At 41.3% G+C, this 144,179-nt stretch overlaps 1 protein-coding gene and 1 pseudogene across 3 annotated transcripts in view; both read right to left on the bottom strand.

Annotated features, from left to right (window-relative positions):
- GNG12 (G protein subunit gamma 12) overlaps nucleotides 1-13,237 on the bottom strand; it is a 136,559-nt gene extending 123,322 nt beyond the window's left edge. Inside the window, exon 1 of one of the 3 annotated variants that reach the window (XM_061121646.1) lies at nucleotides 13,107-13,237. The gene's annotated coding sequence lies outside the window, so the exon portion shown is untranslated. The remainder of the gene's footprint in view (nucleotides 1-13,106) is intronic. The other 2 variants (XM_061121645.1, XM_061121647.1) reach the window with 2 other exon arrangements.
- A 28,144-nt stretch (nucleotides 13,238-41,381) lies between these two features.
- Nucleotides 41,382-104,296, bottom strand: LOC133074551 (POU domain, class 5, transcription factor 1-like; annotated as a pseudogene).
- Nucleotides 104,297-144,179: the final 39,883 nt, after the last annotated feature.

Genomic DNA, 144,179 nt, shown 5'->3' with positions numbered 1-144,179 from the left:
GCTGAAATCTTAAGAGCAGTTTACTGCATTCAGGGCAATACTATTTTACTCCAGTTCTGCTAAACCTCTCTCTCTCTCTTCTCCCCTCCTCCCTGCCCCAGTGACACTTAAAATAGTTTAAAAGGTAGAAATTCCCCAATGCTAACTTTCCTCCCTTTGAAAGTCACACACAGTATATAAAAGTGTTCTGGTCACTAATTCCAGTTTGTGGCAGAGGCCTCCACAGAGCCAAGCAATCGCTGACGCCAGCTGAGTATCCTACAGTTCAACTCAGTTCTGACATTATCTCCCATCGGATTCCACAGATTCAGAGCGGAGTCACAGAACTTTCTACCTACTAGATCACAAAGTTTATTATGAAAGGATATGACTCAGGAACAGCCAGATGGAAGAGATGCAGAGGGAAAGGTGTGGGGGAAGGGCATGGACCTTCCATACGCCCTTAGCAAGGACCACTTTACCCCACATCTCCATGTGTTCACCAACCCGAAGCCTTCCGAACCCTGCCTTTTTGAGTTTTTACGGAGGTCTCATTACATAGGCATGATTGATTGAATCACTGGTCTTGGGTGACTGATTTCAGCCTTCAGTCCCTCTCTCCTCCCTGGAGGTCTGAGAGGTGGGGTCGAAAGTTCCACCCTTCTAATCACATGGTTTATTCTCTAGACAAACAGTCCCCAACCTTAGGTGTGGTCCCAAAGTCACCTCAATAACAGAGCAAAAGACACTTCTATTACTGTCATCATTTAGGAAATGTCAAAGGTTTTAGGAGTTCTGTGATAGGAAGTATACAAAGATGGTATATATATTTCTCCTTATAAATCACAATATTGTTCATAGCTGTATCCTCACAGAGTAGGTAGAAATGCCTTGTGAATGAAAAAAGATCACTTTTGTGTTTACTGAAAACTGAAAAAAGGACAGAGACAAGATCTTTACCTTTGATGAATTAAACAGTTAACATCAAAGAAACACCTGAATGCAAGAGAGATACATCATAAGGCGATGTCTCCTCTCCCGTGTTCCTTCTTCTTCCAGGAGGCCACCCCCTCCAGCTCACACACTTGGTGGGCATCAGAACAGGTAATGTGGTGCCATGAAGAGCACAGACTGCAAAGTCAGGCAGCCGTGGATTCAAAGTAAGAAGCCACTTACTGCTAAGCTCTAAAGTGGTATTCAAACCCCTGAACCCGTTTCCCCACCTATAAACAGAGCCAGCATTGCCTACCTCAGAGGGCTACTCAAGGCCTATGAAAAGTCCCAGCACATGTCAGCACACAGGAGTCACTCAAGGAGTAACTATCACCATCACTGTCATCAAATTAACCATTGGCACCCTACACTCTCTCAATCAGGGTTTGTCAAATGTATTTAACTCTTAGAGTAACTTCAATTGAAATTAAAGATGATGGGCATTATTTGAGCACTATAATCATAATATTAATAATAATAATAATAATAGTTAATACCTAAGCACTTACCATAGACCCCCTGAATGCTTTATATAGGTTAAGTAGCTCTTTTAAGCCAAAGACAGTATTTAGTCAATTCTAAGAAACATATGCTGTTCACATTTTAATATCTCTGATACCAGGGTGACTGTGGTAGTCAGAATGGCCCCTCAAAGATGTCCTTGCCCTAATCCCTGAAACCTATGAATATATCTCACAGCAAAAAGAACTTCGCAGATATAATTAAGGGACAGGAGCCTCGGTTGTTCAGGTGGGCCCAACTGAATCAAATGAGCCCTAAAAGCAGGGAACTTTTTCTGATGGAGGCAGAGACAGCAGAGGAGACCTCTGAGAGATTCCAGGCATGAGAAGGATTCATCGTGCTATTGCTGCCTCTGAGACATAGAGTCCAATGCAAGAAGTGGAGAAGTCTCTTAAGAGCTAAGGGTGGCTTCCCCCTCTGACAGCCAGCAAGGAGGTAGGAACCTCAGTCCTACAACTGCAAGGAACGGACTTCTACCAACCTGAACGACTCTGCAAATGGATTCTTCTCAGAGCCTCCCTGTAAGATTTCTGACTTGTAAAATCCAGAGCATAACAATAAGCCAAACCCATGATGACTTTGGAACCGTGAAATAATATATATGTGCTGCTTTAAGCAGCTAAATTTATGGTAATCTGCAATGGCAGCCAGAGAAAACAAATACATTCTTAGGGTTGAAGTGGGTTATAGCTGATAGTATAGCTATAGTATAATGGCATAATGGATGACATCTTAGATGTGTTGAAATATGGTATCATAACAGGCTCTTCAAGGTCAGGTGTCATGCCCAGGTGAATCAGATTGAAGGCTCGAGCTGTAAGCCATCACACACACTGTCAGAGTGCACAAGGCCTGGAGCATCATGCCAAAAGGCCAAGGAAGGGCTGACATGACCTCCATCCCAGGCCTGTGTCCAACATGGGATCCCTAACAAGGCTGACCGCAAAGACCCAACCAGGTCCAGAAGGCACCCACCGTCAGCAGCATTCATTCATCCATTAGTGGAGCAACCCAAGGTGCCAGGTACCCTTCCAGATCCTCAGCTAGATCAGCCACCTATCTTGCGAGAGCTAACACTGCAGTGAGGTCAACACTACAAAGGCAGGAGGGCTGGAAGGAAAACAAAGCATCCAGAGCGCTGAAAACCCACCTTCACAAGGTTACAATCCACACATTTAGGAGCTCCGAAGAGAGCACTGGGCTTGGAAAACCAGACCCTCCTTTCCAGAACCTTCATGGGCCTCTGTTAAATGTGGGAATCCTGAGAAGGAAAGACTATTGTGGTGGTGGGATTTTCTTGTTCTGTTTTGCTTTGCTTTTTGTTGATGGAGATGGAAGCTAGCTTTACACCAGAGTGCCTCATATGAATTTCTAAAAGCAAAAATCAAAAAACAAAAAACCCCACAAGCCACACACAGTCACCTTTTCACTCAATCAAAGATTTTCTCTCTTTTGATGGATTTCATTTTTAAAAAGATGAAAATTAATTTCATATTAAAAGAACATCCCAAGAGCTAACTGAAAGAACATTTCAAAAAGAAAGATGATTCAGTGTAACTCTAACCTCATGCCCTTCATCGAACCCTGAACTCTGGCTGGTCTCCTTACCTTGTACTTTTACTTGCCTCTTTTCTTTCACCCTGGAAATAAGAGTAGACAGCTCTCTGATGGTGAAATCAAAGGGTGAATAGGAGGCCTATTCAGCAGGTACACAAAAAATGTGGCATGTATAAGCTTTCAGGAGATGCATGTGAAAGGAAAAAATCTAGATTTCTAAGAAGATTTTACAGAAAATGCCACTGAAATTTATATATTCTCAATCTCTCTTGTTTTTGTTTGAGAGTGAGAAATTCTAGACTAGAAGGTCATCTTCATAATGGTTTTGGAGAAGTCCCAGTTTAATACTACCATTAGCTGAAAACTATTTATAAATCAGACATTAGCAACTGGCATAAAACCCTACTTTCCACTTCTCTCGATTTTGCACTGACAATTTGGCAGCCCACTTTCCCCTTAGGCCCAAAAGAGCTATCACATTCCTGAGTCTGTATTTAAGAGATTCTGACAGTAATGTAGGCAAGAGGCTTGCTTCAGGAGGAAAGGTCAACATATGCCCACAGGGAGACTGGCAGGCCTGGACTGCCCATGGGAGAACATGTACAAATGACTCCAATCCTCTCACCCGTTCACAATTCGAAAAATGTAACTGACCCTAATTACCATTTCTCACCACTGAGACTAGCAAAGATAAAAAGAGCTGACATCCTCCGTGCTGGTGGGGCTGTGGGGAAGCAGGCCGTCTAACGCATGGCCGGGACAGGGCGAAATGAGGCAAGCCTTCCCGAGGGGATGGTAGGCCCCGTGATTCAGCAGTCCTGTTCCCAGGAATCAATCCTCTAGGTTACCTGCGCAAAGGCAAAATGACACCTTTATCTGCTGCAGCGCTGTGTGTATTAGCGACAGACTGGGAACAATTCAAAGGTCTAGTCGTAGGCGACTGGTCGAATAAACTGTGGTCCATCCTCACAATGGAAAACAATTGTGCTGACGGAGATCTCCAGGGCAGACTAATTTTAAAAAGCAAGACATGGAACAGTATATATAAATATACCACCTTTTGTGAAAGAAGGGAAAAACATTTACATATATATGAGAATATATATGCTCATTTATATATATGAGCAAATGAGAATATATATGTGTGTGTGTGTGTGTATTTGCTTATATTTACAAGTTGCAACTGGTATGGAGTGTGGTAAAGGCTTGGATAAGAGCAAGATTTCTCAGTGTTTACCTTTTTATATGACTGTGAGCTTCGGGGGGTACCCTATAAAAACATCGCTGAAGTCCATGGGATGGCAAAGGATAGGACTCAGTTGGAACTGAGCACACATGTGTGCTCACTGTATATACATGACCAACTCTTTAAAAATGGAGAAGTTGTCTAAGGCATTTTCTCACAGGAGCATGAAGACTACCACGAGCCCAGCATGGAAGACACAAAGTTGAAGGGCCATCTGAGGTCTGGGAAATGCGGGCTGAGGCAGGTGAACTCTCACGTCGGCATTAGTAAATCAGAGGAACCTGGGTCCAGGGTTCAGCAGGTGTGCACGGACAGCTTGGTCTCTGCCCTGGGTTATGTCACTGCGGGGTGTGGCTGCCCCTGAGCCCCATGACATTTATGACGACAGGAGGAAGTCAGAGACCTGGAGGCGAAAGAGAGATAAAGGCAGAAATGCGAGGATTCCCTCCCAGGCAGCATGCCAGGTGCATTTATTTGCTTTCTGGATTTGGACAGTAATGGCTGAAGCATGCTGCTCATCAAATATTTATGTTGAAAAAGAGGGCAAAACATGTGCCGGAATATTCTGCCTAATTCAACAGAGAGATACTCCTGAAAAGTTGAGATTCCTGGAGTTTTATAAAAATCAAGTCATACTGTAAATGCAACAGGTTAAGTCTGCTCTCTCAAGAGATTCTGTGGGGAATCCTTCTTCAGGAACTGTTACTTGCTGCGATTCCTTGTTTTGAGAATTGGAGCTTGCCTGAAGAAAGCTGAATTTAACCAGATGAAATGTGAAAGGAATTCATGTTTCTGCACCTGTGGGCACTTTTCACAAGGTGCGGCCACTCCATAAAAACAGGAGAAGGCCAAGGTCCTAAGTGCAAGCCAGCACCTCTATCCTTCGAACCACTGTCTTAGCAGTCTGACCCACTACATGTGGCTGACCCTATCTGCTATGCAGATTACCTCTCAGGAGAGGAGCCAAGAGGAAGGTAACTCCGACAGTCTGCTTCTAAAGGGTCAACTTAAAAGAGAAAGCATGCAAGCAGCACCAGCTGGCACTGTGAGGGACACAGACAAACCCCTTTTCTCAGTTATTGGTGGCTTCAGCAACAAACCTCTCCACTTCTCACTCGAAACTAGAAAAGTCTTTCTACGTAAGCAGCAGCCGCTCAGAGGTAAATTCCCAAGACTCCTGCAGTCACTGTCCTTTGCATCCTGTCCCCGAGAGGAGGGCCCACAGCTGGTCAATAATACCACAGATCCCTCTGTCTGTTCTTAGGAGACACCACTGCAGGTATTGGGTAATGCTGAGCAAGCCTGTTTGTTGGTGTTCAACTCATGGTAAACAATGTTAGTGTTGTTTCAAGTGCTGGTCTCAAGTGCTGGGTTTACCTGCCCCTTAGGAAATGATGAACTGAAGCAGCAGCCTGTCCGAGGGAACAAGCACCACTGAATGTGCAATTCCTGGTAGATACCATCAATTTTACCTTTGATTAAAAAGAACATTTGCTCATCTACTTCACTGTGTGCAGAGAATGTGGTTTTTCATTTATTCCAGTGGCATTTAATAAGTACCTACTATGTGCCAGACTCTGCCTGCTCATGGCATTTAGAGGGTTACTGTGGCTGAAGGAGCAGGGAGGGGTCGGCCTGCTGCTCATCAGATTGTGTCTTTGTGTGAATTAGGGAAAAGCCAGCCCTCCAAGTGGACCCAGTCTTGCAGGCTCGACGGAGTCATAAAGAAGCATCCCCTCCTCCTGGCAGAGGCAGTTCCAGCCCACAACACATGGCTTTTGGAGTAGATCTGAGCCCCAACTTCACTTCCTTGACCAGCTACTCCTGTGCAGTGAACGATCTATTGCTCAAAGCCGCCTTGTCAAGAAATCGCAATTCAACTCTTCTGCTCCTTGGCGAGACATTCAACCTTCCCCTGACAACTTGTCTGAGCAGCTGACTGTGACCTTACACACCCATAAGAAGCCTCATGGTCCAATGTACAGGCAACAGTCTAATAGGGCAAAAGTCTGGGTGGCTTAGGTACAGGACAGGCACCAAGTCTGCGGCTCTCAACACTTTGCCAATTTGCCTGAGGTTCTGGTTGAATAAACCTGGCATGATGGTTTCATATCAATAAAATTCTCATGATGTCTCAATAAGGTCCAAGAAGTTTTGGGATTTTGATCCTTCTTTCCATCCCTAAATTTCTTTTGTTCATGATGAGAGCTAAACAGCAGTAATTTCTCTTGGAAAAGCAGACAAAATTTGCAGTCACCGAAAGCTTGGGATCTTAAGTCAAAGTCGGGGGGCTAAAGTGTTAATGTCCAGCATTCAGAGCCTTTTCGGCTGGTGTGTGCTCAGTCACTCAGTCAAATCTGACTCTTTGAGACACTATGGACTGTAGCTTACCAGGCTCCTTTTTCCATGAGATTCTCCAGGCAAGAATACTGGAGTGGGTAGCAATTTCCTCCTCCAGGGGATCTTCCCAACCCATGGATTGAACCTGTATCTCCTGCATTGCAGGCAGTCTTTACCGCTGAGCCACAAGGAAAGGCGGTAGCATTTGCAGCTAAATGAGAGCCTGGTTATTCTACATGGGTAAAGTTAAGATTCCACCCCCATGGGCTCACATGGGTTTGCACACAGCCATTGGGAATGAAAGCAATTCTCTGTACATGGTACGTGAGTGCGGCAATGATCACTGACTCAGAGCCCTCTCCAGGGAGCACTTGTGATGACACCAACCCCAGTTAAATCAGAGCTTACGCTCCTCTCCTCAATCAACCAAGGGGATGCTATGTCAGTTACATGACGCTGATTAAAAGGGGAATGGTAGTCTATTCTGTAAGAAAACAAAGGGAATATAAGACCTGCTGGCCCCAAAGTCACCTGCATACAATAAATGCACATGAAAAATGACAAAAGATACTTAGCAACTGATTCACTAAATCAGACCTAAAAGAAATTCTTCTTTGAGCTACTAATTCTCCAGCAGAGTTGAAAATATCAAAAGTCTTAACAGTCTACAACACCCTGGTTTTTATTATAGAGTAATCCTCTGAAATGCAGACCCATTAAAAGAAGACAAAAATCCTCCTTGTCAGAGGATGGCAACCAGACACTCCCAGTTAAGCAGTTTTACGATACCCAATAAAGCCTGACACAATAAACCAGACATTTAAGTGACACTAGAAATGATTTTCAAGAGACTTGGGATTAAATGGAATAATCCATCTAGAAGCAACCTTCAGTCAAATCACCTCCACCCTCTGCCCTGTGCCCAAGCCACCTGGCTCACCGCTCTTTCCTATATTCCCTAGAGAGAAGTGGGGAAACAAGACCTGCTAGTGTGAGCTTGTTCTAGAGCAGGACTCATGATCAGTGCCCCCACTTCCTCTCAAGGTCCTCTCTGGGGGTCCAGGGGTGGGAAAGGACAACAATACAAATCCCTTCAGTTCTGCTGCATCTCTGAGGCAATTGTGGAAGCTTCAACTTCTATGGCTGCAGAAGCAGTGAGCCCATTGGCAAGGTTCTGTAATACTCCTCAGGTGGGTCATCTCACCTCTAACAGGAGCCCTCTCCCCCGCTATTTCTCTTGGTTTGATTTATAGTGTCTAAACAACACTTCCTCCATAAAGCCCTCTTCTCCCCACCCCACTTTTAGCTGGATACACCTCCACTGAAGTGGCTGCAGAGTGCTTAGCACGTGGGATGTGCAGTCAGAACAACTCCAGGTCACAGTCTCATCTTGCCGCCTAGGGAGCCTCAGCTTCCTCCCCTGTGCTGCTGTGAGGACTAAGCAAGATCATAAACATAAAGGAATTAGGGTGGGATGTTCTGAGAGAATAGCATTGAAACAAGTATACTATCAAGGGTGCAACAGACCACCAGCCCAGGTTGGATGGATGAGACAAGTGCTCAGGGCTGGTGCACTGGGAAGACCCAGAGGGATGGGATGGGGAGGGAGGTGAGGGGGGATCAGGATGGAGAACACATGTAAATCCATGGCTGATTCACGTCAATGTATGGCAAAAACCACTACAATACTATAAAGCAATTAGCCTCCAACTAATAAAAATAAATGAAAAAGAAAAAAAACCAGGAATTAGACTTGGGCTTAGGATGTAAAACAGCTCCGTCAAAGGAGTTGCACGACTGTGCTATATATCTTTTTACCTATTGACCTTTCCCATTTAACTAAGTGCCGTATGTTTTCCTTGTGACCATCTCAGAGGCCTCTGACATGTGGCAGGTGCCATATGCACACAGCTCCTCCAGCCAGGGCTGGGACGTAACACATCTGGGAAGTGACAGTTTCCATAAAGTCAGGGCTGGCTGTTCAGTGAGTCTGCACACAAACCCGGAAGTTCAAACATCTTTTAAGAAGATAAACCTACTACGAACTTCCAAAACAATCTCTCTTGCTGCTAAAGAATTCTCAAATGTAAGTTCAGAACCTTCAATTGCTTATGCAAGCTGGTGTTTTTTTCCTAAACAAAACCCAAATCCTGCTATTTACAGCTAATCAGGTTTTACTGATTGTTACACAAATAGACTATTATTTATTTTCTATACATGCTCACTGGAGAAAATATGGGGAGAAGCACCCCAATTCTACCATCCCTTTGTCTGTACTTTGTTTTCTATGCATAGTTAAACTTTTTAAACATCAGTTGCAATTGTAATAATGCACTATAACTGGCATACTGTCCTTCCGCTATTAACTTATCCTAAGGTGGACTTTATGGATCATGGATTTTTCTTCAAGTATCTAATAAGAAAGGAAAATGGGATTGCGATCCAAGAGAATTAATTTGTTGAGCAAATCAACACTGCAATCCACTTCATGTTTAAAAGACACAATGACAATTGCCTGATGGTATTCTCTTACTTCTTGAACACTGCTTGATAGGATTTTATCAATTACTGAGCCTTTTTAGATTCGGGGGAAACATTAAAATTTCATATGGTTGTTGTCCTGTTACAAAAACAATGCATGCTCATAACATGTAGAAAATCTTAGTAAGCAATAATTTAATGCTAATATTTATTGAGCATAGACTATGTTAGGCACTGTGCTTTAGAGAGAGAAACTCATTTATCCCTCCCAACATCTCATTGAAGCACAGAGGTATTAAGGAACTTACCCACATGCTACATGCCTAGAAGCATGAGCCTGGAATCCAACGCTGTGCTATAATGTTCTAAGAGTGAAAGGAATCAATAATTTATTCAATCAAGTCCTCCGCTGCTTCAGAGTATAATGTCATAGGCAAGAAATGATTCATAATAATGCTGTATCCCTTATAGTTATTTAAAAATATTATAAGCATGATCTCTGAGTCCCTATGGAACAATTAGTAAAACGAAAAGTCATCTGTGGCACAAGCTGCGATTCCAATCGGCCCAATTCTAAGCACCTGACGAGCGTTAACAAAACAACAGGCGCTTAAAAGGGTTTGTTTTAAAGATGGAAACATTTTTCTAAAATTCTGCAAATGAGTCAGTGATGTGATGAGTAGATTCCCTGAATTAACTGGACACCCAGTCTCACAAAAAATTTACCATCAGTCACAATGCTTTTATAAAACATTTACGAACTGGGTCTGCATGCAAACCCAAATTTCAAACATCTCTTAAGAAGATAAGTCCATAAATTTCCGAAAGGGTTTCTCTTTTATGGTTAAATGATGCTAATTATTCCTAAACGCTTCTTATGGCTTATCTGTTAGCACTGGACATCAGTACATGAAAAATAACTGGATACCCTGGGTCACATTTTTTCATACTTGAATGAAAAATTATACTAGGTTTCTGTTTATAGCCTACCCAGGGTTAATAAGCATAGCTTTTTAAATATAAAGTTCTCTTTAAATTTAAAATATGATTAATGGAATGCTTCTGATTGCCTGGCTCTAAAAATATTATATGACTGTAACTTCACACTAAAAGCACATTAAAAAACTGTTAACTCTAGTAGTCGTAATTATTCATACTGCTGTTGAAAATATATGACACACACATGTATACAAATATTTCAGATATTTAGACAGATAGTTGGCTATATAGATATCTAGATCTACATATCTATAAAACCTGGCAACTTCTTTGGAATTTAATTGCTCTAGTATTTCCAGAAGCTCTATCTATCTACCTATCTTAGATATCTATCTATAAAATCAGATGCCTTCTTTACTTTATGTCTCTATCTATGTTTCCAGAAGGTTCAAACTGCCATCTTTCACTTTATCTGATGACTGGCTGCTAGAGTCAGTTGATAAAACATCTAATAATCTTGAATATTATCTATGTATTAGGTGCAGTGTTCTCCAAAGATTGTTTCACATACTTTCATAAAAACACTTGAGACTGAGACCACACTCATTCTCATTTTACAAATCAGACTGAAAATGGTTAAGTAACTAATATTCCCATCCACAGCTGTCCAGCACCAAAACCATACCTCAAACCACTGTTAAGCTGCCTCTCTTCCAAATCAGACTCCAGAAAAATTTGACTTCCACCATTTGCCTCCCTAAATTAAGCTTAAGCTGATATATAAAACTTAAAAAAACATCCAACACGAATCCAACAAAATAAATGACATAATTCCTAATCTGATTTTTTTTCCGTGAGGGGTTTTTAACATAACAAAACTAATCTGATATTTACTAGCCATTTCTTCAAGTGTGTTGATTATGCAGCTTTCTGCTGTCACAACTGGACAAATCACCCATGTCCTTCAACAAGTGACAACACAAGCCCAGTGCTGCAAATCTCACTGTTAAGAGAGCTAAGCTTTCAAACGAGACTGGAGCCTGCTACACTGAAAATTTTTATAGCATTCATCTTTTTGGTTTCTTGTGAAACACATACCAACATCTTAATGTATTTCTAGACAAATCTAAATTCTGTCTGGATTCAACATCTTCCTGAATTACCTGGGTTAAAAACAATAAAAACCTGACTTTTTTTTTTTTTTTTTTTCCCTCATAAGGCCTAAAGGAGCAGTCCTTAGACTGTTTGGCATTTTTTGGACTTAAACCAGGATTTTATCGTGCTAATTCACTGTTAGAGAGGGCAAAGAAACTGAACAGTCGATCCCAAAAGTCATCTTATCACTGAAATCTCTGTCAAACGTTTGATTACTTTAAAAAATTATGTATGTGTGAATCATTAGTTTGTTTATTGAAAAAAGGGCTTGCTGACACATACACTTTGGGTTTTTTTTTTTTTTTTAAGAATCAAAACAGTTCCTTACTTGAGTGTGACCGTTTTGGCAACAGTTAAACTCAACCCCGTCATTCTAGCGCTGCCTGCCTTCCTGGTTCTCCTAGGTGAGGGCCGCCATCCTGCGATAATTTACACGCAGGGCTAAGACGCACCAGCAGTGGTGCAGTGTGGCGGCGAGCAGTTTAGAAACAAAGCCAAACTCCGCTTTTAAAGCAGAGAACACACGGACACAGTTCCCGTCCCTGACAACGTCCGAAAGATTCCTCATAGGCAACCCACTCAGACGAAGCCACAGCAGCCCCTGGAAATCATAGGCAACCCACTCAGACGAAGCCACAGCAGCCCCAGGAAATATAAACAGAGTCCGCAAAGACCGGGGGGAGGGGGGCCGCCGGGGGGACAGGAAACAACTGATGGGAAGGAAACTAATCCTGTGAAGTTTGCCCGACTCCACTCGGTCTAATACATTCCGGTTTGTTTCCACTCGGAGCAGCCATTAAACGTGCCCTGACACGTGGGCGCAGGGGACCTCCCTTCTCGCCGGTTTTTGGCCGTTTCCTTCACTGGGCGCTTGTTTGTATACAACCTCGTCCGGACAGGGGGTGATCACAAGATGACAGGCCTCGGCAGTTCCTTCACTGGGATTTCTAGTTGTCCAAAGTTTCACGCCACGGCGGGGATTTAACGAGAATCACGAGGTCCTTTCCGAAAGTTATGAATGGTTTAAGTTTACAGAAGGCGAGGGACAAGCGAGTGCCGGGCGATTTCAGCCGCGGCGTTTTAAAATTAGCTTTAATTGATACGCCCTAGTTAAAATTAAAAAGGGGGGTGGGGAGTCACTCTGATACACGCAGTGAGTGTCAGGGGCAATACTTTAAAAAAAATCACTCAAGACTCACGTCCGAGTCTTGACTTCCTCATATCACCTGCAAATAGTCTCCGGGCCACTCACTGCTCGGGGGTCCCTCACGGGATGTGTGATCGGAGTCCTCTCGGTGACCCGCTATTTCCCCGCCAGACCCCCAGCGCCCAGCGGGTTCCAGGACTGTGCACTCGCCGCCTAGTCCCCAGAAAGAGCGGAAGAAAGTAGGAAAGAGGGGCGTGGCGCCCCGGTCTCCCCCAGCTGCCTGCCCTCCTCCCAAACCTGGCACCACCGCAGCGGGAGCTAGCGGGGAACCCCGGAGCCTTCCAAGCCCCAACCTGGCGCGGGGCGCACGGCTGCGGGCCGGCCGCGGAGCCAGCGAGCGGGGAGACCTCTCCTCCCGCTTCAGCCCTCGTCCCCGGGACCGCGTCCCCAGACCTAGCCCCGCAGGACCCCCGGCGTCCCGGGCCATCTGGTCGCCGCCCGTCGAGGGCGAGCGCGCCGTCCGTCTCCCGGTCTCGGCGTCCCTTGCCCTCCACCCCCAGCGCGGTCTCCGGCGCCCAGTGCCCCGACCAGTCCCCGCCCTCCGGGACACTATTCCCTCCTTCCTTCCTTTCTCCGTTCCCTCCCTCCATCTCGCTTCCCAGCACCAGGAACTGGGAGGCGGCTCCCGAACTGGTCGGCCGGCGCCCCGCGCTGCGCCCCTGTCCCCTCGGGGACCGGACTTGCCACCTGCGCCCGCCGCTCGCTGCTCACTCGCCTGCCGGTGCGCTGCCCCTGCCGCCACCGCCGCTGCCGGGGGACTCGGTCTCTAAGGGCTCCTGGAGACGACTCCGACCTCTCCTCCTCCTCCTGCTCCTCCGGGCGGGGGCCGGCTCCGCCTCGCTCGGGGTAGGCGGGGCGGACAGCCCGACGGGCGGGGCGGCGGCGGCGGCCCAGGACTCCTTCCTCCCGGCCGGCCCGCCTCCCTCCTGCCCAGATGCCCTGGCTGTTCCCTGGTCTGGCTGCTGAACCCGGGTCGAGCCTGGGCCCGGGTTCAGCAGCATTGAAGCCCAGCAGACATCTGGCAGCCTTGGCTACCCCTCAGGGTCCCTTCCTCGAATTCCCCGAAGCTTTGGAAGTTAAACGCCTCTCGGGTCCCCCACTTAGCGACCCTCCACAGGGCTGCTCTGACTCCTGAGCAGTTTCCTTCCCTTGCGAACCCTAGGCACCCCTTCTGCCAACCGTCCCTTAGGCCACGAATATGCCAACCCCCTACATAAAAGTTAGGCTCTACTCCAGGAATTTCTAAAGAAAACAGTCACAGTAAAATTTAAAGGGCCCTGGGGCCACCGAGAGATTTTGCTTCCCAGAAAATGGAGTTATAACTGCGGGTTGTTGAGTTTGAAGTACATCCCCCATCATAAGATTCCCCTCCATCTCTCGCCATGAGATTTGTGTTTCTGAATGCCCAGTACCTGGCAGAATTCTGCTTATTGATTCAATTGATTAGATTTGGTTAGTCTTTTCAGGAGGGAGTCAGGGTGAGGTAGTTTTAAAAGCCACTTCTATTTCCATGAACTTCAGACTATTCCTAAACACGGCCATTCAACCAACGTTCATTGAGTACCTGTATGTGCCCAGCATTGCAACAAAGGTAACTGGAGAGAGACGAAGATGATTCAGTCACGGGACTCACCCTCAAAAAGTCCACAAAGAGTGAAAAAGACGGATGTGCAGAAATATTACCACCCAGCAGACTTCTTGCATGCTGCTAGGAATCAGCTTTCTTGTTTGACAGGGTGTAGAAAAAGGAGGAGAGGAGGCCAAAGGAGGACACTTAGAACCAGTGTGGGTCGAGTCTGTACTTGAAGTGGAGTCTTAAAGCATTGGTGAAAGATGCCTGTGTGTTGAGCTTCACCCGCTGGAGAGGAATAAGACCTAGGGAAGTAAGGAGCCAAGTCCCGGAGGGAGGACACTGCCTTTCATTTTTCCCTCCTGACCTCTACTCAAGTACCATTCTTGGTGAAACCTTCCACCGGCCTGCAGAAAGGGGGCTATGGATATAGGAAGTCAGTGGTTGGATGCCTTGTCCCAGGACTGTGGTTCTTGCAACCTGTGGATGGCAGTGGTTGTTGGGATGCAAGCCACAGCCTGCCAGGGGAGCTCAGTATTCCTTGCTTTGTACAGTGGTAGGAATTGTTTGACTGATTCACAGATGCTGACAGTTCCAAGGATATATGCTGAACAGAACAGCCTAATGCTAACTGGGACTAAGACCATCATACACTGTATCTTCTGGCCGCAGACCACAGAATCAACTCCTAAAGCCCTAGCAATAATTTCCATTTCTGGAGCACTTTAGAATTTAGTCAATGCTTTCATGTATGTAATCTCATCTGGAAACTGAGGTGCCAAGAATGTTTTGAATTATTGAAGCTTTTCTAGTGTAGTGTTATTCAAAGTGTGGTCCATAGAACAGTGACCGTCTGGGAACTATTACCCATCTGTGATGGGATAAGCATAGACACTGAAGGTGAACATGTAAAAACTTATATAGCAATTTGAGTAATTTTCCTGCCTCTTGAACTTAATAACCAAAAATATGGCCTTGTATTCTGTATGTCTCTTTTCTTTTTCTCATTATCCATTTCGTATTTATCATGTTGAATAAAAGCATCAGCCACAACAGATTGAAAATAAAATCCCATAGATAGTTTGAGATGCACTGATCTAGGCAGGAGCAAGGCAAGAATAATAAGAGCTAACGCTTTCACAGCAGATGTTGCTTTAAGTGCTTTCCATATATTAACTCTATTAATCCTTCTAACCACCCTAGCAGGTAGGCTCAGGGAGGTGAAGCAACGCAATCCCAAAGTGACAAGATCAGAATTTCACTTGAAGAGTCTGGCTCCAGACTTCATGCTCTTACCTACGGCCCTTTAGCCACTGTCCTTTTTGCTCTGCTGTGTCTAAACTTCAGTTGTTCACATTTCATCTACATATTGCTGTACCTCCTGTATGATTTTTAAAATTTACATTTTTGATTGACTTACTTTTGTGATTTCTTGCATATATGATGCTTGTGGTTAGTAATTTTACCAGTAAAATCATGACTCTGGTAAACTAGCATCAGTCTCTCACTTTGGATCACAAGGAGGTATATGCTTAACTCCAGCAGTTGCTGTCAGTGCTCCACCATCTCCCCTCTGACCCTTTTCCAGTTTCGTGCACGCTGGCTCCAGGTGTGGGTTCATTCCCATCACCCAAGCCTGGCACCTGCATCTCATTGTCAAAACACCATCCTCAGCTGCAGGATTTACTTGGCCAGCTCACAGAACAGCTGAAAGTACCTGGGAATTAATGTTCCCCTACCCCTGCCTCAGCCTTTAAATAGTGACTAAGGACTATGGCTGTATAAATACTCTAATTCCTTTGCCCTCAGTTGGGATAACTTCAGGGTGGATCTCCAGGGTCTACTGGGCTCCCTACAAGACTTGATCCAAATTCTCTCACCACTTCTATGGGACTGATGCCACATTCTTGCTTGTCCTTCTTACGCTTCTGGACCTGCTTCTCACTCCCTCATCTAGGAACATTCTAATCAGGACAAATCATATAATTTGTAGGGCCTGGCACAGGATTTTTAAATATTCATGAATTATTAAGAATTTGAAGGTAGCAACAGACTATCATCCAAGTACAGGGCCCCATATGACTGCACTGGTGTGCCACTTTATAGGTTGCATGACAGCGATGCTGGCCTGAACACTAATAAGTAATTTTCACATGAGTTCTCATCTCAGGGTCTGTTTCTGGGGAATCCCAAGCTAAGATAACAACTATTACAGTAAAAGCCAGCACATTCAAGGACTATCAAAATCATCTTGTCTAATACACTGGTGGTCAGCATTCCATAGCTTGCAAGACCATCTTGTAGGAGGACGGGTCATGCAAAGTTGTATGTAAAGAGCTTTAACCACGGGAAGCAGTAGAGCAGATGAGAATGGGCTAGGTTAACAAGTGATGGGGCAAAAGATGTGTATTTTCTTTTCAATTCTGACACTGAGTGATACACAGAAAGTGTGAATTTTAGTAGTATCTTAGACTGAGTTATCTGCAAACATACCTTGCATGAAAAAGGCTTATTGATGAGTGGCTAAAAAGATATACCTGTAAGGAAGTGAGGCTGGCAGGATGGGGGAGAGGAAGATGCTGACTCTCAACTTGGTTATGGCTAGACCTGTAGTCCAAAGGCAACTGGAGGTGGGTGGCTCTTCAGAAATGGACCAAATTGAGTACAAGGTATTAGACCTTTATATCTCCATATCCTGCATTCCTGGGCAGAGGTGTAGCATTGGGCAAAGCAGTTCCCTGAGGGCAATGCTCACTGATAGATACAGCTGTGACTGGTCAGAAACCAATATTACCAACAACTCAGGAACAGGTGTGCCCTGAACAGAGGGTCTGGGAGAAGTTGCACAGTATACAGGACAGGTGGAATATCTCTAAGATCACACTTGAGGTTATACCCAGTCATAACTGGCATACTCAGCCCAGCCCAGGAATGCCTGACCCCTTGGTCTTCCTTGGAGCACCCAAGCAATGCTTGGTTGCATTTTGCCTTCTTATTTGCTTTATACTAGGAACCTATTTATTTTCCCATTTTTCCTTTCTCCAGACATTTTAAAACTCTTTTTTTCTTTCGCTTTCTATTTTCTGGTCCAACTATTTTCTACCCTCCAATAGCACTTGAGACAAATCAATCAATCAGTTGCCTATGAAAGAATGGCAGTGTAGTGAAGTAAAATCTTACGCATAAAGAAATAAGGCCCTTGAGATTAAGTCCTGGCTTTGCCACTAACAAATTTAGGGCAAGCACATCACCTTATGGGGTTGTTGCTTGTCTTTAAAAAGGGATTTATAATGGTCTCTGAGATTCCAGTTCTTTGAAATTTTAAAAAAATGTTTTAACAATATCCCTATATGCAAAACAGAAAAAGAGACACAGATGTACAGAACAGAATTTTGGACTCTGTGGGAGAAGGCAAAGGTGGGATGTTTCGAGAGAACAGCATCAAAACATGTATATTATCTAGGGTGAAACAGATCACCAGCCCAGGCTGGATGCATGAGACAAGTGTTTGGGCCTGGTGCACTGGGAAGACCCAGAGGAAACGGGTGGAGAGGGAAGTGGGAGGGAGGATCGGGATGGGGAATACATGTAAATCCATGGCTGATTCATGTCAATGTATGACAAAAACCACTACAATATTGTTAAGTAATTAGCCTCCAACTAATAAAAATAAATGAAAAAAAAAAAAAGAAAAGATGACTTTCTCTGCTGTATTATCCCTCATGAAGCATGAAAGACAAATAGTTTTATAACTCAGGACAGCTGATTTTTTAACTTAATTGCAATTTGTGATGTAAACTTCCACTCAGTATTCAACGACAATACTTTAACCACAGGCTCAGTCAGAAGATGAGGGAAGAGAGGTGAAAGAATGAGGCAGATTAGTCAGTCTATGGGTGATTGGATCTCCACAGACTTCAGAACAATTTATCTGGGATATCAGAGTTGCTTCCTAAGGATTTTACTTATCTCAATGCACATGGCCACACTCTTTGTCTGAACCTGCTCTAAAAGTTATGGAGAACTGCCTCCTTTTGAATAGGTTACCTGGGTTGGTGTTTCACAAACTGGTTTTTCTGCTCAGTCAGAGGCTGCCATCTTCTCATGTAGAAGTTAGATCAGGGAGAAGCACCCACAATCCTGGAAATCCCCAAGTAACTTGTTGAAACATGTATGGGCACAGGCAGGAGCTATGACATAATCTATGACTCTAGATCAGTAGTCAATTCAAGGCCCTGCCATTCTCAAATGGATGGAAGCCTCCAGAGGCCTGGGTGGGAGTGGCCCAGAACTGAGTCATTAACTCAAGTTAGTTGATTACTTACTCAAAATGAGGTTTCTGACTTATTACAGAGCTAGGCTCTCTAGCTCTGGAGAACGGAAGTCCCAGACACTGTTGTATAGAGGTCAAGTATGTGGGCTCAAGAATTAGCAAAATTTCCCATCATTGGAAGGATTCAACCACTAGTCAGCTAGGAAGCAGAGATATAGAGGTTATCAAGGGAAGCAACCCAAATGTCCACTAGAGGAGATATGATACCTCCATCTAAAGCACTCTCTGAAAAGAGGAAGATCTAAATATATTCACATGGAAAGATGCCCCAGATTTATTTTTGAGCATAGAAAGCAAGTAATAGAAGACCATGCATAGAATTTCCCACCCATGTATAAAAAAGCATATATACACCAGCACAAATGTCTGAGTAAATCTGTGATGATGTTTGGCAAAACGTTAGTAGTGATTTTCTCAAGGTGGTATGGTCTTGAGTAACATACACTTTTTTTTTATAGTGCATGGTTTTTTCTTTTTACCATCACAGTATATCTTTTCTTTGAATGACATGGGGTTTCTCTCTCTCTCTCTCTCTCACACACACAAACACTTACCTTTTCATGTTATAAATAGAATAAAAAAGGCACTTTGTCAATCAGTGGTTGGAAAACTATGGCCGAGAGAGCTAGACCATCAACTGTTTCTGTAAATAAAGTTTTGCTGGAATGCCACTACACCCATTCTTTTATCTATTGTCTTTGACTGCTTCTACTTACAGAGCAGAATGGTTATGACAGAAATCTTATGGGTCTCAAGGCCTAAAATAGGTATCTGCCTCTCCAGAGGCAGAAAACTTGTGGCAATCCCTGGTGTAAACAATTAGAAAACTTTTTCAATATGGCAAATTGAAGCCTAGATTTCACTAATTCTTCAGATTTTAACGTATCTGAATTTTCTTAAAAAATACAAAACCTAAACATGGTCTGTGTATTTTAAAGTACCTCCCAGTTCTGAATAGTGATTACAATAACACAGCAAAGAGGCAAAATGTATCTTTCGTCTTCCTTTCACTCCTTCTTTTCCTCCTGCTCTTTCCTGTCCTCCTCCTGTTCCTACGCATTCTTCCAAGGAGATATGGTAAGTCTCACACTCTCCATTTTGCCCTCAGATGATTTTCCACTTGAGTGAGAACTAGATGGAGAACGGAGGTTCCTCTCTCCTTCTGGCTGGGTCTCTCCAAGATAAAATGCCTGGGGAAGTTCTGGACAAAATAAATTATCCTGTGGAAGGAAGGGTGAGCTCCCAAAGGATCCACCCAGACTTGGGTGAAAGCAAGCCAGGGGAGTTACAGAGGATCAGAGAGTAGCACACTCCAGAGGGAAAGCCTAGGAACTGGATGGAACAAGTCCCATCTCTCACTCTTCTTATTCCTCTATCACACGATCCTCCACTTTTCCTGAAAGCTTCCCTTCCTGCATAATCCATCTGGCCTCAAGGTACACAGAGGAGGTTTGGGATGTTTCTCCTTCACCATCAGTGGTACCCAGCATGAACACCTTCAGTTAGAGATCACACAAGCAAGGATAGCTAGTGCCAGTCTGGCCAAGCCAGGCCCTTGCTCACCGCCAGAATTTGGCCAGAGGAGCTGGATGTTGGCTCTGATGTGGAATGTACGCAGATGCTAACTAATTAAATGGTTCAACAGAAACATTCTCTTCGTCAACCACTCACCCCAGACCTTCCCTGAAGAAAATACAAGGCCCCTGCAGTGTCAGAAAGAGAAGCAGCCTGATAGATGATTAGATTATCAATCCATCTATAGCTCATGCTACTGGCTTTTGACTCAGACACAGTCAACCATGTGGATCTGTGAGCTAAGTTGTGATGAGAATGGAAAGTATTTTCTCTGGCACTCTGATAACAGACCTGCTAATTTCATTTAGCTTTATAGTCTGGGGAGAATGGAACGTACTTTGCTTGCAACCCCTGTGACTCCAATTTACACTGCATGATTCTCAAAGTATCTAAAATGTTTTCTTTTTTTTTCAGCGTATTGAGTAATCTCAAAAAAAAATGTGATTAGAATGCTATTTTTCTTAGTATTCCAGTATTACTCTAGAAATACTGAGATAATAGAATAATACCAACCATAATGCCACGATTTAAGTACAAAATCCTGGCATCATTATTGGTATTATTCCATTATCTCAGTGTTTCTAAAAATAAAAATATGGACTATTCCTGTCCTGAGACTACACTGTGAATTATAGGCCACATTCAAATTTTGAATGCCATAAAGGTGCATTAATTTCAAAAGTGTTCTGACAATTTCTCCTGTTTAAATATTCTCTAGATGTCTTATCATTGTTTTCTTTCCTATTTCCTAGATTACTAGGAAGGTTGCACATTTTTCTTGTATTTATTAGTCATGTCTGGTCCTACTACCAGTTTGGGCATGGATCTACTCTCAGAGGTTTCTGATGAATTGTGCTGGGTATATTTGTATTGCTATAAATAGCCTTGATCTTTGTTCTGGAATATAGTTAAGTTACTGGAACCAAATTAATCCTTTCAGGTCTTGCTTTTAAGATTAATTTGGCAGGATTAAAGTGGTTATTGCTCTAGGGCTAATTTCTCCCCCTATTGAAGACAAATTGTTTGTTTACCCAATGATCCATAAATCTTGAGGTTTTCCAATCTGGCTGGTGGAAAGAGGCAACATTTCTGATCCTGCATTAACATCAGGCACTGTTACCCTTGATCTTTACAGTTGGTTCTTCCCTGGCCTTGATTAGTTGCTTTACCTGAATGAGTTCATCATCACTCATCATCAGTTCAGTTCAGTTGACCAGTCGTGTCTGACTCTTTGTGACCCCATGGACCAAAGCACGCCAGGCTTCCCCGTCCATCACCAACTCTCAGAGCCCTCGCTCAAACTCTTGTCCGTTGAGACGGTGATGCCACCCAACCATCTCATCCTCTCTTGTCCTCTTCTCCTCTTGCCTTCAATCCTTCCCAGCATCAGGGTCTTTTCCAATGAGTCAGTTCACCATTATACTCAGAGGGGACCTTCAGTTAGTCTCTGGGTTCTCTTTGTTCAGCTCTCTTCAATCTCATGCTCCTTCCCATGAATCCTAGTTGCCTTGATCTCCCTGAGCTCCTTACCTATCTCCTTGACTCAAGAAGCCCATCAGCTCCTCTTGAATTCCCACCTCTCTGCTTTGTGTGGAAATACCTCCAAAGTAGTCAGCTCCTTTCATTTGTATTCCATCTTTCAGAGATCACCATCCTTTTGTCACCTGATGTACAGTGTTTTGCAAACTGTTGTTTCCTATATTTTGTCTGTTTTTAGGTTATTTCAGATAGGGGGGTAAAACCAGTTCTAGACTATAAGTAGCAGTCTCCCCCTCACTCTAAACCACACATTATTCTTCTTTTCTACTTATCATTATATAATATTTGGTACATTTATTTTTTTATTGTCTGTCTCCTTTATCAGACCATAAGGTATATGAGTCATTCAATATTATATCTATTAGGTTTACTGTTGCATCCTCAGCTATTATATAATAACATTTATTATTATACTATATACTATATAATAATAATATAATAGTGCTCATTAAATAGTGAATGAATGAATGTGAATGAAATGAATGAAAGCTAGACAAGAGCCAGACCATGTGAGACTTTGAATGCCCAGCAAGGAAACAGAACAAGTTTTGCTGAGAGCAGAGGCTCTTATTCCAAGCCTAGAAAGACATATATAAAATCCTATTCATTGGCAATTTGAGGGCCTTGTGGGGTGCTTTGCTGGTGACTTCACTTAAATTCCTCTCTTTGTAAATCTGCCCAAGCTCTTGGTAGATTAGGTCACATTTTGGGGATCTGTTTGTGACTGAGGAAACTGGCAGTCATAATGAATCTTGCCTTTGACCCTGCCTCCTAATCTTAATGGCTCCAAGCCCTTTACAAATATTAATTATGTCTCACAATGGAGTTGCCACCCTGACCTCTTTTCTTACACTGGTATCACTGGGACCAGTGTTCAGCATTTCTGTCCCATAATAGCAAGCTTATTCCTCCTTCCTAAAAGAGAAAGGTTAGGGTAATATCTTTACCAACATTCTTAGTCAGTTAGTGTCCTAATGACAAGCTTGACAGGTGAATAATTTTCTTAAACTTCATGGGATAATTGCAAAAGCATCTCCACTGGTCTTTCTGACTTGCCTTTAAGACAGTGCAGGCAGGATCAAAGTATTTGAAATTATAGCTACACTTATTTTGTGTTTTTCCTTTTTGTTAGTTATATTGTTAGTTATATCCCTTTTGTTTGTTATATCATATCAGGGATATAATATATAAATAAAAATATGCATATTGGGCTGCATATTCAAAGTATGTACTGATGACGTGCACAACAAAAAATATTTAGGGATCATAGATCTAGTCTCTCCCAACCCACCCTAAATGAGGCCAGATTAATCTTCCTAGAAGGCACCTTTAATTGTTTTCCTTTCTTCTGCCAGTACAAACAGTAAACAACAATGAGTAACCCAAATCCCCACACCTTCTGTGGCTTCAAGATGAGAAAACATTTCTTAGAGCAAGTGACAATTTAAAAAAAGGGAGCTTTTCTATGCAGAGACACATTCAGTCCACAACTGTTAATAAGCCCTCACATCTGTACAACACATTATAATTTTAAATGCGCTGAACTTTGCCTACAGGCCCTCTGATTTCAGAAGAACATGGGTCTGCTCCCAGCCAAGATTTGTATATATTTAGTTCTACTCTAGACATGAGTAGACATGTCTACTCTAGACATGTAAACTCTGGGAGTTGAGGATGGACAGGGAGGCCTGGTGTGCTGCGGTTCATGGGGTTTCAAAGAGTTGGACACGATTGAGTGACTGAACTGAACTGAACTGATGAAGCCCATTAGGCCCAGTTGGAGACCAAATTATGGACCCAGAACAACTGCAAGACCATGACTATTTCCCAAGGCTCCATCAGTGCATGTTAAGAGACACAATTACTGAAGAGATGATGGAAATAAGGAAATTTAGACATACGAAGTTATTTACTATGAGTATACAGAAATAGCAATTGAGTAAAAACCAAACCCAGTACACTGGGTGTGTGTGCATGTGTGTACATGCAAGTGTGTGTGACTGCTTAGGAAGGGGGACAAGGATTACCAACACACCAGACATGTGAATGAAGAAGATATTGTGGAAGAGGAACTTCTGGCCCTGGATAGATACCTCCTGACACCAACTGGATTAGAAATGGAGTGTCCAGTTGAGCCTTTCCTGAATTCCTAACATACAAGTTCATGAACAAAGTAAAACAATTCAGTTGTCGAGTTTTGGCACAGGAGAGCTGAGAGTTGTAGACATCATGTGAATACCTGATTCAAACTCTGCCTGAAGCAGAACTACCCCGGATTTTGCAGTGAGCCAGTACATTTTTTTTTAGCTTGCTTATGCTAGTGCATGTTGGGTTTCTGTCACTTCCAACCAGAATTGTGAATAATATGGTGACACTCTTTTAACTCAGGTGCAGAAGCTTCAGCTAATCATAATTCTCAGTTCTTGACTTACTCTCATTATCAATCTGTTCAAGGGCCTTCTCTTATTTGATTTATTGAATTTCTATTCATACCCTTGTTACCCTATTCCTATTCCCATTCCCTTCTATTCACAGACAAACATTTTAATTCTGTTGTGTATCTTTTTATTTGTATGTGTCCTTACAAAATACATAGTTTTTTTGTACATATAGTTTACTGTGGTATATTAATGGTATTGCATACTGTTTTATATGAATAATAGTTATGAGTTTTTCCAATTCAGTGTTGTGATGGGTCATACTTTTCTCTAAAAGTGCATCTCCTATTATAAATTTTCCAGGAAATATACATTCTGATTATGTCTATTGTTACTGACAATTGTTTGTCATCTTGGCATTTTAAGAAAAACCTCTTTTATTCTCTGAATGTCTTCTTTCTCAACCCTGCTCCATTCCATACACAGTTTATTTTTTAATAATAAATGTTTGGTTACAAGGATGTAATGTTTTCTCCTCTCTTTGAGAGTATTGATGATTTTTTTTTTCTTTTTTAATGATTTTTTTTTTAGTTTTTCTCTGTTATTTTCATTGTCTCAATTGTTTTTATCTTTAAAAAAAAGTTTTGTTTCCTTTTTATAGTCTGTGTCTTTCATGTTGGCAGCCTTCCTCAGGTGTTTACTGATCCCTGGCTGATTCTGATTCTGTTTGTGCAGAGCTTATTGTGTGGGGCGAATGGGTGATGTAGTGTACATCTGGTTCTTCTGTCTGCCTACAAATCTCTATTGGTTTCTGTAGGTCTCTTTCCTTGGGCTAGTCAGACACATCAGTAAGAATCCAACACAGAAATTGCAGGTGGGGAAGGTTTAAGTCTGGCTATCATCATTCAGAGAGCCTGAAGTCTCATCATGTTTTTTTGTCTTGCTGCATTTTTTAAATCTAGATTTTCAGCTGACCTTGTTTTCTGAGTACCCTGTCCTCAACTATGACTCATGTAATACTTTCTGTTTGCCCAATCTTTTAGTCATTCAACAAATATTTATCCAGTACCCCCTTAGCACTTTGTGTCAGGCATAATCTTAGGTATTGTTGATCCACTAGTAATCACATCAGATGAAAATCCTTTCACGAAACTTACATTCTAATAGAATCTCTATTAGAAGTGAAGTGCAAGTCACTCAGTTGTGTCTGACTCTTTGCGACCCCATGGACTACACAGTCCATGGAATTCTCCGGGCCAGAATACTGGAGTGGGTAGCCTTTCCCTTCTCCAGGGGATCTTCCCAACCCAGGGATTGAACCCAGGTATCCTGCATTGTAGGTGGATTCTTTACCAGCTGAGCCACAAGGGAAGCCCAAGAATACTGCAGTGGGTAGCCTATCCCTTCTCTAGCAGATCTTCCCAACCCAGGAATCGAACTGGGGTCTCCTGCATTGCAGGTGGATTCTTTACCAACTGAGCTATCAGGGAAGCCCATAGAATCTCTGGTCTCCTCTAAAAACATCTCCTGTCTTTTGCCAGAGTTGGGGGTGGGGTGGGAGGGTGGGTACTAAAGAAAGTGGGGGGTGGTGGAATCTGGAGGTCTAAGTGCTCCTTATGAAGACTTTCAACCAATCCTCTTATTTTCAGCCCCATTTTACATCTCCATCTTCAAAAGTGCTCACTGCCTCTGATTCTGAGCCTTTCTGGGTTTTGGTAGAATGCACCAGACTTCTGTTCTCATCCCCCCACCCTTCACAGGCATTCAGATTTCAGCTTTCTTCCTTTTGCTAAGTCAATTGCCTTGTCACTTGTTCATCTATTAAAACTTCCTATTTTTTGTCTGCTTTAGTTTTCTCTCCCATTTTCCTTTTTCTTGTTACTTATACCTTTTTGTTTTTCATTGAATATTATTTTAGTGTAGATTTGGGGAAGGAATAAAGAGAATTCTGTGTTCAACCAACTTTGTTTAGTCACAAACCAGCACCTCTCACTATGGGCACAAAGTTGCTTGTTTGAAAGGTAAAAATGGTGCCACCCTGGATGGTGGCAGGATCAGGTCCTGATTTTCTGAGAGTCACATATCTGTGAAGGTGTATTGTTTTAATGACAAGAAGATCACACGCTGTTTTGAGGCCTCTATTATCATGGCTCATTTTCTTTCTCTATTTCTCTTGGGCCTTAGAACATGTCTCATTTAACCTTCTTGTCCTTCAAATCATATTTTCATTTTCTTGTATTTCTATCACTGATCATCACCTTTTTCTTCCTTTGATACCATGGTGAGAAAGTACTGCAGACTAAATTCTTAGTTATCACACATATGTATTGTTATACAGTAAAATAGTGCTTTTTCTTTAAAAAAGTTTGAAGAAAATAATAGGAAGACAAGTAGCTAATATTTATCAAGCTCTTGCTGTGTGCAAGACACTGTCCTATGAGTTTTACATGCATTATCTTATGAAATCCTGCTCTTCCCCATGAGATAGGTATCACTGTCACCTCTGCTTTGGATGAGGTATCAGACTCTATCACCTTATTTTACAAATACAAGACTAAGATTAAAAACTTGCCTAAAGTCTTAACAGAAAATGAGTGAAGTTTTAAAATCTCCATGAAATGAATCTGGTTTCTTTATTATCAGAGTCACAGAGACTCCTTATTAGGAGTTTGCAGTGGAGTTTTGGTGCCCCAAATCTCCAAGGCTCCCAGCAGAGGGAACCACATATCAATAGCCAATTAGAAAGCAGAAAACCAGATTTATCTGATAGAAGAGCAGGGCTGTCTGGTTAGCTGTGCTGGAGGGTTGGGTCTAGAAACCAACAAGGGCTTCCGTGCTCCCTCAAGTGGAGACTGGCTGAGTCTAGAAGGGTGAGACCTGTGCAGCAGGTTCTAATCCATTCACCTAACCTGCTGTACAAGAGAGAAAGGCTGGCTGCCTCACCCTCCTCACATTGCAGATCAAAAAGCTGGGTAGAGACCACAAGTATTGCTCTGCCTACCTCCAACAGGGACACCCGTGCCCAGGGTGTGATTGCCACTGCTCAAGAGCACACGGAATAGAGAAGAATGCTGGGAATAGATCAGGCAGTCATTAAGAAGTGACTCAGTGTGAATTAGACCCCAACCTTTTGGATTAGCACCTGCTAGTTTCCTCCTTCGGAGAAGGCAATGGCACCCCACTCCAGTATTCTTGCCTGGAAAATCCCATGGACGGAGGAGCCTGGTGGGCTGCAGTCCATGGAGTTGCTGAGAGTCGGACACGACTGAGTGACTTCACTTTCACTTTTCACTTTCATGCATTGGAGAAGGAAATGGCAACCCACTCCAGTGTTCTTGCCTGGAGAATCCCAGGGACGGGGGAGCCTGGTGGGCTGCCGTCTATGGGGTTGCACAGAGTCGGATACGACTGAAGCAACTTAGCAGCAGCAGCAGTTTCCTCCTCACTGAGTCAATGGGCATGAGTTTGAGCAAACTCCAGGAGACAGTGAAGTTCAGGAAAGTCTGGCAGTTCAGGGAAGTGCTGCAGTTCATGGGGTCACAAACAGTCAGACATTACTTAGTGACTGAATGAGTTTCCTCCTTTAGGCAACTGTGAAGTTGCCTGGAAGTGGAGGTGGAAATGTTCTTTCTCCCCGAAGCTAGGAAAGAGCAATCTCCTTGCTGTGGGTCGAGGTGGAAATGTAGGGAGAAGAAAACAATAGGCTCTTTTCTCAATATTTTTGTTTAGTGGAGATTAAAATGGCACTATTTTAAACATCATTTGAAGTTATTCTAGCTTATCCTTTATATCAGTGCTAGTTGCAATCCACTCAATGAGTTTCTTGACCCACTAATGGGTTGGGACCCTCAAATTGAAAAAAATTGTTCTAGGAGGTTTGTTGACAGTTTTAGAGGAAACAATGGCTCTTATTTGCAGAGCACTTCAGTGGACCCTTTTGTTGTGCATGAAACAGGAATTAGAGACCAGAATGGACAGGAGTGGTTGACAAAGACATGTAGCTTGGTACACCTGTGAAGGATAATTCAATTAAAAAGATGTGAATAGATATGGGTAGAGAGATTATTAACACTTCATAATGCTGAACATCTTTTCATGTTCCTATTTGCCATTTGTCTTAGTCCAGGCACCTATACCAGAATAACATGGACTGGGTGGCTAAATGAACAGACATTTATTTCTTACAATTCTGGAAGCTGAGTCCGAGATTAGCGTGCCAGCATGGTTGGGTTCCTGGTAAAGTCCCTCTTCCTGGTTTACAGAGGGTCATCTTCTCTTTGTATCCTTACATGACAGAGAAAGAACTAGCTCTCTTCCTAAAAGGGCACTAATCCTATCATGGGGGCAACATCCTCATGACCTAATTATCTTAGAAAGGCCTAGCTCCTAATTCTATCCCATTGGATGGATGCTAAGATTTACATATAAACTTTGGGAGGACAAAACTATTCTGTCCTTAGAACCATCTGTATATCTTCTTTGGTAAAGTGGCAACAACATTTTTAATAAGTCATGTGCTAAAGGCAAGTGGGATTTTTTTTATTAACAATAGTAGTAATATTGGTAAAAATAAGCTTTCTTTTAAAAAAATCTCCTATGCATAAAACTCTATGCTAGGTACCAGAGATACAAAGTTTAAACAAACATATATGGCTCTTTCCCTCATGGAACTTATACTCACGAGGTATGTGAGGAATTGGAAAAGTGTTTTAAAAAAACAAATACACAACTGTATAATTATGAAAATGATGTCCCCTAAAAAAAACCGAGATGTCCTAAAAAAGAATACAGGAGACTTAATTTACAGTGAGAGTCAAGTATTTCCAATTCATAGCTGTAAAATAAATGGTGTTATTCAAGTGCTTTAGGGCTAAGAGCATCTAAGTCCATGAGAACAACATGGTGGTAAGGTCCTGAGGAAGGAAATTGCTGAGAATGTTGTATAAATCCAAAAGCAGGCAAGTGTAGCTGGGATGCAGAGCAACAACTGAAGAGTGATGTGAGAGGAGTTTAGCAATATAGGCAGGACCCAGATAAGAAGAAAGAAAATCAGTTAGGAAGTTACCATATATAGTTCAAGTGAGAGACAGTAGTATCAATCGGCATTGTCGCCAAGGCAGTGGAGAGAGAAGTAGATAGTTTGACGTAGAGCTTGGATATAGGATGGATGAAACATGGTGAGGGACTGTATGATGTGGGGCAGAGAGACCAGGTGAGGAGGAAGAAGGTATCAAAAATAACTCCCAAGTTGATGGAGAAAGATAGTGAAAACAAGAGGAGGGCTTGATTTGCATGGGGGTTGGGAGGCAGTGGATAGTGGTCATGTTCCTTTTAGATGCATGTGAATTCTGAAGACAGGCATGTGTTTACCAAAAAAAGAAGTCTATTTAATAGCACAACACCAACAGGAAACCTACAACTGAATCTGAAAGAGTTGAGGCTAAAAGAACAACTCTCGTTCAAAATACATCACCCTTCCCCTTGCTTTTGAAATTTTTTCATGGAGATTTTTTAAAAAGTGTGGGCAGGTGTCCACCAGATGGCAATATTTCTTTATAAAAGCCCAGATTTAGAAACCATACCTTCACCGCCGCTACGTCAAGGTAGATTCTTGAGGGGCACAGAGTCAGAGTCTAGTCCAAATTGTTGAAAGTAGAGCCCCATCTGCTGCTACTACTTCTAGTAATGTGCACAGGCAGTGGCTGTTTTATGAGTACACCTGCGCTAAGTGGGACCAGGTGTTTCACATCATGAAAAGTCCCTTAATCCTGAGTGCTAGCACACGAGTGACATTGGAAACCTCACATCACCTCTCCCAGCCTCTTTCTCACTGTAGAGTGGTGAACACATTAGTACCAACCTCACTAGGTTACGGTGAGTGTGAGATTAGATGATGCATGCCTACAAGGTCCCTAGCATGGTCCTGGTACGAAGTACAAAGTAAGCACTTCATAATTGGTAGCTCTAATTACCATATTATCCCCATAGCGACCCTTAATTCCCCACCCCAGGCTCGACCCATGGCCAGCCTTGGACTGCCTCCAGGCATGAACCTCACAAGGGAAGCAGGTGAGTCCCAGCCAGATGGTGGACTCCCTTCCATGTCCTCTCGGGTGGTTCAGGGTTAAAGAATCTGCCTGCCAAGGCAGGAGATGTGGGTTTGATCCCTGGGTGTGGAAGACCCCCTGGATAAGGAAATGGCCACCCACTCCAGTATTCTTGCCTGGGAAATCACATGGGCAAAGGAGCCTGGTGGACTATAGTCCATGGGGTTGAAAAGAGTTGGACATGACTTAGTGACTAAACAACAACCTGGCAGGTGCTTCTCTTTGATAATCCTTCCTCCCCACTGCATTTACAGGATGATACAGTCCTTCTGTAATTGACTTGTCTGATTGGACAGGCAAGCCACAAAGATGGAGAGGGAGGAAGCGCCTGAATGGAACACAAATGCCAGAAAATCAGCCCCTCCCAGCACACTGCGTTGAATTCAATTACTCCCTGTTTAGTTGCTTTTCCTAATCTACTGAAACATGTACAATTGCTATCAGCGGACTTATAATTATATATTCCCAGCCTGCCAGGTGGGATAGGTCCAAGAACTCATTTTGTTTGGAGGCTGATGCAATATGAATGCAGCTCCGATTTGTCTTGGGAGGAAGTCAGCTCAATGCTAGTGTCTGTGGTTCAGCTATAGGAAATATTTCTTTGGCAGGGGTCAGCCAGCACTCCCCTCCCTCTGTATTTATCTTCCTCTTAATCTACTAGTTCAGCCCACCAGATGCTTCGTTTTCTCTTATAAAAGTCTAAAATATTTGTATGCTTTAAAAATATGTTTTCAGAAAAGCTACTAATTATTATTATCATTGTCCCATAACATTGTTTTATAGGTGTTGGTTAGCTTCTTTTTATTTCATATAGGGTTTTGAGAAGCAGATAATGAGAGCATAGTGAAAAGAGGATAGGATATATAACTTCGTGGAGGGAAGGAAAAGATATTCTTGGTCCCTAAAGAATCTGTCTGCCAAGCAAGAGATGCCGTTTCGATCCCTGGAGAAGGAAATGGCAACCCATTCCATTATTCTTGTCGGGGAAATCCCATGAACAGAGGAACCTGGTGGGCTACAGTCTCTGGGGTCACAGCAGGGTTGGACATGACTTAGTGACTAAACAACTTGTACTGCAAAACAAATTTTTATGTTTTCAGTCCACACAGAGTGCTAAATTAGCAGAATGTCAAATGTGGCCACATGGAACAAAGGTTCTCAAACTTTCTTACATTTATACAGCCTAGCTTGGTTTACAAGGCACAGTATTTCATTGGCCTCTTAGGTTAATCTTATATTGTAGGTGTGGGTTATTTCTCACATTTATTCAATTGATATTCAGAAAGATTAGGCAACTTGATTCATTCAAAGAATATTTACTGAAAGCATGCTGTGTGCCAGGCAATGTTGTAAGAAGTGACCGGAAGCCCCCACCCTCACAAAGTTTACATTCTAATGTTAACACATTCTAATGTGTCAACACACATGTAGATAAAATATATAATATGGCAGATAGCAATGAGTGGCATGGAGGAAATCAGATGGGGAATTCGACAGGAGGTTGTGCATGGGTGTGTTTGGGGGTGGTGTGTTATAGTTTTAACTTTGCTAGTGACATGGTGTTTTGTTAAAGACCTAAAAGGGAGAGGGAGGAAGCCATATGAAAGCCTAGAGGAAACAGCATTCTGGGAGGAAGCAAGAGCAATTGCAAATTGTGGAGGAAGAAATCCTGCTAGAGCAGAGTGGATAAATAAGAGAGAGCCAGGGGATAAGGTTTGGAGAGGGTTGAAGGAAGATTGTTTAAGGGCTTATGGACCATCCCAAGACTTTGAAGAGGGGTCCATAATCTGATCTAGGTTTTTAAAGGATTACAATGCATTGTGCTACAATTAGAATGTAGGAGGGTATGAGGAGAAACAAACTGGCTGGCCAATTAGGAGGCTATTCCAATAGTTCAGGAGAGATGAGTTTAGCTTGGACCAGGGTGCTGGGATGGGGTTGCCAGAAGTGGTCAGATGTATTGGCTTTGCCAATGGATTAGCTGTGGGGTGTAAGAGATAGACAGGAGCCCAAGGCAACACAAGGTTTGTGGGAGGATTAGAGTTTCCACTGCCTGAAATGAAGAAGACTATGGGGCAGGCTTGGCAGAAAGAAGATGAGAAATTAAATTTAGACATGATCAATTTGAACCTGTGATTAGACATCTCAATGGAGATACTGAAACATCAGTTGGATATATAAGTCTGCAGTCCATGTAGAGGTTCTGACTGGAGAAATAAATGTATCAGTCTTCAGTGTACAGATATTATTGAAAACCTTGAGATTAGATAGATGCCCCATGGGAGTGAGTATAGATGGAGTAGAGGTCTGAGGTCTGAATGCTGGGACCCGCCAGCATTGGAGGGTTGGGGAGATGAAGGATCTAGCATAGGAGAAGCAATGGCTAGTGAGGAAGGAGGAAAACCACGAGGACAGGATCTTCTCAAGGCCATGTAAAGAAAATGTTTCAGAGGGAACAGTCAGTTGCATCAAAAAGCTGTTGACAGCTCATGTGAAATGAGGATGGAGAACAGGGTCATTGGATTTAACCAAACAGGTCTCCCCAGTTATCCTCTCATAGCAATCTCTTTTCTTCACTGAAAAAAGATATGGTAATGCCTGTCTCCTTCACTAGGTAGTGCATGTGTGCTCAGACACCAGTCATACCTGACTCTTTGTGACACTATAGACTGTAGCCTGCTAGGCTCCTCTGTCCAAGGGATTCTCCAGGGAGGAATACTGCAGTGGGTTGCCATTCCCTCCTCTGGGGGGAATCTTCCTGACCTAGAGGTTGAACCCATATCTCCTATATCTCCTGCATTGCAGGTGGATTCTTCACCAACTGAGCCACCTGGGAAAAATATGTTAAGGACTCACTGTGAAATTTGTCTTCCTTTTGCTTTTTGTTTTGCTACGAAACATTCCTCCTTCCTTGCCTTCCCAACAGTGTCCCAAATCACTTTGGGGAATTCTCTGTCTCCTGTTGTATGTAGCTTTGATAGGATGGAAAATTCAAGTGCTTGTCTTCTACTTTGGAAACCAAAAGGGGCAGATGCTGGTCAGGACCCCTACACCAGGGGGCAGGCTCCATCCATCAGAGGCTCCTGAGTTTATCCAATGCAAGAGAAAGTGTTAAGCACCAGAGTCTCTATCCTAACCAGACCCCTCCTGGTGGGAGACCGTTGCCATGGTTCCTGTTTCCTAGGCCTCATGTTCCTCTGGGTCTTGCTTCTCCAGCCGCTCTTTAGTTTTCTGAGCTCCCAATACCTTTCCTTAAGTAAATCTCGATTTGTTTAACCAGAGCCAGTTCCTGTTCCTTTTAATAAAAAATTGTAACATTTAAGCATGGATAAATGTTTGTTGAATAAATGAAAAAAGCCTGGTTTTCATAAATGGAAAGTCTGAATTTCAAAGAAGTTTAGCCTCTAGTCTAAGTCCTCATAGCTTCCATTATTTCATCATTTCTTTGATGAATCCTTTTCACATTCTCAGGTTTCTGCAATCAGGATGCATTTTATACTTGATGGTATCTTATAATTAATGGGCAGTATTTTTCTGTTTTTACTGGTATATAAAATAATGCTGTGTCTTACATCAATTTTGATTCAATGAAATACATTACTAAATACTGGAATCAGGATTCAAACATATCTCAAAAGAATATATACATTTGTTTCCCAAGAAATTTACTATCTAGTTGGAGGGAAAAAAAAAGTGGAAAAAGAAAACTCTCTTTAAATCTGGAGAGAAGAGCTAACAAAGTCTTCAGGGCTATATAAACTCTGAGGGGTTGGACAGAGGAGCCTCTGGGTGGGCATTTAAATTGATCCTAAAGGATAAGGAAGATTTTGGGAGTTTGGCATTAGCAGAGTTTGGGATGATATTACATATAGAATGGATAAAGAGCAAGGTCCTACCATATAGCACAGGGAACTATATTCAATATCCTGTGATAAACTACAATGGAATATACATATGACTGAATCACCTTGCTATACACCATAAACTAACACAACATTGTAGACCAACTATACTTCAGTAAGAAATAAATTAAAAAAGAAAGATCTTGGTTGATGGAAAGGCGGGAGGAGAGGAGAGAAGAGAGGCTATACTCTGGATGTTGGCGACGAAACAGGCCCTTTAAATGCACGTCCGAGACAAGAGGCTGAGGTCAGTGAAGGTCATTGCTTGGTGTTTCCCTCTCACTCTCTTCCTCTTTTCTAGAGTTAGTGATTTCTCCACCTCTCCCTGTTTCCTATCACGATTCTTTTCTGCTGCAACCTTTTTCTGGCAAGCTTCTCCTTCCCGCTTTCTGTCCTTTCCTCCCAGTTAGTTGCACTCGTGTCTGGTAGACAGCATCCCCCTGGGCACCATGAACAGATGAACAGGGGAGAAGATATCCTAGGTGGAGGGGCAACAGTGCATGAGGGCAAAGATACATACACAGACACACATACACACGCATATACGACATGTCAGATGGTAGAAGAGCAATGAAGGGTTAGAGAACCCTTAGAAGGGTTAGAGAACTGAGGATGCTGCAGTGGGAGTTGGTAATTCAAAGAGAATGGCCAGGGAAGCCCTCTTTGATAAGGTGACCTGAGAGGAGGAAGGTGGCAGGTGCACCAGGATGAGGGCAAAGCATAGACAAACACAGTGGTGTGGGGGCGGGGGTCACTGTTAAACACACAGGTCTACAGAAGAGCAGGAGAGGGGCAATGTGACAGCAGATGCCTGTGGGGAGGTGATGTCATTCAGATTCTATAGGCTTTGCCAATGTCATAAGGGTTTGGGGGTTTTATTTCACGTTGATGTAAAGCCTTTGGAAAGATCTGAGCAGAGGAAAGAGAATGGGAGATAGATGGTGTATGATCGATCACAGAAGAGTTGGAATGCCACCCTAAAAAGTTTGAATGTGATTCTCTAATGTCCCTGTGATGTTCATTTTTGAATCATTTAAAGAGCATGAAATCTACTCTAATAGATAAATATGATTTTTATTTTGTGGAACCCAGAGAGGCCCCCCCACCTAGAGGAGCTGCAGTGATGTGATAGTTTGTTTTGACAGAAACAGGCTACAGAAGGTTACACTCCCTCCACTCTGCCTTTGGTTGTCAAGGAGACACCTCTGGAAACCTCTTCTCTTGTATCTAAATGTCACTGTGTAGCACTTAGATTTTTCATGTTCTCCTTTTATTATGTTATTGTAAAGTTCACCATGTAATTTTGTGCAGAAGTTAACAATTTCATCACCGATGTGTCTATTCATGGCAAATTCCCTATTCTGCTCCTTAGTCCTTCTCCATCTTTCTGAAGCTAGTTTCCCAGAGGGGATTGCACCTGAGAAATAATCCTGTCTCCAGGAGGTCAGACAGGCTAAAAGAGGCCAGTTCATTCCGAGACGCAGCCGGCAACATGGTGAATCGATGAATTCAGCTACAGAAAAATGTTTGGTGCTGGGTTGTTTTCAGTAAAGTGCATTATTTCAACTGCTTATTAATCAGGGTAGATTCTGCTGTGTTCATCTTATAGAGAAGGATATTGAGAGGTGGTGGTAAAGAGACTTGACCAGGTAGTTGGTAGCTTTGAAACTAACATCTCACTGAGTGTGATTTCTACCACACTGCACTTTTTCAAAGATAGGAATCAGAGGTGATAGATTAATTAGTTCATCCATTTATTCATTCACACACTGACTGAGCACCTTCTGTGAGCGGCGTAGTGCTCAAAGCCCTGGGAGCAGGGAGGTGAATGAGTCAGACCACAGCCTACGCATGTCCCTCCAGTGCCTACGCAGACATTACTCTTGACTGTCGGCTGGATGTAGATGCGGAATCCGTTATTGATCAGAGTTGGCCCTTTAGATGAAAATCTGTTTGCTCTCCCTGGCTCAGGCGGACATGATTCAGAGTCCGACAGAGCTGACTCCTAATCAGTTCTCCCTCTGAGAGGAAATTGAGGTTTTTCAATAAGCTTCAGACTAAAAGACGTACGGAGACGAATCTGGAGATTAAGACGGTCACGGATATTGTTGGCCAGGGATCAGACTCCCCCAAAGTGTTGTTCCCTAAACTGTTTAGCAATTCTGGTGAGTGGAATGTATTCAAATTGCACATCTTAAAGCCTTACGTCTCTGCGCTGTGATGCACAATCAAGAGTAATGACGCATGCTGCTATCGCTTCCTTTCAGCGCAGAGAGGAAACAGGTTGATGTCTATGGACCTTGTGCATCATTTACCCACAGTAGCAACACTTTCCTCTTGCTGCGGGAGGTCTTGAGGGCTTCCATCTGCTAGCAATTTGCTTTTCACAAATATTTTTAACCAAGGAGAGATTAGAGTTTCTATATCAAAATATCTCTCTCAAAGCTCTGTCAGTAGCCAACATATTTAAAGAGGAGTTACACTATCTATGTTACTGTCTGCACATCTTAATTACTCAAGTCTTCCAGGGCTCACCCAAATTAGACAAAAGAGGAGATTAATGAAATGGGTTATATTGTTTAAAAGTGAAACGTGAAAGCTGCTCAGTAGTGTCTGACTCTCTGTGACCTTGTGGACTATACAGTCCATGGAATTCTCCAGGCCAGAATACTGGGGTGGTAGTCTTTCCTTTCTCCAGGTATCTTCCCGACCCAGGGATCAAACCCTGGTCTCCCACATTGCAGGGGGATTCTTTACCAGCCGAGCCACAAGGAAAGTCCAAGGATACTGGAGGGGGTAGCCTATCCCTTCTCCAGCGGATCTTCCCAACCCAGGAATTGAACTGGTTTCTCCTGCATTGCAGGCAGATTCTTTACCAGCTGAGCTATCAGGGAATGTTTAGACAGATCAAATAATGTGTCAGATACAAATAGCTCACACTGCATTATCTGATTTTATCCTCAGCCTTTGCTTTTTCATCTGAAATGTCTGGATGTACATATTATCAACAGTGGCTCATCTGTCATGCTGTTTCTTGAGTGGCCCCTATAATGGTTTAATATAGAGCTCAGAAGCAGTCATTGTTCTGGGGGTGGGAGTTGGGGTAGATCTGAATTTTGTCAATCCAGCAAGCCTGCTACTTGGGGAAATTGATTTGGAGGCAAGGGAGCAGATGACAATTGACTTGTATAAGAGCCCAAGGCATTTTGGAAGACATGAGGCCCACATTCCAAATTCTGTTCCCTGAGGTCTGGTTGGGTAGAGATGCTGAAGAAGGGGAGGTGGAGGGCTCCCATTAAGCCCAGGACAGTGAAGGGTTATGAGATTCCTAAAATAAAGTCAATATTATGGAAAGGAGACGTCTAGGCTGAGGATCTGGGACCAAGATCTTAAAGTTTGTGACCCAGGGCTAGGTCTTACATAGTGCATCGCTCATAAAAATAGCTCTTCTGGGTCAGCTATCCTAGCACAGTGAAAAGAATATAGGGGAGAATTCCTGAGAACAAGTGTGTCATTGGAAAGGCCTGTAATTTCAGAGTAAAAATAAGGGGACAAGCACGGGAAGGAATGGGCAGAACCAGTCTCCATGGTGACACTGGGGAGAAGACATGGCAGCTCTAGGCTCATCCATCCACTTGTTTCAACTTGGTGTGGAGGGGCAGGTCTGAACGCTGGTGCATTGTGTAAGCTCTTAGGAGATCACTGGACTAGTTAGAGCTGAGGATGTCCCAAGATATCACTTCTTGCTAATAGGGCATGAGGGTGTTTGAGTATTCAAATACAAAAGAAAGGTGATATGACCATATTTATGCTCTGAACTTGTGGGACAGGACATCCTAGTAGTGTGTGTGTGTTTGTGTGTGTGTTGTGGGATTCAGTAGAGATGTTACAATGCTTTGGGCACCCCATATCGCAGATTGAATACCTTCCCCTAGAAATGGAGCTGCTTAGTGACTGAAATAAGGGCCAGCACACTTATCATGGAAAAGGTACTGCTGATTGGGAGGATTCTAGTGGACTGTGCTGAGCACAGCCTAGAAAAAGCTCTAGGGAAAGCTCTAAAACCCCTGGGTAAGCACAGAGTGGTGGGCAGGATATTTAGGGAAGAAGGAAAGATAAGAACTGCAAAGGAGAATGGTAGAAGATGTAGCTTTACCTTCAATCTCCAAGGCAATATATGGAGGGTAATAAGGATTCTCACTCAAACTCTGAATTTCTAAATTATCATGAAATCATTCCTTGGAGGAAGAGCATTCAAGATCTGATGTTGTAGGTGCTGGGTGTGAAAGGATCCCTGTCACCCCAAATCTGGATATCTCCAGAGATATGGGCTCATGCAGGAGTGAGGACATGCAGGTCCCAGTGGAAACCCCGAGGTACTGAAACATTCTAAAAGGGTGTTTTGGGGAATGAAATTATAGCCCTGGTGGTGGGGGGGGACATTTTGACTTTATTCATAAGACATACTTCTAAAATAATGGTAAAAATAATAGGTTTATATATATTTACATATGGCAACCCACTCCAGTGTTCTTGCCTGGATAGTCCCAGGGATGGGGGAGCCGGGTGGGCTGACATCTATGGGATCAGACAGAGTCAGACACGACTGAAGTCACTTAGCAGCAGTAGTAGCATATATATATATATATATACATTTATATATATATAAAATTTAAAACCATATGCCAGCCCTTGCTTTAAGGGTTAGGATTGCTGCTAAGTCACGTCAGTCATGTCTGACTCTGTGCGACCCCATAGACGGCAGCCCACCAGGCTCCCATCCCTGGGATTCTCCAGGCAAGAACACTGGAGTGGGTTGCCATTTCCTTCTCCAGTGCATGAAAGTGAAAAGTGAAACTGAAGTCGCTCAGTCGTGTCCGACTCTTCTTGGCCCCATGGACTGTAGCCTACCAGACTCCTCTGTCCATGGGATTTCCCAGGCAAGAGTACTGGAGTGGGTTGCCATTGCCTTCTCCAAGGGTTAGGACTAGGGTCATTCAATTAAGTAATTAAATATAATCCATGTAATCCTTGCAACTATCCTCTGAGGCAGGCCCTAGCATTGTTTCCTCATCTCCCTTCACTCCAGGCTCACTTATGCTCCTCACGGTGCCCAGGCCAGGCCAGATATGCTCTTCCCTGAAAGTTGTCACTCTGCTCTCTCTCTTCCTCCCCATGTGCCCACACGCCCTGTTCCCTGACCTTCCTTGGGTCCTTTCTCCAATGTCTTCTTCTCAGTGAGACTTCTCTTGTCACATTTTCAAGTTGACATTCTCTCTCCTCCTTGCCTGCTACGTTTCTCTCCATTGCACTTATTACCCTGAAAAATCTGTCTGTCTCAATCTATCTATCCATTCATCTGTCCATCCATTCATCCACCTACCCATCCATCCATCCTTCCATACACTTATGTGCCTTACTTATTGTCTGTCTCCTCTATCAGGATCATAAAGGCATTTTTGTCCGTTTCTTTCCCACTGTTGAACCCAGAGGTCATATGAAAGCGCCATTAATGATTTCACCCCCACAGGGACAGATGCAGGTAGAAGCACTGGGGCAGGCGTCTGCAGGGCCCCCGCTTTGCCAAGCTTCATCCTTTTAGTTGTTAGATTGTGGGAAGTCCAGAGGGTCCTGGGGTAGAGACCGAGACAGACATGAAGTTGGGGCTGAGAGTGTCTGAATTTCTTAATAACCAATGACAATGTCCATGTGTATTCTGGCTGAGTCCCCAGTGGCTAGAATTAGGATGGCGTATAGTAAGAGCTCAATAAACACTGGTCAAAGGAATAATTCATTTTATGGAGGAGGCTAAGTCACAGAAGTAGGGAATTTGACAGTGCTGGTCATGGGTCCAGCCCCTGCTCCAGTCTAGCTCCAGAACATGTACTGTGAACTGCTAGGTTTTACCTTTGCAGGACGGTTTTTATGAAGAGAAAAATAGAGGAGGCTGTCATTCCAAAAGTACCTAATCCATCATCCTCATCATATTCTTAAGGACCCATAAGAGTCCTTAAAGTCCTCTTAGAACAAGTTGGGGATATGCATAAGTGAAATAAAATACATTTCTAAAAAGTTGAAAATAAAATCATTTAAGTCAAGTTTATGATTTTTCTCTTCCTCCTGTGACTGAGTAGCCACTAGGAGAATCCAGCTTCAAAACAGAGAATAGGCACCACTTTAAAAACATTACTTCTAATAGATAATAACTCATGAGGATATCAGAACAATGGGCCTCCAAAGATGTCCATACTCTAACTGCGAGAACGTGTGAATGTTACTGTACATGGCAAAAGAACCTTTGCACACGTGATTAAGTTAAGGACTTTGAGGTGGGGAATTATGCTGGATGCTCTGGGTGGGTTCAGTCTAACTACAAGTGTCCTTAGAGGTGGAGAACCTTTTCCAATTGTGATCAGAGAGAGAGAGAGTCAATCATGGAAATAGGGTCAGATAGGCACAGAACTGCTGGCTTTGAAGATGGAGGAAGGGGCCACAAGTTGTGGAATGTGGGCAGCCTACTGGAACTGGAGAAGGCGAGGAAATGTATTCTCCCCTATAGAAAGGGGAGCTCTCTTACAGAGCTCACAGAAAGGAAAGTAAGCCTGCCTAGATGGTGGTTTTAGCCCAGAGTCCCACCTGTGTGGGACTTCTGACTTACAGAACTGTGTTTAAGCTTCTAGGTTTGTGATAACTTGTTACAGCTGCAGTAGAGAACTAATAGACCATACCAAGTTCAGGTAAAGTAAAAAGTTAACCAAGTCATCCAAGTGTTAAAAAGACTAAAAAGACTCAACTGTTGGTTTTGATTGAATTCATTCAAAATGATTGTATTCATATAGTAAGTACATAGCTATGATTATGGTAACATTTTTGATTGATGTGTTATTGATATCAAATAAGTCTTTGCAGTCTTTTAAAGGAATGCATGATATTCATGACTATCATGTAAGGAAAATCAAATTATAAGGGAACACTCTGCTACATCAATTTATGAGTCTATATTTCTCTATTAAATCAAGCAGCTTGTCATTTACATAGAGCAGACTTCATATAAGTGGGAGAAGATTGTTGCCAAGATTTTGAACTCCCAGAGGTCCACCCTTGTAGCTCTCTCCACAAATTAGTCAGCCTCCAACCCTGTTAGTTCTTCCATCACCATAGTCCTTGCATCTGTTCCTCTCACAACCACTGATTCAAGCTCCAGTACTCCACATCTAGACAAATAGGTATCTAACTGGCCCCTTTGTCTCTGATCTGTCCTGCATGTGCTATCCAGATTCATCTCTCTCAAAAACATTTTTTTTTTTAGGTCCCAGTCTTCTTTATTTAAGAACAAAGTGATGAGTGATGTGGGGATTAAAGTCAAGAGCATCATTGAACTTCACCTTCCCTCCAACAAGTTTCCCCAAACTCCCTGCCCCCACACCCATTGTGTTCCCAATTCCTTTCTTAGTGAATGAAAAACTTAATCCCAAAGCCCTGGCACAAACTCCAGGGTTCTCTCCCTAGCTCTCCCCTTCCTCTGCCCCTCCCCCCATTCCTGGGGTAAGCAGGCACCTCAGTTTGAATGCATAGGAGAGCCAAGAGCAGTGACAGACACCGAGGGAAAGGCCTCACCCTCAGGGAATGGGACCGAAGAGTACAGCGTAGTGAAGTGAGGGCCCCCCGTAGCCTGGGGTACCAAAATGGGGCCCTGGCACTAGAGGAAAGTATACGGGTCGCCCTGCAAAAGGAGACCCAGCAGCCTCAAAATCCTCTTGTTAGGAGTAGTCACTGCTTGATCGTTTGCCCTTCTGGTGACGGTTGCAGAACCACATTCGGACTACGTCCTTCTCCAGCCCGAGCTGCTGGGCGATGTGGCTAATTTGCTGCAGGGTGGGCTTCGGGCACTGCAGGAACATGCTCTCCAGGTTGCCTCTCACTCAGTTCTCGATACTCGTCCGCTTTCTCTTCCGGGCCTGCACCAGGGTCTCTGCCTTGCATATCTCCTGCAGATTCTCGTTGTTGTCAGCTTCCTCCACCCAGAAATATCTCACTGTGTTAAATACAAGGCAAAATATTCAGACAGGGGGAAGAACTAGAATGACTGGTGGCTACTTTGGACTAAGTAATCAGAGAGGACTTCTGGAAGGAGATGACATTTGAGCTGATGTCTGCAAAGATGTGTGAGACATGAGTATTCCAGGAAGAGAGAAGGGCAAGTGCAAGGGGTCTCAGATGGATGTGATCTTGGAGTGTTCAAGGAACAGAGAGAAGGACAGTGTAACTGGAGGGTGGTAGGTGAGCCGGCAAGGAAAGACTAATCATATCTTAGATCTCAGGAACAGAACACTGAGATTTGATTTTTCTCTTATTGTGATATAAAGCCACTAGAGGTTTAAGTCCAAGAATTGGCGTATATTTGTCTTTAAAAGCTCACTTAGATGACTGGGTTATTGTGGAAGGCAGTCAGGAGCCATCGCTATGTCCCGGCAAGAGACTATGGTGGCTTGGACAAGGGTGATGAAGGTGGAGGTAAAGAGCGGTGTGTGAACAAATCCAGAACACATCTTGAACTTACAACTGATAAGACTTGCTGACGGATTAGATTTCTAGAATGAGGCAAAGAAAGTGACCTCGATTTTTTTGGCTTGATCCAGTGGGTGATACTATTTGTTTTGATGAGGGGACGCAAAATTATCCACCATGCTTTCTTGGTTTACAAGACATCTGGGGAAATTTGCCCTGGTATGAAATAATCAAGACAGCTTTTCTTTATAGGACTAATCTTTTTTTCTTTTTTCATTTATTTTTATTAGTTGGAGGCTAATTACTTTACAATACCGCAGTGGGTCTTGTCATACATTGACATGAATCAGCCATGGATTTACATGTATTCCCCACCCCAATCCCCCCTCCCACCTCCCTCTCTACCCAATCCCTCTGGGTCTTCCCAGTGTACCAGGCCCGAGCACTTGTCTCATGCATCCAACCTGGGCTGGTGATCTGTTTCACCCTTGATAATGTACATGTTTCGATGCTGTTCTCTTGAAACATCCCACCTTTGCCTTCTCCCAGAGTCCAAAAGTCTGTTCTGTACATCTGTGTCTCTTTTCCTGTTTTGCATATAGGGTTATCATTACCATCTTTCTAAATTCCATATACATGTGTTAGTATGCTGTAATGTTCTTTATCTTTCTGGCTTACTTCACTCCGTATAATGGGCTCAAGTTTCATCCATCTCATTAGAACTGATTCAAATGAATTCTTTTTAATGGCTGAGTAATATTCCATGGTGTATATGTACCACAGCTTCCTTAACCATTCGTCTGCTGATGGGCATCTAGGTTGCTTCCATGTCCTGGCTATTATAAACAGTGCTGTGATGAACATTGGGGTGCATGTGTCTCTTTCAGATCTGGTTTCCTCAGTGTGTATGCCCAGAAGTGGGATTGCTGGGTCATATGGCAGTTCTATTTCCAGTTTTTTAAGAAATCTCCACACTGTTCTCCATAGCAGCTGTACTAGTTTGCATTCCCACCAACAGTGTAAGAGGGTTCCCTTTTCTCCACACCCTCTCCAGCATTTATTGCTTGTAGACTTTTGGATAGCAGCCATCCTGACTGGCGTATAATGGTACCTCATTGTGGTTTTGATTTGCATTTCTCTGATGATGAGTGATGTTGAGCATCTTTTCATGTGTTTGTTAGCCATCTGTATGTCTTCTTTGGAGAAATGTCTGTTTAGTTCTTTGGCCCATTTTTTGATTGGGTCATTTATTTTTCTGGAATTGAGCTGCAGGAGTTGCTTGTATATTTTTGAGATTAATCCTTTGTCTGTTGCTTCGTTTGCTATTATTTTCTCCCAATCTGAGGGCTGTCTTTTCACCTTGCTTATAGTTTCCTTTATTGTGCAAAAGCTTTTAAGTTTCATTAGGTCCCATTTGTTTATTTTTGCTTTTATTTCCAATATTCTGGGAGATGGGTCATAGAGGATCCTGCTGTGGTTTATGTCGGAGAGTGTTTTGCCTATGTTCTCCTCTAGGAGTTTTATAGTTTCTGGTCTTACATTTAGATCTTTAATCCATTATGAGTTTATTTTTGTGTATGGTGTTAGTAAGTGTTCTAGTTTCAGTCTTTTACAAGTGGTTGACCAGTTTTCCCAGCACCACTTGTTAAAGAGGTTGTCTTTTTTCCATTGTATATCCTTGCCTCCTTTGTCAAAGATAAGGTGTCCTTAGGTTTGTGGATTTATCTCTGGGCTTTCTATTCTGTTCCATTGATCTATATTTCTGTCTTTGTGCCAGTACCATACTGTCTTGATGACTGTGGCTTTGTAGTAGAGTCTGAAGTTAGGCAGGTTGATTCCTCCAGTTCCATTCTTCTTTCTCAAGATTACTTTGGCTATTCAAGGTTTTTGTATTTCCATACAAATTGAGAAATTATTTGTTCTAGTTCTGTGAAAAATACCATTGGTAGCTTGATAGGGATTGCATTGAATCTATAGATTGCTTTGGGTAGAATAGCCATTTTGACAATATTGATTCTTCCAATCCATGAACACGATATGTTTCTCCATCTGTTTGTGTCCTCTTTGATTTCTTTCATCAGTGTTTTATAGTTTTCTATGTATAGATCTTTTGTTTCTTTAGGTAGATATACTCCTAAGTATTATATTCTTTTTGTTGCAATGGTGAATGGTATTGTTTCCTTAATTTCCCTTTCTGTTTTCTCATTGTTAGTGTATAGGAATGCAAGGAATTTCTGTGTGTTAATTTTATATCCTGCAATTTTACTATATTAGTTGATTAGCTCTAGTAATTTTCTGGTAGAGTCTTTAGGGTTTTCTATGTAGAGGATCATGTCATCTGCAAACAGCGAGAGTTTCACTTCTTCTTTTCCTATCTGGATTCCTTTTACTTCTTTTTCTGCTCTGATTGCTGTGGCCAAAACTTCCAACACTATGTTGAATAGTAGTGGTGAGAGTGGGCACCCTTGTCTTGTTCCTGATTTCAGGGGAAATGCTTGCAATTTTTCACCATTGAGGGTAATGCTTGCTGTGGGTTTGTCATATATAGCTTTTATTATGTTGAGGTATGTTCCTTCTATTCCTGCTTTCTGGAGAGTTTTAATCATAAATGGGTGTTGAATTTTATCAAAGGCTTTCTCTGCATCTATTGAGATAATCATATGGTTTTTATCTTTCAATTTGTTAATGTGGTGTATTACATTGATTGATTTGCGGATATTAAAGAATCCTTGCATTCCTGGGATAAAGCCCACTTGGTCATGGTGTATGATGTTTTTTAATATGTTGTTGGATTCTGTTTGCTAGAATTTTGTTAAGGATTTTTGCATCTATGTTCATCAGTGATATTGGCCTGTAGTTTTCTTTTTTTGTGGCATCTTTGTCTGGTTTTGGAATTAGGGTGATGGTGGCCTCATAGAATGAGTTTGGAAGTTTACCTTCTTCTGCAATTTTCTGGAAGAGTTTGAGTAAGATAGGTGTTAGCTCTTCTCTAAATTTTTGGTAGAATTCAGCTGTGAAGCCACCTGGTCCTGGGCTTTTGTTTGCTGGAAGATTTCTGATTACAGTTTCAATTTCCTTGCTTGTGATGGGTCTGTTAAGATCTTCTATTTCTTCCTGGTTCAGTTTTGGGAAGTTACACTTTTCTAAGAATTTGTCCATTTCTTCCAAGTTGTCCATTTTATTGGCATAGAGCTGCTGGTAGTAGTCCCTTATGATCCTTTGTATTTCAGTGTTGTCTGTTGTGATCTCTCCATTTTCATTTCTAATTTTGTTAATTTGGTTCTTCTCCCTTTGTTTCTTAATGAGTCTTGCTAATGGTTTGTCAATTTTGTTTATTTTTTCAAAAAACCAGCTTTTAGCTTTGTTGATTTTTGCTATGGTCTCTTTAGTTTCTTTTGCATTTATTTCTGCCCTAATTTTTAAGATTTCCTTCCTTCTACTAACCCTGGGGTTCTTCATTTCTTCCTTCTGTAGTTGCTTTAGGTGTAGAGTTAGATTATTTATTTGACTTTTTTCTTGTTTCTTGAGGTAAGCCTGTAATGCTATGAACCTTCCCCTTAGCACTGCTTTTACAGTGTCCCATAGGTTTTGGGTTGTTGTGTTTTCATTTTCATTCATTTCTATGCATATTTTGATTTCTTCTATGATTTGTTGGTTATTCAGAAGCGTGTTATTTAGCCTCCATATGTTTGAATTTTTAACAATTTTTTCCTGTAATTGAGATCTAATCTTACTGCACTGTGGTCAGAAAAGGTGACTGGAATGATTTCAATTTTTTTGAATTTTCCAAGACTAGATTTATGGCCCAGGATGTGATCTATTCTGGAGAAGGTTCCGTGTGCACTTGAGAAAAAGGTGAAGTTGATTGTTTTGGGGTGAAATGTCCTATAGATATCAATTAGGTCTAGCTGGTCCATTGTGTCATTTAAGGTTTGTGTTTCCTTGTTAATTTTCTGTTTAGTTGATCTATCCATAGCTGTGAGTGGGGTATTAAAGTCTCCCACTATTATTGTGTTACTATTAATTTCCTCTTTCATACTCGTTAGCATTTGCCGTACATATTGCGGTGCTCCTATGTTGGGTGCATATATATTTATAATTGTTATATCTTCTTCTTGGATTGATCCTTTGATCATTATGTAGTGCCCTTCTTTGTCTCTTTTCACAGCCTTTATTTGAAAGTCTATTTTATCTGATATGAGTATTGCGACTCCTGCTTTCTTTTGTTCTCCATTTGCGTGTAATATTTTTTTCCAGCCCTTCACTTTTAGTCTGTATGTGTCTCTTGTTTTGAGGTGGGTCCTTTGTAGACAGCATATATAGGGGTCTTGTTTTTGTATCCATTCAGCCAGTCTTTGTCTTTTGGTTGGGGCATTCAACATATTTACATTTAAGGTAATTATTGATAGGTATGGCCCCGTTGCCATTTACTTTGTTGTTTTGGGTTCACGTTTATACAACCTTTCTGTGTTTCCTGTCTAGAGAAGATCCTTTAGCATTTGTTGAAGAGCTGGTTTGGTGGTGCTGAATTATCTCAGCTTTTGCTTGTCTGTAAAGCTTTTGAGTTCTCCTTCATATCTGAATGAGATCCTTGCTGGATACAGTAATCTAGGTTGTAGGTTATTCTCTTTCATTACTTTAAGTATGTCCTGCCATTCCCTTCTGGCCTGGAGGGTTTCTATTGATAGATCAGCTGTTATCCTTATGGGAATCCCTTAGTATGTTATTTGTTCTTTGTGTTTGATCTTTGTTAATTTGATTAATATGTGTCTTGGGGTGTTTCACCTTGGGTTTATCCTGTTTGGGACTCTGGGTTTCTTGGACTTGGGTGGCTATTTCCTTCCCCATTTTAGGGAAGTTTTCAGCTATTATCTCCTCAAGTATTTTCTCATGGCCTTTCTTTTTGTCTTCTTCTGGGACTCCTATGATTCGAATGTTGGGGCATTTCACATTGTCCCAGAGGTCCCTGAGGTTGTCCTCATTTCTTTTGATTCTTTTTTCTTTCTTCCTCTCTGCTTCATTTATTTCCACCATTTTATCTTCTACCTCACTTATCCTATCTTCTGTCTCCGTTATTCTACTCTTGTTTCCCTCCAGAGTGTTTTTGATCTCATTTATTGCATTATTCATTTTTAATTGACTCTTTTATTTCTTCTAAGTCTTTATTAAACATTTCTTGCATCTTCTCAATCTTTGTCTCCAGGCTATTTATCTGGAACTCCATTTTGTTTTCAAGATTTTGGATCATTTTTATTATCATTATTCTAAATTCTTTTTCAGGTAGATTCCCTATCTCCTCCTCTTTTGTTTGACTTGGTGGGCATTTTTCATGTTCCTTTACCTGTTGGGTATTTCTTTGCCTTTTCATCTTGTTTAGATTGCTGTGTCTGGAGTGGGCTTTCTGTATTCTGGAGGTCTGTGGTTCTTTTTTATTGTGGAGGTTTCACCCAGTGGGTGGGGTTGGACGATTGGCTTGTCAAGGATTCCTGGTTAGGGAAGCTTGCTTCGGTGTTCTGATGAGTGGAACTGGATTTCTTCTCTCCGGAGTGCAATGGAGTGCCCAGTAATGAGTTTTGAGATGGGTCTATGTGTTATGTGTGACTTTGGGCAGCCTGTAAGTTTATGCTCAGGGCTATGTTCCTGTGTTGCTGGAGAATTTGCGTGGTATGTCTTGCTCTGAAACTTACTGGCTCTTGGGTGATGGTTGGTTTCAGTGTAGGTATGGAGGCTTTTGGATGGTCTCTTATTACTTAATATTCTGTGTAGTCAGGAGTTTTCTGGTGTTCTCAGGTTTTGGGCTTAAGTCTCCTGCCTCTGGATTTCAGTTTTATTCTTCCTGTAGTCTCAAGACTTCTTCAACTATACAGCACTGATAATAAAACTTCTAGGTTAATGGTGAAAAGATTCTCCGCCGTGAGGGACACCCAGAGAGGTTCACAGAGTTACATGAAAAAGAGGAGAGGGAGGAGGGAGATAGAGATGAGCAGGAGGAGAAAAAGGGGGACTCACGAGGAGAGAGACAGATCTACGCAGTTGTCTGTTCCCAGAGTGTTCTCCGTAGCCCAGACACCCACAAAGATTCACAGAATTGGATCGGGAAGAGAAGGGGAAAGGAGGAAATAGAGGTGTTCTGAGGTAGAAAACGGAGAGTCAGGATTGGGAGAGAATAATCAACACAGTCCTGAATAAAAATGGGAACTGAATATTGGATTCTTAAATGTCCAAAATTTATATCACATACTGAAAAACAAAGATTAAAAATCTAGAGTAGAGGTTAGACTCTTAAAAATACAATATTAAAAACAAAAACACTGAAAATTTTAGAAATATATATGAAGTTTGGTTTAAAAATAGGGCTTCTTCTTTTTTTTTTTGCAAGGTTATAGTGAAATGAAAATGAAAATTAAGGAGTAGTAGAGGAGTAATAGAGGACTTTAAAAGAAAATAAGAGAAAAAGAAAAAAACAACAACAAAAAAATTTTTTTCCTAATTAAAAAAATCATAAAAATATATGAAAATGAAAGTTAAGGAGTAATGGGGGAGTAATAGGGAATTTTAAAAGAAAATAAAAGAGAAAAAAGAAAAGAAAAGAAAAAAAAATTTTTTATAATTAAAAAAAAAGTAAAACTATATCTAGGAATTTCTCTGGAGCTGTTGCGGTCAGTGTGGGTTCGGTTCAGTTTCAAATAGCTCCTCGTTCCAGCTACACTTCTTGATATCTATAGGCCCCTTCCAGTGTAGTCGCTGTTACCTACAGGGATTTTAATCTGTTGCACCAGTCCCTTCTGAAGTGGTTCCCTTTGTTTATTTGGCTTCTGTTTGCCGGTCTCTTCAGTGCCTAATTTCCGCCCTGACACAGGCGGGCGGAGGTGGTCTCTTGTTCAGGTTCGCTAGTTCCGTCGTGCTGCGGGGAAGGGGGGGGGGGGGGCGCTGATTTCCCCGTCTACGCTGCTCAGGCTCCCGGCTGCTCTATATGGAGCGTGTCCTGCGTTGCGTGCAGTTCCAGTTTTTGGGTACTCCACAAAAGCGTGGACTCGGTTACGCCTGCATTTTGTGCCTTCCCTGCCGAGCAGCTCAGGCAGCCAGGAGTTTGATGGGCGCGCTCTCCCCGGGTGCGGTGCGCCTTCTCCCCTCCGCGGCCTCAGCCTCAGTTTCTGCCCACGCCAGTCGGGTGCCTGCGCCTTGAGTTTAGCCGAGACCCTCCAGGCGGATGTCGATCATCCAGAATCTCAGGAAGTCTTTGGTTAGATACTGGAGGCCTGTTTGCAGTGTGGTAGAGGATGCCGCCTTTGGAGCCGGGTTTGCCCCTTTCCCCTCCCCTCTGCCTCCTGCCTCCAGTGGGGCTGGGCCGGTCTGCAGCCGGCTAGCTCCTCTGGACTTGCTCAGACCCTTTGTTCTGTGAACGGCCGGCAGTGTGATTGGCCGGTTAATTTTCTCTCTCTCTTTTGCTGTCCCACAGTTTAATTTGGTTTCTCACAAAAGCTCCCTCTGATTGCCCTCAGTGCACTCAGGCCTGGTCCTTACGCTAAGCAATGCCACCCGCTCCTCTCCATTCCGCCCCCACTTGCTGGTGGCGGATGCGGGCGTCTGGGATACTTTTCTGCTGGGAGTTGCTTTTAAGCACGTAATCTGTGGGTTTTATTTATTTTCCTCCCAGTTCGGTTGCCCTCCGAGATTCGAAAACTTCCCCCAGACCCGCCAGTGCGAGGGTTTCCTGGTGTTTGGAAACTTCCTCTATTAAGACTCCCTTCCTGGGATGGGTCTCCGTCCTTAGCTCTTTTGTCTCTCTTTTTATCTTTTATATTTTGTCCTACCTCCTTTTGAAGACAGTGGGCTGCTTTTCTGGGCACCTGATGTCCTCAGCTAGTGATCAGAAGTTGTTTTGTGAAGTTTGCTCTGCGTTGAGTTGTTCTTTCGATATAGGACTAATCTTAATACAGAATAGACAACTAAACAAAGGAACAAAATAATATTTAGTCAAATACTCTAAGTGGGACAAATTTATAAAGGTTTTAAACTAAAACTATAAAACACATTTTAAAATTAAGACTAGTTGGAGGCCAATCACTTCACAACATTTCAGTGGGTTTTGTCATACATTGATATGAATCAGCCATATAAAAAAAAAAGATTAAAAAAAAATAAATAAAAAAATAAAAGGAAACTAAAAAAAAAAAAAGATAAAATTAAGACTATTTATATTTTATGTAATTTTATATTACTTTTGGAGAAGGCAATGGCAGCCCACTCCAGTATTCTTGCCTGGAGAATCCCAGGGATGGGGGAGCCTGGTGGGCTGCTGTCTATGGGGTCTCACAGAGTTGGACACTACTGAAGCGACTTAGCAGCAGCAGCAGCACCAGCAGCATAGTACTTTTTTGGGGACAGGATTCCCACCAAGGAAGTCTTCCCTTTCTCCTAAAATCTGTCATGGGCTAAGAAACGAAATACAAATGTTCATTAAAATCACATATAAGATAAGAGCAAACAGGGTCTGTTATAAATCACTTTGCTGTACATCAGAAACTAACACAACATTGTAAATCAACTATACTTCAATTTTAAAAGTTTAAAAGAGTAAACACGGTATGAATGAAGAGATGAAAAGTTGCCTATGAGTAAAAGATAAGTATTTCTTCCGTGGGATTTATTGTGATAAATAATATCACAGTGATTTATTGTGATATGCTCAAAAACCTTGTTTGTTTACTTATGGAGCCAAAGAGACTACTGAATAAATGATCTCTGGATAGATAAGGAGTTACTGACTTCAGGTTCGATATGTTTATGAGTTGCCTGTCTGCCTTTCCTAGACATCTTCTCTATTACCAGCTGACAGCTTGATCTTTGTGAGTAGGTTTGGTCCAACTCTACTGCGTCTCACTTGCTGCTAGTTCAAAGCTGATTATCTGTCCCAGTTTTAGTTACTGCATTTCCACTCTGTTATTATGACCTGATCTCCCATGTGTACCTTGTTCTGTATACAGGCTTTTGCTTTGCTTTGCTGGGTGCTTGCCTTGATACCATGGTCTCCATAGAACTGTGACTGTAATTTTTCCGTTTCAGTTCTCATTCATGTTGGAGCAGTCATTCTATTCCTGAACCAAAGGCTGGAAACAGACTCTACTACATCTCTTTCTACTAGCTAGCATTTTTTGAACATTTATTATGTGCCAAGCACTGTGATAAACACATTACATAGATGATCACACAATTCTATCCAATGAATCACGCTGTTGCTTTTTTTCTTTTTTTTAAACGATGAAGCTGAAGCTCAGAGAAAATATACAACTTTTTTAAGTTCACACAGCTAGTTAATGGGGGATGGAACAAGGATTAGGATTTAGGGTGACTGAAAAATCCCTGCTTCTCATCACTATCTGCACTGCCCACTACAGACTGATACACAAACTTGAGCCCCCTAGCTTCCTTGACCAGGGAATAATTTGATTTGGGAATAACTTTCCTTCCTGTGTTCTTTCTACCCTTTAGTTGATGTCTCTCCATGATGGGAACCAGACCCATATCCCTTCACTGACATGTGTCTCTGACATTCCCTTTTCCTGGTCAGATCATTTCATTAGGTACCTGAGATGGCCAGAAGCCAATTCTAAAGGGGAAATTTGTATTTGTATTTAGTCCCAGACTTTATAGATACCAAAACAGCAATTAATAGACCGCTCACTGGTTAACTGTCCCTATAAAGTAGGTGCTGTGGTTTCTAATTTTGAAAAGATAAAGGTGCAGATCAGATCATGTCGGTATTTTATGCTGGGTCCTAGATTTCAAACCACCTCTGACTGACTTCAGTGTGTCCTCATACTAATTTCTGGGAACTGTCTCCTAAATGGATCTAGTTTTGGGCTTACAGGCTTCCTATTTTACATGCAGCATTGCGTTTCTATTTTATTTCCTTGTAAATAAATGTCCCTGTATGAGTTTTTATGGTAATGGAAATTCTTTTAATGCAGTTTTCATCCTCTTGTCCACTCCCTTGAAATAGTAGAACTGATAAACTGTTTTTGTTCATCTCATTTTGGAACACAGTTAATCTTTTTCTTATTTTGGATTTGTGCTTTTGAGTGCATATTTTGTCTGATTCTTGCCTTGGAATATTTTTTAATCTGATTATATTACTGTCTTAGGAAAGGGGAGCTTTTTCTTAATAAAACAGAGTAATGCAATTTCTATGATAACAATTGCTTAATTATTCCAAAATAAACACAATATATCATGTGCAATGCATCATTGAACAGATTTACCACATGAATGCTCAAAACCAAGAGAAAAAGTTATAAAGGCCAATTTTATGGAAAACCTAAAAGGATTTTGGAAATTAAAAGAAAAAAGAAATCCTTTGGCTACATTCTTGAGTTGACATGTACCTGAAAGAACCAGTTTCAAAGATGTTACTGGCTAAGGGGAAGCTTTAGATTCCAAACTTATTCTACAGGTATTTTTCAGACCCCTGCTATATAATTGGCCATGTTTTGTGCTGCATGTGCAGAAAGTAGTAAGATATTCAATCCTTGAACTCAGAGTCTAATAGAGGGTAGGAAGCCATGATAAACAACAACAATAACACAATAATAATAATAATAATAATAATAACAGCAGCAATATAGTATGGTAAACGTGCCAACAAAAGTATCTATAGTTTGAATCCTGCTCCCTGGTGCTACCTCAGATTTTATGGATGTATTTTCTAATATCCTTTGACTTTGAGTACTTTTTTGTAAAATGAAAATCAAAGACTTATTGTTAAGCCATTAAACTTAGATTACCAGAAAAGGATCAGTTTTGTTTACTAATTTTTTGAATTGGCAAGAAGTAGAATTTTCACTGTTACCTGTTCTATTCAATTAATTTTTTAAAATCTCCAAAGTATTGTGTTGAGTCACTTCTACAGTAGTTCCCAAATTTAGTTATGTATAGGAATCTCCTCAAGGACTTGTTAAAAATAGACCCCTGGGACCCCAAATTTTTTAGTGAGGTTCAGATTCATTAGGCCAAGACAGGGCCCAGGAATCTGCACTTTAAACAAACTGCCCAGGTAACTCTAATGCAGGTAATTTGCAGGAGACTATAGCTCCTCTAAGTCATAATGTCATGTAGTCTGCCAGTCCTGGGCCTATTTTCTGTTACTGTGATTTGCTCTTCTCTGCTCTGCATCCTGGAGAGCAGGCTGGTTTCCCAAACTCGTATCAAGTGGCTTCCAGCTGGTTTTGACCAATGGGAGGAAGACTGGCCACTGGTTGGAAGACTGTAGGACAGGAGGAAGGAAGAAGCCTCTGTTTGCCTCCTGTTGGGTCCTTGCGTTAAAGTGTTAGTCGCTCAGTCCTGTCTGACTCTTTGGGACCCCATGGACTGTAGCCCACCAGGCTCCTCTGTCCATGGAAATGTCCAGGCAAGAATACTAGAGTGGATAGCCATTCCCTTCTCCAGGGGATCTTCTCAACCTAGGAATCATATCCTGGTTTCCTGCATTGCAGGCAGATTCATTACTGTCTAAGCCAACAGGGAGTGTCTAAATGTCATTCAGTTAGTCAGTTCAGTTGCTCAGTCGTGTCCAACTCTTTGCAACCCCATGGACTGCAGCACCCCAGGCTTACTTGTCAATCACCAACTCCCAGAGCTTGCTCAAACTCATGCCCATCGAGTCGGTGATGCCATCCAACCATCTCATCCTCTGTCACCCCCTTCTCCTCCCACCTTCAATCTTTCCCAACATCAGGGTCTTTTCCAATGAATCAGTTCTTCGCATCAGGTGGCCAAAGTACTGGAGTTTCAGCTTCAGCATCAGTCCTTCCAATGAATATTCAGGACTGATTTCCTTTAGGATGGACTGGTTGGATCTCCTTGCAGTCGAAGGGACTCTCAAGAGTCTTCTCCAACGCCACAGTTCAAAAGCATCAATTCTTTGGTGCTCAGCTTTCTTTATGGTCCAACTCTCACATCCATACATGACTACTGGAAAAAACATAGCTTTGATTAGAGGGACCTTTGTTGGCAAAGTAATGTCTCTGCTTTTTAATATGCTGTCTAGATTTGTCATAGCTTTCTTCCAAAGAGCGAGCATCTTTTAATTTCATGGCTGCAGTCACTGTCTGCAGTCATTGGGAGTGACTAAATGTCCTCTATGACTCTAGTGTCTGCCAAACAAGAACAAGTGTACAATAAGCATCCCAGCTTCTACATGTGTTCCTGACTTCTGGGACCCAGTAACCCCAGCCCCAGCCTCTGGAAGTCAAGGCCAGGGGTAGTGGCAGTTATTGATTTTGTTAACTTCTGAGCTGCCTCGCTATAGCTGATGCTATCAGTGCTCCATCTGCATCTTTAAGAAATCACTTACCATTTAGTTCACCAACCTAATTTCCAAAGGTAAGCTCTTGCCTGTATCTTTGTTGGAAGACTAACCAAATCTGCTGAAACCCACTTTGTGTGTATAGCAGGCTATAAGTGCTTAAGAGTTAACATTCCCTTAGGGGATAGCCCTTAATCAATGACTGACTAGTATAAATACCCCAGCTCCCTTACCCCTTGGTCTATTTTGTGTTATTTTGTGGAGCATCTAGGCTAAATAGATGCCTCTTGTGGGCAAGCTGCCTTGCCTTCCTGCAGCACTTCCCTCTCACCTACCTATATTCCCTGCATTTTCAGATAAATTGGCTGCATTTGAATTTTGTCTCAGAGTCTGCTTCTTAGAAACCCAAACTAAGATGCTCACTGTCCTTGGTTGGCTTCTCAGCTTCTTCTATTACCTATATATTCACTTCCTGGCAATACAGTTCTTCTGTTTGAAACTCTTGGAGGAATTTTTCTTATCCTGGTTAGATGAAACTAGGTACTAAACACCACAAGTATTCAGGTGAACAAACATTAACTTTATTCTCAAGAGGCTCATCTGCTATAAGGGAAGACAAACAAATTTATACGTATATATGTGTGAAGAGAGGTTGGAGACAAGATGGCAGAGTAGGACGAGCTCACCTCCTCCGATGAAAACATTGAAATCACAACTAACTGCAGAACAGTCATCAGCAAAAAAGACTGGAACCTACCAAAAAAGATATTGTACATTCAAAGAAAAAGATGAAGCCACAACAAGATGGTCAGAGGGCATATTCACAATATACTCGAATCTCACACCCACCAAATGACCAATCTGCAAACTGGAAAATAATTTTATGACAGAGTTTCTCCCACAAAAATGAAAGTTCTGAGCTCCCGAGTCTGGGGGTCTGTAATCAGGAGGAAGAACCCCCATAACATTTGGCTTTGAAGTCCAGTGGGGCCTGATTGCAGGAACTCCACGAGACTAGGGGAAATCAAAACTCCACTCTTGGAGGGCACATGTAGATCTCATGAAACCAGCACCCAGGGGAAAAGCAGCGACTCCACAGAGGCCTGGGCCAGACCTACTTGCTGGTCTTGAAAGGTCTCTTGGGGAGGCAGGGAATGACTATGGCTCACTGTGGGAACAAGGACACTGGTGGTGGAGGTACTGAAAAGTACTCACTGGCATGAACTCTCCAGGAGGCTGCCACTTTGACAGTAAGACCTGGCCCCACCCAACAGTTTGTAGGCTCCAGTGCCGGGATGCCTTAGGACAAACAACCAGCAGGGCAGCAACACAGCCCCACCAATCAGCAGGCAGGCTGCCTAAAGTTTTCCTGAGGCCACAGCCACCTCTAAACACACCCTTTGACATAACTCAGTCCACCAGAAGGACAAGACCCATCTCCATACATCAGAGGGCAGGTACCAGTTCCTCCAACCAGGAATCCTGCACAAGTCTCTAGATCATCCTCACCCACTAGAGCAAAGACACCAGAAGAAGAGGAACTACAATCCTACAGCCTGCAGAATGGAGACCACAACAGCAAGCTAGACAAACTGAGACAGCAGAGGAATATGTTCCAGATGAAGGAACAAGATAAAACCCCAGAAGAACTAAGTGAAGTGGAGACAGGAGATCTACCTGAAAAAGAGTTCAAAGTAATGCTAATAAAGATAATCCAGGATCTCAGAAAAAGAATAGAGGCACAGACCAAGAAGACACAAAAAATGGTTAACAAAGAGCCAGAGGATATAAAGAACAAACAAACAGAGTTGAACAATACAATAACTGAACTGAAAAATATACTCGAATGAGTCAATAGCAGAATAAATGAGGCAGAAAAATGAATAATTGAGCTGGAAGACAGAATAGCAGAAATCACTGCCATGAAACAGAATTAAAAAAAAAGGAATGAAAAGAAACGAGGACAGTTTAAGAGACCTCAGGAACATTAAACACACCAAAATTCACATTATAGGAGTCCCAGAACGAGAAGAGACAGAGAAAGGGCCTGAGAAAATATTTGAAGAGATAATAGTTGGAAACTTCCCTAACATGGAAAAAGAAAAATCACCCAAGTCCAGGAAGTGCAAAGAGTCCCACATAGGATAAAACCAAGGAGGAATAGACCTTCCCTTGTGGTACAGTGGTTAAGAATCCACCTTGCGATGTGGGAGACACCATTTCGGTCCCTGGTCTGGGAAGACTTCATACACCATGGAGCAGCTAAGCCCGTATGCCACAACTACTGAGCTCACACACCCTAGAGCCTGTGCTCGACAATTAGAGGCCAATGCACTATAACTAGAGAGCAGCCTTCGCTCACCATAACTAAAGAACTTTTTCATGCAGCGACGAACACCCAACACAACAAAAAACAAATAAATAAATAACCCCAGAAAACCACCCCAAGACACACATTAATCAAACTAACAAAAATTAAAGACAAAGAGAAAATAATAAAAGCAACAAGAGAAAAGCAACAAAAAACGTATAAAGGAATCCCCATAAGGTTATCAGTTGACTTTTCAGCAGAAGCTCTGCAGGCCAGAAGGGAATGGCACAATATATTTTACGTGATGTAAGGGGAAAACTGGAAAGCTACAATCAAGAATACTCAGCAAGGCTCTCATCCAGATTCAACAGAGGAATAAAAAGCTTTACAGGCAAATAAAAGCTAAGAGAATTCGGCACCATCAAAAAGCTTTAAAACAAATGTTAAAGGAACTTCTCTAGGTGGAAAAGAAAAGGCCACAACTAGAAATAAGAAAATTACAAATGGGAAAGCTCACTGGCAAAGGCAAACATATAGTAAAGGTAGGAAACCATCAACACACAAATATGATATCAAAACCAGCAATCATAAGGAGAGTACAAATGCAGGTGAATGGAGATGCATTCAAAACTAAGAGACCGGCAACTTAAAACAATCTTGTTTATATATAGATTGCTATATCAAACCTTCATTGTAACTGCAAAACAAATTTTACACTAGATATACACTGAAAAAAGAAAAAGGAATCTAAACACAACACTAAAAATAGTCATCAAATCACAAGAGAAGAGAACAAAAGAGGAAGGGAAAAAATACCTATGAAAACAAATCCAAAACAATTAACAAAATGACAACAAGAACACACATATTGATAATTACCTTAAATGTAAATAGATTAAATGCTCCAACCAAAAAACACAAACTGGCTGAATGAATTAAAAATTAAGACTTGTATATATGCTGTCTACAAGAAACCCACTTCAGATCGGGGATACATGCAGATTGAAAGTGAGGGGATAGAAAAAGGTATTTTATCCAAATGGAAATCAAAAGAAAGCCAGAGTAGCAATACTCATGTCAGACAAAATAGACTTTAAAATGAAGACTGCTATAAGAGACAAGTACACTACATAATGATCACGGGAGCAACCCAAGAAGATATAACCATTCTAAATACAAATGGAGCAAACATAGGAGCGCCTTAATATATAAGGCAAATACTAACAGGCATAAAAGGAGAAAGTGACAGTAACACAATAATAGTGTGGGACACAAACAATGGAATATTACTTATCCATAGAAAGAATGAAATACTGCCTTTTACAGCAACATGAATGGACCTAAAGGTTATCATACTAAGTGAAATAAGACAGAAAGAAAAATGTCAGATGATACCTCTTTTATGTGAAATCTAAGAAAATGATACAAATGAATTTATTTACAAAACAGAAACAGACTCACAGACTTAGAAAACAAATTTATAGGTCCCAAAGGGGAAAGGTGGGAGGGGGTAAATTAGGAGCTTGGGATTAACATATACACAATGCTATATATAAAACAGGTAATTAAAAAGGAACTTCTGTATAGCCCAAGGAACTCTACTCAATATTCTGTAATAATCACTATGGGGGAAAGAATCTGAAATAGAATAAATATATGTATATGTATATTGGAGAAGAAAATGGCAACCCACTCCACTATTCTTGCCTGGAGAATCCCAGGGATGGAGGAGTCTGGTGGGCTGCCATCTGTGGGGTTGCACAGAGTTGGACATGACTGAAGTGACTTAGCAGCAGTAGCAGCATGCATATGTATAACTGAATCATTTTATTGTACACCTGAAACTAATAAATTATTTTTTGTTTAAAAAAAGAACAACATGTAATGAACACAGCAATTCATAAATATGCAAAATTCAGAGGAAAGAGATTATCTGGAGAACTGGGTGAGATGAGGGAAAACTTCACAGGGAAGTTAATAGTTAAGCTGGATTTTGAAGATGAAGTTTGTGAGTGGCTAAGAGGAGGCACAAATAGCATTTCAGACATAGGAACAGCGTTGGCAAAGTTAGAGAAGAGCAAAACAGCCTCCATATTTAGGGACTTATAAGTCAGTTTTCTGGAACATAGGTGGGGTTGGGGAATTGCAGGGCAGGTGGTCAGAAGGGGCATAGGAAAGCTGTGTATACTATGCTCCAGAGTTTATGCTCATAGGCCTGAGATAAGTATTAGAGAGTGTAAGGTACAGGAGGGACATGTAATGTTTTCCCTTTAGCGCTACGACTGTGGGGCTCTGTAGAGGATGAAGCTTGCTCAGATCTTATTGAACACAATATAATTATCCTAACTAAATTTTCCTTTGATGAGTATGGCTCTTGCAATGCCTCATGCAATTCATACTTTCCAAGATGAAATATACAGATAATATAAACATATTCCTTCAGTGCCTCCATTTACTGAGTGTCTTCTTTGTGCCAGGTCTATTCTAGGCATAGGAGATTCAATGGTAAATAAGACAGGCAATTTCTTACCCTTAGGGGCAACAATACATACTGAACAAAAAAGTGACATGGTCTAATTCCCCTAAAGGTGTTCTTGAGATATTTAATACGAAGTTCACTTGGTCTAACGTGTCATCTAAGGCCAGTGCTTCCTTACTGATTTTCTGCCTGAATGATTTGTCCATTGATGTAAATGGGGTGCTGAAGCCCCCTACTGTTACTGTATTACTGTCAAGTTCTCCCTTTATGTAATATTTGATTTATGTATTTAGGTGCTATGTTATGTACATACATATTTCAAGTGTTATACCTTCTTGTTGGATTGAGTCCTTTATCCTTATGTGATGCTTTTGTCTCCTGTTAAACTCTTTGTTTTAAAGTCTACTTTTTCTGATATAAGTATTGCTACCCAGATTTTCTGTTTGTTTATATTTGTATGGAAAAACTTTTAAAAATCCCCACATTTTCAGTCTGTGTGTCTTTACAACTGAATTGAAGATTTTGTAGGCAGAATGTATATGGGTCTTTTTTTTTTTTTTTTTTAATCCATTTGGTCATCCTATGTCTTTTGTTTGGAGCATTTAGTTCATTTACATTTAAAGTAATTATTAATAGATATGTGCTTGTTATCATTTTGCTAATTGTTTTCTGGTTGTTTTTGTAGTTCTCTGTTCCTTTCTTCTCGTGCTCTCTTCCCTTGTAATTTGATGTCTGTCTTTAGTATTATGTTTGGATTCCTTTCTCTTTACTTTTGTGCATTTTTTATAGGTTTTGGGTTTGTGGATTCCATGAAGTTCATATATATCCATGACGTTCCATATATAGTGATATACATCTATATCTATGTCAGTATCTATATCTATGCATTTTAAGTTGATTATTCTTATATTAGAACTCATTCTAACAGCAATTCAGACTTTGCTATATTTTTTACTTTCTTCACCTACATTTTATTTTTCACATTATATTTTATATCTTTTTATTTTGTGTATCCCTTAACTACTTATTTGTAGACATAGATGATTTTACTACTTGTCTTGCTCAATATTGTAAGGCATAGTTCCGGCGAGGCAGAAAAGGAAAGACGACCTCAACAGAAGTAGGTTACCTTTATTCAGGCAAGGAGGGGCGACAGTCAGCCTAATGACCAGGCTGAGCGCCGAAAGGGATCAGGGAGGCTTCATACTTATGGGGAGGTTTGTGGAAGCAATAAGGGAAACATCAATCAGGTGGGATATTTTGAGTATTCTTTTGTTGAGATGACACTTGTAGTTGGGCAGGGGGTGATAAGTCTTCTGGGCGGGTGTAAGGGGTGGTAGGTTTCTGGACAGGGGGTGATAAGTTCCAGATAGATGCACCTGGCCTGGAGCATCAGGATGGAACTAAAGTTATGCTTTGTTTTCTCCGAAGTTAGATGATTCAGCAAGGGGCCTTTGAGACTGTTGTTCTCTTTTCTAGGCCCCAAAAGACTCCTTCAAATATTCTTACTAGCTTTATATGTAGTGATTTTACTACCTTTACTGTATGTTTCCCTTTGCCTTTACCTAGAATTTTTCCTTTCATAATTTTCTTATTTCTAGTTGTGGCCTTTTCTTTCCTGGTTACAGAAGTATATTTAACATTTTTAGACAGGCCAGTTTGGTAGTGATGACCTCTTTAGCTTTTGCTTATCTCTAACACTCTATCTTTCCTTCAAAACTGAATGATAATCTTATCAGGAAGGTATTCAGGATAAACCTGGAGTAATAAGCCAGTTTGGTCTTAGAGTACAAAATGAAGCAAGGCAAAGGCTAACAGAGTTTTACCAAGAGAATGTACTGGTCATAGCAAACACCCTCTTCCAACAACACAAGAGACAGTTCTACACACGGACATCACCAGATGGTCAATACAGAAATCAGATTGATTATATTCTTTGCAGACAAAGATGGAGAAGCTCTAAACAGTCAGCAAAAATAAGACTGGGAGCTGACTGCAGCTCAGATCAGTTCAGTTCAATTCAGTTCAGTCACTCAGTTGTGTCCAACTCTTTGCGACTCCATGAACCGTAGCACGCCAGGCCTCCCTGTCCATCACCAACTCCTGAAGTCCACCCAAACCCATGTCCATTAAGTCAGTGATGCCATCCAACCATCTCATCCTCTGTCTTCCCCTTCTCCTTCTGCCCTCAATCTTTTCCAGCATCACGGTCTTTTCAAATGAGTCAGTTCTTCGAATCAGGTGGCCAAAGTATTGGAGTTTCAGCTTCAACATCAGTCCTTTGATGAACACCCTTTGACTGTCTGGATCACAATAAACTGTGGAAAATTCTGAAAGAGATGGGAATACCAGACCACCTGACCTGTCTCTTGAGAAACCTGTATACAGGTCAGGAAGCAACAGTTAGAACTGGACATGGAACAACAGACTGATTCCTAATAGGAAAAGGAGTATGTCAAGGCTGTATATTGTCACCCTGCTTATTTAACTTAAATGCAGAGTACATCATGAGAAACGCTGGGCTGGATGAAGCACAAGCTGGAATCAAGATTGCCGGGAGAAATATCAATAACCTCAGATATGCAGATGACACCCCCCTTATGGCAGAAAGTGAAGAAGAACTAAAGAGCCTCTTGATGAAAGTGAAAGAGGACAGTGAAAAAGTTGGCTTAAAGCTTAACATTCAGAAAACTAAGATCATGGCAACCAGTCCCATCACTTCATGGCAAATAGATGGGGAAACAGTAGAAACAGTGGCTGAGTTTATTTTTCTGGGCTCTAAAATCACTGCAGATGGTGATTGCAGCCATGAAATTAAGACATTTACTCCTTGGAAGGAAAGTTATGATCAACCTAGATAGCATATTAAAAAGCAGAGACATTACTTTGTCAACAAAGGTCCGTCTATTCAAGGCTATGGTTTTTCCAGTGATCATGTATGGATGTGACAGTTGGACTATAAAGAAAGCTGAGCACTGAAGAATTGACACTTTTGAATTGTGGTGTTGGAGAAGACTCTTGAGGGTCCCTTGGACTGCAAGGAGATCCAACCAGTCCATCCTAAAGGAGATCAGTCCTGGGTGTTCACTGACTCAGATAATGAGCTCCTTATTGCAAAGTTCAGACTTAAAATGAAGAAAGTAGGGGAAAACACTAGGCTATTCAGGTATAACCTAAATCAAATCCCTTATTATTATACAGTTAAAGTAACAAATAAATTCAAGGGATAGATCTGATAGACAGAGTGCCTGAAGAACTATGGATGGAGGTTCATAACACTGTACAGGAGGCAGTGACCAAAACCATCCCCAAGATGAAAAATGCAAGAAGCAAAGTGGTTGTCAGCGGATGCCTTATGAATAGCAGAGAAAAGAAGAGAATTAAAAAGCAAAGGAGAAAGGGAAAGATATACCCAACTGAATGCAGAGTTCCAAAGAATATCAAGGGAGACAAGAAAGCCTTCTTCAGTGAACAATGCAAAGAATTACAGGAAAACAATAGAATGGGTCAATCCTAAAGGAAATCAGTCCTGAATATTCATTGGAAGGACTGATGCTGAAGCTGAAACTTGAATACTCTGACCACCTGATGCAAAGAACTGACTCTTTGGAAAAGACCCTGATGCTGGGAAAGATTGAAAGCAGGAGGGGAAGGGAACAACAGAGATGAGATGGTTGGATGGCATCACCGACTCAATGGACATGAGTTTGAGTAAGTTCCGGGAGTTGGTGATGGACAGGGAAGCCTGGCATGCTGCACTCCGTAGGGTCGCAAAGAGTTGGACATGACTGAGCAACTGAACTGAACTGAACTGAGTAGAATGGGAAAGACTAGAGATCTCTTCAAGAAAATAAGAGATACCAAGGGAACATTTCATGCAAAGATGGGCACAATAAAGGATAAAAATGGTAAGGACCTAACAGAAGCAGAAGATATTAAGAAGAGGTGGCAAGAATACACAGAATAACAGTACAAAATAGGTCTTACTGACCTGGATAACCATGATGGTATGGTCACTCACTTAGAGACAGGCATTTTCATTTTTCTGTTCAGCTTCAGTGATTTCCACTACTCTGTGTTCAAGTGCTTACTTTTTCTCTTGTGTCATCTAATCTACTGTTGATTCCCTCTATAATAGCATTTTTCATTTCAGCTATTGTATTGTTATGTTTTGCTACTTTTTAATATTTTCTTTGTTGAAATTCTCACTATACTCATCCACTCCTCTCCTGAGTTTGCTGTGCATTTTTATGATCATTACCTTAAACTCCTTACTGAGTAGATTGCTTATCTCTGTTTCATTTAGTTCTTTTTTCTGAGGCTTTGTCTTGTTCCTTCATTTGGAACATATTCTTCAGTGTCCTCATTTTGCTTAATTCTCTATTCTCATTTCTATGTATCAGGTAAGTTGGTTATGTTTCCTAACCTTGGAGAAATGGCCTTATATTGGGGACATCTTATGGAGCCCAGCAATATACCCCTCTCTGGGCATCAGAGCAAGTTGTTCCAGAGCTATGCCCTATGTGTGTTGCATGTACCCTTGTGTTATGGTCCAGTCAACTACTGTGGGCATGCCTGTTGATGGGGTTGGCTCCCAGCCCTGCAATGCCTGGTGACATGCAACCACTGTGGGCCTGCTTGTGTGTGGGACGGGTCCCTGGCTCTAATAGCCTGGAAGGAGGATTCCAAAATGGCTCTTGCCAGTGCCAATATCCCCCAAATGGCTGCTGCCTACATTCTGTCCTGAGTGTGAGTCCCATCTGCCTCTAGCCTCTCCAAGTGGCTAAGATGAGCAAGAGGTTCTATCCAAGAACCTTTCAAAGCACTGGCTCTGTGCTGGGACTCAGAGCTTGTGAAAATTTGCACGTACCCTTTAAGAGTTGACTCCCTGTTTTCTCTAGCCCTCTGGCTCTTCTCAACATAAGCCCTGCTGGTTTTCTAAGCTAGACATTCTGGTGGCTCATCTTCCTAATACAGGATCCCTGAACTAGGGAGCTTAATGTGGCAGTCTGGCCCTTTGGTCCTTGGGGAAGACTTCTGTGGTTATAATATCCCTCCTCCTATTTGTGGATTACCAGCCTGGAGATGTGGGTCCTGAGGAGCCCACATTTCCAAACCTCTCCCATCTCATTGTGGCTCCTTCTTGATAGCTTTTGTTGTGGAAAATCTTTTCTGCTCATCTTCAGGTCATTCTCATATGTATTTGCTCTGTGAAAGTGAAGGCACTCAGTCGTGTCCGACTCTTTGAGATCCCATGGACTGTAGCCTACCAGGCTCCTTATTCCATGGAATTTCCCAGGCAAGAACACTGGAGTAGGTTGCCATTTCCTTCTCCAGGGGATCTTCCCAACCCAGGGATCAAACCCGGGTCTCCTGCCCTGCAGGCAGATGCTTTACCATCTGAGCCACTAGTTTTAATTTTGGTGTGCCCATGGGGAAGAAGTGAGTTCAAGATTTCCCTATTTGGCCATCATAATCACTTTAGTCTATAGAAATATTTCTGTCAAAAAAAAAAAAAAAGGTTATATGCAAAATAATTGAGAATGTTACATATTTTATTTCCTATTAAAATTCATAAAACCAAAGTTTTCTAATAAAAGGCTCTGAGAAGTCCTACAGTAAAGAAATTGAATACCTAATTAATTGTTCTGTGGTAGCCATCTGGTGGTTTTACCTACTTAGCATGGGTTCTCCTTTCTAAGAACAGCACCCTAATTTTGCTCTGAGGAACTATTCCTCTTGCTTGAACACAGTGCTGGAGGGATGTTAATCAGCTTGCTCTGTCCTGGTCAAAGCATGGACATTTGGCCCAAGAAATGGCAATCAGATGCTTTCAGTCTGGAATTTGTATCTTTAGTAGAGCAAGGTAATAATTAAATATAGTTGAAGTCTTTTATCCCAGTCATGGTGTCCTGCTTCCTGGATCTTTTTATATTGCTCTTTTTCTTATGCCTTTAATATCTGGTTATTCAGCTTTTCCTTGTATTGTCATTCATGTTGTGCACTGTGCAGAAGATAGAAAGCATTCACTTATCAGTTCAGTTCAGTCGCTCAGTCGTGTCCAACTCTTTGTGACCCCATGGACTGCAGCACACCAGGCTTCCCTGTCCATCACCAACCCCCGAATCTTACTCAAGATCATGTCCATCGAGTCAGTGATGCCATCCAACCATCTCATCCTCTGTTGTCCCCTTCTCCTCCTGCCTTCAATCTTTCCCAGCATCAGGGTCTTTTCCAATGAGTCAGCTCTTCGTGTCAGGTGACCAAAGTATTGGAGTTTCAGCTTCAGCATCAGTCCTTCCAATGAATATTCAGAACTGATTTCCTTTAGGATGGACTGGTTGGCTCTCCTTGCAGTTCACCTTATAGACTTATTTTAACTCCTGTGAGAATGGGGGTAGATTGTGGAGAGTTTGGGACTTCTGGCTGCATGTTGAGGCAGCAGAGAAAAGCTCTTGATACAACAGACTTGCACTGGTATCCAGGAATGTACACTCAACCTGGAGACCTGTATGTCCACTTACTGATGCCTGCACATGCACTACAGGTCTTGTTCCTATGCAACTTGAGTATTCCCTGAGGTTGCTTCTCTTGCTCCCCCACAGCTTTCAGAGGCACTGATACATCTGAGACTCCCCATCTAAATCCAGTTGCCCTGGCTGGGGAGTCATCCTGAGGGCGTGAAGCATGCCTACTGCCAGGGTATGTAACCTCCAGTATCAAGATGTGGCTGAGCAGCTAGAAATATGAGCACATAAATGTGTGTATGCCATAACAGCTTCTGCTTCCCGGGGCCCCTGCAAATTTCCTTTAGGAGGGTGTGGAAAACCAATGTTATGTATCTGTAGAGCTGATAGAACAAAATACCACAAACCAGGTAGCTTATAAACAACGCAAATATATTTATCACAGTTCTGGAGGATTGTAAGTCCAAGGTCAAGGTGCCAGCGTGGTTGGGTCCTGCTAAAACTTCTCTTCCAGGTTGCAGACTGCCAACTTTTCTCTGTGCCCTCACATGGTGGAGGGGATGAGGGATCTCTGTGGGGCCTTTTTATTTTTTACAAAATTTATTTGGCTGCCCCAGGTCTTAGTTATGGCATGTGGGATCTGTAGTTGTGGCACCTGAAGTCTTTAGCTGTGGCATGAGAAATTTCAGTTGCAGCCTGTAGGATCCAGTTCCCCACACAGGGATCGAACCTGGGTGCCCAGCACTGGGAACTCAGAGTCACAGCCTCTGGACCACCAGGGAAGTCCTATTCCCATGTGAGGCTTTTTTAATAAGGGCACAAATCCCATTTATGAGAGCTCTATCCTTATGACCTAATCATCACCCAGAGGACTGACTTTCTATTCAATGTGTGAATTTTGTGGGGCACAAGCATTCAGACAAGCAAGTGTCCAAGCAAGAGGCTTTAATTTTACTTTATTTTGAGTGGCTTCCCAGGTGGGGCAATGGTAAAGAATCACCCTACCAATGCAGGAGATGCCACAGACATAGGTTTAACCCCTGGGTGGGGAATATCCCCTGGAGAAGGAAATGGGAAACCACTCCAGTATTTTTGCCTGAAAAATTCCATGGACAGAGGAGTCTGGCCGGCCATAAGGTCACAAAGAGTCAGACATGACTGAGCATGCATGCACATACATATACTCATACACATATATATTTATATATACAAAAACATACATATGCTGGATGAAGCTCAAGCTGGAATCAAAATTGCCAGGAGAAATATCAATAACCTCAGATATGCAGATGACACCACCCTTATGGCAGAAAGTGAAGAGGAACTAAAGAACCTCTTGATGAAAGAGGACAGTGAAAAAGCTGGCTTAAAACTCAACATTCAAAAAACTAAGATTATAGTATCTGATCCCATTACTTAATGGAAAATAGATGGAAAACAATGCAGTGAGAGACTTTATTTTTTGCACTCCAAAATCACTGTGGATGATAACTGCAACCATGAAGTTAAAAGATACTTGTTCTTTGGAAGAAAAGCTATGCAGACCTAGACAGCATATAAAAAGCGGAGACATTACTTTGCCAACAAAGGTCCATGGAGGCCTTTGTGCCTTTGTGCCATAGAGGCAAAGTTATGGTTTTCCCAGTAGTCAAGTACAGATATGAAAGTTGGACCATAAAGAAGGCTGGGTGCTGAAGAATTGATGCTTTCGAACTGTGGTGCTGGAGAAGACACTTGAGAGTCCCTTGGACAGCAAGGAGATCACATCAGTCAATCCTAAAAGAAATCAACCCTGAATATTCTTTGGAAGGACTGATGCTGAAGCTCTGATACTTTGGCCACCTGATGTGAAAAGCTGACTCCTTGGAAAAGACCCTGATGCTGGGAAAGACTGAGTGCAAGAGGAGACGGGGACGACAGAGGAGGAGATGGGTGGACAGCATCATGGACTCAATGGGCATGAGTCTGAGCAAACTCTGGGAGATAGTGAAGGACACGGAAGCCTGGTGTGCTGCAGTCCATGGGGTTGCAAAGAATCAGACACTAATGTTCAATTGAACAACAATTTGTTATATATATATATGTATTGGCCAATTTGAAAGATAAGTTTGATAGAATCCTGCCTCTCCTTTCATGTACTCACTCCTTTCTCTTTCCCTACTCTTTGCCTTCCTTTACTGATGAGAGAGTTACATGTCTGGTTTCTACTTTCCCTGGGTGGTATGGTATTTATTTGTGCAATAATAAACAGTAATTTTTTGCTTGAAGAAGGAGCATCCTTTTTAATTTGTACTAATTGCAGTCTTGTCTCTGAGCTGCCTCAGATCCTTCTAAACTATCAATAGTTCAGCCAGAGTCAAGCAAGGTTGCTCATACCTGAACCTTAGGCAGTTCCTCCCATGCCATATTTTAATACTCCTCTAGTTCCTTAAAACCTTTGGTTTCTGGTCCCTAGAACACAACTAGAAAGGAAGATACCCAATTTTATTAAGGAGAAACGGAAAGCCCATTAAAATGAATAAGAGGCAGGATTTCTAGGAACGCAGAGTAAAGAAGATGCCAAATTCTATGCCTGGAAAACTGGAGAAAATGATCTGAAACAACCATTTCAGGGCTCTGGAAACTGACAGAGGCAGATAACAAATTGATAAACATTTATTCATGAGAGGCTGCTAAACTTCGGGTAAGAACAATGGGAGTCTGTAGCATGCTTGCCTGGGGCTGCTCCATACCCCTGGCCCAGATAAATCCACATGGAAGAATGCTAGGGTGGGGCTGCCTGGGAAAAGCAGCAGCTTAGCTGCCAGAGGGGACTGACTTGATTTGGAGTGAAGGGCACTGTCAGTAAAATTAGAAAACTAATTAGAAAACAAATAGGAAAAGCCTTGCCTGCCTGAGGTTATGGCCCAAAATTCAACAGGGAGACCTAGGAAATTAGACTAGCTCTTCATCTATCATTGGCTGACCGAGAGGATGTGCACACACAAGAAGCCCAGCCTGGTGCTCGATGATGACCTAGAGCGGTGGGATGAGGGGAGGGAGGCTTAAGAGGCAGAGGACATACAGATAATTACATGGTTCGTGTTGTCGTATGGCAGAACTCAACAACATTGAAAAGCAATTTTCCTCCAATTAAAAAATAAATTAAAAAAATACATACAAAAAGAAAACTCCTGGGAGGCGACGAGTGGAAAATAAAAGCTGGGGCACACTTGAAACTGACATGTATACATACAATAACAACACCAAGAAGGAAGAAGGAACTGGAGCTATCCTGGAACAAAGTTACTATATTTTACCAGAATTAAGTTGGTATTAACATGAAATGAACTGTAGTAAGATGTATATTGTAATCCCTAAGGCAATTACAAAGAAAATAACTTTAAAAACTAGAGTTAAAAAGTGAACTGATTTGAAAGTATCGTCTGACCAGTTAGTGGGAATGGAGACAATTCACCTGCCTACCTTAGTTTCTCCTTATGTCAGTTCAGGACAGTCGCACCAGCCACACATCCTCACTCAGGTTCTGACCTCCCATCTTACATTTGACTTAGTTCTCTGGAACACCCAGTACACTGAGGCTACTTATGTAATGAGCAGAAGGAGCAAGCCCCTTTGGGGCCTTCCTGGGATAGACTCCTCACCATCCCTTGCTTTAGCTTCTCTCTGAAGTACCTAGATAATATTGGGTTGGCCACAACGTTCATTCAGGTTTATGATATGGAAAAACCCAAATGAACATTTTGGCCAACCTGGTAGTATCTGGTATATATTCCCTGAGTTGTTTTTCAGGTGCTAAAACCACCACCAAAGAAGATGGTGGTTAACAACTTGGTGACCATGAGCACATAGTCCCCAGCTTCCTGGAGCTCAAGGACTGATCGTGTTAACTCCTGTGACACTGAGCTGTTAGCTTACCATCAACCAACCAGAGAACCGTGCACAAGCTGATCACATACCCTGTGACTCCCCTTCTTTACCTGGCCTTTAAAAATGCTTTCCTGAAACTCATCAGGAGTTTAGGTTTTTTGAGTATTAGATGTCCCAGGCTCCTTCTTTGGCACTTTACAATAAACACTTCACAGCAAGTCAGAGTTAGTAGATTGACTTTATTGCACATGAGCCAGTGGACCCAAGTTTGGTTCAGTAACACTTGGCCTCTAGCCAAAATGAGAAAATCTGCTGTGGCTGGGCTGTTCATTCTCTATGGTTCCCCTCCCCGAAGGAGGCCATGAACTTGGCTACCTCTTCCTGAAGCTGAAGGGCTCAGCGGTGATATCAGAAAAAGTCAGGGTGCTTTGGGGAAACTTGAGTATCACAGGATTTTCCATCTCCTTTTAGTGCAGTAGAACCTAGGAGAGGCCTTGCATCATATTTCAATGCACTGACTGCAGCCTCCTGCATTTCCTATGGTTCCTGTTATTCCAGATGAACTGTACCACTGTTCCCTCCACCCCATACACATACACACCATTCCCCTCTCCATAGCCTCCATTCTTCACCTCCAAAGCTCACATTTTATGTTTTAACATATCAAACTTTCTTCTGCCCCACCTTATTCTTCTCCATCAGAAGGGCAATACTTGGGTTTATCATACTTTGCTTGGGTTAAGTGATTGCAGAAGCCCTGTTTTTCCATTCATTATTATTCCTGTGTTTCTAAGACTTTACCTTGTATGGGAATCATCTGGGGAACTTATTAAGATGCAGATTTTGGCTTAGTAGGTCTAGCGAGGAGCCCGAGACTCTGTATTTCTAATGTCAGCTGAAGAAAAAGACACGACCTAAAAGTTGTGAGTTAAGTTTTATTCTGTGACCTTATTGAGGACTTCAGCCTGGGAGGACAGCCTTTCAGATAGCTCTGAAGAACTGTTCAGAAGAGGTAAGGGAGGAGATAGTATTCATAGAAGTTTTTTGCAAGGAAAAAAAAAATGTGTGGTGAACCATCAAAAGATTACAGCTAATCACAAAACCAGTCATCTCAAGTTAATAATTTTATTACTTTTCTTTATATGAGAAAATGTAAGAATATGGGCTCATTAAAATTATTCCTTAGATACGCATCTTAACTATTTAGGGCCAGGATCCAAAGTGCATAAGGCTTCCTATTTTTCTCTATTCTGAATTCCATTCAAGATGCACCACGGTGGGCAGGGCCACTGCAGTGGCTAATGGATTAATTCTTGTTGACTGGGATGGCAGCAATGTTCCCTGTCCACACTAATACGGTCTCAGGACATGGGATGTTGCTGTTCAATGGACTGTACTTTGAGTAACTGAGTTCCAGACTTTGGAGCAAATATTGACATAACATTCTTTAAGGGTACTGAAATAAAAGAAATGAAAAATAAAATTAAAAAGTATTATAAGGAAAACACTGAGTCAGGATTATTGACTTCAGAATGTAAATTTTTAAACAAAACTTTCAATGCTAGCATGTTTTGTTGTGTTTTGTCTAGGTTCTACCATCATCCCTGGCACCTTGCATCTCTCTTTCAACAGAATTTAATATTATACTGATTCCTCTTGAAGCCCTTCCAAAGGAGTGTATTGATTGAGATAGCAGAAATAACTCATTGCATTCATCCACCCTGACATCTGTACAATCATTTTTTTAAGCTTCCAAACCACTACCTCTTCATCCATCCAATGGTTCCTAGAGTCTACTAAGACATGCCAGTGCTGTGAAGGATGTAGGTGTTAATGAGACAGTTTTTGCCCCCAAGAAATTTCATCTTTGGTGGAGATGATACAATTCTTAAGATATATTCTGAAGGACAGTATTGATGTAAAGCCTTAAATGTTGTCAGAGTGCTAGTTAAGGAGTTAGCTGTAAACTTGGGTCATTCATGATCAGGCCATTCAACAAACAATATTTTCAACAATACAGACAAAACAGAATTTTATTTTCTGGCTAATACAGCTTTTCCGATTTTTCTCCTTCCTCTTTGCACAAAGGATCAATTTGAATTAAAAAAGAAATCTGAACTCTACCTTCTTTGTTTTCAGAAAGATGTATTCTTTTCTATAACAAAGGCAAAAATGAGGGAAATTGGCAGGGGTGTCTTTAAGAAGCTAGTTATTACCAGTATAGAGAGTAGTGTTTGTTGATTTATTTGAGTCAGGAAGCTTTATAGAGACTGCAATAACTCTGGGGTGCTTCCAGTTTGGAGTGCAGGGGTAGAATTGCAAAACTTTAGAAGGAACTTTTTAAAGTTCATATTACCCATTGCCTCCAAGATTGGTTAAGTCAAACATCCTATTAGAGATATTGGGTTGGCCAAAAATATACTTTGGGCTTTTCCGTACAATGCTACAGAAAAACCCAAACAAACATTTTGGCCAATCCAATATATCTAGGGTTTCTATTCTTAGTCTCTCCCCTCTCCCCCTCCCCACCAGACAAATCAGTATATGCTAGCAGTGTCTCTAGTAGTATTTTCATTAAGGCAAATTAATTGTAAAAATTCATATGCATTTGATGGTGATGATCAATACCTCCTGCTTAATAATACCACTACCCACAGGTCAGCTTCCTCATCACTCTTATCTTCCTTTCCTTTACTCACACTCTTTCATCTATTACAAGTTCATGAAAACAGAAGGATTTAGCTTTTCAAGTGACTGCAGAAGGAGAAACCACATGTAAACAGACTTTAGAGCATTCACACAGACAGAAGAGGAGACCATCACACTCACTGAGGGAGATTTGCTAGTCCTTGCCCCTCTGCTCGGCCAAGGCCAGTTGCTTCTCATGCATCCTCTGCATTTCCCATGACTCACTCAGTTCTCTCAGTGCCTTAGTTAATACCCACCATGGGAGAACTGTTTGTGTAGTCAAGAGTCCAGGTCATCTCACTGGGCTATGCTGACCAATGGGTAAGGTTGCTGCTGCTGCTGCTGCTAAGTCGCTTCAGTCGTGTCCGACTCTGTGCGACCCCATAGAAAGTGGGTAAGGTTACTGTACCTTAAAATGCATGAACCTCTTCTCTTTCTCTTCTACTTCTCACAGCTAGATGAGTAAGTGAATTCTAGATACTTCTATTGGCTCATTCTCTCTTCAACTTTCTTCCTGCCTGTATTCAGCCAAACTGATAAGATGTCAAGATGGAAAAGTAGAGCAGGGGGTCCCAGGCCCCACTGTAACCTTTATCAAGGTGTTGCACTTGGGTTCCAAGCTTGGGACAACTATCAGTAAAGTGGTAGCTTGGTTTTTATGTATTATTCCTTTTTTAGATTGCTCCCTCAGGATCTCCAATGGAAGGAGAAGACATGTGGAGCAGGATTTGGGCATTTCTGAGTCCCTGGCTATAAAATCATTAATATCTCACTTTAACTCCCTACAGCTACTAGAGATAGAAGGTAGAACAGTGTATTGGTTAGGGTTCAGTGCAGGAGAGAGAGGACACTTTAGCTGTTTAATGCAAGAAAAAAACAAAGGAAGGAAATAAGGTGCTGAAAGACAGGGAAGTCAGGCATGCTGCAGTCCATGGGGTCACAGAGTTGAACATGACAGGAACTGAACTGAACTGAACTGAAAAATCACTGGAGGGTTTCCCTGGTGGCTCAGTGGTAAAGAATCTGTTTACTAATGCAAGAGACATGGGTTCAGTCCCTGGGTCAGGAAGATCCCGTGGAGGAAGAAATGGTAACTCACTCCAGTATTCTTACCTGGGGAATCCCACGGACAGAGAAGCCTGTTGGGCTATAATAGTCCTTGGGGTCATAAAGAGTTGAACATGACTGAGTGACTAAACAACAACAACAAAAATCACTGGGAGGGTAGGAGGAGAGGAATCGTTCCTGCCAGAATAGCAAGACCAACCGCTGGAAAGTTATCACCTCTGAGGATATCCCCAGAGATTCTGAGTAGAAAAACTCATCGCTCTGGAGCCAGGGATCCTACACTGCATGATCTGAATGGGTCTCCAAGGATCAGAATCAAAGTCAGGAGGCTACTATCCCCACTGCCTCCATCACAACTGCCTCTCTTACCCACACTGGGGTTCTGCTATAGCAACACCTTCTGTCTTTGAAATAATATTGGCCAGAAGAAAAGCAGTCAAAAGGGGCAAGGAAAAGGCCTCTGCTCCATTTCTGCCTTCTATATTTCGTACAAGTGTCTCTAATTGGTGAGTCATAATTTGAATCCACACCCTAACTGAAAAGGAGTCTGACAATGCAGACTTGTACCTTGTGTAGTACAGACAGGCATGGCAGCAGGAGGGAAGAAATGAAGCTGAACAAGGAATCAGTCCATCATCACAGGGAGCGAATGAAGGGTAGCACTGCGTTATGGACTGAATGTATGTGGCTGTCAAATTCATGTGTTGAAATCCTAACTCCCAAAGTGATGGCATCAGGAGGTAGGGCCTTTGGGAGGTGATTAGGTGATTGAGAGTTGGGAGGTGATTAGGTGATTAGGTGATTGAGAGTGGTGTTCTCATGGATAGGACCAGTATTCTTGGAGCTTCCCTGGTAACCTAGTGGTTAAGAATCTGCCAATGCAGGGGACATGAGTTTGATTCCTGATCCAGGAAGAACCCTCATGCTGCAGAGCAAATAAGCCCATATATCACAACTACTGAGCCCAAGCTCCAGAGCCCTTGAGCTGCAACTGCTGACGCCTGTGTGCCCTAGGGCCTATGCTCTGCAACAAAAGAAGCCACCACAATAAGCGGCCTCCGCATGGCAATGAAGAGTAGCCCCCACTCACTGCAACTAAAGAAAGCCTGCACACAACAACAAAGAACCAGCATAACCAAAAGTAAATACATTTTTTTTTTAAACTAAAGAAAAAGAAGACCCATGAGAAAGCTCCCTTCCTCTGCTTTCTGCCATGTGAAGATATAAGAAAACAACATTCTGCTGTCCAGAAGAGACTTCTCACCAGAACCCAACCATGCAGACACTACTAATCTTGGACTTCTGACCTCCAGAACTGTGAGAAACAAACTTCTTTTGTTTGTAAACCACCCAGTCTATGGTATTTTGTTACAGCAGCCCCAGTAGACAAAGATATGGTGGTGTATTACTTTGTATTTTAAAACATGCTCTAATTAAGTATTACATACTCAAGAAAAACCTGGGAAAACATGAAAAGTATAAAGAACATAATAAACATCAGATATTGGTTGCAAATAGGAGAAACCCTTTAAAGTGACTGGAATTAACAGAAAAACATGTGGGCAAAGGACAATGCAAGAGCTCCTGGAATAATGAAAAGACTTTAAAAAGGACAAGGTCAGTTGTCTTGGTTCTTTATGGTTTCCTGGTTCCTGTTTCAAGCTCCTGTGAGATTTTACCATTCATCTTCTCTTCCTCAGATTGGGTGGATGCTGGGCCATTTTTCAAGATGAAGAGTTTGGAAAAAATGACTCCTTAGATCCTGCATCCTTGATAGTCCTCAATTTTTTAATCTTCATCAATTATATAATGCTCTGATGTTTAATAATTTTAAGCCCCTCGAGGGTCCTATACTTTGACACTTCAAAAATTATGCTTAAACAAGGTAAAAATGGTGCTAGAGTGTAGTTTCCTGGTGGCCCAGTGGTTGAGAGTCTGTCTTGCAGTGCGGGGTGGGGCATGGGTTCAGTCACCGGTCAGGGAACTGAGATTTCCACATGCTGTGGAGCAAATGAGCCCAGGCTGTGCCCCAATGAAAAAGGTCCCACATGATGCACTGGAAAAGACTGAAGGCAAAAGGAGAAGACGGCGGCAGAGGATGAGATGGTTAGATAGCATCACCGACTCAATGGACGAGAATCTGAGCAACTCCAGGAGACAATGAAGGACAGGGGAGCATGGTGTGCTGCAGTCTATGGGGCTGCATAGAGTCGGACACACAACAATAACAACAATGATGCAATGAAGATCTTGCGTGCCACAGCTGGGATCCAAGGTAACCAAAGAAACAGATAAATAAATATTAAGAAGAACAAGGTTAAAGGCTTAAAAGCCAACCAACCTAAAATAATATAGAAGCTTGGGATGGGTAGGGAAGACAGTCAGGTGGTTGTTTGAAAATAAGAGTCAGAGCCAGAGTGACAAGGTTGAAAACAATTAGTATTGATGTTGTGGTTGGAGACTATTGAGGTTGAAGGGGACGTTAGCTCATATTCCTCTTTCTCTGAATTAAAAACTAATAGAGAAATTAAGATGTAAGTAGATGGAGAGCAATGTTCTGTTTCATTACTGGCAAGATAGGCCTGGTAAACATGGTGAATGTAGCTTAGATCCATTGCTTCAATTGGGTTTCCTAAAACTCCTTCTGATTTGAAATGACTAAGGCCTACAGTTAAGTTTAGTGTATGGAGGAGAGCAGGACTTGGCTTCAACATCTTAACTTCTCCCTAATAAAGGCCTGTATAAAAATGTATAGACAAGTGTCAAAGTTTATTGTCACTCAATTACATATAGCAATTCTTCCATGGAAAGAAAAGGTTCCATTCAGGTGGAGTTTTCCAAAACTGTTTTCTTTTCTGGAATAGAAGTTCTTTATCTAGAAATATCAGGAGAAGAGCATAAAGTCCTCTCTAATAGAACTGAAATAATGGATGTAAGAAAACTGGGAGAACAAGAATAAAAGAGGACCCAAATAGAGAAATAGAGAAATTAAGTAAACAAAATAAAAGTAGAGACTTCTCCATAACTACATGATTTAAAAAAAAAAAAAAAGGTTAGACTAGCCTAAGAAACTGTAAGAATGGTCAGAGGAATAGGTGAAAAACCAGAAAAAAACTGATGCTCAAGAAATCAAGGAAGGGACTTCCCTGGTGGTCCAGTGGTTAAGACTCTGTGTTTCTATTGCAGTGAGCACCAGTTGGATCCCTGGTTGGGGAACTAAGATCCTACATGCCATGCACCATGTCCTACCTCCACTAAAAAGAAATCAAGGGAAGGAAGAATTAGGGACATAGATGGTTAGTCACTGGTAGAAAGTATGAGTAAGTTGAGTACTGAAATGAATTTTGTTTTTTTGATTGAAGTATAGTTGATTTACAGTGTTGTGCTAATTTCTGTTGTACAGTATGGTAAAGTGACTCAGTTATACACATATATACATTGTTTTTAATATTCTTTTTCATTATGGTTTATCTCAGGATATTGAATATATTTCCTTGTGCTATACAGTAGGACCTTGTTGTCTATTCATTCTTTATATAACATTATAGCTTGCATTTACTAACCCCATCCCTCCCCTACTCTCCCAAAATGGATTTTCTTAAAGCAATTTATTGAGGTGAAATTCACATAACATGAAACTGTTTTACAGTGACAAATTCAGTGGCTGCTGCTGCTGCTAAGTCGCTTTAGTCATGTCTGACTCTGTGTGACCCCAAAGACGGCAGCCCACCAGGTTCCTCTGTCCCTGGGATTCTCCAGGCAAGAATACTGGAGTGGGTTGCCATTTCCTTCTCCAGTGCATGCATGCATGCTAAGTCACCTCAGTCATGTCCGACTCTGTGCGACCCCATAGACAGCAGCCCACCAGGCTCCTCTGTCCACAGGATTCTCCAGGCAAGAATACTGGAGTAGGTTGCCATTTCCTTCTCCAATTCAGTGGCATTTAGTATATTAACGAGGTTGTGTAACCATCACCCTATCTAGTTCCAAAACATTTCCATTACTTCAGAGTAAAACCCTATATGCATTAAGTGGCTTCTCCCTTTTCCCTTCCCCTAGGCCCTGGTAACCACCAATCTGTGTTCTATCTCTATAGATTTAACTATTCTGAGCATTTCATATAAATGGAAGCATACAGCATGTGCCCTTTTATATCAGGCATCTTTCATTTAGCATAATGGTTTCAAGGTTCATCAATATTAAAGCATTTATCAGTGCTTCATTCCTTTTTATGGCTGAATAATATTACATTCTCTCTATAATACACACATATATATATGTCATGATTTTTTATCCCTCTATCCATTGATGGATATTGGGTCTGTTTCTACTATTGACTACTACGAATAGTATTGCTGTGTTCACGCATGTGTATGTACCTTTTTAGTATCTGTTTTCAATTTTTTAGAGTATATACGTAGGAGTGGAAGAGTGGGATTATATGATAATTCTATGCTTAATTTTTGAGGAACTACCAAACTGCTTTCTGAAAACTTATTTCAGATTTAGCAATTTGATATTAATTGTTGATCCTAGTTAGAAGAGTACCAGGAGAATAATGACTACAAAACAGATGGCAAGGGATTAAGAAGTAAATGAGTTTAAAATTTAAAAAAAAAATCAACAGCTTTATTGATGTATAATTGACATATGCTAAATTGCACATATTAAAACCACAGGTTTTATTTAGTATAGGCACTTCTTCCTCTGAGACAGAAATAAGCTAAGAGGAAGGGGGTATTCTATATACAGATAAGTTAGAAGTGGAGGGAAGAGGTATTAAGGGATTTGACATCTAATGGGTTTTTTTTCCTTGGTAAAAGAGTTATCATATTGAAATGAGAACAGTAGTGTGGGAATAAGACGGGTTAAGAAGACATGATAGAGGCAATTAGATGTTTATTCCAAATTCATTTTCCTCTTCCTCTTTAATAATAGAGTCTTGATTTTGTTTAGGTAAGTGACATAGACAGCTAAAAGACTTCATTTTGCAGCTTCCCTTACCACTAAATATGACCATGTGATTATAGTGTCTGCATATATACGTGTGTGTGTGTGTGTGTGTGTGTGTGTGTGTGTATTGTAAGGAGCTTCTAGGAAGGCTTCCTAAAGGGAGATAACTTCGCTTTGAGGGGAACCCATTTGCTTTTCTGGCCTTTCACTTTCTGGCTGTTTAGGACATGACGACTGGTGCTCCAGCAGTCATCATTTTGAGTCATGAGGTTATCTGCAGGATGAAAGCCATCTGCTGAAGATGGCAGAATAGAAGGATAGACACTGAGGTTCTGACAATTTTGTGTTGGTGTCTCCAGAGTATGCATCTCTGATTCTCTTTTACCTAGTTAAGAATTAAACTGAGATCAAGTGTAGGCCACTGTTATTTTGTGTTTCAGTTACAATAAATACAATCCCAAGTGAAATAGGATCATATTAAAGCTTTAGTACATTCTCTATGGTAAGTGGGAAAGAGAATCATGGGCTGAGGCCTCAGTGGGAGGGAGTCATCAGTCTGAAAGATTATATGCTTTTCTCCACTGTAGGCAGCCTGGAAGCAGAAGCAGAGGCATAGACTTAATGGAGCCATTCTAGCAGAGGCAGCTAAACACCTATTGAGGGAACTGAAGATGGTGCAGTTATTGGGTTTGAAGCCTTTGACCTTGGGATCCAGGTCGAACAGGAAAGATAGTAAAGCCAGGTGATGACTGATGACCTGAAGGTACTGGATTCTTGAAGAGGGCTTTGGAAGAGTTTTTATGGCTCTACAGGTAGAGGCTTAGGAAACTGTGATCAGATGGCAGGAGTCATGCTAAGGCCCGTGTGTGGCTATGGAAGTGAGGAGATTACTGCAGTAGGATGGAAATGAAGTTACTGGCACAAAGAAGGGCCAGAGAATGTTGGCTTTCTTTGAAGGTGGGGTGGGGAAGGTAGGGGGAGGATCCTGTTTACTGAAGTGACCCAGCAGGATATCAACTTGAAATCTGCTAAGATAACTGAAAAGGAGAGGAACAACCGTTTTAGCTTAGGCAGGTCACACTGAAAATTCCTGGAAATAATTCCAAATGGGCTGATGAGTGCTTTACAACAGGGCCGCTAGAGACAAGAAGAATGCAGGAACCACCACCATGACCAAAATACAGTACAAACATCTCCAATTAAGTGAAAGAACCAAGGGACCTCTGGCCAAGATCCCTGAGGTGGACAGCGACTTTTGGAAAGGCATCAACAAATTAAATTAGACATATTTCCTGTTCAGCTGTCTTCTGAACATGAATAACATTTCAATTAGTGTCATTCAGGGAGGATTATTTCTGTTAAAATCAGTGATTCTTCTCTAGTGCTCAGATATGACGTTGAAGAAAAGAACAGACCAGGGACAGGGATGTTGTGTGTGTTTTTAGAGAAATCACTGTGATTTTGTATTGATTTGTACCAGAGAAATAAAGTGTAATTTAATGAAATACATAATGTTCTCAGCCAGGGTAGCACATCAGCCTGGAAATGAGGGGAAAATGGTCAGTAGATTGAATTCTACAGATGATGGCAGTGCTTTTAGAGCAGAGGCTATTAACCTTTCCAGGATAGAGATATCCTCTCCTCAGAACATCAGGAGGCAGCGAGACATGGTGGTAAGGTTGAGTTCTATGATTAGATTCCCTAATTCTGAATCCCTGCTTTTTGAGATATTCACCAGGTATCCTCGGGCAAGTAATTTAACCTTTGAATGCTTCAATTTCCTTATCTTAAAAATTCACCTTGTCATTTTCACTGTCCACACCGAAACCCTCCTCAGAGGTCAGCAATATCACCATGTTTGGTGTATACCTCTGAAGATATTCTATGCACTTAACAGGCCACAGGTGTATTAATTTTTTCTCTTTCTGACACACATGAAAAAGCACTTTTCTGTAAGCTTCTAAAAAAGAAATTAACAGCAGTTTCTTAGAGATCATTCCAAGTGTTGCACAAAAAGCCTCCTCAAGCATATTAAAACAGCTTTCACATTCATTATTTTATTTGGAAATGATTGGTTGACTCTCTCCTTGTGGGACAATCAGCAGGGTTAATAAACTTTCCTGCTGACACACAGGGAGAAAATTTCAGAGCTTGAACTAGGACATAGAACTTCAAACTTCACATCTGTTGTTGATTTCCTTAGACCAGCCTATCCCTGAAATTGATCTGAGATGCAATGTTTTCTCTATAACAAGTCCATCTGGATGTTTGCATTGAGTGGCGCTGTTATCCTGGCCCAGTGTCTAACTAAATATGATTGTTCTATAAATGTTTGTTGAGTGAAATAGGATTGGTTAATTCCTAACCCTGGATGATGATTCACAATTTTATCATTAATCCCTCACGTTTCCTAGGAGATATAGCCTTAGCATATGTGTTAATGGAAATGCTGGGCATGAGTGCAAATACAAAATGTCCTGGTCTCAGCCAAACGCAAATTGTTTAGCGAGCTGGAAATATTTGCACGGTCTTCCAGCTATCACAACCGTGAATCAGCTAGCACCCCTCCTGGCCCACCAGGCCTCCAGCCTGTTAGTTCTACTTCCCAGAAACCGGTATCTTTAATCTCCAGTCCTGTCCTCCTGTGATTCCTATATTTATTGAACGGAGAGATGAACTGAGTAAACTGTACATTGCTTATAAAAGCCCTTTTTTTGCAGGAATCTGCAAAATGTGTTTGTTTTCTTGGAAAATGATTACAGAAATTCACCTAGCTGTGTGTTTGTACAAATGTGTGTATTAAGAATGAGTGACATCCTCCTGTTTACTGTGAACATATGCTCCCATGTGAAGGAGGAAGCCCAAGCCTTTCAAAGTCCTATATTACTTACTTGTCTGCACGTGATGGCTAAGGGGGGCATCCGTTAGGCAGCATTTTGTTAGGCTTCCTGCTTGGGTAGCTTCTGTTTTCATCTTTTACTTATACTGATAATTGAGGTATACAGTGCATGTAGGAAAACCAGGTAGACACAGGTTGAATACCCTATTTGAGCAATGAGTTGACTAATTTCCAATCAGTTGGGCATTTTCTTGGGCCTCTCTGGTAGCTCAGTTGATAAAGAATCTGCCTGAAGTACAGGAGATCTGGATTTGATCCCTAGGTCGGGAAGATTCCCTGGAGAAGGAAATGGCAAACCTCTCCAGTATCCTTCCCTGGAAAATCTCATGGACAGAGGAGCCTGGTGGGCTGCAGTCCATGGGGTCACAAAGAGTTGGGCACAACTGAGCAACTAACACTTTCACTTTTGGGGGCACTTTCTAGTAATCTTTTTGTTATTCATCTCTAACTGAATTCCAGGGGATATACTTTGAATGATTTCAATATTTCAAAATTAGTTGAGACTTGGTGTATGATCTAGCTTATGAACAATTTTTATAATCCTCACAACCATACTATGAGATAGATGTTATCATCCCTCCAATGTATAGATAAGGAAATTGGCACTGGAGAGGCTAAAAAAGCTTACTCAAAATTGAGTTAAAATTTGAATGCAGGTATCCTGGCTCTTGGGCTTCTCAGGTGACACAGTGGTAAAGAATTTGCCTGCCAAAGCAGAAGATGCAGGTTCGATCCCTGGGTCGGGAAGATCCCCTGGGGTAGGAAATAGCAACCTGCTCCAGTATTCTTGCCTGGAAAACTTCATGGAGAGAGGAGCTTGGTGGGCTACAGTTCATAGGGTCACAAAGAGCTGGACACAACTGAGAGACTGAGCACACATTAGCTCTTAAGTCCCTCATTTTAAGAACCATGGTATAATGTCTCTACCCACAAGAGGGGGAAAAAAAAGCAGCCTCTATAAAAGATCCTATATATGAGGTCTTATGATATTTGTTCTGGGTGACGACTCATACTTAGCACAGGTAATACACGATGAACTTATTTTCAGAGTCTTATGCTGTTATCTGGGAATGCAAACTTATCAATGGAAAGGATGGGTCCATTGGTCCAAGGATCCTCATTGGAAGGAATTTAGCTTAAGAGATGAGACCATTAAGAAAAGCATGTCTGAGCTGTGGATATAGGATCATTGTTGCAGGGGGAAGTATGATAGGAGGTATCCTACTCACATTTCTGTTGGTTCTACCCCTTGTACCAGGTCTTTTTGCCCAAGACCTGAAAGGGGAGTGAAAACAAGAATGGAATTACTTTGCAGGTGAGGAGTATTTCCCCACTGGACTTGAAGTGGTCACATCTCAAAGGGAGAAATCTGTGAAAGAATGGGTCAGGGAGCCAGACTTCCCAGACCACCTCCCATAAGTCACACATTGGCTCCAGAGCTCCTCAAGGTCACTGGTAGCTGTATGAAGGAAACAGCAATCTGGATTCTATTTGCACACCCCATGAGAAGAACAGTGCCCAAACAGCTGTGGGGGAGAATCACACTGACACAGAGATCTAGGGTTTGAGAACTAAGAGGTATCAGCTGGAGTCTCCTCAGCTCAGAAAGCATAGGCAGAGACAGAGATCTACAGCTTGGTTGGATGCCCTCAACCTTCCCTTTTGGCTGCTAAGGCCTGAGAAATATTGTGTGCATGTTGCATTTTTAAGGCAGGCAGAACACCCAACAGACCCCCGCTGTGGAAAGATAAAAGCAACCTCATGTTTGCAAAACACATTCAAGATTTTTTTTATGCTTTTCAACACAAATTCATAATAAAAGATACTGTAATTTATTTGTAATATAAGATAACAGTGCTGTAAACATAACTAGTTATCAAAATTCACTCCTACTTGCTACTTTGAAGACAACTTAAACTGTGGTTGATGCTAATGTACTTAACTGTCTTTATATTTTTAGTCTTTGACCTATCTTGCAGAGGATGAGAGTATTTTTGTCATGGTATCAGAGAAAGAAATTATCTGAATGCTTCTGAATACAATTTACGTGGAAAGCTTTCGTGTTACCATTTGATTCCTTCTTTTTTTTTTTGTAGGTTCTTTAGAGTTCATAAAGCACTTTCACATAAAATACAGTTGATTTTCAGAACAATCTTAGGTAAGGCAGCTCCTACTATCCTCATTTCTCCTTTGGAGAAATTGACACCCAAAGAGGCATAAGGCATGCCCAGGATCACAGTAGGAGAAGCAGAAGAACTGGATTTGAGCTCCATTCCTTGGAATCTAAGTCCAAAGTTTTTCCACTTCACCTCATATTCCCTACCTTTCATCGATCCGTCCATCCACCCACCTACCAATTAATCATCAGTTCATTCAACAAAAATATCTGAATGACTATCATAAGCTAGGCATTGTACTAGGTGCTCTGGCAAATAGAAATATGAGTCAGCCACAGATCCTGTTCTTAAGGAATTTATAATACACTGGAGATATCAGCTATGAAGCTGAGTAATTCTAAACTGAGACAGAAGGTGGTATGTACAATAGAATCAGAATGTCCTTACAGGAGTTCTGATGCAGAAGGAATAACTTGGAGCTGGTAGTTAGAGGAATAAAAGATGGAACATGAAATGATGTATATGGAAGGAGGCCATAATATGGGAATGCTATGTGTAGAGAAAAATCTTTTGAAATTGACTGGCTATGAGAATGGTTCAGGGAGAACCTGAAATCACTTAAGGGAGCAAATACAGAGAAAAGGGAGAACATATCTAAGAGGGAACAGAAGTGGAAGAGTTCCAACAAGTGAAATAAATGATTATTTTAAAATAATGTATACAGTATCAAATAGAGGAAAACAATAGAATGGGAAAGACTAGAGATCTCTTCAAGAAAATTAGAGGTACCAAGGGAACATTTCATGCAAAGATGGGCACAATAAACAACAGAAATGGTATGGACCTAACAGAAGCAGAAGGTATTAAGAAGAGGTGGCAAGAATACACAGAAGAACTATACCAAAAAGGTCTTCATGATTTAGATAACCATGATGGTGTGATCACTTACCTAGAGCCAGACATCCTGGAATGTGAAATCAATCAGGCCTTATGAAGCATCCCTACGAACAAAGTTAGTGGAGGTGACAGAATTCCACTTGAGCTATTTCAAATCCTCAAAGATGATGCTCTGAAAATGCTGCACTCAATATGCCAACAAATTTGGAAAACTGAGCAGTGGCCACAGGACTGGAAAAGTCAGTTTTCATTCCAACCCCAAAGAAAGGCAATGTCAAAGAAGGTTGAAACTACTGCACAATTGCATTCATCTCACACAGTAGCGAAGTAATGATCAAAATTCTCCAAGCCAGGCTTCAACAGTACGTGAGCCATGAACGTCCAAATGTTCAAGCTGGATTTAGAAAAGGCAGAGGAACCAGAGATCAGATTGGCAACATCCACTGGATCACTGAAAAAGCAAGAGAGTTCCAGAAAAACATCTATTTCTGCTTTATTGACTATGCAAAACCTTTGACTGTGTGGATCACAACAAACTATGGAAATTCTGAAAGAGATGGGAATACGAGACCACCTGACCTGCCTCCTGAGAAACCTATATGCAGGTCAGGAAGCAACAGTTAGAACTGGGCATAGAACAACAGACTGGTTCCAAATAGGGAAAGGAGTACGTCAAGGCTGTATATTGCCACCCTGTTTATTTAACTTCTATGCAGAGTACATCATGAGAAATGCTGGACTGGATGAAGCACAAGCTGGGATGAAGATTGCTGGGAGAGATATCAATAACCTCAGAGACACAGATGACACCACCCTTATGGCAGAAAGCAAAGAACTAAAGAGCCTCTTGATGACAGTTAAAAGAGGAGAGTGAAAAAGTTGGCTTAAAGCTCAACATTCAGAAAACTAAGATCATGGCATCTGGTCCCATCACTTCATGGCAAATAGATGGGGAAACAATGGAAACAGTGACTGACTTTATTTTTTTGTGGCTCCACAATCACTGCAGAAGGTGACTGCAGCCATGAAATTAAGACACTTGCTCCTTGGAAGAAAAGCTATGACCAAACTAGACAACATATTAAAAAGCAGAGACGTTAACTTTGCCAACCAAAATCCACCTGGTCAAAGTTGTAGTTTTTCCAGTAGTCAAGTATGGATGTGAGAGTTGGACTATAAAGAAAGCTGAGCACTGAAGAATTGATGCTTTTGAACTGTGGTGCTGGAGAGACTCTTGAGAGTCCCTTGGACTGCAAGGAGATCCAACCAGTCCATCCTAAAGGAGATCAGTCCTGGGTGTTCATTGGAAGGACTGATGCTGAAGCTGAAACTCCAATACTTGGGCCACCTGATGCAAAGAACTGACTCATTTGAAAAGACCATGAAGCTGGAAAAGACGAAGGTGGGAGGAGAAGGGACGACAGAGGATCAGATGGTTGGATGGCATCACCAACTCGATGGACATGAGTTTGAGTAAGCTCTGGGAGTTGGTGATGGTTGGGAAGCCTGGTGTGCTGCAGTCCTTGGGGTCACAAAGAGTCGGACACAACTGAGCGACTGAACTGAGTACAGTATCAAAACAATCTTAGTGTTCACCATTAATAGATGAATGGATAAAGATGTGATATATATGCAACAGAATAGTACTCAGCCATAAAATAAGGGAATTTTGCTATTTGCAGCAACACAGATGGACTTGAAGTATATTATGCCAAGTGAAATAGGTCAGAGAGAGAAAAGCAAATACTGTATGATATGGTTTATTTGTGGAATCTAAAAAAAATACAACAAACTAGTGATATAACAACAACATCAACAACAACAAAACAGACTCATAGATTTGGAGAACAAGCTAGTGGTTACCAGTGGGGAGAGGGAAGTGGGGAGGGGCAATATAAGGGTAGTGGATTAAGAGGTACAAACTATTAGATATAAAATAAGCTGCTGCTGCTGCTAAGCTGCTTCAGTCGTGTCCGACTCTGTGCGGCCCCATAGATGGCAGCCCACCAGGCTCCCCCGTCCCTGGGATTCTCCAGGCAAGAACACTGGAGTGGGTTGCCATTTCTTTCTCCAATGCATGAAAGTGAAAAGTGAAAGTGAAATCGCTCAGTCGTGTCCAACTCTTAGCGACCCCGTAAAATAAGCTACAAGGCTATATTGCACAACATGTGGAATATAGCTAATATTTTGTTCAATATAATTACTATAAATGAAATAGAACCATTAAAAAGCATGATTCACAATATTGTGCACCAGTAATTTATACAATATTGTACAGCTACCACACTTTGGGGAGAAGGGAGGAGAGGGTGAGATGGATGGAGAGAGTACCAGGCAAACTTACACTACCATACATAGAATAGATGGCCAATGGGAATTCGCTATGTGGCTCAGGGAAGTCAAACAGGGGCTCTGTATCCACCTAGAGGGGTGGGGTGGGGAGGGAGACGGGAGGGAGATTCAAGAGGCAGGGGATATATGTAAACCTATGGCTGATTCATGTTGATGTTTGACACAAAACCAGAAAATTCTGTAAAGCAATTATCCTTCAATTAAAACAATCAGAAAAAATTGTAAAAGAATTTAAAAAATGTGTACAGGTTTGAAAGTTCTGAGTCAAAGGAAAAGAGCCTAAAAACTGGCCACTAACATCTAGATGGTATGGAGAAATAGTGCTTCTAAACTCAGGGACCATTTTCTGTTCAGTCTAAATATTTGGAGTATCTTGTGGACCAGGGCAACATAAAATCTGATATAGGTGCTTCCAGAGAAGGTTTAGGTAGAATCTAAATCAACAAATATAGTAGAGTTAAGATAGCTAAGATAATTGGAAATCTGAGACTTTGGAAATTAGTATTAGCAGTTGTGGTAGGCAAAGTGAATGAGCTTTAGAAGCTGGGATCTTGAAGGAATTCTCAGTGTCTAGATGTGGTCTGCATATTTAATGTGAAATGTATATGTTATACAGCATTTTCTCTTAAATATACATTTTAGTTGGGCAGTAAACCAGGTGGTTCAGTGGTAAAGAACCCACCTGCCAATGCAAGAGACCTAGGTTTGATCCCTGAGTTGGGAAGACCCCTGGAGAAGGAAACGACAACCCATTCCAGTATTCTTGCCTGGGAAATCCCATGGACAGAAGAGCCTAGCAGGCTACAGTCCATGGCGTGACAAGAGAGTCAGACACAACTTAGTAGCCAAACAACAGCAACATACATTTTAGTATAATTTTGTATTGGCTACTTGTCCTGTATATTTGATATTTCCTATAGTGGTAAGAAAAGAAACTAGGGAAATATACCAAGGAGAAATTACTATTATGCCATGAAGCTAATTGCCCTGAGGAATTAACCTAAAATTTGTCCAGATAAAGGTATTATGTACATGCTATCTCATCAAAGGGCCTGAGACTAGTTCAGGAATTAGGTGCAACTGACCCCAAAAGGAGCAAATGATAGTACTTTCCAACTATCCAATTCACCCAAGGGAGAAAAATGTGCCTAAATTTGTGTTTTCTCAAGAACCCATGAAAGGAGGGACCCTTTTTGATCAACTCTGCATTCTCTATGCCTAGCACTACACCTAGAAGGTAAAGCTGTTTCTCTGAACACAAGCATACAGCTTCATCTGTCAGTACCTCATAAATTCCTTGTAGCTCTTCAAAGACTACATAGATGGAGGGGTATTTAAGAGATACAGATGTTAAATGCCATAGGAATTCAAACTAGGAGAAATTTCTTCTGACTGGAGAGGTCCTGAAAGGCTTAGACAAGGTAGGACTTGGTGAGATTTACATTGGCGAAGGAAACAAGGGGGATTCCCTAACACTTTAGTGTCCAGCGGATAGCTGGGACTTTGGAGGGAACCAAGAAAGATGGAGCTAGAGATACAGAGCTTTGGAAGTAGTAGCCATGCATTAGAATTGTAGTCTGCAAGGAATCCCTTGTGGCTCAGATGCTAAAGAATCTGCCTCCAATGCAAGAGACCTGGGTTCAATCCCTGGATGGGGAAGGTCCCCTGGAAAAGAAAATGGCTACCAACTCCAGTATTCTTGCCTGGAGAATTTCATGCACAGAGGAGCCTGGAGGGCTACAAACCATGGGGTTGCAAAGAGTCAACCATGGCTCAGTGACTAACACTTCTCTTTAGTTCCTTCAAGGAAGCTCTGAGACCACTTGCTCTGAATAGAAATGAAAATTTGAGCATTAATGGAGAGGAAGAGAAGAAAGGCAGGGAAAAGGGACAAATCTCTGGGTAAATTCTCCTTCAGGGGATGAGAAGTCAACTGAGTCAAATTCATCAAAAGGTAAATGGGATAAAGACCTCATATTGGTCAAAAGGGTTTCTGGGAAAGGAGGGAAAATGGAAGCAGGGTTTCCAGTGAGCAGGGAGGAAAAACTGATAAGGTTGATACAAATTGGTCATCTTATGTGCAAAGTTAAAGTTTAAAAAAAAAAAGTATGTTAGAGCAAGCAACTGGAGATAAAAAGAAATAAACAGATCTCCAGTAAGGCACTGCACATTTCCTAGTGTGGCAGCTCTTCACTTTCTTCCCGGTTTCCCTGAGCAACCATTCACCACTGGAGTCCTCAGTGTAGTTTCCTTGTTGGGGCGGTGCCAAGTTACCAAGCTCTAACATCAGCCCTCCCCCTATCCTTGGCCACTGCCTCCTTAGTGCTGTGAGAAAAATTAATTTACTGAAAAGCATTTTCTTTGTGGTTGCCGTTACATTCTTCCAGGGCTAAAATGTCCATGCATTTCAGGGAAGAAGCTGAGAAACACTGTCTCCAAAGTCTGACTAAGCATTTGTCTGAAACAAAAATGTGATGCTCCTTTATTCTTTCCCTTCCCCACTTCTAGCCCCCACCCCACATCCAGCCTGGGGTCTTTTCTGAAAAAGAGGAAGACAGGTTTTCTTGGAGAAGCAACCTGCTAGTTGGCAAAGCATTCTTACTAAGTGTGAAGACTGATATTTGCATATTTCCCATGATGCTGTGCCTCAGAGGCTTGAGAAAGCACATGTCCTGTGTCGTATAAACCCAGGGTCATTATTTGCAGTGATCATTGCAGGGATCACTGCATGAATGGAGAAGGAATGACTTTTAAAAGACTCCCCAGGAGCCAGGGTAGGTGATAGAGGCCTCTGACAGCAAGGGCAGAGCAGAAGCAAGAAGACACTCCTGGGTAACAGGGAGTTATTAAATTTCTAATGCGTAAGGTGACAAAAATACTCCCAATGACGTGTGTTTGAATAGTTAGTGTGGGATAGGCACTGAATGCTTTATGCATATTCACTCATCTAAAACATACAACCATATGAGTTGGGCCCTGTCATTAAGACAATTTTATGCAAGAAGTGGGGGGTGGGGGGGGAGAGGAAATAGGGCAGATAAAGCAGTTCATGTTTTTTTGTTTGTTTTATGGCCACAGCCACGTGGGATCTTAGTTGTCCAATGAGGGATGGAACTCATGCCTCCTGTGGTGGAAGCAGAATCCTAACCACTGGACCTCCAGGGAATTCCCAATGCAGTACACTTTGACCACCATATACCCATTCCCCTGGGCTTCCCTAGTGGCTCAGATGGTAAAGAATCCACCCGCAGTGTGGGAGACCTGGGTTTGACCCCTGGATTGGGAAGATCTCCTGGAGGCAGGCATGGTAACCCACTCCAGTATCCTTGCCTGGAGAATCCCCATGGACAGAGAAACCTGGTGGGGTACAGTCCATGGGGTCACAAAGAGTTGGTCACGACTGAGCGACTAACCACAGTGGAGTTAAAGATGTTTTTCTTTGTATTTACATATAGGCATTTGATAGCTATTTAGAATTTGCCCAATTTTTTTCCTGTTGTAAACAGCATGGCATTACAAGTCATTCTTCAATGTAGAGACCAGAAGTGGAATTGCTGGTGGGAGAGAATGTAAATTAAAAAAAAAATTGATTAGCTACTCCAAATTGTCCTCCAAAAAGGCTTTTTCAATTTATTTCCTCACCAACTGTGTGCAAGAATACACCTTTTGCTATTTCTCAGAAAGACCTGTTGTTATCAATCTTTTTACATTTGTGCCAATCTCATGTGTGAGAAATGATGCCTTGTTATTATTTAATTTGCTTTCCCTTGATTACTAGTGAGGCTGTGAATCTTTTCTCATCGGCTATTTGTCTTTCTTCTACAAATTACCTCCTCATGTCTTAATTTGCTTTTATTTGGGGCTATTTGTCCTTGTTTTGTTGATTTATTAGACTTCTTTACATAGTCCACATTTCTATTTCTTATATATGCAATAGATATTTCTTCCCAACCTATATTTTAAAATGTTTAGTCTATGGACTCTTTTGTCATTTAAAAGTCTGATGTATTCAAATGTATTTGCTTTTCTTGCTTTTGCATTTTGTGCCTTTGTGTAGTCTGCTGTATTTTATACATTTATGGTTTACTTTCATGGTTGGCTCTTCAAAACATCTGAAACCTGTTAAACATATGTGGAAGTTTCTCTGTTTTTACTCTAGACAGAACATCTGAAGAGAATGCTAATTCTATAGCGGCAACCAAACCCAAGAGAGGTAAGCAGTAGTGGCCATCATCTCATCTGGGAATGAGCTGTCAGATTCTGGTACTTTGCAAGAGTATTTCCTAAGGCATAAACTGACATCCCCAAACAGCTTAGGGAATCAAGTTATTCAAAATTGTTTTTTCAAGGTGGACCACGAATGGGGTGTTTTTCAGAATACGTGAGTACTCTGGGAGATTAACAGCATCTTCATAACTGTCACACAAGGAGAGGCTTTCATTGGTCACACCTGAATGAGAGAAGCTTAGTTAGACAATGTTAAATGGGTTTCTTTGGGGACAGCTCAATTAATAAACATCTATTTTGATCAGAGGCTGCAAATTGTCTTCAGATGGAAGTGCACTGTGTGTTGAAAAATCTAAGTGATTATTTAGTTCAGAGCCAATATTCTCAACCTTGGCTACATTTTCGAGTAGCCAAGGGAGCATTAAACAAACATGGGTGAATCTGAATATTCTAGCCCCAGAGTCTGGATTTTACTGTTGCAGGGTGTAGTTTGGGCATGGGAATTTTTAAAAGCTCCCTTGGTGATTCTAATGTGCAGCCCAAGTGGAGAACAACTGATTCATCCAATGGTTTCATTTAGTAGTGAGGGAAACAAACATTTGAAGGGTGATGAAGTTTTACAAGCTAGTTTTGGGGAATAGCTGGGATCAGACACAGATGTTTGGAACCTTAGACCTGGCCTTAGGTGTGTAGGGTCCAACTTGGAGCATACGTTACAGGTACTGGCTTTGGTTTAGACAATATGCTTCCTTCTAGTGTCATTGCTTCGGAATGTCCTCAGATTCTTTATCTAGAAAAGGGGCATAGTAATACCTCTTCTTCCTCACCTCATACTTAGAAAATTGAATGAGTTAATGCATATTGCCTCATTCCAAAGTGCTTTGAAAAGTATATACTGTACAGATGAGAGTCATACAAGTAGAGAAAGGCAGGCAGTAATGCTCGACACAGTACCCAGTTCATTAAAGGGATTTTGCAAGAGCTGTTGGTGAACAGTGATTGAAAGTAGAGATAAAAAGCAGCTGCTTACAGAAGAGTTCCTTCACAAACACACCTGGAACCCCTCACGTCTCAGGCAAGTTGTCAACATTACCTCCCTCAGGGAACCCTTGATTAAAGTTACCATATTTCCAGCCCCAGGAGGTCAGAACATAAATTTCATATAATTAACATTCACATGCATATGCATGAACATTTGTATAATTTTGCATGCTGTGTTCAATAGTCTCTGACTTAATAAAGTAGTATACCCTGTGGTGGTCATGCTGGGGGTGTCTTTTTCCCTGGGCCAGCCCCTAATATACGGGATAATTGTCAGGGTCCAGAGAGACCAGACACATGGAGGAAGCTAAAGAGAAGTCGCAGGCAAAGAAGGAGGCATCCAGGTGCCGAAAAAGAGGCCTCACTCTTGCTACAACAAAGCAGTTGCTCTGTGGCTTGCCTAGAGAGTCATGAAACTGTCATGCTTTCCTGAAAAGACTTTGGAAACATTTAGGGCTCTTCAGGAATCTGGAAAGTCAACCTGTAAGAGGACATGTGCCTGGGAGACCCACTCACTACTTAGCCACAGAAGGAACTAGAGATGAAGGGGTCTGAAGGAGGCAGACACATCACCACAGACTTTCCCTTCAGCTGGAGACCCTGAAACCACAGTTTGTGCTATTCATAACTAATTCAAAATATTTACATGGTAGATGCTGGGACACAGCAGTGAACATACAGACCCCATCCCTGTACTTGTGGAGGATACACTGCATACGGATGTGGACAAAACGTAATGATTTATAAGCTGTTGGTGATCACTGTTAATGGGGACAAACAGTAGTTATGGCAATTTCTAATTCAGCACTTTTATTCTGAGGGCGTGTGCACACATGAGGACACATACAACCCAGTAGCCCTCCAGACCAAACGTTCTCCATGTTGTCTTGCCCCTCTGCATTTGTGCACATAAATGCTGTCATTTGCGGTGTGCTTCCTGTTGACACTGCATGACTTAGTCACTCTCGTGATGCAGCTTAAATACCTAACTCTTTCAAAGCACTCTTGATTTTCCAGCTAGATATGAACTTTTCCTACTTTGAACTCTCTTTTGCCATAGTTGGACTTCACTGTGGTTCTTTCTTTTTGAATTAGTGGGAGTTGCAAGGCAATCAGTCTTTCCTATTAGACTGAAAACAGTACCTTAAGGCCAGAGAACATGTTATTTATCTTTGTGTATCTCCCAGTGTAACCTGTCTTACACTCTGATGTAAACAAGCCTTGTTAATAGTCGGCAAAGAAAGGCTATTTATCAGTCCTGCCAGTCTGCACACCCAATACTGATGTGAGGCTCCAGAAGAGTTGACTGTAGTGGGGTTGGGGGCTCCTGAGAGGCTCTCAGACAAAGATTGATAAACTGCAGTCACAGAAATGGGAGGTGACATCAACAGAGCAAATGAGGTTGCTCCCTCACAGGGAGGCTGTGAGCATTGGTAAGAGGTGAAGTAGACTGAGGACTGAACCTTGAGCAAACAACATTGAAAGAGAGAAAAGAAAGAGAGGAGCCTCTGAGAGAGAATAACTAGGATGCAGAGGAAAAATTAGGATAGAGTGGAGTCACTGGAGCCGGAAGCAATGGTGAACAGTGTCAAAATTCAGAGAGCTCAAGGAAGATAAAGTTTAAAAAGTGCCCATTGGATTTAAAAACAAAGATGACCTTTGCCAAAAAAAATTCTATGAAAGGGTAGCTAAGGTGACAAATGGTTCCCATTGCTTGGGACTGGGGTGCAGGGGTTCCCCAGACATGGAACATGCAGTGTTAAAGCCAGTAGAGTTCTAGGCAAACCAGGATGAGTTAGTCACTATAAGTAAGGCAAAAGAAAAAAAAAATCAGACTCTAGGGCTGACGAATGACTGGGAGTTCAGTAGTAGCCACAGGAAGTGGATTTGGTTGTTTTAATTGTGTGTCAAAGGGTAGAAAGAGATTGAGGCTGAATATATACAATAAGACAGAGCACATGAGACCTTTACCCCTGTTAGAATAACTATTATCAAAAGCAAGAGATTACATGATGGAGAGGTTATGGAGAAAACAGAACCTGCATGCCTGTGGGTGGACATAAATTGGTACAGCCACTAAGGAAAACAGTATAGAGGTTCCTCAAAATATTAAAAATAGAACTACTGTATGATCCAGCAATCTCACTTTGGGGTATATTGTCTTAAAGAGATATTTGCACTCTCATTTTCACTGCAACATTATTCACAACAACCAAGATATGAAAACAACTTAAGTGTCCATTAAGGAGTGAGTAGATAAAGAAGACATGGTATTACACACACACACACACAGAGGAATATTATCCAACCCTAGGAAAGCAGGATATTCTGCCACTTGAGACAACATGGATGGACCTTGAGGGCATTATGTTAAGTGAAACGTCAGAGAAAGATGAATATTATATGGTCTCACTTGTATGTGGTATCTAAAACATTGGCCTCATAGAAACAGAGAATAAATGGTGATTTCCAGGGACTCAAGAATGGAGTAAACGGGGATGCATTGGTCAAAGAGTATAAACTTTCACCTGTAAGATGAATAGCTTCTGGAGATCTAAAGTACAGCATGGTTCCTATAGTTAACAAGACTAGATTATATACTTGAAAGTGAAAGTTGCTCAGTCATGTCTGCCTCTTTGAGACACCATGGACTATACACTTCATGGAATTCTCTAGGCCAGAATACTGGAGTGGGTAGCCTTTCCCTTCTCCAGATGATCTTTCCATCCCAGGGATTGAACCCATGTCTCCCACATTGCAGGTGGATTCTTTACCATCTGAGCCACCAGGGAAGCCCATATACTTGAAAGTTGCTATAAAAGTAGAGCTTTAATGGCCTCATCATAAGCAAAAATCTGTAATTTTGAGAGGTGAAGGATGTGTTAACTAACCTTATGTAGTAAACATTTCTCAATACATGTATGTATCAAATCTTAACATTGTACACTTTAAACTTACAAAAGTTTATGTGTTAATTATATTACAACAAAACTGAAAAAAGAAAACACACAGGCAAAAAAAAAATATATATATATATATAAAATTAAAAAACCAAAAATTTCAAATTCCTAAAAGACATCAGATTTATGGTTACCAGAGATGGGGCTGGGGGCGGGGAAATTGAAGGAAGGCCGTCAAAAGGTACCAAGGAAGTACCAGGCATGTAATGTACAGCATGGTGACTGTTGTAGGTTATATATGAAAACTGTTAAAAGAGTAGATTCTAGGAGTTCTCATCACACATTTTTTTTTCATTTTCTTTTTTTGTATCTATATGAGAGGGTAGATGTTAATTAAACTTACTGTAGTAATCATTTCACAATACATGTAAGTCAAATCACTGTGCTACACATTTTAAACTTATAAAGTGTTGTATGTTGACTGTATCTCAATAAAACTGGGGGGAAGATATCTAGGCTGAAGAATAGAGAGATGCTTTCTCAGAGCCCAGGAGGGAGCAAAAGCCTAGGTAAGCCTGAGGTCAGGGGAAGAAGGATCCTTAAAGCAGGAAATCTGAGGGCTGAAGGCCAAGGGTAGGGCCCTGGATAAAACAACATTTAAAGGATAGGAGAAAGGAAAAACATTCCACCTGGTTAGTCCTTTCATTCCTCAAATAATAGACCTGACTGAGCAACTGAACAATAGTAACAAAATGGCATGTGGCAAAATTGCATATTTGTCCAGTGATATGCCTATGCAATATACCTTGCTTCTGGCAAGATGGCAGAGTAGGAGGATGGATGCTCATCTTCTCCTAGGAGAACTCCATAATTACAACTCACTGCTGAACAACCATCGATAGGATAATGTTGGATCCCACCAAAAAAAGATATCCCACGTCCAAGGGCATAGGAGAAGCCGCAGAAAGATGGTAGGAGGGGTGAAATCACATGTAGAATCAAACCCCATACCTGCCAGAGACGCTTGGACGGCTCAAACAAAATGTTGTGCCTACCAGGAGACACCACAGAGACTGAGCCAGACCTGTCTTTGAGTGTTTGAGTGTCTCACGTGGAGGCACAGGCCAGCAGTGGCCCATCGCAGGGACAGAGGCTCTAGGTGCAGCAGACCTGGGTATGGCATAAGGCCTCTGGGAGGAGGTCACTATTAACCCCACCATAGAGCTGCCAGAACTTACACAGGACTGGGGAAACAGACTCTTGAAGGGCACAAACAAAACCTTGTGCACACCAGGACCCAGGAGAAGGGAGCAGTGACCCCACAAGAGACTGACCCAGACTGGCCCGTAAGTGTCCAGGAGTCTCTGGCAGAGGCATGGGTCGATGGTGGCCTGTTGCAGGGTTGGGGGCACTGAGTGATCACCATCATCTTCATTACCTTCACCGTAGTTTGGCCTCAGGTCAAACACAGGGAGGGAACACAGCCCACCCATCAACAGTAAATTGGATTAAAGATTTATGGAACATGGCTCTGCCCATCAGAACAAGGTCCAGTTTCCCCCTCAGTCAGTCTCTGCCATCAGGAAGCTTCCATAAGCCTCCTATCCTTATCCATCTGAGGGTAGACAAGACGAAAACTATAATCACAGAAAAATAATCAAACTGATCACATGGACCACAGCCTTGTCTGACTCAATGAAACTATGAGCCATGCTGTGTAGGGCCACCTAAGATGGACAGGTTATGGTAGAGAGGTCTGACAAAATGTGATGTTCTGGAGAAGGGAATGGCAATCACTTCAGTATTCCTGCCTTGAGAACTCCACGAAAAATATGAAAAGGCAAAAAGACAGGACACTGAAAGATGAATTCCCCAGGTTGGTAGGTGACCAATACGCTACTAGAGATCAGTGGAGAAATACCTCCAGAAAGAATGAAGAGACAGAGTCAAAGGGAAAAAAAACACCCAGTTGTGGATGTGACTGGTGATGGAAGTGAAGTCTGAAGCTGTAAGGAACAATACTGCATAGGAAACTAGAATGTTAGGCCCACGAATCAAAGTAAACTGGAAGTGGTCAAACAAGAGATGGCAAGATTGAACATTGACATTTCAGGAATCAGTGAACTAAAATGGACTGGAATGGGTGAATTTAACTCAGATAACCAATATATCTACTACTGTGGGCCAGAATCCCTTAGAAGAAATGGAGTAGCCCTCGTAGTCAACAAGAGTCCAAAATTTAGTACTTGGATGCAATCTTAAAAACAATGGAATGATCTCTGTTCATTTCCAAGGGAAACCATTCAAAATGACAGTAATCCAAGTCTATGCCCTGACCAGTATGCTGAAGAAGCTGAAGTTGAATGGTTCTATGAAGACTTACAAGACCTTATAGAACTAACAACCAAAAAAGATGTCCTTTTCATTATAGGGGACTAGAATGCAAAAGTAGGAAGTCAAGAGATACCTGGAGTAACAGGAATATTTGGCCTTGGAGTACAAAATGAAGCAAGGCAAAGGCTAACAGAGTTTTGCCAAGACAATGCACTGGACATAGCAAACACACTCTTCCTACAACACAAAAGAAGACTCTACACATGGACATCAACACATGGTCAATATCGAAATCAGATTGATTATACTCTTTGCAGCAAAAGATGGAGAAGCTCTATATAGTCGGGAAAAACAAGCCCAGGAGGTGACTGTGGCTGAGATCATGAGTTCCTTATTGCCAAATTCAGACTTAAGTTGAACAAATTAGGGAAAACCACTAGACCACTCAGGTATGATATAAATCAAATCCCTTATGATTATACAATGGAAGTGACAAATAGACTTAAGAGATTACATCTGATAGACAGAATGCTTGAAGAACTATGGGTGGAGGCTCATGACATTGTACAGGAGGCAGTGATCAAGACCATCCTCAAGAAAAAGAAATACAAAAAGGCAAAATGGTTGTCTGAGGAGGCCTTACAAACAGCTGTGAAAAGAAGAGAAGTGAAAAGTAAAGGAGAAAAGGAAAGACATACCCATTTGAATGCAGAGTTCCAAAGAATAGCAAGGACAGATGAGAAAGGCTTCCTCAGTGATCAGTGCAAAGAAATAGAGGAAAACAATAAAATGGGAAAGACTAGAGATCTCTTCAAGAAAATTAGAGATACCAAGGGAACATTTCATACAAAGGGGCACAAATAAATGAAATAAATGGTATGGACCTAACAGAAGCAAAAGATATTAAGAAGAGGTGGCAAGAATATATGGAAGAACTATACAAAAAAGATCTTCATGACCCAGATTACCATGATGGTGTGATCACTCACCTTGAGCCAGACATCCTGGAATGTGAAATTAAGTGGGCCTTAGGAAGCATCACTATGAAAAAAGCTAGTGGAGGTGATGGAATTCCACTTGAGCTATTTCAAATCCTAAAAGATAATGCTCTGAAAATGCTGCACTTAATATGCCAGCAAATTTGGAAAACTGAGCAGTGGCCACAGGACTGGAAAAGTCAGTTTTCATTCCAATCCCAAGGAAAGGCAATGTTAAAGAAGGTTGAAACTACTGCACAATTGCATTCATCTCACACAGTAGCGAAGTAATGATCAAAATTCTCCAAGCCAGGCTTCAACAGTACGTGAGCCATGAACGTCCAAATGTTCAAGCTGGATTTAGAAAAGGCAGAGGAACCAGAGATCAGATTGGCAACATCCACTGGATCACTGAAAAAGCAAGAGAGTTCCAGAAAAACATCTATTTCTGCTTTATTGACTATGCAAAACCTTTGACTGTGTGGATCACAACAAACTATGGAAATTCTGAAAGAGATGGGAATACCAGACCACCTGACCTGCCTCCTGAGAAACCTATATGCAGGTCAGGAAGCAACAGTTAGAACTGGGCATAGAACAACAGACTGGTTCCAAATGGGGAAAGGAGTACGTCAAGGCTGTATATTGCCACCCTGTTTATTTAACTTCTATGCAGAGTACATCATGAGAAATGCTGGACTGGATGAAGCACAAGCTGGGATGAAGATTGCTGGGAGAGATATCAATAACCTCAGAGACACAGATGACACCACCCTTATGGTAGAAAGCAAAGAACTAAAGAGCCTCTTGATGACAGTTAAAAGAGGAGAGTGAAAAAGTTGGCTTAAAGCTCAACATTCAGAAAACTAAGATCATGGCATCTGGTCCCATCACTTCATGGCAAATAGATGGGGAAACAATGGAAACAGTGACTGACTTTATTTTTTGTGGCTCCACAATCACTGCAGAAGGTGACTGCAGCCATGAAATTAAAAGACGCTTGCTCTTTGGAAGAAAAGTTATGACCAACCTAGACAGCAATTAAAAAGCAGAGACATTAACTTAGCCAACCAAAATCCATCTAGTCAAAGCTATGATTTTTCTAGTAGTCAAGTATGGATGTGAGAGTTGCACTATAAAGAAAGTTGAGCACCAAAGAATTGATTCTTTCAAACTGTGGTGTTGGAGAAGACTCTTGAGAGCCCCTCGGACTGCAAGGAGATCCAACCAGTCAATCCTAATGGAAATCAGTCCTGAATATTCATTGGAAGGATTGATGCTGAAGCTGAAACTCCAATACTTTGGCCACCTGATGCAAAGAACTGACTCATTTGAAAAGACCCTGATGCTGGGAAAGATTGAAGGTGGGAGAACAAGGGGTGACAGAGGATGAGATGGTTGGATGGCATCACCGACTTGATGGACATGAGTTTGAGTAAGCTCTGGGAGCTGGTGACTGACAGGGAAGCCTGGGGTGCTGCAGTCCATGGGGTTGCAAAGAGTTGGACACGACTGAGTAACTGAACTGATACCTATGCAGTTACACACATGGTTTTGTGGAGCCACGTGTAGTATGGGTGCACCAGGCATGTGTCATCCACACTTTATATGTGAGAATGGTCAGAGCATACCTGTAGAGAAGAGCACAGTGGAGGTGGCTTTGATAGGTGGTGTTCATAGTGGGAGGCATAGTGTTTCCTGAGAATGAAGTGAAGTGAAGTGAAGTGAGAATTGGTCAGTTGTGACTGACTCTTTGCGACCCCATGGACTGTAAAGTTCATGGAATTCTCCAGGGCAGAATACTGGAGTGGGTAGCCTATCCCTTCTCCAGGGCATCTTTCCAACCCAGGGATCAAACCCAGGTCCCTGCATTGCAGGCGGATTCTTTACCAGCTGAGTCACCTGGGAAGCCCATTTGGTCTCCCCTTAGATGCTTCATGACTGGGCTCTCTGAGGACCTCTAAAAACATCAGTGTCAGCACCTTCCTGGGAACAGGAAGAGTGACCATAGTGTCAGTGACTCATCTCAGCTTCCTTAGGAGTGGAGGGTAACTTGGGAAGAGAGCCCGGCCCAGTAGGCGTCATCCTGAGTACCAGTGACCATGTAAGAGGCTGGCTTGTGCACTGGCTTTCTCCGTCCAAGGGCAGGCCCTGCTTTTCCTTCCACTCTGGGACGTTTATAATTATCCAAATTAGCATTCTTTGTATTAACTAGCCTTATATTAATTAACGTGCTTTGGTTGCAATTTATAGAAAGTTCCAACAAGCTTAAACCATAGGGAAAGTTAGGGTGGCACCAGGGTTGATCAATTCAGTAATTTAACAGCCTGGGTTTCTCTATGTCCATCCTGGCCTGGCTGGCCTTGTGATTTCCAAGATAGCTTGCTACACGACAAGGCTTAATGAAGGAAGAGTTACTATTTTTGCTCATATATCTCCACCTCTCTCCCTTTATGTTTTTATAGTCTTTTTATTTTAAGAGCGATTTTAGGCTCACAGCAAAGTTGAGTGGAAAGCAGAAAGTTCCCATATACCTCCTCCCCTCACACAGGCACAGCCTCCCTCACTGAAGCATCCCACTCCACCGGGGTACTTTAGTACAGCTGATGAACCTGCAGGGACACATCATGATCATCCAGAGTCCACAGATTACATTAGAGCTCACTCTTGGTGTTGTACATTCTGTAGCTTTGGACAAATGAATACTGACATGTATCCATGACTGTAGCATCATACAAAGTAGTCTGACTGACCTAAAAATTCTCTGTGTTCCACTTAGTCATCCTTGACTCCCCTCTTATCTCTGATAACAACTCTTTACCATCTCCATAATCTTGCCTTTTCCAGAATGTCATGATTGGAATCTCGTACAGTATGCAACTTTTCAGATACATATCTCTTTTCAAGAGCAAGAAAAACATGTCTGGATACCTTCTGCAGACTTTGGCTCATATCTCATTGGGCAGAACAATGTCACACGGCTGCTTGTAACAAACATTGGGGGTTAGTCAAACAAATCATGTAATCATAGTTCTGGCAAAGATGAGATGGTGGATTCGCCTTACCCATGACTCAGAAGTAACATCTGTGAAGACCACCCTTATATGTTCTTCCTTTACTTGAAAAAAAAAAAAAAAAACTCGAAATAAACTCTGAATATTGGAAGTCGCTCAGTTGTGTCCAACTCTTTGCGATCCCACGGACTGTAGCCTACCAGGCTCTTCCATCCATGGGATTTTCCAGGCCAGAGTACTGGAGTGGGTTGCCATTTCCTTCTCCAGAGGATCTTCCTGACTCAGGGATAGAACCCAGGTCTCCCGCATTGTAGGCAGACGCTTTACCGTCTGAGCCACCAGGGAAGTAATAAAAAGTATAAATAGAAAGCACACCAAAAGGGCTTTAGGTACTGCTGTACCAAGGTATGTTTATAATTTTTATCTTTGTTCAGTTTTTTAAAAATCATTTTTGTCCGTTTTGTTTTCTTTGCTTTATTCTTCAGTTGGCATTCTGCCTTGGTTATGTGTTTTTGTTAGTTTTGCTTTTAACTGATTTCATTTTGGGGTTCTTTTGTTTGTCTGGTTGTTCTTTTGTTTTTTGTTTTCTTTGCTTCTGTTTTTGTTTCTTGTGTGTGTGTGTGTTATTTTGCTTTCACCATTTGTATGGTTTTTTCTTGTTTTTTAATCTCCTTTATAATTATTTTGTAAACTGTCTTTATTGAAGTCTCTGCTGAAGTGTTACCTTCTCAGGAAACCCTACTCTGCTTTAAAACTTTACCATCCATGACTTTCTTTTTTTTTTTTTGCCATACATTGACATCATGACTTTCTTTGAACCCTTATTCCCCTTCATTTTTAAGTACTTCTTTCCGTATGATACAACACTATATATATTTTATTTGTTTGCTATCTATCTACCCTATGGTCTGAGGGGAGGAGCTGTGTTTTATTCACTGCTGATTCCCTAGAACCTCAAGCAGTGTCTAACATATGTTAAGTTGGTGTAAAAGTAATTGAAGCTTTTACATTGTTGAAATTGGATGCTGTTTGATATTGGAATATATTCTAAATAAATGTAGTTATACTACACGTAATTGTAATGTGCATTTCTCACTTTATGGTTTTTTTTGCTAATGACTTATTATTTGCTGTTTATTTTGTATTTATTTAAAACTATGGAAATGCTGTTAGACAAAAAGCAAACTCGAGAAATTTTCTTATTTGAGTTCAAAATGTGTCCTAAAGCAGCAAAGACAACTCTCAATATGAACAATGCATTTGGCCCAAGAACTGCTAATGAATGTACAGTGCAGTGGGGGTTCAAGAGGTTTTGCAAAGGAGATGACAGTCTTGAAGATGAGGAGCGCAGTGGCTGGCCATTGGAAGTTGACAATGACCAAATGAGAGGATCATTGAAGCTGATCTTATAACTAATTGAGAAATTGCCAAAGAACTCAAGTTTGGCCATTCTACAGTCATTTGTCATTTGAAGCAAATTGGAAAGGTGAAAAAGCTTGATAAGGGAGTGTCTCTTGAGATAACTGAAAATCAAAAATTCTTCATCTTGAAGTGTGGTCTTCTTTCACTCTATGCAATAACAATGAATCATTTCCCAACTGGATTGTAACATGCTATGAAAAGTAGACAACTGGCAATGACCGCTTCAGTGGTTGGACCAAGAAGAAGCTCCAAAGCACTTCCTAAAACCAAACTTGTACCGAAAAAAGGTCGTGGTCACTGTTTGGTGGTCTGCTGCTCATCTGATCTACTATAGCTTTCTGAATCCTGGTGAAACCATTATACCTGAGAAGTATCCTCAGCAAATTGATGAAATTCACTGAAAACTGCAATGCCTGGAGCCAGTACTGGTCAATAGAAAGGGTCCAGTTCTCCACAACAATGCCTGACTATACAGCACGCAACCAGTTCTTCAAAAGTTGAAATGAACTGGGCTACAAAGTTTTGCTTCATCCGCCATATTCATCTGACCTCTCGCCAACCGACTACTACTTCTTCAAGCATCTCAACAACTATTTGCAGTGAAAATGCTTCCATGATTAGCAGGATGCACGAAATGCTTTCCAAGAGTTCATCAAATCCTGAAGCACAGATTTTTATGCTACAGGAGTAAACAAACTTATTTTTCATTAGAAAAAATATGTTGATTATAATTTTGATTAATAAAGATGTGTTAGAGCCTAGTTATAATGATCTAAAATTCACAGTCTGAAACTGCAATTACTTTTGTACCAACCTAATAAGAGATGCTCAATAAATACATGTTGAGAGGGACATGGAGTCAGGACTGACTTAAGATAATTAGGATTTTCCTTTTGAATCATGCAAGGAATAAAATGTAACCTCTATATGCCAGGAGAATGGGAGAATAACTGTTGAGTGCGAAATTATCTTCGTGAGTCAGGATGAGACAGTTGCCTATGTTTGGAGATTTCTGTCTCTAAATAGCTTGTGACCCTCCATCTTAAAGGGGTTTAAAATAACTCTTGGCACCAGGGGAACCATGTCCTTCATGCTCCAATCCATGCAAACGTGCCTTCAAAGTATCTGGCCCACAAGTTTGACATTTAATAATTTTTTTTTTTGTCTTATCCAATTTGAGGTCTTTTCCAGTTTGTCATAAAGTTGGCAAGAAAGAGGCAAGGCCATGACTCAGACATACCATATCAATGAGTGGGTTCTGGCAAAAGCAACAAATGGATTTTCCTGCCTGGGTTTCCTATGCTAAACCCCCCATTCAAATGAGAGATTATGTTGAGTTCTTAGTATTATTATCAGCAGAGAAAACAATTATTATTCCTTATACTGATTTACCACCATATACTTTTCAAAATGATTCTATTCTCTCATTTGCTGATTGTAACAACTGGCAAAGTAATAAGGTCATCAGGGCTGACTTTTTTTTCCATTTAAAGTTGAAGAAACTGAAACACTTCTTCCCTCCCTCCAAAGTGACTTGTCTACACTGTTAATAAGTGACAGAGCTTGATTTAAGCCCAGGTTTCTGACACCATGTCCATTCTTTTTTTTATTTTTTTATTTTTTCCATTCTTTCCATAATACCCATATCGACAATTTCTTCTAACCTGGTCCATACTAAACAATGAAATTATTTAATTTGAGTTTGAATTGAATGTAGCAAACATTTGTAAACATCTGCAAACAAGTCTATACCTGAACCATAAAGAAGGAGGATCTCTCCAGTGCTTGAACTATTGATATTTATCCCTAAATAAGTCACTCAAGTTGACTTTTCCTTATGCATTCACTGTCTTCCAGGAACAGTAAATGCTGGGTCTGTGAACACAGAAATATTAGAAGAAAGTTGACATAGGATGACTTCTGACTTCTTTTCCCACGTCTGGGCTGCCATAATGATTCATCTTAACCTTATTTTATCTGCTTAAACCTTCTAGGTGTTGGTGGAAGAATAGTGTATGAGATAAATTCCAGGTCTGCCCTCTCCTAGGAATGCTCCTGTTTAAAGCCATTCTATTGCCTTAGAGATGTTCACTGCCTTCTGGCATTTCTGAGACCCCTCCCAGGATGTCCTTAGCTTGTTTAGGGTCTTGGATCCTGCCTGTTGAATGTACACTAATTGAGAAAGATGGTTTCATAACTCTCCCCTACATACCACTGTAATTTAGAGTGTTGATGTGGGAAGGAATTATGAGGTATAATCAAATTGGAAGGGAAAGGATACATGGCAAGCTGCATTTGCCTGGAACTTTACATTACTTTGAAAAAAATACCAATTGTCACTGCAAAGTGTAAAGGGCTAGTGGAAATTTGGGAGGAAGATGAAAATTGTCTCAAACTACCTGTAGCTCTCTAAGTAAAGCCCTATGCCTCCTAAATAAAACTGAGATGCCAGAAATGCATTGGTATAACTTAGCAAAATAAATGAAATACTTAGGGAGATAGGAATCCTGGAGTAACTCTGTTATACATGCCTCATTTGTTTTCCCCACAATGGCCATCAAGAGGTCTTAGAAGATATTTCTTTCCTCAGGACATTAAGATAGAATTTCTGAGTCTGGAAGTATGGCAAACTAGATGCTCTGGTTGACCCTCCTACCAAACGTAATTGACAAGTCTGAAAAAAAAGTTTTAAAAAAGTAGAGAATACTTGGAGTCCAAGACCAAAGAGAATAAAAAGGAGCAAACCATTGATAGATGCAAAATCGATTAATCTCAGCCCCATTATGCTCAGTGAAAGAAGCCAGGGCAAAAAGAGTTCATACAGCATGACTTCATTTCAAAAGTCTAGGAACTTCAAATGCATCTATGGTGATAGGAAGTAAGCCTATAGTGATGGTGACAGTGGAGTGACAGAGGGCGGCTGCCTGGGGATGAGGGGAGATGGAGGGATGTGCTACAAAGGGGCAGGAGGAAAGCTTTGGGGGGGGGGTGGAGGTGTCCATTATCCTTCCTCAAAGTTCCTTTCATCTCTCTTTATTTTTACTAATTAATTTTTATTGGAGTATAGTTGCTTTATAACATTGTATTAGTTTCTACTGCATAACGAAATGAATCAGTCACACATATACACATATCCCCTCCCTTTTGGACTCCCCCCCCATTCAGGACACTGCAGTGCATTAAGTAGAGTTCTCTGTGCTATAGAGTATGTTGCCATCAGTTGTCCATTTTATCTTGATCACAGGGATGGCTTCATGAGAGTAAACTGCTAAAATTGATCAGATATGTGCAATTTATGGTACTTCAGATATGCAGCAATAAGGCTGTAAAAAACAAAAAAACTAATTAACAAAACCCAAAGTGATACCTGGAACTCAAACTGAAACTTCAGCTGTGAAGTGATCTTTACCCTGAGGACATACACTCAACTAGTGATCTTGATTTTCCCTTTCACAATTTTACAGGTTGATGGAAAATGGAGAAAAGGCCCAAACTGATGAGTAGAGTAGGAGAGCCCTGGACAAAAGTGTGAAAGTGAGAGTGTGAGTAGCTCAGTCCTGCTCGACTCTTTGTGACCCCGTGCTACTCTTTGTAGCCCGCCAGGCTCCTCTGTCCATGGAATTCTCCAGGCAAGAATACTGGAGTGGGTAGCTATTCCCTTCTCCAGGGATCTTTCCCACCCAGGGATCAAACCCGTGTCTCCAGCATTGCAGGCAGATTCTTTACTGTCTGAGCCACCAGGCAAACCCCCCTGTACAAAGCTGAACCTCAAAGTCCTACGCTTTTATGTAAGCATGACCAGAAAATAAAACAGCCTCTCACCCTCTGCCCACTCAGGGGATGATGGTTTTAATGTCTTTCTATAGTTTTGGGGCTTCCCAGGTGGCTCAGCGGTAAAGGGTCCATCTGCAATGCAGGAGATGCAGGTTTGATCCCTGGGTCGGAAGATCCCCTGAAGAAGGAAACGGCAACCCACTACAATATTTCTGTCTGGAAAATCCCATAGACAGAGGGGCCTGGCGGACTACAGTCCATGGGGTGGCAAGAGTGGGACACGACTGAGTGACTAAACAACAAAAACAGTTATTTTATCTTGACAGCAAACACCAGGTTTCTGGATCAGGGATCAGACCAATATTTACTTATAGCCAGTAACAGTGCTGTCTTCCCAGGCTCCATTTCCCTGTTGGGGTGATGTGATAAGGGCAGGTGTTCACCCTGCATGGACTGAGGGGTCCGCACACAAGAGGGAAGCCCTGAAATCTTGACTCACCGAGCTTTTATAGGAACTGCCTCTCAGAGGCCAGCTTCCCCTCTGCAGAAAAGGGGAGAAACATGTGCTCTCTGATGTAAACGGACCTTCTCTGGGAAGGAAGGGGAAAGCCCATAGGTATTTACAACCCTTTGAGATGTAGATAAATAGCTCTAAATATACCATCTTAAACTAGTACTAGCCATTCACTCATTGTTTGCCAGAAATTTTTGTTCACATACAGTCATGAAAATAGTCATCTGCTCCCTGAGAGGGAACGGATGGGAAAACTGCCTATTTTGACTTTAGGTGCTTATTAGAAGGGGGGGAAACACCCACTTGAACATTCATAAGCACAATATAGTCTCTCTTAGACTGAATTCCCAGGTGACACTCGTGGTGACACTAGACAGGTGAAGAGCCTGTCTTCTAACGCAGGAGACTTGCCGCTGACTTGATCCCTGGGTTGGGAAGATCCCCTGGAGGAGGAAATGGCAGCCCACTCCAGTATTCTTGCCTGGAGAATCCCATGGACAGAGGAGCCTGGCAGGCTATAGCCCATGGGGTTTCCAAGAGTTGGACACGACTGAAGCAGCTTAGCAGGCATGCACCCACCACCTGGATAGCAGTAGTTGTAGTTTAGTCAGTCGGTCGTGTCCGACTCTGGCGACATCATCACCAGGCTCCTCTGTCCATGGGATTTCCCAGGTAAGATACTGGAGTGGACTGCCATTTCCAACTCCAATCCTTCTGACCCATCCCAGGTCTCTTGCATTGCAGGCAGATTCTTTACCGACTGAGCCACCAGGGAAGTCCCAACTGGATAGTAGTAGTGAATGAAATTTGATACTTAATAGATGATTTAACATTGATTAGGTACAGCTCAAGATAGAATGGATTTTCCTTGTGGTGCAGTGGAAAAGAATCCTTCTGCCAATGTAGGGGACATAGGGAGGATCCCATATACTGCAGAGCAACTAAGCCTGCACACCACAACTACTGGGCCTGTACTCCAGAACCCGTAAGTCACAACTACTGAAGCCCACATACTCTAGGGCCTGTACGCTGCAGCAAGAGAAGCCACTCAATGAAAAGCCCGCACACGGCAACGAAGAGGGGCCCTCACTCACTGCACCTAGAGAAAGTCCATGCACACAGCAGTGAAGACCCAGTGCAACCAAAATAAATAAAATTTATAGAGGAACTGGAAAACAGACCTAAAGAAATCAACCAGTATGCAGCAAGGAAAAATAGAATGATGAAAAATATGAAAATGGAGTGAGTAGGTACAGAAAGGGGAGTGAAATCAATTATTAAGTCTACTTAGAGTCCCAAACAGAGAAAAGAGAGACAATTTGGGTGAGAGGCAAGTTTTGAAGAATAATGGCTCCAGAACTGATGAAAAACTCTAATCCTCTAACTTCAAGAGGCCAATGGATTCTATGCAGATTATGTTAAAAAATATACAGTCTTAGATATATCATAGTGTATATTAAAAGCAACAAGTCAGAAAGATATACTATCCTCAAAACAAAACATAAAAAACACCTGGAGTATTAAATAAATACTATACCAAGGAGTCAAATGACTTTTGAAAATTGAGATATATTTTACACACCATAAAACTCACTCTTTTAAAGTGTACAATTCAGTCACTTTAAGTATCACCATAGAGTTATACAATCATTAGCAGTATCTAGTTGCAGAACCCTGCAAAGAAATCTTACACCCATCAGGATGTTAATGTTGTTAACTCTAATGTTAATGTTAACTCTCCTTTCCACTTCCTTCAGCCCTGGCAGCCAACAACCTAATTTCTGTCTCTATGGATACTTTTTGACATTTCATATAAATGGAATCATAAGATATGTGGCCTTGTGTGTCTGGCTTCTTTCATTTAACGTCATGTTTTCAGGGTTCATCTGTGTTGTATCAGTACTGCGTTTTCGATGTGTGTGTGTGGCTGAATAATATTCCACTGAATGGATACACCACATTTTGTTTATCCATTTATTGGTTGATGAACATTTGGGTTGTTTCTACCTTTTGGCTGGTATAAATAATACTGCTATGAACACTCATGTACAAGTTTTTGTGTGAACATATTTTGGTATATATGTATATATATATATACATATATATACACACACACACACACACACACTCACACACCACTTTTCTTGGTATATACCTAGGAGTAGAATTGCTGGGCCACATAGTAACTACTTTTAGCTTTTTAATGCACTGCCAAACTGCCTTCTAAAAGTGGCTGCACAATTTTATATTCCCCCTGCCCCAGAACGATATGAGGGTTCTGATTTATTTACATGCTTACTAACACTCATTATTGTCCATGTTTTTGATTATAGCTGTTATAATGAGTGTGAAATGGTATTCCATTGTGATTTTGATGAGCATCTACCTCATGACTAATGACACTGTTTTTTGTATGCCTATTGATCATTTAGGTGTCTCCTTTGGAGAAACGTCTATCAAATTCTCTGCTCATTTTTAAAACTGGACTGTCATTATATCACTTAGTTATGAGAGTTCTTTATATATTCCTGATACTAGATTCTTATTAGCTACATGGTTTGCAAATATTTTCTCCCATTCTTTGGTCCCTCTTTTTTCTTTCTTGATAGTATCCAGATATTTTTTTGGAACCATGGACTACTAAGTTTAAAAAAAAATTGTTTTCACTATTTTTAATGTTGTCTTGGTTTGCTTGTGCTCTCTTTTTGTCAACCTTCAGTGGGTAAATTTGGCAAACTTAAAGCTTCCCGTGGATGAATGACATACCATACTGTTCGTAATCCTGAGCTGGTCCTTTCTTTCTCAACACATCACCTTATGTAGACATATAGGAAATACAGAATGACTTCCCCTAGCTAATAGCAATTTTAGTGGTAAGTAGGAGAAAACAAGTAGCAACTTGGGTATTTTTGTGTAGCACATTGCATGTTACACATTTATGCTTGTGTATGCATGCACACATCCATTTAGATGCAGAGCTATTGGGACATGTTAGTGTAAGGACTGGTGGTCTTCCCTGAGGATGGTGATGAATATTGGGTATATGTGGATAACTTACTCATGGCTCAATTTGTAATTTTTTTCAATTCACTTCACTGGATAAATGGGAGAGGGAATAGAGTTGATCCTTTCATTTCTATCCAAACAGACTGAGAAATTCTCCTATTTCCTGATATAACCACTCCTCTCAGGCCCTTCCTCTATCCATCAGCTGATGGACCACTGAGTCTCCATGACTGGGCCAGCTGGGTAAACCATGTTTTCCTTCTAATTCCATCACCACTCCCCTGGTTGAGGCCTTCATCTTCAGCTGCCCCTTAATTCACCCCCTTGCTATAGTCACTTAATATTCCATTTCCACCTCATCGCTGCCCCAGCACCCTTCCAAAGGCCTACATCTTGCCACTTACACCCTGAGAATCCAACAGAAGGATTTAGGTTTTCTTCACCTTTATGAATATTTGTCTTCAACAGAGTTTGTGAAAAGAAAACATTCATGAACATGTCACTTATTTGCACAAAAATCTTTATTAACTGCCTTTGCCGATGTCTGACAAACTTGGCACAGTATCCAAAGTGCCTTCTGAATTTTGCCTAATCAGCACTTCCCGCTCCACCCCCCACCCACCATTATCTTTTCCTCTCATATTCTGTCTTAGCCTACAGCAGAGTCACCCTACATCACTCTGTTCCTTGTCACCCATGGCACCTCCATGACTCTGGGCCTTTATTCATTTTCTCTCTCTTATAAGAATGTTTTTGATTTATTTTTTTAAAGCTAATTCGAATTCTTCTTAGCCTTCTAGGAACAACTCCTGAATCTTTCTCCTCTGCATACTTCCCTGAATACCTATCTGGCTCCCTCTCTCTTGGCTCCTGCTGCATTTTGTTTGCTTTTCTCTAACAACTGTTACACTCCTCCTGGCTCCTTCCTGGAAGGCTGAGATTTTGCCTAATTTGGATGCATCCCCTTGGGGCCTGGTTCACCTGATGTTCAATAAACATTTGTTGAATTGAGCTAAACTTTTATGTGCAAGCTGAATATTTGGTTATATCACCAAGGAAGAATACTTGATATTCCATAGAATTATGTTCTCTTGATTCCCTAAAAGTTTTAATTTTTTAAAGTTTATTTTTATTTAATTAATTTTTGTTGGCATACAGTTGATTTACAATGGTGTTAGTTTCTGCTGTATAGTAAAGTGAATCAGTTAAACATATATATAAACCCACTCTTTTTTAGATCCCTGGAATTTTTAGATATTTCAGATCCCACCAAGCTGAAATCCCTGCTACCCAGGGTCCCTTGCTGTCCCTCTCTTTCTCCCCTTCCCTCTCAATCTTGGGCTTGCTGCCACCTCATCTACATGATCAGATAGCAGTGGGGTCAGCCTCCTTTCCCCTCTGGTTTATTTGATGTGCCAACAAAGAAGGAGGAAGGAAGGAAGGTGAATCTCCCTGGGACTGTCTCCATGGTGACCTGGGATGTCAGAGGCATTGGTCCAGCTGCAGGCATGTGAAGGAATGGGAGAGTGAAGCAGGTTTTCTGGCCCCCTTTTCCCTCTTGCTCTGTAGTGAAATTTACACAAGGATATAACCCAGAGCAGGGGGTTCCTCCTTTGGAATTCAGGATGCTGCTCTAGCACTTCATCTTTCCTCTGCAATCTGACAGTTGCTCACTGCTCCCCAGAACTACACTGTCTTTGGGGGAAAATCTAAGGTTCAGCCAAAGGCCATAAAGTAGGATCATAAAACTCTTACATGTCAAACCATCCATCCTGCTGATGTAATTCATTTGCTAGGACACCATAAGGATGTTATACCAGATAACCTAGACAGGGCCTGCACTTAGCACAGTCTCTGTGCTTAACCACTCAGTCGTTTCCAACTCTTTGCAACCCCATGGACTGTAACCTGCCAGGCTCCTCAGTCCTTAAGGATTCTCCAGGCAAGAATACTGGAGTGGGTTGCCATAGCTCCTCCAGAGGATTGTCCCAGACCAGGGATTGAACCCAGGTCTCCCGCATTGCAGGTAATTCTTTACTGTCTGAGCCACCAGGGAAACCCAAGAATGCTGGAGTGGGTAGCCTCTTCCATCTCCAGGGGGTCTTCCTGACCCAGGAATTGAACTGGGGTCTCCTGCATTGCAGGCGGATTCTTTACCAGCTGAGCTACCAGGGAAGACCAGGTCAGGAATGGCTTTCCCTTCCCTGCACACAGTGGTGATCATCTCTATTCTTATGCTGGGGTGTGCATCTGCCCTCTTTACCCCCTATTATCTTGCTGCCTGGCCACTTGGCTCTTCCTTCTTAAACTTCTCACAACAGCCATGAGAGTGAGTGAGTGAGTGAGTCTAGCTGTATGCAGACTCACTCTCCTGGACAGCTTTAAAAATCAGTCTCCCTATCCTGTCCTTGTGCATCCTACCCAAGCTCTTCTCCACAACACAGGCTTAGAGTGCATAGCACCCACCTGCGCTGTCCAACATGGCACCCACAAGCCAGGGCCATTATTTAAACTCAGATCAATTAACGAAAGTTAAAAATCCATACTCTTCACATGCCAAGGGCTTAGGCACCACATGTGGCTAGTGGCTATATGTTGGCCAGTACAGATTTAGAACATTTCTGTTATCACAGAAAATTCTATTTGAATATACTGTTACTATGAGGAATTGCCTTTCTGGGACTTGCTTATTGGATTTTTATCCAAGAAAAAAAATTTTTCATTTTAGTCTTTTTGTTTCAATAACTTAAAAAAAAATAGAAGTATAGTTAATTTACACTGTTGTGTTAGCTTCAGGTATAGAACAAAGTGATTCAGTTATATGTATATATCCTCTCTCTCTCTCTCTCTCTCTCTCTATATATATATATATATATATATATATATATATATATTCTTTTCCATTACAAGACCCTGAATATAGTTCCCTGTGCTGCACAGTAGATCCTGTTGTTTACCCATTTTATACATGTGAATGCCCCTCAGTCGTGTCCAACTCTTTGCGACCCCATGGGGTGTCGCCCACCAGGCTCCTCTGTCCATGGGATTTCCCAGGCAAGAATAGCGGAGTGGGTTGCCATTCCTTTCTCCAGGGGAACCTCCCAACCCAGGAATTGAACCCAGGTCTCCGGCATTGCTGGCAGATTCTTTACCGACTGAGTCACCAGGGAAATAGCAGTGTGTATATGTTAGTACAAAATTCCTAAGTCATCTCCCCTCATTGTTGCTTTTCTTGCTCATCTGTTAGTTTTATCAGAGTGCTGCTTCCTAAACCGGGACTTGGTTTCTCCAGAATGTGTACACAAAGGGAGAAAACATAAGAATGGCCACTAGTGTGCAGTGGCAGCTACAACGCCTTGCACTTTCTATATGTATTCTTGAACCTCACAACAACCTCATGGGCTAGGCATTTTTACTTCTACTTACAAACACGGAAATTGAAGCTCAGCGAGGTAAAATGCACTAAGTCTACACCTCCAGTCAGGAGCTGGGATTCAAACTCAGGTCTGTCTGGCATCAAAGTAATCTCCAATATATCTCAGTGCCTCTTCAGCATGAAAGACTCTGAAAGAAGGACTTGCTCCAGCTGAGACATTCGGACTTGGGAGATTTAGTGCACAATCACTGTTCTCAGAGGTCTTTCAGTCTAGCTGGGAAGACAAACAACCTTGCTGCTACTGTCATCACACTGCAAACATTTGTATAACACTTTATAATTTACAAAGGGCGTTCTCAGGATTTCAATATCCCAGGAGGTGTTGTAGAGCTGGGCTTATTAAGGGACACAGAGGCATATGCAACTGGATGATGGAAATGCTGAAGAAGGAGCAGTTAACTATGATTGACTGGCAGGCATAGAGAGGGTGTCCCACGAGCTGAGTCCTGATGGATGGGGTGGATTTCTACAGGCGGAAGCAGGCACTGGGCAGGGACAGCCACGTGATGAATGGCAGGTACCCAAACTGCAGCCTCACTCCTCTCTGATCCATGCTCCTCCCAGCAGCCAGAGTGAGCTTTCTAAAAGCACAAGGCTGTCATTGTGTGGCTTAAAAGTTTCAGTGACTCCCAGGGCCCTGGGATATAGTTCCAAGGCCCTGGGACAGTTTGGGAGGCTGCCAGTCTGGACACAGGCTTGGGCCCTCTCTTCTTACCTTGCACCACCCAAGTGACCTCTTTCCTTCACACCCACTAAGCCCTCTCTCACCTTGGAGCTTTTATTCAGATTATTCGCCTTAATGGAAGTATCCTTCCCCTTACTGACCCACTGCTTTTCTGACTGATGCTTCTTTACTCCTTCAGGCTAGAGTTAGCTGCCTCCTTGGTGTTCCGTGGGTGCCCTGTGCTTGCCTCTATCTTAACTGCTACCTCTTCCATACATTGGAATTGCCTCATTTATGTGAGGCATCACCTCAGTCAATAAACAACTCAAGGGCAACGGCTATGTCTTGTTTGTTATGTACAGAGCACTTAGCAATAGTAAGCGATCAATAAATATTTGATGGCTGAATAAATGAACCTGTTCCCACTTACTAAGGAAACTCAGCTGCCTTCAGGATAACACTTTGTTTCCTGAAAAATGTATAAGACCCTAAAGTAACCAGTATGCTGATGGTGCATGACTCACAGGATTTAACTACAAATCAATTTTATTTATGTATCCCAATGTCAGTCTACATGTATTCACTAGTCCTAGTTCTTTCCCTGCCTTTGGATAAAAATGTGAGCAGACTCATGACTTTTCTAGTTTAGGTTAAACTATCCTTAGGTTAAACAATCCATCCCCATTCAGTAATTAGGGAAACAACCAACTCTCAACTTTCCCAGTGACTTGCTAATCTGGTCCCCTCCACTTACATCTATTACTTTCTATGATTTGTTGTTGTTCAGTCACCCAGTCATGTCCAACTCTTTGCAAACTCATGGACTGCAGCACACCAGGCTTCCCTGTCCTTCACCATCTTCCAGAGTTTGCTCAAACTCATGTTCATTGAGTCAGTGATATTATCCAACCATTTCATGATAAACTCACATTATTATCTTTCATTTGGAGTGCTGCAGTAACCTGTAAGTGTCCTCCACCTTTGTGTCTCTGACTTTCTAAAGGACAGGTGAAGCTCTTTCCACAGGAGTTTTTGATGGCTTCCAACTGTTTACTGAATCAAATCCAAATTCTTAACCTGGTATTTAGATCTCCATAACCAAGCTCTAGCCTATTCTTCCAGTTTGTTTTCTGCATCAATTTCATACAACCTGTGCTGTCACCAAATTTCTCAGTGTTTCCTGAACACGACTCTCTTACTCAAGCTTTATTCCATCAACCTGGATGCCTTGATGTCCCTTTTTGTCTAAGAAGACTGGATATGGTTCAAGTGTACCCTTCTCTCGAGATCTTTCTCAGTTCCCCAGTAAGAATTACTATTCTTCCGTATTCCTGTAGCTGCTATAAGGCTTTAAACAAATCCAAGACATGTCACTTCAAATTAATGTGTAATTGTTAAAAGCCTGATTTTATAGGATACATCAACTGTTGGGTATATCCATACAGGGGATTTATGGGGGTGAGTTGGGCAGGAAACGAAGACCTGTGGAATGGGGAACTGTGAAGGCCTATGGAAGACTTAGGACATGATCCTCCCTTTTTGTGGGGTGGAGAAGGGTATTCTGCGTAGAGATAGATGAAGGAGAAATGCAGCCGGCAGAAGATGACAACTGGCTAAGAAAGTCTCTACTTCCTTTCACTGAAGTCCACAGATAGCCTGGACCCGTGGGTTCTAATAACACACTCAGTTGCGAATGTGTTGCCTGACAGCATGATGGTTTGCTGGCTGAATACTGGGGATTCAACTCCAGGCCTGTATCTTATAGGTGAAATCAAGGGCACTCCAAAGATCAGATATTTGGCAGTCTAGGGAAGGGGCTTGCCAAATGTCTTAATCTGTTTCCTGGGGATGTCTTAGATTATTTTAGGATGATAACATTTTGTAATAAAACTGTGTGCCAAGATTGCTTCCAAGATGGACTGTGGGATGGGGAGTGGAGACGAGCCCTGTCTGGTTCAATGTAATGGATGGCCCCAGCCACCTTCCAAAACTAGCAAAATGGGGCTTTCAGTAGCATCGTTATGGAGCTCTAGAAGAAGTGAATACATCAACAGGTTGCAAAGCACTTACTTCATCCCACATTGTGTATTATAACATTAGTTTTGTGAGATTTGAATGCCCCATTAGACCAATCTTCTCAGTGTCCTCCCAATTCTTGATAATGGAGCTCCAAGAAACTGCAGGGGTTCTTCCCAACCCTCCCCCTTAATCAGCTTGGAGAAACATTTCTCCAGATGGGGTATGAATCTATTCCAGTCCTAATTAATACTGAAGTCACACTCTTGGTGCTCAGCCCCACTACTGTAAAGCAGCCAGCCCTTGCCTTGGAGTAAGAAAACGACTTAAATAGTGGGGATCTCCGATGAACCATAAGAAGTTTCTGTCTCTGAACATATTTCATTTTGTTTAGGCCCTTTTAAAGATACATACTCTTGGGGCTTCCCTGGTGGTCCAGTGGTTAAGAATTGCTTTGCAATGCAAGAGACATCAGTTTTATCTGGTTTGGGAAGATCCCACATGCTACGTAAGCCTGTGTGCCACAACTACTGAGCCAAAGCTCTAGAGCCCACAAACCACAACTACTAAGCTCACATGCTGCTACTACTGAAGACCACGTGGCCAGAGCCTGGGCTCCACAGCAAGAGAAGCCACCGTAATAAGTCCGCAACTGCAAGTAGAGAGTAGCCCTTACTCTCTGCAACTAGAGAAAGCCCATGTGCAGCAATGAAGGCTCACCACAGACAAAACACACAAAAAAGAAAAGATACACTCTCTTTTCACTCTAGTTCCTCTACTCTTACCCAGTTGTTAGTGAAGTATTGTGTCAGAACTTCTTTTCCCAAGAGGGGGCAATAATTCTTGAACATTATGGTAGTCATCAGAATAACCAACCAGGTGAGTTAAATGACCCACTGACATTTGTTATTTGTTCTGTTTAAGACAGTATAAAAGATGATTCTGGAGGAGGCCCCTAGTGAATCAGCTACCATCTTCCTTATAGGCAAAATCTCCCAACTGATATTGGCAAAACTCACAGTGCACCTCCCATCAAAATTCAAACAGATCTCTCAAAATCTCTTCCCAGAATTAATGAATACCCTATAAGTAAAGAAACCCTTCAAGGCATAAAGCCTACAAAAGAAAATTACAAGGCTCAAGGCCTCATTATTTCCTTTACTAGCCCCTGTAACACTCCCATTTTACTGGTGAGAAAACATAAAGGCTGAGAGTGGAGGTTTGTCCAGGACCCCTGAGCAATAAACACATTGTCATCCCTCAACACCCTGTTGCTTCAAACCCTCATATATTACTTACATCCATTCCCACTGGAAGCAAATTTTTTACTGTAACTGATTTATGCAGGGCATCCTTTAGTTTCAGTTGATGAAGTAGGTCAATACCTTCTTGCCTTCTCTTGGGAAGAAAAACAATCTACCTGGGCAGTAATTCCTCAGGATTTTACTGGAAATCCTTCTTATTTCTTGCAAATCCTGAAGACTGATCTGGATAATGTAAAGTTCCCTAAAGGTTCTACTTTGTTGCAATATGTGAGTTATTTGCTTCTTTACACTCCTCAAGTTTCCTCACAGAAAGACAATATACATTTGCTAAAGCTCTTAGCCTTAAAGAGATGTAAGATGTCAAAGAAAAATTATAGTTTGCCCAAACCCAGATTTAATATTTAGGGTATCTGATATCAGAACAAGAGCTATACTAAGATCCAGATAGTCTTCATGGTATTCTAAGTTTCCTAAAACCCAACACTAAATGCCAACTGCCAAGTTTTCTGCAGCTAGTTGGTTACTGCCAAAATTGGATCCCAAATTTTCTCTGATGGCTAAACCTCTGTATATCTTACCAAACAATAATAATCCTGACCCAATTTAAAGGAAGAAAATAGTTTTTAAGGCTTAAAAGGACAGTTTGATAAACCCACCTATTCTTTTAATATATTTATTCTGGTAGCTCAGATGGTAAAGAATCTGTCTGCAGTGTAGGAGACCTGGGTTGGATCCCTGGGTTGGGAAGATCCCCGGGAGAAGGGAATGGCTACTCACTCCAGTGTTCTTGAATGGAGAATTCCATGGACAGAGGAGCCTGGCAGACTACAGTCCACGGGGTTGCAAAGAGTTGGACATGACTGAGCAACTTTCATTTTCACTTTTATTTATTTTTAATTGGAGAATAATTGCTTTACAATACTGTGTTGTTTTCTGCCATATATCAACACGAGTCAGCCATAGATTCCCTTTTTACTTTTTCTGTATAAAAAGGAAGAAAATTCTCTTGGAGTACTCACTCTCTCACCCCAAAGCATGGAGCCATCATCAACCCACAGGGTATTATAATGAGAAACTGGGGCATAGAGATGACCCCCTTGCCGAAGAGTCACTATCCTTTTGGTTAAGGCCATTGGTATCCCCTTTAACCAATTTTGTCCCTCATGCAATAGAAGCTTTCCCAAATTCCCATCACACTCAAGATCTCTTAGTCAGCTGCCTCACCTGCTATGAAGTCCTTTTGTTAACTGCTCTGTACATAACTCTTTCATGTTATAATAAGATTAACCCTGCTATTCTTCCTTCTACCACTGATGAAGTCCTTCATGACTGCTTAATGTTGATGGATCACCTCTGACTCTTTGTGATGATCTATAAGAAATTCCTCCATGTAACAATGAGTTCTCATGTTTCATTAATGGTTCTTATTTAAAAGATGCCAATGGCAGATATTGTGCTGAGTTTGCTATTGCGACTCCTTTCGATGTTATTGTGACAACATCTTTACCTAAGGCTACTTCAGCTCAGCAGGCCGAACTGTGTGCTTTTACATAATCTTATATTTATAATACTTTAGCCAAGGACAAAACTGCCATTATTTTACTCCGGGTAGATATGCTTTTGAAGCAGTTCATGATGTTGGAATGTTGTGGAAGCAACGTGGGTTCCTTACGTCCAGTGAAAATAAAATTTAAAATCGCCCCTATATTCAGGAATTATTGGATACAATATCATTACTTGCTGCCTTATCTATTACTAAGATTCTGGGGCATTATATCAAGAGGGAGGGGATATATGTATACATATAGCTAATTCACTTTGTTGTACAGTAGAAGCTAACACAACATTGTAGAGCAATTATACTTCACTAATTAATTAAAAAGAAAGAATGTTCATCATGAAAAAAATTACTAGAAATTTTCTGTTTTTAATATTTGCTTGGTTTTGAGTTATCTACTCATACAATTAAATAATCTTTTGAAGTAAAAAAGATAAAAAAAAAAAAAGTTCCTGAGAGTTTTCCCTCCTACTCCTTTTCTTACACAAATGTGAACTCAATAGGTTTCTAACCTGTGAACTTTTCCTCCAAAGTGAGACATCACACCAAGAAAATGTCCCCTCTGCCACTGGGGACAAAAGGTTCTCAAACTAGAAAGCCTAACTCTTGATCAGCGATTCTTTCAGAGAAAGATCTTGATCAAAAGGGGTAAATGTAAAAAGAAAAAAAAAAGAACAATAATAAGCGGAAACCTTCATTAAATAGAGCTGGGAAATGAGAGGGGAAGCTCTCAGGCCCTGGAATGATAGCAGAGCCCAACAAGAAGATCAAAGACCCTTTTATTTCCTGGAAACAGCTCAACCAATGAAAAGCAATGGTCTCCTTGTTTACTATCACCCTCCCAATTTCCTTTTCCCTTCTATGAGAATGTTCTCCTTCCTTTGCCTCAGGGACTTGTACGTGGCTACCACGGCTGCAGACTCTGAATTGCATTTCTCTGCTGGTCAACCCGTCATTGCTGAAGCAATGTCTAGTAGTCCATTTGTTTTAGGACAACAGTGTTCACTAAAAAAATACTTTTTACATTCCCGTTTGGTGTCTATTTACTGAATGGTAGGTGCTTTTTTTGCTTTGGGTTCCTTGCTGTTCAAGATTGGTTAATTCAGCTATCTGAAGCTGTAAACAGGCAGTTGAGGCTATGAGTTCAAGCCAGGTTTGGGTAGATGGGCAACATGCTCTTCCTTAACCCTTTAGGAAAAAGTTTAGTCAGCAGTGATCAAATCACGTGATAGGGAAAGGTGGGTGGAGATGTTGAGTTATATCAAGAAAAGTTTTACCGTTCAGGACTGGATAGTCAAGTGTGAGATATGCAGTGAGTGTACAAATAGAATTTTCTATGCTGTTTCATGTGTTTTTATAATACCACATAGCTCACACACATTTGATTTTAAAAAAGACAGAGAATATGTCTATTTAATTTTCAAATTGTGTTGATTCTGTTATAACTTTCCTAGGCAATGGGAGCTGAATTAGTTGTAGTAGAATTGTAACTACAGTAGGAAAGAAAAAATGTTCAGCTTGGCTGCTGATTTGAAAAAAACCCTCTAAGCACCTTTTGGGAAAATTAAGTTTAAGCACCTGCACCTGGGACTTGCTTCCTGGCGTGTGCACCTCAGGCCTGCACATTTCCAGGCAGGTTACCTATCCTCCTGCACCCACTTTAATGGCAGTGTAATTGCATTGTTTTTGTACCTGAAAGCTAGCATTTGCATTCTTGTTCTGTGCATTTTTAATGTCCCTTCAGTCCCTATCATGCTTTGCACATGTGATGTACTTGAAGAATAAATGGAAAATGAAAGGGCTGGACTCTGAACTTGATAGCTCTATTGTATTCCAGGTAAGAGATCCTCACCAGAATAATTATTATTTGAATACATTATCAGTAACATCATGCTCAATTGTTTTGATGTGCTAAACAAATAGGCTACTTGTTAGGAAAGACAAGTTTGCTCTTATGTGCCAAGGACAGACACAGAAGGATCTGAGTTTAGTCCACTTGTACTCTTTCAGCTCTATCTTTCCAGGCCCTTGGAGACCCATTTCCCTCGACCACTCTCCAAAACCTGGTACTCCCCAAATCTCTATCTACTACTCTAATTCACTGCTACTCACTTTACTAGCCAAATTATAATGCTTATTTATTTACATGTTTATTGATCGTCCCCATGGAATGTAAGTCCACTGTTAGAGCCCAGATCTAAGAATAATGTTGATGCATAGTAAATGTTTAATAAATACTTATTTAATGAATGAATATACTCAGGTTTCACCCTCTGATTCAAACACTTGGGAGAATGATTTGGCATTGCCTGGTACAAATGAACACATGTACATCTTGTCAACCAACAATCTTACTCTTAGGTATGTAGCTAGGTATGGTAAAGCCTTCTAGATCTTTCCCAATATTTATTCTCTTCTTCTACCATGGAAGCAGAACTTCTAACGGGTCCATGTTCCATCCTAGGAAAAAGACTTCATGTCTCACTCTCCACTGAAGCTAGGCATGGCCACATAATTCATGGCCAGTAGGATATAAGTAGAAATATTTGTGGCAGTTTTCAGGAAACTTCCTTAACAGACAAGTTATACGTGTGTGCTCTGTACTTGTCTTTTCATTCTTCCTTCATCTCACTGGCTGAATTACAGAATGCCACCATCTTGAACTGTGAGAATTAGAGCCACACTCTAGAAATGTCAGCACCATGAGCTAGAGTTACCTGGGTCTCTGGGGACTTGTGACAACAGAATAGCCATACAAGCCATGCACCACATCCACCAAGACTTCACTTAAATACGAAATACATTTCTATCTAGTTTGCTTCCCCTGTGGCTCCCCAGTAATGAATTTGCCTGCAATGAAGGAGACGAAAAGATGTGGGTTCCATTCCAGGGTCAAGAAGATACCCTGGAGGAGGAAATGGCAACCCACTCCAGTATTCTTGCCTGGAGAATCACATAAATGGAGAAGCCAGGTGGTCTAGTTTCAGTTCAGTTCAGTCGCTCAGTCGTGTCCGACTCTTTGAGACCCCATGGACTGTAGCACGCCAGGCCTCCCTGTCCATTACCAACTCCTAGAGTTTATGCAAAATCATGTCCACTGAGTCGGTGATGCCATCCAACCATCTCATCCTCTGTCATCCCCTTCTCCTCTCTCCTTCAATCTTTCCCAGCATCAGGGTGTTTTCCAATGAGTCAACTCTTCACATGAGGTGGCCAAAGCATTGGAGTTTCAGCTTCAACATCAGTCCTTCCAATGAACATTCAGGACTCATTTCCTTTAGGATGGACTGATTTAATCTTGCAGTCCAAGGGGCGCTCAAAAGTCTTCTCCAACACCACAGTTCAAAAGCATCAATCCTTTGGTACTCAGCTCTCTTTATAGTCCAACTGTCACATCCATACATGACTACTGGAAAAACCATAGCTTTGACTAGATGGACCTTGGTTGGCAAAGTAATGCCTCTACTTTTTAAGATGCTGTCTAGGTTGGTCATAACTTTCCTTTAAAGGAGTAAGCATCTTTTTATTTCATGGTTGCAATCACCATCTGCAGTGATTTTGGAGCCCAGAAAAATAAAGTCTGCCACTGTTTGCACTGTTTCTCCATCTATTTGCCATGAAGTGATGGGAACGGATGCCATGATCTTTGTTTTCTGAATGTTGAACTTTAAGCCAACTTTTTCACTCTTCTCTTTCACTTTCATCAAGAGGCTCTTTAGTTCTTCTTCACTTTCTGCCATAAGGGGGGTGTCATCTGCATATCTGAGGTTATTGATATTTCTCCCAGCAATCTTGATTCCAGCTTGTGCTTCATCCAGCCCAGCGTGTCTCATGATGTATTCTGCATATAAATTAAATAAGCAGGGTGACAATATACAGCCTTGATGTACTCCAATCCCAATTTGGAACCAGTGTGTTGTTCCATGTCCAGTTCTAACTGTTCCTTCCTGACCTGCATACAGATTTCTCAAGAGGCAGGTCAGGTGGTCTGGTATTCCCATCTCTTTCAGAACTTTCCACAGTTTATGGTGATCCACACAGTCAAAGGCTTTAGCATAGTCAATGAAACAGAAGTAGATATTTTTCTGGAACTCTCTTACTTTTTTGATGATCCAGTGGATGTTGGTAATTTGATCTCTGGTTCCTCTGCCTTTTCTAAAACCAGCTTGAACAACTGGAAGTTCACGGTTCACATACAGTTGAAGCCTGGCTTGGAGAATTTGAGCTAGCGTGTGAGATGAGTGCAATTGTGTGGTAGTTTGAGCATTCTTTGGCATTGCCTTTCTTTGGGATTGGAATGAAAACTGACCTTTTCCAGGCCTGTGGCTACTGCTGAGTTTTCCAAATTTGCTGGCATATTGAATGCAGCATTTTCACAGCATCGTCTTTCAGGATTTGAAATAGCTCAACTGGAATTCCATCACCTCCACTAGCTTTGTTCATAGTGATGCTTCCTAAGGCCCACTTGACTTCACATTCCAGGGTGTCTGGCTCTAGGTGAGTGTGAGTGATCACACCATCGTGATTATCTGGGTCATGAAGATCTTTTTTGTACAGTTCTTCTGTGTATTCTTGCCACTTCTTAATATCTTCTGCTTCTGTTAGCTCCATACCATTTCTGTCCTTTATTGTGCCCATCTTTGTATGAAATGTTCCTTGGTATCTCTAATTTTCTTGAAGAGATCGCTAGTCTTTCCCATTCTATTTTTTTCTTCTATTCCTTTGCACTGATCACTGAGGAAGGCTTTCTTATATCTCCTTGCTGTTCTTTGGAACTTGCATTCAAATGGGTATATCTTTCCTTTTCTCCTTTGCTTTTGGCTTCTCTTCTTTTCACAGCTATTTGTAAGGCCTCCTCAGACAGCCGTTTTGCTTTTTGCATTTCTTTTTCTTAGGGGTGGTCTTGCTCCCTGTTTCCTGTACAATGTCATGAACCTCCATCCATAGTTCATCAGGCACTCTGTCTATCAAATCTAGTCCCTTAAATCTATTTCTCACTTCCACTGTATAATCATAGGGATATGATTTAGGTCATACCTGAATGGTCTAGTGGTTTTCCCTACTTTCTTCAATTTAAGCCTGAATTTGGCAATAAGGGGTTCATGATCGAGCCACAGTCAGCTCTCAGTCTTGTTTTTGCTGACTGTAAAGAGCTTCTCCATCTTTGGCTGCAAAGAATATAATCAATCTGATTTCAGTGTTGACCATCTGGTGATGTCCATGTGTAGCATCTTCTCTACAGCAAGTCTTCACACAGCTGCATGGCACTGGAGTGGCAAACTCCCACGAGGAGATACCCCACATCAAAGGTTAGGAGCAGTGGTCGTGAGAAGATACCCCACATCCAAGGTCAGGAGCGAAGCCTGCACTTCTCTGGAGCAGCCATGAATAGATACCCCACGTCCAAGGTCAGAGAAACTGCAGTAAGATGGTAAGCACTGGAGCGGCTGTGAGGAGATACCCCATGTCCAAGAGCATAAGAGAAGCCCCAGCAAGATGGTAGGAGGGGCAAATTCATGTTTAGAATCAAACCCCATTCTTACCAGAGACGCTCAGAAAGCTCAAACAAACCTTGCGTGCACCAGGACCCAGTGACCCCACAGAGACTGAGACAGAACTGTGTTTGAGCATCTCCTGTGGAGGTATGGGTTGGCAGTGGTCTGCCGCAGGGACAGGGCCTCTGGGTGTGGGTATGGCATAAGTCCGCTTGGAGGAGGTCGCCATTAACCCCACCATAGAGCTGCCAGAACTTACACAGGACTGGGAAATAGGCTCTTGGAGGGCACAACAGAACCTTGTGCACCAGAACCCAGGAGAAAGAAACAGTGACCCCACAGGAGACTTGCCTGTGGGTTACGGGAGTCTCTGGCAAAGGCATGGGTCAGCAGTGGCCTGCTACAGGGTTCGGGGCATGGACTGTAGCAGTACATGCATGGAATCTTTTGAGGGAGGTCACCATTATCTTCATTACCTCCACCATAGTTTGGCCCCAGTTAAATAGTAGATGGGGAACACAGCTCCACCCATCACCAGAAAATTGGATTAAAGGTTTACTGAGCATCGCTCACAAGACCCAGTATCCCCCTCAGTCAGTCTATCCCATCAGGAAATTTTCATAAGCCTCTTATCCTTCTCCATCAGAGGGCAGACAAATTGAAAAACACAATCCCAGAAAACTAACCAATCTAATCACATGGACCATAGCCTTGTCTAACTCAATGAAACTATAAGCCATGCCTTGTAGGGCCACCCAAGACAGACAGGTCATGGTGGAGAGTTCTGACAGATGTGGTCCACCAGAGAAGGGAATGGCAAACCACTTCAGTATTCCTGCCTTGAGAACCCCATGAACAGTATGAAAAGGAAAGAAGATAGGACACTAAAAGATGAACTCCCCAGGTTGGTAGGTTCTCAATGTGCTACTGGAGATCAGTGGAGAAATAACTCCAGAAAGAATGAAGGGATGGAGCCAAAGCAAAAACAACACCCAGTTGTGGATGGGACTGGTGATGAAAGCAAGGTCTGATGCTGTAAAGAGCAATATTGCATAGGAACCTGGAATGTTAGGTTCATGAATCAAGGCAAATTGGAAGTGATCAAACAGGTGATGGCAAGAGTGAACATTGACATTCTAGGAATCAGTGAACTAAAATGGACTGGAGTGGGTGAATTTACTCAGATGACCATTATATCTACTACTGTAGGCAAGAATCCCTTAGAAGAAATGGAGTGGCCATCATAGTCAACAAAAGAGTCCGAAATGCAGTACTTGGATGCAGTCTCAAAAATGACAGAATGATTTCTGTTCATTTCCAAGGCAAACCATTCAATATCACAGTAATCCAAGTCTATGCCCTGACCAGTAATGCTGAAGAAGCTGAAGCTGAATGGTTTATGAAGACCTAAAAGACCTTCTAGAATTAATACCCCAAAAAGATGTCCTTTTCATTATAGGTGACTGGAATGCAAAAGTAGGAAGTCAAGAAACACCTGGAGTAACAGGCAAATTTGGCCTAGGTGGTCCAGTTTAGCCCATTGCTATTTTAGGTTTCTAGCACTCATGGCTGAAACCAAGCCTAACTGAAACAATAACTATAAAAAATCTTGCACATGTACAAAAATATCCATAGTACAATTGCTCATTGTCAAAATAATGAAGTTAATGCTTAAATCCACTAAAATTGAATAATGTTTTCCTTAAAGTCATAAAATATACGCTACAGTAATGAAAGTGACTAAATGACAACTATACACGTTAATATTGAATCTCCAAAACATATTATTAACTACAATAAAATGACTAAGAAGAATGCATACAGCATGATATAAAGTTTAAGATATCCAAAAATATATGTTTTTAGGGATACTGTATACACATAGGAAATACAAGAGAAAAAGGGAATGATTAACACAAAGTTCAGGAGGGTGACCATTGCTGCAAGGAAACACAAAGTTCAGGAGGGTGACCATTGCTGCAGGAGAAGGAGAAATACATCAGGATGGAGCACACTGAAGATTTCAGAAGTACTGGAATTTCTCTGAAACTCTGGGAGGGTATGTAAAATATGTGTTTTCTTATTAAACTAGACAAATATGCATGTATATTCTTTTGAATGTAGGATACATGTCATAATATTAATAAACAAGATTCTGAACAAAATTCAGACTTAAAATGAAGAAAGTTGGGAAAATCACTAGACCATTCAGGTGATTTAGATGATTTAGATGACCTAAATCAAAGAGCTTATGATTATACAGTGGAAGTGACAAATAGATTCAAAGGATTAGAGCTGATATACAGAGTGCCTGAAGAACTATGGATGGAGGTTTGTGACACTGTACTGGAGGTGGTGTTTGTAGGGTATGGAGTTAGAAAAGGCAGGGTTCAGAAAAAGAACCAGACCAGCACTTTATAGGAACAGATCACCTGTAATGAGGCGAGAAGGGACAGCAGTCAGATTAGCGAGCTGCTGCACTAACCCAAGAAGAGAGTAAGTATATACAGGCATACATGTGGAAATCTACTGTCTTAAGGGGGCCTGTTCTTCTCCAAGGTTGTTTGGAGTAGTTACCTCTTAAACGGCTGGGGCAAGGAATTCTGGAGATAGACCAGAGGCTGGATGGTCTGGGAGCTGGGTGTAATCAACCTTAATGTCCGTTTTTTCCTTCTGGTGAGAGACTTCTTTGTTTTGAATAGAATGGTGGGGAGGACCCAGAGTGGAGTTTAACTCCAGGCTATTTTGAGCCCTGTAACTTTCCTTCAGTGATCAAAACTATCCCCAAGAAGAAGAATTGCAAAAAGGCAAAATGGTTGTCTGAGGAGGTTTTACAAAGAGTTGAGGATGGAAGGGAAGCAAATGACAAGGGAGAAAAGGAAACATATCCATCTGAATGCAGAGTTCCAAAGAATAGCAAGGAGAGGTAAGAAAGACTTCCTACGTGAATGATGCAAAGAAATAGAGGCAATCAATAGAATGGGAAAGACTAGAGATCTCTTCAAGAAATTTAGAGATACCAAGGGAACATTTCACGCAGAGATGGGCACAATAAATGACAGAAATGGTAGGGACCTAACAAAAGCAGAAGATATTAAGAAGAGGTGGCAAGAATATACAGAACTACACAAAAAAAGATCTTCATGACCCAGATAACCATGATGGTGTAATCACTCACCTAGAGCATCACCTTGACATCCTGGAGTATGAAGTCAAGTCAGCTTTAGGAAGCATCACTATGAACAAACTTAGTGGAGGTGATGGAATTCCAGTTGAGTTATTTCAAATCCCAAAAGATGATGCTGTTAAAGTGCTGCACTCAATATGCCAGCAAATCTGGAAAGCTCAGCAGTGGCCACAGGACTGGAAAAGGTCAGTTTAATTCCAATCCCAAAGAAAGGCAATGCCAAAGAATGTTTAAACTACTGCACAATTGCACTCATCTCACACGCTAGCAAAGTAATGATCAAAATTCTCCAAGCGAGGCTTCAATAGTACACGACTGAAAACTTCCAGATGTTCAAGCAGGATTTTAAAAAGGCAAAGAAATCAGAGATCAAATTGCGAACATCTGTTGGGTCATAGAAAAAGCAAGAGAATTCCAGAAAAATATCTACCTCTGTTTCATTGACTATGCTAAAGCCTTTGACTGTGTGGATCACAAGAAACAGTGGAAAATTCTTCAAGAGATGGGAATACCAGACCATATTACCTGCCTTCTGAGAAATCTGTATGCAGGTCAATAAACAGTGGAAACAGTGGCTGAATTTATTTTTTTGGGTTCCCAAATCACTGCAGATGGTGCCTGCAGCCAGGCAGTTAAAAGATGCTCGCTCCTTGGAAGAAAAGCTATGACAAACCAAAACAGCATATTAAAAAGCAGAGACATTACTTTACCAACAAAGGTCTATCTAGTCAAAGCTATGGTTTTTCCAGTAATCATGTATGGGTGTGAGAGTTGGACTATAAAGAAAGATGAGCACTGAAGAACTGATGCTTTCAAACTGTGGTACTGGAGAAGTTCTTGAGAGTCCCTTGGACAGCAAGAAGATCAAACCAGTCAATCCTAAAGGAAATCAGTCCTGAATATTCATTGGAAGGACTGATGCTGAAGGTTAAGCTCCAATACTTTGGCCACCTGATGTGAAGAATTGACTCATTTGTAAAGACCCTGATGGTGGGAATGATGGAAGGCAGGAGGAGAAGGGGATGATAGAGGATGAGATGGTTGGAGGGAATCATCGACTTGATGGACATGAGTTTGAGCAGTCTCCAGGAATTGGTAATGGGCACGGAGGCCTGGTGTGCCGCAGTCCATGGGGTTGCAAAGAGTCGGACACGACTGAGTGACTGAACTGAATTTTGCCCTCTAATGACAGAGTAGACAGAATAAGCAACACTTGCGTGTATTTTGCTTATTCACCTTACCTCTGTTATAACAGTCTTAAGACACCTAGGAAAACCATTAAAGATTGAAGCAGATATATACATAGCAAACATTCAATACACTGGTTGATGGTGACAGTAGTAAAGAGGAAAGTTTGAAAAGCAAATGAATGCCAATATACAGTGAGTTACCTTACTCATTTAACATTATTGTCTATCAATTACAGCTCAGTCAAACTGTAGCTTTCTTTTACTTAATGCTAAAATCCCTTCCTAAACGAAAATGGAAATTTACTAATTCAGCAAATATTTAATAAGTGCCCATTGTGTGTCTTCGCACTGTTGTGGGAAAGCTTGAGGGCAGGAGGAGAAGGGGACAACAGAGGATGAGATGGTTGGATGGTATCACCGACTCAATGGACATGAGTTTGGGTAAACTCCAGGAGTTGGTGATGGTCAGGGAGGCCTGGCATACTGCGGTTCATGGGGTCGCAAAGGGTCAGACAAGACTGAGCAACTGAACTGAACTGGCACTATAGATACCACCATGAGCAGTATGGACATTTACAGTGAGTCTGAGGTGTGTCATCAACATCGGTAAAAATTATATTATTATTAATATTACTACTATATAATAATTTGAAAGTCTTAAAGCTCTGAAGCAGTTTAGCATCAAAATCTCATTGAAGTTAGCCAGATAAAGCTGCTTTAACTATACAAAATCAACCCCTTCTCCCAGAAGTTTAGTGGCTTCAACAACAGTCTATTTCTTGTTCATATCCATCCTGCTTTGGGTCTGGGCTGCTTTTCAGTGCAATTTCCTTGATGCTTAGGCTCAGAATCAGGTATTTTTTTTTGTATATGATGAGGTCAAGACTCGCTCTTACAATCACTGCTGCAGAGGAAATGTAGCCTGAGAGTCTTCAATCATCTTTGTTGACTAAAGCAAGTTATATGACTCCTTATAATTTCAAAAGAGCTATTTTCCTGTGGGTTTGGAAGAATCGGGCCCCAAATACCTGTAAACGGTGCCATGGCCATAGGTAGTCCAATGAAAGTAAACACTACAATGTGTTTTCACACACCACCTTCCCCACCTCTATTTAAACTCCAAGCAACCCTACCTACAAAGAAGTTATTATTTCACTTCTCTTGATGAGAAAGTACATCTTGCTTGTCTAAAATGGCTTTTGCTATAAGAGTTAAAGAAAGAAATCAAAACACGTGCTTGACAGTAGCAATGTTTTATTGTCCCTTTCACATCTCACATAGAAGAATGAATCAGGAACATAATTCAAGCTCTGCTTTTAAGCTTCCAAACATTAACATAATAAGAGTCATACATCTCATACCTGGGGATGTTCATTGTTCAGAGCAGTCATTGTCAACTACAATTGGCTACACCACACAAACTACAATATATAGAGGAACATTATTTAACTGGTGTATCGGTGCTACATTCTTCCCAATTTCTTCTTTTAAATTTTTAAATACTGAGAATTGTAACCTGCTTTAATAATATCCACGTTACTGTCCTTTCTAGTTCAACTATTCATTAAAGGACAACCATTAGTAGGTACAACAAACTGAATAACGTCTCCCACAAAGATGTCCATGTTCTAATACTCAGCAACCTATGAAAAAGGGATTTTGCAGATGTGATTCAGTCAGTTCAGTTCAGTCACTCAGTAATGTCCAACTCTTTGTGACCCCATGAACCGCTGCACGCCAGGCCTCCCTGTCCATCACCAACTCCTGGAGTCCACCAAACCCATGTCCACTGTGTCGGTGATGCCATCCAACCATCTCATCCTCTGTCGTCCCTGTCTCCTCCTGCCCTCAATCTTTCCCAGCATCAGGGTCTTTTCCAATGAGCCAGCTGTTCGCCTGAGGTGGCCAAAGTATTGGAGTTTCAGCTTCAACATCAGTCCCTCCAATGAAAACCTAGGACTGATCAGATCTCCTTGCAGTCCAAGGGACTCTCAAGAGTCTTCTCCAACACCCCAGTTCAAAAGCATCAATTCTCCGGTGCTCAGCTTTCTTTACAGTCCAACTCTCACATCCATACATGACTACTGGAAAAACCATAGCCTTGACTAGACGGACCTTTGTTGGCAAAGTAATGTCTCTGCTTTTTAATATGCTGTCTAGCTTGGTCATAACTTTCCTTCCAAGGAGCAAGCGTCTTTTAATTTCATGGCTGCAATCACCATCCGTAGTGATTTTGGAGCCCAGAAAAATAAAGTCAGCCACTGTTTCCTCTGTTTCCCCATCTATTTGCCATGATTAAGTATCTTAATTTGAGGAGATTATTCTGGATTATCTAGGTAGGTCCAATGTAAACATAATGGTCCTTGTAAGAGAGAGGCAGGAGGACTACCATGAGAAAAAGGAGATGTAATGATAGAAACAGAGGTTGGGGCGATGCATTTGAGAGATAGAGGAAGGGGTCAGGAGTCAAGGAATACGGGCAGCCTTTCAAAGATGGAAAAGTCAAAGAAATTGATTCTCCCCTGGAGTTTCCAAAAAGAATATAGTCCTGCTACCATCTTGATTTTGATCCATAAGACTCATTTCAGACTTCAGACCTCCAGAACTCTCAGGAATTTGTAGTCTCTTTAGCTGCTAAGTTTCTGATAATTTGATATAGATGCAATAGGAAACTAATAGTGTAGCAAACAGAAATGCAGCATCCTGGAGTTATGCTTCTTTCACAGCTCTCTTTGGAGATCTTTTATTTCTACACACTGGTCTCCTTTAAAACTTTCTTATTGGTTCCCTTTTATGGTTGATGAACTCTCCTCTATATTCCTTATTACCTATTAAAACACAGAACTTGAGGATAAAAAGTACTTTAACCTCACGTTAGAAACAACAGTAGGATACTTCCTCTAATCCATTTTGAAGAGGGTGTAACATTTAAACCAAAGGAAGATGAGACTGCCCTGGTGGTCCAGTGGTTAAGAATTCACCTTCGAACATGGGGGACATGGGTTCGATCCCTGGTTGGGGAACTAAGATTTCACATGCTGTGGAGTAACAGCTCACATATCCTAGAGCCCATGTGCCACAACTAAGACCCGACACAGCCAAATAAATAAATAAATTAGAAGAAGAAACATGGTAAAAAAAAAAAAAAAATTCACACGGGCTTGAGAATCAGACCTGAGCTTGATTACAAGCACTACCAGGCAACAGCCATGTATACTCAGGTGCTGTGGACTGAATGCGTTCCTCCCAAACTCATCCATTGAAGCCTTAATCGCCTTTGGGATAGTGTTTGAAGGTGGTGCCATTGGGAGGTAATTCAGTTAGATTAGAGTCATGAGGTGGGATCCTTGTGGCAGTACAAATGTCCTTATGAGATCTCTCTCTCTGCCATGTGAGGACAAAGCAAGAAGACGGCCATCTGCAAACCAGGAAGCAGGCTCTCACTGACGCTGAATCACCAGGCACCTGGATCTCGGCCTTTCCAGGTCTCTAGAACTGTGAGAAATACATTATTGTTTAAGCCACCCAGTCTACAGTATTTTGTTATAGCAGCCCAAATAAGACATTGGGGAAGTTGATCTGAATACATATTACTTTTTTTTAATATGTAAAATTGAAAATAATACTTTTGCTCTCAAAAGACTGTGTGAGAACTGAATGCTACATACAGTAACTTGGCACTCACATATAGGAAAAAACAGCAAATTGCCTGGGGTTACCGGCAAAATTGGATCCTACCCCCTAACACATGCCTTTTTAACATGTTGAAGGGCTAACACTCACCCTCTCAAAATGTGACTGTGTTTGGAAATAGGGTCTTAAAGAAGTAACTAAAGTAAAATACGATCATCAGGGTGGGACCTAACCCAATAAATTTTGTATCCTTATTAAAAGAGGAGATTGGGACACAAAGGTACAGAAGGAATGCCATGTAAAGACACAGGGAGAAGATAACTACCTATAAATCAAGGAGAGAGGCTGCAGAAGAGACTGAATCTGCTGATACAATAATCTTGGACTTCTAGCCTCCAGAACTGTAAAACAAATTTCTGTTGCTTAAGCCACCCCGTTTGTGGTACTTTGTTATGGCAGCCTTAACAATATTTCTTAATACACTTGGAATTTGGTAGACAATGGCTGTGTTGACTTAAAAAATACTCACAACCTATAAGTTGAGAGTTATGTTTTATTTGCGGGGAATTTTTAGGACTTCAAGCCTGGAAGGCAGCATTTCAAGTAACCTTGAGAGAACTGCTCTAGAAGGCAAGAGGAAGAGACAGGTTATATAGAAATTTCATAACAAAGGGCAGATAGTCTAAATGTCAGGCTTCTGAGGTGGCTCAGTGATAAATAATCTGCCTGCCAAACATGAGATGCAAGTTCTGACTCTGGTCTGGGAAGCTGCCCTGAAGAGGGCAATGGCAACTGACTCCAGTATTCTTGCCTAGGAAATCCCATGGACAAAGAAGCCTGGAGGGCAGTCCATGGGGTGACAAAGACTCAGACACGACTTAGCGACTAAACAGCAAGTCTAAATACCAAAAGACTACTGTTAATTACAGAAAACCAGATATTCTAGGCTAAGAAATTTATCAGTTTTCTATGTATGGGAAGATGCAAGAGTCCTGGCTCACAGAAATCATTCCTTTGATATGCACCTCACCTATCTAGGCCAGTGGCCTGTGTTTTCACAACATTCTGAGTTTCCTCAGGGCTCACCATCAGGAGTGGCTGCAGTCTGATGGTGCTAGTTGGCAGGTTTTCTTTTCCTTCTTGAGTTTTTGAGAGTTCACCATCTGTAGTGGCTGCAATTGCTGGTGACTGCAACATGCTTATTTACTGATATGGCAGGAAATACTCCATTTCACAACTGCAGTAAAATGCTGATTATTAATTTTAACTATTTTGATGGTAGACTTCACTTCTACTCCATCACAACCATTCACTTTTGAACTTGTCACTATTTGAAAACATTTTACCTCTGAAATCTTAAATTATTTTTTTTACTGAAGTATAATTAATTTTCAATGTTGTGTTAGTTTCTGCTATACAACAAAGTGATTCAGTTATACACATACATACATTCTTTTTTATATTCTTTTCCATTATGGTTTATCACAAGATATTGTACATAGTTTGCTGTACTATACAGTAGGACACTGTAGCTTATCCATTCTATATGTAACAGCTTGCATCTGCTACTCCCAAACTCACATTGCATTCCTCCCCCACCCTTCTTCCCCTTAGCAAGCACATGTCTGCTTTCTGTGTCTGTGAATCTGTTTCTATTTTGTAGATATGGTCACTTGTGTCACATTTTAGATTCCACATTTAAATGATATCATATGGTATTTGTCTTTCTTTTTCTGACTTACTTCACTTAGGATGATAATCTGTAGGTCCATCCATGTTGCTACAAATGGCATTATCTCCTCTTTTTTTATGGTTTGGTATTTCATTGTATGGGGCTTCCCTAGTGGATCAGATGGTAAAGAATCTGCCAGCAATGAAGGAGATCCGGGTTCGATCACTGGGTCAGGAAGATCCCCTGGAGAAGGGAATGGCACCCCACTCCAGTATTGTTGCCTGGAAAAGTCCATGGACATAGGAGCCTGGGGGGCTACAGTCCATGGGGTCGCACAGCTGCACCACATCTTCTTTATCTATTCATCTGTCATTGGGCATTTAGGTCCTTTCCACATCCTGGCTATTTGAATATGGCTCTATCCATGTGTTGGCTATTAATAGGGATGCATGTATTTTTTTTGAATTATAGTTTTATCAACATATATGCTGAGGTGTGGGACTGCTAGATCATATGGTAGCTCTATTTTTAGTTTTTTGAGGAACTTCCATGCTATATGCCATAGTGGCTGTACCAATTTACATTCCCACCAACAGTGTAGGAGGTTTCTGTTTTCTCTGCATCCTCTCCAGCATTTGTTATTTGTAGACATTTTAATGATGGCCATTCTGACCAATGTGAGGTTATACCTAATTGTAGCTTTGATTTGCATTTCTCTAATAATTAGTAGCATTGAAGCATCTTTTCATATGCCTGTTGACCATCTGTATGTCTTCTTTGGAGAAATGCCTATTTAGTTCTTCTGCCCATTTTAAACTGGGTTGTTTGTTTTTGTTGAGTTGCGTGAGTTGTTCCTATATTTCAGAAATTAAGCCCTTGTCAGTTGCATTGTTTGCAAATATCTTTCCCATTCTAAAGGTTGTCTTTTCATTTTGCTTATTATCTTCTTTGTTATGCAAAAAGCTAGTAAGTTTGATTAGGTCCCATCTGTTTACATTTGCTTTCATTTCTATTGACTTGGGAGGTTGATCTAAGAAAACATTGGTATGATTTAAGTCAGAGGACTTTTGCCAATGTTCTTTTCTAGGAATTCTATGGTGTCATGTCTTATGTTTAAGTCTTTAAGCCATTTTATGTTTATTTTTGTGCATGGTGTGAGGGTGTTTTCTCAATTATTTACATGCAACTGTCCAAATTTCCCAATACCTCTTGCTGAAGAGACTCTTTTTCTCATTTTATATTCTTGTCTGCTTTGTCAAAGATTAAGTGACTGCAGATGCTCTGTGGGTTTATTTCTGGACTCTCCATTCTATTTCTTTGATCCATACGTTTGCTTTTGTGTCACACTACACCATTTTAATTACTGTAGTTTCTTAATATTGTCTGAAGTCTTGAATGATTATGCCTCTCACTTTGTTCTTTGTCCTCAGGGTTGTTTTGGCAATTCTGGGTCTTTATGGTACCTAAATTTTAGAATTTAGGTATCAAATTTTAGAATTATTAGTTCTAGTTCTATGATAAAATGTCATGGATAATGTGTTAGGAATCATATTAAACTTATAGACTGTTTTGGATATTACTACCATTTTAACAATATTGATTCTTCCAATCCAAGAGCAGGATCTATCTTTCCATTTCTTTGAATCACTTTCAGTTTTCTCTTATCAATGTTTTGTAGTTCTTAGTGTATAAGTTTTTTACCTCCTTGGTGAGGTTTATTCCTATTTTTACATGGTTTTTAAAATTTTTATTTATTTCACAGACTAGTAACAGTGTAATTAGTTTCAAATTACTGTCCTTTTCCACTTGGTCTCATGTAAGCACCTGAGAGTTACGGCCACCAGCTTACAATGATTTATAGAGTTTTTCCCAGAAGAAAAGTCTTTGGACAGGCAGCCAGTGTAGTGGTGAATTATGCCTCCATAGTAGGTGCACTATGAGGATAAGGGAACAGGTTCAACTGTAAAGAATCTGCAGCTCTCTCCTAAAAGGGGGAGGAGTCTCATTTTTCAATGAGGTTACTTTTGATGGTCATAGCTAGCTTCTCTAGACTTCCAGACTTTTGAGATTTAATAGAATCTCTGTTCTTAGGAGTTCTTGATGTGATTTTAAAAGGGATTGCTTGTTTTCATTCCCTTTCTGACATTTCATTGTTAATATAAAGAAATGCAACCAATTTCTATGTTTCTTTTATTCTGCTACCTTGCTGAATTCATTTATCAGTTTTAATAGCTTTTCTATGATGTCTTTAGAATTTTCCACATATAGTGTTATGTCATATACATATACATGTAATAACAGTTTTACCTTTCCCTTCCAACCTGGATACCTTTCATTTCCTTTTCTTGTCTGACTGCTGTGGTTAGGACATTCAATACTGTGTTGAACAGAAGTGGTGAGAGTATGCATCCATGTCTTCTTCCAAATTTTAGCAGGAAGGCTTTCAGTTTTTCACTGCTGAGTATTATATTGGCTTTGGGTTTGTCACAGCTTTTATCATGTTGAGATATGCTCCCTCTATAGACACTTTGGTAACGGTTTTTATCACAAATAGATGTTGAATTTTATCAGATGCTTTTTTCTGTATTTACTGAGATGATCATGTGGTTTTTGTCTTTTCTGTTGTTGATATGGTGTATCACAGTAACTGATTTGTGTATGTTGAACCATCCTTGTGATCCTGGGATGAATTCAATTTGATCATGGTATATGATCTTTTTTTTGTGTTGTTGGATTGGTTTGCTTATATTATTATTGCATCCATATTCATCAGAGATACTGGCCTGTAATTTTCTTTTTTGATGGTATCTTTGATTTTGCTATCATGGTGATGGTGATTTCACAGAATGTCTTTGGGAATATTCCCTCTTCTTCAATATTTTGGAAGAATTTAAGAAGAATCGATACACGTTCTTCATATGTTTGGTAGAATTTACTGTTGAAGTCATCTGGTCCTGGATTTTTGTTTATAGAGAGTTTGGGTTTTTGCTTTTTTCAGATGCTATTTCACTTCTAGGGAATGATGTGTTCAAATTATCTATTTCTTGATTCAGTTTTGGAGAACAGTATGCTTCTAGAAACTTGTCCATTTCATCTAGACTGCCAAATTTGTTGGCATAGAAGTGTTCATAACATTTTTTGTTTTGTATTTATACAGTATTGGTTGCTATTTCTCCTTTTTCACTTCTTATTTTGTCTATCTGGATTCTCTCTCATTTTTTCTTGGTGAGTCTGGTCAGAGGTTTGTCAGTTTTGTTTACTGTTTCAAAGAATCAGCTCTTGATTTATTGATTTCTTCTGTTGTTTTTTAACCTCTATTTTATTTATTTCCTCTTGGATTTTTATTATTTCCTCTCTTCTGCTGACTTTAGGTTTTGTTGGTTCTCCTTTTTCTAATTCTTTTAGGTGGTAGGTTAGATTGTTTGATTCTTTTTTTTTTTTTTCTTTTTGAGGAAGGCATGTATCACTATGAGTTCCCCCGTAAGAACTGCTTTTTCTGCATCCCATAGATCTTGTAGAGCTGTGTGTCAATGTCTCAAGGTGTTTTTTTTTTTAATTTTTATTTCTTCTTTAATTAGGTTGTTAATGCACTGGTTTTTTATTAACATGTTGTTTAGTCTCTATGTAATCATTTTTTCCTCTGGTTGATTTCTAGTTTCATGCTATTGTAGTCAGAAAAGATTTCTGAAATAATTTTTATCCTCTTAAATTTGCTGAGGCTTGTTTTGTGCCCTAGAATGTGATATCACTTAGGATCTCTGTTGTCTTATTGATTTTCTCCCTAGAAAATTTGCCCATTAATGTGAGTGGGGTCTTAAAGTCTATTATTATTGTCTTCTGTTCAATTTCTCCTTTTATGTCTGTATTTGTTTTATGTATTTAAGTGCTCCTATATTAGGTGCATATTTGTTGACAAGAGTCATTCCTCTTCTTGTATTGATTCTTTATCTGGTGTCTATCTTTATTTACAGCTTTTGTTTTAAAGTCTATTTTCTCTGTTATAATTACTGTGGTTCCACTTTCTTGTCACAAAATCTTAAATTATAGGAATCTCTTTCTGTAGGCATAAGATTTAGTGCTTTATTCCTCTTTAACTATTAGGATTATAGTTTATCCTCATAGAGAACTCAACCTCTCTATAAGATAGGAAAGTCCAAGATGTCAGCCTACACTTGGATTCATCTTCCCTACCCAGTTAGGACCCAGAGGTCATGGAAAACTTGTGTTTTTATCATTTATTGTGTATAACGCATTCTCTTTACCCCATGCAATTGGTCCCCAATTTAAGAGATAGCCAATCATTTGTTTTCTTTGATACTGTTCTCAGATTGTCAGATAGTGCTTAAGGAAATCATACTACCATGTATCTTGATATCACATCTGTTTATGGAGTACACTTTTCTAGGCTTAGCTGTCACAAGTGACAGTTGTGAAAGGACAACCATCCTTTATGACAGCTATTTTCACTTTGTAGCTGAGAATAATCTCTGTTTTATAACTACTTACTAAAAAGTCCATAGAACAGGAACAAATAAACCTAAAGTTTGTACCAATTCACAAAAGATCCCAAATAGCCAAAGCAATCTTAAGAAAAAAGAGCAAATATGGAGTTATTAGGCTCCCTGATTTCAACCTATGCTACAAGCTAGAGTAATCAAAACAGCATGGTATTGGCATAAAGACAGATATATAAGTCAGTGGAATAGAATGGAGAAGTAAACCAATGCATATATAGCCAACTAATTTACAACAAAGGAGCCAAGAATATATGGGAAAAGACAGTTTCTTCAATGAATAATGTTAGAAAAACTAGATAGCCACATGAAAAAGAATGAAACTGAACTACTTTCTTGTACTGTATACAAAAATTGGACCACTTTCTTACACCATATACAAAAATAAACTCAAAATGGATTAAAGACTTAAGTGTAAGACCTGAAACCATAAAGAAGATAACATAAGAAGTAAGCTCTTTGACTTAAACCTTAGCAATATATTTTTGAACATGTCTCCTTTGGCAAGGGAAACAAAAGAAAAAGAAAAAAATGGGAATACATCAAACTAAAAAGCTTTTGCACAGTGAAGAAAATAATCAATAAAGCAAAAAGGCAACCTAACAAATGGGAGAAGATATTTGCAAATGATATATCCAATATCGAATAAGGGGTTTATATACAAAATATACAAAGAACTCACTTAATTCAACACCAAAAATACAGTCTGATTTTAAAATGAGCAGAGGAACTAAATTGACATATTTCTAAAGAAGACATACAGATGGCCAACAGATACATGAAAAATGCTCAACATCACTAATCACTGAGGAAATGCAGATAAAAACCACAATGAGCTATAATCTCATGACTGTTACAATGGCTACTGTCAAAATGACAATGAATAATACCTGTTGACAAGGCTGTGGAGGAAAGGGAACACTTGAGCACTGTTAGTGGAATGTAAATTGGTGCAGTCAACTATGGAAAATGGTATAGCAGCACCTCAAAAAATTAAAAATAGAAGCATCATATGGTCCATCAGTTTCACCTCTGAGTATTTGTCTGAAAAAAGCAAAAATACTATTTTGAAAAGATATGTGCACCACTATATCCATTGTAGAGAGTTCTGACAAAATGTGGTCCACTGGAGAAGGGAATGGCAAACCACTTCAGTATTCTTGCCTTGAGAATCCCATGAACAGTATGAAAAGGCAAAAATATAGGAAACTGAAAGATGAACTCTCCAGGTGGGTAGGTGCCCAACATGCTACTGGAGATCAGTGGAGAAATAACTCCAGAAAGAATGAAGGGATGGAGCCAAAGCAAAAACAACACCCAGTTGTGGATGGGACTGGTGATAGAAGCAAGGTCTGATGCTGTAAAGAGCAATATTGCACCAGTTCAGTTCAGTTCAATCGCTCAGTCGTGTCCGACTCTTTGCTACCCCATGAATCGCAGCATACCAGGCCTCCCTGTCCATCACAAACTCCCGGAGTTTACTCAAACTCATGCCCATCAAGTCGGTGATGCCATCCAGCCATCTCATCCTCTGTCGTCCCCTTCTCCTCCTGCCCCCAATCCCTCCCAGCATCAGGGTCTTTTCCAATGAGTCAACTCTTCGCATGAGGTGGTCAAAGTATTGGAGTTTCAGCTTCAGCATCAGTCCTTCCAATGAACACCCAGGACTTATCTCCTTCAGGATGGACTGGTTGGATCTCCTTGTAGTCCAAGGGACTCTCAAGAGTCTTCTCCAACACCACAGTTCAAAAGCATCAATTTTTCGGCGCTCAGCAGGTCTACCCACACCGTAGGTAGAACGCTTTACCGCCTGAGCTACCAAGGAAGCCCTCAATATTGCATTGGAACCTGGAATGTTAGGTTCATGAATCAAGGCAAATTGGAAGTGGTCAAATAGGAGATGGCAAGTGTGAACATTGACATTCTAGGAATCAGTGAACTAAAATGGACTGGAATGGGTGAATTTAACTCAGATGACCATTATAGCTACTACTGTGGGCAAGAATCCCTTAGAAGAAATGGAATAGCCATCATAGTCAACAAAAGAATCCGAAATGCAGTACTTGGATTCAGTCTCAAAAATGACAGAGTGATCTCTGTTCATTTCCATGGCAAACCATTCAATATCATGGTAATAAAAGTCTATGCCCTGACCAGTAACACTAAAGAAGTAACTGAAGTTGAACGGTTCTATGAAGACCTACAAGACCTTTTAGAACTAACACGCAAAAAAGATGTCCTTTTTATTATAGGGGACTGGAACGCAAAACTAGGAAGTCAAGAAACACCTGGAGTAATAGGCAAATTTGGCCTTGGAGTACAGAATGAATCACAGCAAAGGCTAATAGAGTTTTGCCAAGAGAGCACATTGGTCATAGCAAACACCCTCTTCCAACAACACAGGAGAAGACTCTACACATGGACATCACCAGATGGTCAACACTGAAATCAGATTGATTATGTTTTTTGCAGCCAAAGATGGAGAAGCTGTATACAGTCAGCAAAAACAAGACTGAGAGCTGACTGTGGCTCAGATCATGAACTCCTTATTGCTAAATTCAGACTTAAATTGAAGAAAGTAGGAAAAACCACTAGACCATTCAGGTATGACCTAAATCAAATCCTTTATGATTATCCAGTGGAAGTGACACATAGACTTAAAGGACTAGATTTGATAGACAGAGAGCCTGATGAACTACGGATGGAGGTTCATGACACTGTACAAGAGACAGGGATCAAGACCATCCCCAAGAAAAAGAAATGCAAAAAGCAAAACGGCTGTCTGAGGAGGCCTTACAAATAGCTGTGAAAAGAAGAGAAGCCAAAAGCAAAGGAGAAAAGGAAAGATATACCCATTTGAATGCAGAGTTCCAAAGAATAGCAAGGAGAGATGAGAAAGCCTTCCTCAGTGATCAGTGCAAAGAAAGAGAGGAAAATAATAGAATGGGAAAGACTAGAGATCTCTTCAAGAAAATAGAGATACCAAGGGAACATTTCATGTAAAGATGGGCTCAATAAAGGACAGAAATGGTTTGGACCTAATAGAAGCAGAAGATATTAAGAGGAGGTGGCAAGAATACACAGAACTGTACAAAAAAAATCTACATGACAAAGATAATCATGATGGTGTGATCACTCACCTAGAGCCAGACATCCTGGAATGTGAAGTCAAGTGGGCCTTAGGAAGCATCACTACGAACAAAGCTAGTAGAGGTGATGGAATTCCAGTTGAGCTATTTCAAATCCTGAAAGATGATGCTATGAAAGTGCTGCACTCACTATGCCAGCAAATTTGGAAAACTCAGCAGTGGCCCCAGGACTGGAAAAGGTCAGTTTTCATTCCAATCACAAAGAAAGGCAATGCCAAAGAATAATCAAACTACTGCACAACTGCACTTATCTCACACGCTAGTAAAGTGATGCTAAAATTCTCCAAGCCAGGCTCCAACAATATGTGAACCATGAACTTCCAGATATTCAAGCTGCTTTTAGAAAAGGCAGAGGAACCAGAGATCAAATTGCCAACATCTGCTGGATCATTGAAAAAAGCAAGAGAGTTCCAGAAAAACATATTTCTGCTTTATTGACTATACCGAAGCCTTTGACTGAGTGGATCACCATAAACTGTGGAAAATTCTGAAAGATACGGGAATACCAGATCACCTGTCCTGCCTATTGAGAAATCTGTATGCAGGTCAGGAAGGAACATTTAGAACTGGACATGGAACAACAGACTGGTTCCAAATTGGGATTGGACTACATCAAGGCTGTGTATTATCACCCTGCTAATTTAACTTATATGCAGAGCACATCATGAGAGATGCTGGGCTGAATGAAGCACAAGCTGGAATCAAGATTGCTGGGAGAAATATCAATAACCTCAGATATGCAGATGACATCCCCCTTATGGCAGAAAGTGAAGAGGAACTAAAAAGCCTCTTGATGAAAGTGAAAGAGAAGAGTAAAAAAGTTGACTTAAAGCTCAACATTCAGAAAACTAAGATCATGGCATATGGTCCCATCACTTCATGGCAAATAGATGGGGAAACAGTGTAAACAGTGGCTGACTTTATTTTTCTGGGCTCAAAAATCATAGCAGATGGTGTCTGCAGCCATGAAATTAAAAGATGCTTACTCCTTGGAAGGAAAGTTATGACCAACCTAGACAGCATATTAAAAAGCAGGGGCATTACTTTGCCCACAAAGGTCCGTCTAGTCAAAGCTATTGTTTTTCCAGTAGTCATATATAGATGTGAGTTGGACTACAAAGAATGCTGAGCGCTGAAGAATTGATGCTTTTGAACTGTGGTGTTGGAGAAGACTCTTGAGAGTCCCTTGGACTGCAAGGAGATCCAACCAGTCCATCCTAAAGGAGATCAGTCCTGGGTGTTCATTGGTAGGACTGATGTTGAAGCTGAAACTCCAATACTTTGGCCACCTGATGCGAAGAGCTGATTCATTGGAAATGATCCTGATGCTGGGAAAGATTGAGGGCAGGAAGAAAAGGGGATGACAGAGGATGAGATGGCTGGATGGCATCACTGACTCAGTGGACATGAGTTTGGGTAAACCCCAGGAGTTGATGATGGATAGGGAGGCCTGGCATCCTGCAGTCCATGGGGTTGCAAAGCATCAGACATGACTGAGAGACTGAACTGAACTGAACTGATATCTATTGCAATATTATTTAAGTAAATGGAAGCAACCTAACTGTCCTTTGATAGATGAATGGATAAAGAAGATGTATTTTTATACACATACACACACAATCGAATACTATTCAGCCATTAAAAGGAATGAAATCTTGCTATTTGTGACAATATTGATGAACCTAGAAGATATTATGCTAAGTGAAATAAGTCAGAGAAAGACAAGTACTGATGACTTCACTTACATGTGGAATCTAACAAATGAAACAAATAAACAAAACACAGTCAGACTCATAGATGCAGAGAATGAACAGGTAGTTGCCAAAAGGGAGGGAGTGTGAGTATGGAGGAAATATGTGAAGGCGATTAAGAAGTTCAAACCTATATGATAAATAAATAATGAGAATGTAATGTACAGCACAGGGAATATAGCCAATAGCACTGTAATAACTTTTTATGGTGATAGGTGATTTTTAGATTTATCATGGTGATCAATTTTTAATGTATGTAGATGTCAAATCACTATGTTGTATACCTGAAACTAATATCATATTGTATGTCAACAAAATATCAAAAAAGAAAAAGAAAAGTCTGTAGAAAGCTAAATACTCATGTGATTTGGTAACCTAACTATGTTAGGTTAATGTATCTGTGATTCTCTTGATCTTTCCCTCCTCTTGTTACCTCAGGGTTATAAGATGGCTGCTGATGATCCAGAATTTATTTCCATGTTCATGGAAAAAGAGAGGGAAATCTTTTGCCTGACACCATCTTTCATTGTCTCACCAGCTCAGTCTACCCTTAAATGTTAGGGTCTCTCCTGGTTCCATTCTTAGTTCTCTTCTATTCTTGCCACACATGTCCACTCCATGTATGATCTCATCCCATGTCTTCTATGATCTTTCACATGATGACTGAGCAATCTCTATTTCTGGCTTTATCCTCCTTCCTGAGC

Source organism: Dama dama, chromosome 20 (assembly GCF_033118175.1).
Source record: "Dama dama isolate Ldn47 chromosome 20, ASM3311817v1, whole genome shotgun sequence".
Taxonomy (NCBI): Eukaryota; Metazoa; Chordata; class Mammalia; order Artiodactyla; family Cervidae; genus Dama; species Dama dama.
The sequence above is the reverse complement of the archived record's forward strand: the minus strand, read 5'-3'. Positions and strand labels throughout refer to the sequence as shown.